The sequence below is a fragment of the Amblyomma maculatum genome, chromosome 2 (assembly GCF_055883805.1).
Source record: "Amblyomma maculatum isolate TAMU_Amacu chromosome 2, ASM5588380v1, whole genome shotgun sequence".
In the NCBI taxonomy this organism is placed as follows: Eukaryota; Metazoa; Arthropoda; class Arachnida; order Ixodida; family Ixodidae; genus Amblyomma; species Amblyomma maculatum.
Window position 1 is genome coordinate 81,836,373 of NC_139345.1, and position 144,179 is coordinate 81,980,551.

The 144,179-nt window shown below is 44.3% G+C and overlaps 1 long non-coding RNA gene across 1 annotated transcript; it reads right to left on the minus strand.

Annotated features, from left to right (window-relative positions):
• Nucleotides 1–25,524: 25,524 nt before the first annotated feature.
• Nucleotides 25,525–96,932, minus strand: LOC146199126 (uncharacterized). The gene is made up of 2 exons (XR_014704744.1): nt 96,790–96,932; nt 25,525–25,895 (listed from the first exon to the last, which is right to left on the minus strand). It is a non-coding gene; the product is annotated as an uncharacterized LOC146199126 (long non-coding RNA).
• Between the last annotated feature and the right edge of the window lie 47,247 nt (nt 96,933–144,179).

Genomic DNA, 144,179 nt, shown 5'->3' on the forward strand with positions numbered 1-144,179 from the left:
AGGACAGAGCTGTTTTGATATCGCTTCTAATCTATCAGATCTTTTACGCTGGCCGAGTCCACAAAATGGCAGCCACGCCTACAAAATTTAAATGTTTGCTGATCATAAATTCATCCGAAAGTACAAGTCGCTGTCAAGCCACTGATCGCTACTAATGAAAGAATAATTACTTTTTGTTTAGAAACGGCCACATGAAGTACCTAAAGTATGATGGTGCTAGCACTTCGCCCGAATAAACAAGCTCTTACTAATTGATAGAATAAATTTGTCAGGAGCTCTGTGCAGTAAAATTTCTCGAAGGTTAAGCTGGCATCAATAGAAGGCTGTCTCTGCGAATAAACATTGCGTGACACGAATAATGCCTTAAAATTCTGGACTTTTATTGTAATATGATTTTCGTTAGCCATCGTCAGCAATTACTGGCTTGGAAACCGGAAGGCTGGAGACCGATACGCCTATTCTCACAACGTCGTTGTAGTCAACGTTACGATGGTTAGCTGCCCGAATCAAGTAAAGTTGGTTGCCAGGACCTGCAAACTTTGTTACGACAAATGAGCGCTTGAGGGCCTTTCCGATAAAAAATTGCGGTAAAAATGGCTCTCAGCTTACCCAGCGGCAGTTAAGTGAATTGAAGTGGGCCTGCGAGGCGGATAGACATCCAGAGAGGCAAGGGGGTGGCCTAACATCGTTAGGCTGTGCTGCATAACACAGCGGGGAAAATGCATTTACATAGTAGATGGATGTGGGTGCGCAGTCTTGGGATCCATACATAGAGTGAGGTACGAAGGGAAGCGTTCTAAAGCACAACCTTTCTCGCAGAACTTACTAGCCCCCTGATGTAGCTGCACAAAATATACTTTCGTAGTCCAAACTCACAGTAAAATCCCCTCAAGCTTTATCGACTTTTCCATCTTTATACGTAGCCCACAAACGCAAATATGGACTTGACTTCCAAACTTGGTGACGACACACCTTTGTTCTCAAGATTGACGGCAGATTGAGGACATGAGCGTGAAGTGTTTTTCGCTAAGTGATGGGTGCCACTTCCCATCATGTCTCTCTCTTTATGCTGCCTTCTGGGTAAAACGGATTCTCTATAATAGACCACTGAGTTCAAACCGCAAAGAGCGCTGCCATTTTGTGGCAAGCAATTTAGCGAAAACATTCGGAGGTTTACATTCTTCTCTGTATCGTATTACCGTGCTGATTTCAGCTCGCTTGAATTCTGCGTCGTCCTCGCCAATATACTGGACTAAATGCTTACGAAACGAAACTCACTGAAGCAAGTACTGCTCGCGATAGGGGCTCTGTAGCAAATAGGCGTTCCTTAAGTTAGTAGTTACATAAGGCTAAGTGTCTTGCAACAAACTGGAGGAGGCTTATCAGTGGTCAGTTTTCTGTAGGATTGCCGCTTTATAATAATCAGTGTGTTAAATATCTGCAATAAATGTAGGTCGCTAGCATCTTCCGCATCTGACCTGAACGAACAGACAAAAATGAATATTCAATGCACCAGTAAGGCGGCGGTCCTAGGTTCATTCCAGTGGAAGGACAAATCTTTCTTTTGTTTCCAATACCGTGACAATATGGAAGCTCTACAGATTGCTTGTAGCCGCAAGGAAACGCTTGCGGCAGTGCTAGTGATGTATTGCTTCATAAATACGTTTCCAACCTGTTCTCCTTTCGAGTGTTAAAGTATGACTTCCTCTGCCATAATTCTCTCTGCATCTCATATTTACCTGCCAACCCAGGCTCACAAAGCGCAAGGAAACATTTGTGCTTCGAGTAGGTTTGATGTTTAACTTACTAAGTCGGGTTTGCTTGACGTTGAGACCAACGTCACAGTAAGCTCAACGCTAGCTGTGTCAAGCAGAATACTGAAGGAAGTCCACAGTAGCCTGATAAAATCTGATTATACAATTGTAACTGCAACAGTAGCTGCTTCAAGACATTCTAAGTCAACATCCACATGCTTCATTTCTCTTGAATACGCCAGCACTGCGTCATAACCACCTACACTCGTTTTTTCCGGACCATGCTTGAGAAAGCCTTGATGAATTGATTTTCGAATGACTCCTGCGGTGCCATGGGGGCTCCATGGTTTTCATACCACAGCCTGGCTTAGCCTTCCAGAGCTAACAAAAGCAAAAGGCGCGCTTTTTGTCTGTTGATATCATTGAATATGGCGATGCACTCGAAGAGTTCAAGGCATTTTTGGAAATTCTCTTCCGGTGAACTTTTGAGCATGGGCAGAAATTGGAGCTGCTGCAGAATAATGAATTCTGATGTAGCTATAGCTGACCTATATGCTTTGGCTAACTTCTGTACTCGGGATCTGCCCTGTGCGAGTCCATGCGGAAATGAAAGCCCTTAGATACATATACTGGCTTCCTCGCACTTCGCTTTCTATTGAGGTTGCTGTAGTGGCTTTGCGCGTGCCAACATCCTCCAGAGAGCTTGGGATGCTTCGTCCGTTCCTAGAACGTTAGTGTAGCAGTGAAATCCACTCCTAACCCTTTCACCATACTCCACGAGTCGACAATGCCGTAGGCAACAAACCGATAGATTGTCGTTGCAGCAAAATTTTAGTTTCGCTTTATTTATTTTTTTTGCTACAGAGCAGTGGGCACAGAGAAAAAAAGCCGCACCTCGACTAGCTCCCGAGGCCCACAACATCCAGCAGCAGTAGCACCATTGGTCACATACAAACAAAAACAGCATAAGTAAACCTAACGCATAATTCACAATTTATGACTGAACAGCGAAATAACAAAGTAAGCACGCGATATAACATAAAGGAAAAGTGACATACAAACTTCTAAGCATGCACTGAAGGCAATATTTAAACATTCTGTATGCAGAGATTATAGCACTGAATTTTACTTTAGTAATCACATTGACAACGCATAAAAAAAAAGCAATTTTCAACACACATGGGTGAAGTATTCACGGGTTACGCTAAGCATTCAACGAAACTGCTCATTTCGATCCTATAGAAATACATAGCAATCACACACCATCAGAGAAACAAAAAACGGGAATCATATAGTGAAAGAATGCCCGGAGGTCAGAATTGCTGCTTTTATTAATGTCAATGCCTGCACCATAAAGACGGTTGGATAATGAGGAAAAATATTATCTTGAGTAATGAGGGAAGATAATATGTAAGCATCTGTAGCCCAAGGTTCGTGGCGTGATAAAGGTGTATGCTGTAGACGACGTAGTGGGTATGTGGGCACTAGAAGCTTCGCTTAGTGATATGTGAAATTGTTGAAATTTTGTCTCGTGTTTGCTGTTTGTAGCGCAAGGACAGACGAACATCATAAGGACTGAATATTCTCGGTACGTTGCTATTGTAAAAAAGGGCTGCAGAAGGATAATCATAAGGTTGAATTAAAATAATTCTTAAAGCCTTCAGAGATAAATATTTTGAAGAGTGGTCTTTGGAGCAGCTCCCCAAAATAGGTTATTATAATGCAAATGTGAAATGAAAAGGGCTTTAAAGTGAAGCAGTTTAATTGAAGTCGATAAAATATGGCCACACAGTGATAGCATGCAAACTACACGAGCAACGTTCAAGCATATATGATCTATATCTGTATCCCAGAGACGTTTTTTCGTAAACCAGATTCTTAACGCTTTAAAGCCGTTAACAATTTTTATATTACTCGAGGCATACCAAAGTTGTCTGGACAAACCTAATATCTTTCCTTTCGGACGAAAGAACATTGCTTTCGCTTTCGAATTATTTATCTGCAGAGGATTAGAATTTACCCAGTGGGCAAGCGTCTTGTTTGCAAGGATAAAGAGGTTATCGGGGTTGTAACCACTGAAGAATATGCTTGTGTCGTCCGCATATATTATAAAGTATGCATTCGTATTAATATTGATATTATTGATGTACAAATTAAATAGAAGTGGACCGAAGATACTCCCTTGTGGGACACCAGTTTTGATTTTACTCATGTGCGAGGAGCATTTATTGATATCGACATATTTATATCTGTGGAAGATAAGAACGAATTAGCTGTAGCACATAGCTCCTGCTACCATATCTCTGAATTTTCGCAAGAAGAGTACCATGACTAATGCTGTCGAATGCTTTTTAAAAGTCTATGAAAATCCCAAGTATAACCTTTGTTTCTTCAAAGGTTTGTAAGAGAAATTCTTTTTGAGCCACCAATGCAGTTTCAGTAGAAACGCCTCTCTGAAAACCGTGTTCAGAGCGGGTGATAATACTGTAGCAATCGAAACATTGGTGCAGGCATTTGGCGGCCACTTTTTCAAGGCCTTTAGAAAACACTAGTAAACGAGATATTTGTCTATATTTGAATATATTATTGCGGTCACCATTTTTAAATACAGGCAGGGCTGTAGCAACTCGCATCTCCGTCGGAAAAGTACCAGTTCTAAGACATTAAAAATACGAGTCAATAATGGTGAAATAAAGTCTACATCGTGTTTAATAGGAGAAATTTGAAGTCCATCCGCATCAACCGATGTGCTATTTGAGTAGTTCCCTGAAGATTGATCAAACTTCTTCCTTGTCTACTGAAGTAAAGAAAAAAACAATCCGCGGGTTGTGGGTTTCGAGACATTCGACGCGATTTATCAAGCAAGGAATTATTAAATGCATTAGCCAAGTCGAATGTACTAATCTCAACACCATTAACAGTTATAAGATCAGGCACTTTGGTAATGCTTGAAGGGTTAATGATGTTGGAAAGCTGTTTCCACAATATATCTGTACGAACACCGCAACTCCCAAAGGTATCACTGTAGTAACTGTCCTTAGCGGTTCTAATATCATGGTTTAATTGGTGGCTATAAGATTTCTACTTTGCCCAGTCATCACGCTCTCTCGTTTTGATAAATATTTACTGAAGTTCGTTTTTACCGCGATGCGTTGGAACAAGGACGAAGAAATCCATGATCCTAATTCTTCTTCGTTTTGTTACCGTCGTTAAGTAAAGCTATTTTGATAAAGATGGATAAACATTCGTAACAAAAACTGGTATGTAGGACACAATATAGAACAGACGTCATCCCATGTCTTATTTTCTACTACTCTGTGGGAGGTGTTCAGTCTATGCTCAGTGATTATTTAGCGGTAATAAGGCTGATTAGACAACCTTTTTGTACGATGTTTTCCTTCACACATATAAATTCCCACATGAGCACTAATGTCGCAGCAGAATATACCGCTCTTAATGTGGGCAATATCAAATTTACTAATAAAAATATCAAGCAACGTTGCTGTGTTGGAAGTAATGCGAGTGGGTTCTGTTATTGTGTTTGAGCAGCCATTTGAGGAAAGACAAATTTCAAATTTTTCCCGCATGGTAATATGAGAAAACATATCAATGTTAAAATCACCGCGCCATACAATAATATACTTGTTATTATTATTGAAATGAAAGAGTTAGGTCAGACAATCCAGAAAAACATTCTCATCACCACCAGGAGGTAGGTAAAAAACCTAGAAAACAGTACAGTTGCTGATAACTCTCAGAATGTCTCAAAACTCAGACACGAAGCTTAACTCAGGGAGCAGTTCACACTTTATGGAATATTTTACTAGTAGGGACACGCCACCGCCCTTCCGTCTATTTTGACGATTTAGGAAAAAACGTTTCGTATGTATGAAGCGTGAACACATGGTCATTTACATAACACGTCTCGGATATCATGAGTACATCTGTGTCGAAACCAAAACTTGCCAGTAGCGTGGACAATTCATCATATTTGTTGCAAAGAGACTGAGCATTCATATGATAGCATTGCAGGGGGGCGTCATGAAGATATTCATTTCCAAGTTGGGAAGTCTTCCGTGCCTTTGCCAAGATGTCATTTCGCCTTGACCGGCAAGTGAAGCGGATGATTACGTTTGTATAATTGAATTTCGCGCTTCCAACTTTGTGGCATATGTCATTATTGGCGTCTGTATGTTCCTCACCCAATGTCTCAGCTGTGGTTTTAACTAGAGTCATTTCATTACACATTTCAGGTAGCCCTTTGATTTCTATGTTGTTTGACCTTTGGTACTGGTCCAGTTCGTCAACTCGAACAAGCAAAGCCAGATTTTTCTCTTCAAGCTCTCTGTTTTTACGAATGAATTGTATCATGTCATCCTTTAGTTTTGAATGTCTTTCTTTATATCTGTCACATTATAGCAAGTGTCGAAGCAAAACTTGACACTGTGGTTGGTCGAACACATTTCAAAGCGTATCTCTTTCGGAATTGATCAAGCTGCTTAGACAGGTTTTTCGATACTTCGTCATCAGATTGCAGAACAACAAAAAACGAACTAAAAACAAAAGACGCAAAACTAGGACAGTTTTCGGCAGCGGCGCACAAGTAGTATAGTAAAGAAAGTAAGTACAAAAAAAATTTGCTTACCTTCAAAAGCAGGAATGAGTTTAACGTGAGTGCTCGCCGGTGCACTGAGCAAGCCGATTTCGCGCTCCGCTTTTTGTGGCGTCAGCAGGCGTCTGTCGATGCGCAGTCGTCGCTGTCGAGAGCCTGGTGCTCAGCAGAGCCAGCAGGTACCAGATAATAGATGGCCTGGGAACCACTAATGGAAACAGTCCGGTCCAGATAGGTGACGCTGCGTTGTTAGCTGAAAACGCAGAAATACGTTTAATGTATGTGCCCAAAGGTGCACCGCTTTATTGGGCTGTTGTGCGCTCACAAATAAATAAGCAACAAAAATAAGGAATAAGAAAAAACTATGGCCTGCATTTGACGCTGTCTGTCGGTCCTGTCCTTACATTTTGCAGTTGGCGGGCGGGTAGATCAGCATTCGCTAATTTCTCTCACGACAGTCCATATGTCGGCCCAACCAGAGAACTGAGGCTCCCCTCCTGTGTCTTTCACCTAAGACTATCTGCAGTCTTTAAATATATTGTTTTATTTTTAGAAGCCCGCTTCCTTCGGCATAACGCTGCCAATGGTGGAATTGTGGTGTGCATCAAAAGTTAGCTAAGCAGTGTTAACTAGCTCGCTGGTTGAACAAAACTGATTAGTCTACGTTTTGACGTTTTGGCTATTACTGCTAGTATCTTAATTTATTGAAAGCCTTGAAGATAACAGTAAGGAGCATGCTTACTATGCTTAAATTCGTTAAACTGACCATCTCTTCACAGCTTCAGTGCGAGAAATTTGCGGATAGCATTTGAACAAAGCCAAAACTGAGCGACCGGAGGCAGTGCCGGCCACAACTACGAGCGCCTATGGCAAAACCGCCAGCGTGCAGCGATGTTTTAGGTGCACCGCTTTTCAACGTATTCTTGTCGGCGTGGCTGTCGCTGCCAATAATGGCCGTTTAACTTAGCTATAGCCGAAATGCTGTCACAAAAATAATCGCGAGCAATGATTTTCATAATATCAATGCGAAAACGCATTATGATATTACATAGGGCGGTCTTCATACTCCTCAATAAATAATGCATGAGCCATATATTGTAGGTTATAAAACAACTTTCTAATACTGGTTAACAACAAATCTAATAACATATTTTAGCTGCATTCTTGTACACACAATCTTTGAGAACCCTGTGCTATAAATATCGGTATTTCACTTAAAGTTTTTTTTTTTAAATACTGGGAAAAATTTTACCTAAAATGACCTTTGTAATCCGCAAACTTTCGAATCAGTAGCCTTATATTATTAGCTATTTATTTTAAGAGTTTCCTTTCATTTGTTTCCTTCGAAAATCTTTGTTATTCGTCCAGGTATAAGGACTTTTCCGAATCAATATTTTGCTACGCGCTGATTCTCTAGAGCTTTTATATAAACATTTTTAAAAAGCTTTGTAAAGTAATTCAAACCTGTATCAGTTATTTTCAAAAGCACAGCCCGTTAGTGTTAGATGGCAGATTTTTCTAGGGTTTTAGAAAATGTTTCAACACACCTGCAATTTAGACCGTTCACATGCTCATGCGCTTAACAGCATTTTACGGTACGCCATAGTCCTCACAATAAAATGTCTGATGTCCCAGAAGCTTGGGTTATGTGCCTATGATACATATTTACTCAAACATATACTACGAAACGAGGCTCGCTGCTTTACTGCGTAGGTCCTTTTGTATTAAGAAAATCATCTTGACATGTGTAGTATTGAACTCTGCTCAGAACTGCGTTGTCGTTGTCCTGCAACAGTTTAACCGTAAATAGACATCGTATTGCCGTTGTCCCTTTGTAATGCTGGCATCAAAAAACACATGCAAGGACGCTTCATCCAATCAGTCTCTTCAGAGTTATTGTTGCAGCAAAACACAGCCTGTGGATATGTGCGGGAAAAGCAATCGCTCATCCAGACCACTACGCTGCTAGGAATCCTTCTATCCTGGACGACTGCGAAGCCAAATAAAGCAGCTAGCTTGAGGCGGCAAGATATACAGAGAGGGACTCACCTGCCTGAATTTGTTCAGTGAAAAAAAATTGGACTGTGCAAAATAATTTTTATCTGGTTCATCTGCTGCTGTAAAACGTTAAGGCAGTTTGCGAGGCATACCCAGTGTTGGCTTGGACTTTAATAGTTTTCTAGAAAAGCACAATACTTACGCTCGTGCCTGCCCATATCAGTGATAAAACCAGGGAGCGCGCACTTAAAGTTGCCAACAACTGTCTGCGTCCTGCTTTCAGTACTGAACTGGTGTTGATACCTGGATAGTATCTGCCCTCCGTGTTTTGAGGGGCTACTGGAGTGGCACCAATGCAGTAGATGCTGCAGACGTTTTTAAATACTAACATAACAGTATAATATTAAACCGTTATTAAGTAATACGTCTCCAACAATTAAAAAGCTATTAAATACAAGACGACTTCAAAATGATTAATTTTGTTGTTCTCTTTTCAGAAGAATGATATAGGTAACTTTTATATAAAAAGATTTGGCGTTAGCAGACGTTTAGTGCTTTTATTCCATGTTTTTATACCTGTGGAAAAGTGTGGGCAGTGAAACGCACGAGGTGGGTTGTGTTGGTTTGTGAAGCAGGAACATCATAAGTTATGTGTGACATATTAGCAGAGATATAGAATACATTATTATAACTAGAATATTGCGCACACAGTACCGATGCTTCCCTGTGTGTGTGAGATACAGGTGAATGTTCTGAGAGGGATTCCGGGTGCTGTTTCAGTTATCGTGTGGATGGCATGAGGAGCGAATGCGCAAGAATCACTTCGCGTCGGCGTAAAATACGGTCTGTATGTACTTTCTCGTGTTTAACCTGCAGGTTTCGTGGAGATCTAGCCCTCATCATGCAGATTCCGCCAGTTGGCGATTGCTATCTTTCCAACGCGTTCAGGCAAAAGGGCAATAGAGTAAAACTGAAAGAAAACATCGCGTAGTTGAGCTTATCCCACCTCGAAAGACCCGGTTAAGAGCGGAGTATCAGTTTGAAGAAAACCGCGCAGTCGATACAGAGAGGAGCGGGTTTGAAACGCCGCCGAAGAGCATAGAGTTCAAAGTCAGGTTTAAACGGCCCGTAAACATGGGCACACTACGCCCGGTCCGGACTGCATGGAGCAAAGATATACTTGGAGAGGCATCACCATGACAAATGTTGAAGTCATTGCTTAGGCTAGGTCAATTCACGTGCAAGCAAATAACGTTCTGCAACGTAGTCGGACAAGTGGTTGCGGATAAGGCAGGTCACGAGCACCGGATACAATAACCCAACCAAATGACGGAAAGAACTTCTAGCGAGGAGCGTCTCCTCCGCAAAGCCCGGAGAGCACGTTCAGCTCATAAAAGCGAGCCAAGGCAGTTCTTACCATTGAAGAGGCTCCCCAAACTTAGAAAGTTTTGGTTTCTTCAGGAGTTGAAAAAGAGTTAGATGAATTCAAGGATAGCAAAATTGGTTTGGCTTGGTTTCGGGGTTTAACCCACCAAAGCGACTCAGGCTATGAGAGACAACATAGTGGACAACTCCGGAAAGTTCAGCCACCTGGGGTTCTTTAACGTAACTGACCTCGTTCAGCACACGGGCGCCTAGCTATTCGCCTCCGCCGAAAAGCGGTCACCGCACCGGGATTCGATCTCGCGTCCTTAGATAGGAAAGTAGGATTGTGCAAATTATATTCGTCTAGTTTAAAGCAAAACACGCTTCACACAAAGGAAGAAGCAAGCGGCTTCATCTTCTCTCTTAGGTTCTTTCTTTTGCTCCGTGTGCTAAGTGATAAATGAAATGAATATAATGTAGTTAATAGTCTTATTGAAACGACGGATACTCCAAAAACTCGGGCAAAATTACGCTTGAAGCTCCTCTAGTGGTGCGACTATCGTTTGTTCTTTTCTAGCTGGTATTGCTACGACTGAGTTGAAGAATTTCTTTTTAAGCTTTCTTAAAAATATCAAAAGAAATAAGGTCTTGAATGAGTCTTTAAAAAACGCTATTCTTTGCAAATAAGTGAGCGTCGAAATCAAAATATCGAGGCACTAGCTTCTTGCTGGAATGCAAGATCGCCTAACAAGTAGAACGCGCGCTGCCCGCTCTCTTTCCATCTGTGCATGCGCTCAACAATCAAGCCGAACTTCGGCTATTAGGCAAGCTTATTACACAAGAGCTTGAAAAAATAAACATTCTGATGAACAAGCAAGTTAAAGCCGCGAGATGGCCAGGGCTAGCCAGATAGGTAGCCTAATGGAGAGCGAATACAGAAACGTTGACTTTCTGGTGGGAGACAGGATTAATTCCAAGCATAATCCAGTCTTTATTACATAAATACAAGTTGTTGGTAATACGTTGGTCGAACAAGCAGACGTGTTTCTGTGAGACCGCTGAAAGAGCGTTTTAATAAACGTTACTAGAAATCGACAGCCATGAATGGCGTCCCGTCATAGCTACCGGCAGAAAACTTCTAAACAGAAGGAATTGCCTCGTACAATATAGTCAGCAAACAGCGGCTCCGTGTGCGTAGTTATGTACAATATTTACTGATTAACTGTCGCAATATTTGAAGCTAGTGCAAATATGAAAAATATGGAAGTGCCAAAAGAGCGAGATTACACCCACGGTGGCTCTGGTGGCGTTGATTGCTTACAGTACCCGAGAACGAGTTGCAGACTGAGAAACCCCAGACACAACTTCTAGAACGGATGAGTTTATTGCGGGCGTTCCTCGCTGCCAGAGGCGCAATATGCGAAATCAGCGAGATCGCAGAGTTTCAGCCACGTGTCGACCGTGTAGGTGTCTGGAACGATAGTTCCTGTGTCTGCGGGCCAGACCGAACTATACTAGCCGGCTTCGTTTCCATCTGATAACGGTTGTGAAGTGCTTGCTTTGACGGACCATGCCCTAAAACGCCACCTGCTCTGATGTACGATCCCGGGGAATCCGAACAACGCTTGAGCTGTGCACTACGGGCTGTGCTAGCAGTTAGCGGCCGGACACCGTGGCTGCCCCATTTTCCACTGCAAGTGGCGGCAGCTAGAGCGGTTGGAGAAGAAACCCAAGCCCCAGTTAAGTAATGGCTGCCTGCATAGGAAGACGTCCAGCCTTCGTGACAATCCTCCTCGCTTTGCCTAGGCCTCGGAGACAGTTCCTGTCATGACAAGGCCAAGGATCCCGTCAGTCGTATTTGATCCATGAAGAGACAATCTGAACGGCGCCATAGGGAAGAACCGCGTCAGATGGTTCAAACGTAAAGGTTACGATTGCGAAAGAAATGGTGTGAACGCGAAAGGAACAGCCTACCCTTTTACTTCACTTGCCGTAGGTGAGGAATTTGCTTTTGGTGAACCCTGCTTTTTTTTGTGTGTGTGTGTGGCCCCTTCATTCATTCTTGCCATCCATCGTTTCCGCTATCCCCCCCCCCCACCCCCCCTCCCGGCCGAGCAGTGCAGAACGCCTAGCGGAGGAATCTGCATCGCCAAGCGGCTACAGTTGCTAATCGAGAAAACTCACACGAACACACAATAAATTAAAAAAAATAAACGTGCTTTGTCAATTACTTACTGGAAAATAAGAAAAAAGGCCTTAGGGAATTTAAAGGCTTGTTCGAATTCTTGACTAGAGTTCGCTTATTTTGAAACTGGTTGCAGCGTACATCGATGAATGACGGTAGAGCAATCTTCATCACTTACGTCACGTTGCACTTTTCAAACTTCCGTGCACCAAGAATCTGGTTTGAAGGCGTGATCACATAACCACACACGCTTCGGTTCTCGAACTGACTATCAGTCCGTTACTGAGTATCAGTTTGACTCGAGTGATCTGCTCAGCCAATGTGCCTCTTGTGACATGGAAGAAACTTTGGAAACCGTCTTTTTGGATTATTTGCCCATTATATACTCTGCCTTTTCTGTACCTTCTGGAAGGAGCTTCGTTGGACGCGCAAAACTCGTGAGTGAATCATCGCATAGAGTACAGCCCTTCAGGAACACTACATGTTCGGCGCGGAGAGACGGATGGATCAATGTTCGAATCGAGGCGCTCATTACTCTTGCTGCCGCGCGAAAATTATAGTTTGCTCCAGAGCAGAAAGATGTGGTGTATATCGCTGGTGAGATTTGCAAAGTGTATAGTATTCGCGATGTATCCGTAAGTACGAATTTCCTCGACTAGTACAGGTTACTACCGAAAAGCAAGAGGGTAACGGTTTACAAGACATTGCTTCATAACGATAACTACTGTTGAATCTTTACGAAGCAGAAGTAAGTGCACTTAAGAAATACTTTTTTGCCACTGTTGAGTAACGATACCCATCCAATGTTGTCTCAGCGCTCCAGCAAATACAATCGAAGAGAGACAGTAAGTGCTTGGTCTAGACACGAAGGACGGAAACATTAGAAATAATAATACTAGGAATATTACATTGGGAATGTGTCATTTGTACACTGCTCAGAAGCACGGAACTCATCCTTTACTATTTAGGCACCTGTGTCCACACGGATTCTATTGGGTACTACGACACAAGGAACTCCGTTTTTTCTGCCCTAACACCAAAATCGGGCTTCAAATGTCCCTACCAATTCTGTCTTTTTCCGCCGTTCCAAAGAACACACAGGGTGGCCGTTGTTTAAACTGTATTGTCAAAAAAAAAAAGTTCTCTTACAGAAAATGTAAGATACTAATCGTGGTTTTGTAGCCTGAATGCAACAATCAGAAAGCTTTTCGATGTGCTGCAGTGAAAATTCACTCAAACAATATCCGCCTTTGCTGTTCCGACAGCTATTACTACCCGGCGTATTCTTTGGCCTAGGAGATGTTTTCTTCCCGTTTCGGTGGCTGTAAGGGACGAAGAACAGGCTCGCTACTTTCAATATTCTTTCTCTAGATGCATATTCAGGCTCCTCCGTTGATTGCGTATTATTTTTTTTCCTCAAACACTAGGTGCGCATGTATTGTAGAAGGTAATGAAATAATACTGAAAATACATTATCAAGAATCTTCCAAATCAAAATTAGTTTCTAAAATCTGAAACCCTCCCAGGCCTCAGAAAAGGAGTTCATACGATGGTTTACTAAGATAACTGAGCTTTCATTGGTTCGCGCAGGAATTAGAATGCTCGTGTGTGGAATTCAGTCCAATTTCTTACTTTGAGCGTAAAAATGCGGAATACGTGCTTGCTATTGACAAAACAGAGGAGATGAAATATGTAATACTCTTAAGCATTCAACAAAAAATATTAAAAAAAGGCGAACATCATTTCAAATAATCGGAAGAAAATTAGATAAACCGTAATTTCTGCTTTGCCTTTCATTTGTAAAAACAATTACAAGAGTTCAACGCTGCTGAACCAAATATTGAGCGAAAGCATTAGCTGCGGGTGACCGAGCGTTCTTTTTTTTCTTCTTCCCCGTCCCACATATAAAGCCCCGCTTTAATGAACCCATATCAACGTGCCTTAGTGGCCTATAGGGGTAACGTGAATGCAGGCTGATTCTGACAACTGTCCCATGTGAAACGAGAGACCCAAGTTGGCAGCTCCTGCCGGCCGGTGTGTCACGTGAGGTGTGACGTCACAGCATCACGTGGGTAAGACGTAACTGCGGCCGGATCACGCGAAAGCTTGAAAGTGCGAGTAGTATTGCTTTCGCAAAAACACAGCTAGCGTATTGGGGTTGTTAAGATCGGTAACAACGGGTTACGCCTATAGGCAGCCGTCTGTTACCTCACGAAGATGAACTTTGTGATCGCGTATGGACCATGTCAACAACAGTGGTTGAACAGACGACGAGTGCCGACCGGAAAAAAAAAGCTCCCTTTGTGATGCATACTCACTAAGCGTGCACCGCCACGGCGGACGGGCTTGCATTTTCTCCTGTCTGTATTAAACCGACGGCGAAATAACGACTTCGGGCCTGGTTTCAACCATGAGTACTGGAGTCGCGCATAAGCCCTTAGAAACACAGGTGTGGACGACGCAAGAAAACTAAAGGCTAGCCCTGGGACCACCAAGCCGTAACACTGTCTACAACGTAAGACGACCTTCTCTTCACTCTCAAGCAAGAACCTGACTGAAGAGCGTGTCTAAAGGCTGGAGAGTTCGTGAACGCGAGTGCAAGCGATCATGTCAGCCCACTCTTTGTCGACGGGCCACCGCTTCATATAATGAATACAGGGAGTGAGGGCCTTATACAAATTCGGCAAGGAGTGTGGCCGAACAGTTCCAGTCTTACTCTTGCCTGTAGAAGTTGAATAAACTCAGTATTCGTGGTTCTACCGCTACGAAACGTCTTCACTTTTCGGCACTCCGTTTGCGGGTAGAACGGGCATCGTTTTTCCCAGAAACAGTCAAGCGGCGCGCAAACGCCACATCTAACTGGGTTTAAGAAAGCACAATTGTATTTCAGGATCATATGAATCGCGGTGCGTGAGTGATTCGGCATGGTATATTTTTCTTTTCTTTGTAGAAAGGAAAAGATTGCCCTGCGATCAAGACGTACCTTCAAACAGCGAAGTGTGAGCTAGAGTTTTTATTACGACGGCAAATATCTCGACGCCAGAGCCAAGCAAAATTTTTGTCAACCGTCGTTGTGCCTGTCTCCGATTTGGCCCACGAGATGCAGATGTCGCAATGCATGTGACTTGAGCAGGAAATTCAAACAGTGCTTTCGCAAGGTATCTGCGGCCTAACCAGGCTAAAACCTCGGGTTACATCAGTGTGAAAATGCTACTTCGCGTTGACAAACTCAACCAAGAATATTGTAACTTGCATTTACCAAGCTTGGTAGAAAAAAAAATTAGGCACAGGTTTAATTTTGCTAAATTTAAACAGCCAAAGCGAAAGCGGTGGCATGTTTCGGTCGACCCGCCTCTCTACGTTTCTGTGTGGTGGCGTCTCGGGGAACTACGCCTACTGGATGATCGGACCCAGCTTGTCGTGTTCGCAACATCTTAGACGCACGCGGTTCCCGAGGTGTCTCACCTGGATCATCCGTCACGACTGCGTCCGGTAAACTGTCGAAAGCGATCCTTTTGCACCGGTTAAGAAGCATTTGAGAATATCTAGACAGAGCAAGCGGCACGGCTCCAGCGTAGGTGTGGTTAAGTGACGTCATGGTTCTCACGTGACTAGGCAGAGGCAAGCGCGAGGTTATCCCTGTTTTGGCTGCAGCGCCTCTGCCGATGACGGCGGCCGAGCGACGTCATAACTGCCATGTGGGGCTGCTTGGTTCAAGGTCAAATACTACGAAGCAGCTATGGTGGGTGACAGTAAAAGCTTTCGGTTAAAAAATAATATCATAGGAGCGGAATAAAAATGAGGAATTCCTGGTAGAAAGCAAATACGAAACGCCGTAGGTATTGCCGCTTTTTTTCTTGACTGCCAGATCACAAAGAATACACTCGAGTAAAAGTCTCGATGTAAAATACCACGAACAGCGGCAACGGAAAGTACAGCCCTCCTGTGCTTTAGAAACGTTTTTCTTCACTACCTAGATCAAAACTGGCCTCCACTTTGTCTTCTCACATGCACCTGTATTTCTTGATTTCAGGTAAGTAATGCGTTAACGAAATACTGCCTCGCTGACGGAGCATCTACGTCAGCGTGTCTCACAACCATTCTAGTTTCCATACACTGAACACTGCCAGTTTAACTGCCCCACACTTTCTCGTTGTGCATTGCGCGTCGTTGCCTTGATCAATTACAAAAAAAAAAAACGGCACAGATTCGAGATAGGTATGCTACTGCTTCCCATCCCTGTCATAAATTAGGCTCCGGCTTAAATAGCACATGCGTGCTGAATGGGAGGCGAAATTATATGGCAGCTAACTAAAGGCTCCAAAATGAACGGTTGCGTCACAACTGTGATCAAAATCAGGCGCTTTTATTACCAGGCACGTTTTTCTTAATTCTCTTTTGCGGTAAGCTCTCGGCGACATCCTCTTCCACCAAGCGAGAGCTGTGTATATGATTTCGCGTAAGAAAATTGTAATATAATCATAATTAAACATTGATTATTCCAAAGCAGGGATGCATGTATGTAGTTCAAAGCTCTTATATCCTGCATTCACAGGGCACAGGACAAAGAAGGCCAAAGGTAAAGAAACGTTCGCCCACTCCTTACGCGTCTTGTAAACACTAAGGAGGCGAGAGTAATAATGTAGCCTGCGCGACTTAAGACCCTTAATGCTATTGGTGCCTCTCCGTAACCCATTGGTTTTCATTTTTTACACTATCCGATTGTGTCATGTGCTCTACACGGGGTAGGTCCGGTGCATGCTAGAAACAAGGACGGCATGCCATTCGGCTCTGAATATTTAAAGACATTTTATACACGCGGCGAACCAACCAGGAGCACGAAAGCAGTCGCATAGAAAAAAGAACGTTGCCATCGGAGGCGTATGAACAACATATGCATGAGAGATGCTATTAGGGTATGCTCGGGTGCAACGCAGAACACATAATAAAGACGTCCTGCTCATGATAAGATGAAAAGAATAAAAAATAGACTCTCTGAATCACGCTATGCCTAGATTTTAACACTACAGCGATGCATGCATATTGGCCCATGTTCTGTTGACAAACACAAACCTACAGATTGTGAGGAAACATAGTCTTAATCACGCTATTTTTACTGTGCTATCATGCAGGTAGGCGGGTTGCGGCATGTGATAACTGAATTAAGTAACAAACATAATTCGTGCTCGTTAGATCAACTTGTCGTGTAAAAATATAATCAACAGGAGATACACTTCTGGTAGTGGCTTGAAGTGGGTTAATAACACTTATTACCTCAAGCGTTAGCACATGAAGAATGGCAACCACTGCAATATCTTAGCGTCGACATTAAAATCACCGCAGATGATGAGGGGAGCATCCCATCTTTACTGTGGTTAGAGTTCTCGCCTGTCGCTTTCGAAAGCTGTTGCGTTCTTGTGGAACGCTTTCTCGGCGATCAGCAGCACTCTTGGAAGGTTCTGCTGGTGACGACGCCAATATGTGATTCATAGCGTCTCAGCACAACAGGTTGCGAATGCTGCAGTGCGGTTTTTAGAATCAGGCTTTCTAATGAGTACTCGTTTTCTATTTCATAGGATACTATACAAACATGTGGTAACCATTCGCTTTCCTCGTCCAATTTGCCGTTATTTTTACTTTGTCCTCAAAATTGTCATGGTGTTTTATGTCGGGTCGGCAAAATGGCAATTTCCTCTTTCCCCAAAACGTTTTTCTTGACACTGCGCACCGAAGCGCTAGCTGTTATCACGAGGCTACTTAAGGAAAACATATTTGTATTTTTTTTTTAATTGCAGTTTCCGCATTTTACCGGAAAACTTTGCATACTGCTGCATTACATGCAAGGGCGGAAGTTTGCTCTAGGACGTATTACAAAGAGTACGAAGCATTATTTTGTTAAGTTTCTACATGTTAGAATACCTTCACGGGATTCGAACGTGTAGCTCAATCATTTCATGCAGAATTACTTACACATGCACAGTAGACCGGACATACCAACCCCCCAAACCTGCGTACATACAGACAAGCAAACGCCCATATTAAAAACGCGAAAGTGGCGTGGTATTCAGCGTAGTAAAATGCACCTTCCGGAATTAATTCTTTGCTCTGTTTCTTTCAGCAAACACACGATGAAGGCGCCGCGAACGTTGTGTCTGTCTATAGGTGTGCATGCAACTGTAGCGGTATCAGCGACTATTATTAGTAAAGCTCTATCGCTCCCTTTGAATGTGTTGTTCTTCATGACCATCATTTAAATTGTGCGGCCGTATCACAGCTGCTACTGAAAGGTATGACGCACTTGTATTAGAAGAGGAGTTAGGCGCTTAATTATAGCAGACTACATTAACGGAGCAAGCCTGTTGGCCAGTCTAGATTACGCACGCTTGCTTGCTTCAGCGAAGAACGAACTATAGACTTCATTTCAACAAATCCGTGGATTCTTGCTGTAGTTAAAATACAAAAAGAAGAAACGTTGGTGCTTTTGCCTCGTGCTTATTCTTCTGTTGGATGGCTGCAGAGAAGTTTCAGTCGCCCTCTTTTATGTTTATGTTTTTAAAAACGAAACAGGCACTCGGCACTTTACTTCCGAATTTTTAAGATCATACACTGACCTTTGACCATAACTACGCGAGAACCTCTATCCTTTTCAACTGCCTATATATCATCCGGTGTTGTATTCTGCCGCCCGCATTTTATTGCGAGAGTCACATTTCTCCAACGTTTCAAAGTCCAGTTTTCTGTCCAGGCTCCTTACGACTAGAGTGCTGGATGGTCTAAGAATAAAATAAAAGGCGGTGCCTCATGTTTCCAGACAAATGAAGAAATGTGGAGACATCGAAACTCTGCACGTGTGTCATGCTTCTTTATTTTATGATGCTTATAAGGGAGGAGTTCTCTCCCAAGGGCAGGAGGCACATTCGATTTCGTGAGGAGACACCACCGCACTGCGCATTCTAGGCGTAGCGTGTACAAGCACGGAGGGGAACGGCAAGTCCTGGCAGCAGTTCGAAGACAGCCCAGATGCAATTCTCTTAGACGCACACGTTTGCGAAAGGCTTTCAAGTTCTTGGAAACGCAGTGTGCCGGGGTGAACAAAAGGTAAGAAGAGTGCACGCGGAAAGTAGGCAAGATCAAAATACATGTCCAGGCGACTCACGCGTTCACAAGAACAGGTTTTTTTAAGAAACAACTCTTCTTAAAGGACGCTGTTTTCGCAATGCCCGTCTAGCCCAATCATCTCTATATAAGAGGCGGGTCGGGAGACCCCCCGGCCCTATTTCCTTTCGAAGAATAAATCACGTGTGTGTTCCAGCTGCTGCCCTCTCCGCAGGTACAGGGAACCGTCTTTTCGTACAGAACGCAAGTCGTAAAGTTGCATCGGTTTACAGTGGATCTTTCGTGTTCCACAGCCGGATGAGATTTCAAAGACTTCTGTGGTGATCCATGTAGCTAGGGCTCGTCGCATATTCCTTCTCACATGCCTCATTCTGTCAATCTGTTATTCCAGCAGTCACCTCTTCTTAGGTATGTTTTAAAATTCGCACATGATTGTGTCTACCGGCATACGACTGTGGATGAACCTGCATTAAACACCGTTTGGAGATAATATACATCGTCTTGCAATGCTCGGCGACCTCAGTACTGGGAACGAAAACGACGACTGGAAAAATTATTCGCAACTCTGAAATAACACAGATAGAAAAAAGAGAATTGTAAAACGTACAAAAGAGCATACAGCCGAATTTTCGTTCCAAAAGCTTGCAGGTGCTGTACTTTTTTGGGAAGCATTCGGCTTGCTTTTGTTTTTTTTTTTTATATGTAAGCGCATCGTCTTCGAATAATACACATTTCTTGTATTTAAAAAAGGACTTTCTTTTAGATCCTGTACTAAATGCGCATATTGAAACTTTTCTTTGAAGCATTACAAGCATTCCACTTCATTACATTGAATATTGGCGATAACATGTTCGATGTCATAAAAATGTGGTTTCGACAGATTTGTATGACCGCAGTTCAAAATACATAAAAATGATGACTATCATAGCAGGTTTATTTTCTTCACCGGTACAAAATGCAACCACGAAGCCTGGCAAAGACCGTTCGATCAATATTGGGGACGATGTGGTAAAATGAAGGCGGATAATATCACATAATTCTTACGTTCCTTCGCAATTTTCATGGTCAGAAATTCTCAGTGTTCTGAAGCTTACGCGCCGGGACCAAGACACCGCTGGGAATTTTCACTGTTTTAATCAGGAGGATTGTAAGTTCCTAGCGTTTCGAGTTGTTCGTATAAAAGCATTCTCTTCCTTCGTATAAAGGAGAAGCAAAGTGAGTTCCATGTTGGTTCGGTTAGAAAGACACAAGAGAGAGCTAAACTTCTTGTAATAACATCATAGAGCAAAGCAGCGACCTTTAAGAAAGGAACTGACTTGAGAGAGAGAGAGAGAGAGAGAGAGAGAGAGAGAGAGAGAGAGAGAGAGAGAGAGAGAGAGAGAGAGAGAGAGAGAGAGAGAGAGAGAGAGAGGAATAGAGTATAGTAGATGATACTCGAAAAGCTAGTTAGTGGCTTTCTATTCGACATGTTAATTAAGAAACAGGTGCGAACAGCACACTTACTGCGAAGATAGTATAAGCAGTGTCAATTAAGGTAGCATGGAGTATTTCAAAGCTACTCGAGCGCCGCAGAGAGATGTTGAAAGTCAGGTGAGAAGTGAAAAATGTGCAGTGATTAGGCGACTCCAGCAGATGCAGGGCAGCGTTATCTGCTTGAATATGGGAGATGCCTTTATACTGTTGAGGCCATAGCTACATGATGATGATGATGCAGAAAACGATGGATATCTATGACAGTGTTTTGTGCGTCATGTCTACCCAAATGTGGAATAATTTTTAGGAACCTTGGGGCACAAGACAAAGTAACCGAAACACGACTTGCAAAAAGCCTATCATAGGAGTAGACATCTTAGGTGTTAATTTGTTTTCTGAAGCTTTTGCAACAAGCGAAAATGATATAGGTATGGCCGAGCATGCTGCATTCGCCTTAGGTGCTCTGCCTCATGCCTGTTTCTTCTTATTGTTTTAGAATGTCAGTAATTTGAGATATTTCTTCACTCACTCTGCATGCTTCCTAATAATTAACGTTACGCCTACTACTCTTCTCTCTATAGCTCTCTGAATTGTCCTCAACTGAAGTCGAACACTTTTCTTTAACATCCACGTTTCAACCCGTTGTTGAAGAGAGGTTAAGCGATGGTCGCTGTCTAACAAACTGTATTCGAAGGAATTAAAGCGTAGCTGGGCGTGGCAGAAAGTGGGGTGGGCAGATGAGGTTAAGGAGTTCGCAAGGGTTATGTGAAGGCAGCTAGCACAGCATTGCGTTAATTGGATGACTATTGGAGAGGCCTTCGGCTTTCAGTGGGTATAGTCCGGCTGATGATGATGGTGGTTATGCATTCGTCGTACCACCCAGGATGATTCGCGACTGCGCTAGCAGAAACATGAGCCTGATAATCAGGCGTATGGGGAAATCTGAAGTGAAAAAACGGCCAAACAAGCGCAACATATTATGGTGGTAATTGACCTTACTCTCTATAAAGTATCTTAACGCTTTATAGCGTGGCATGAGCAACGTGGTATCCGCGTAGTCCTATGTAAAACTATGTCGTACTCGGCCCTTTCCTGTTGGGCAAGCGGAGTGAACGGCGGGAGATGCAGACGCAAGCTGCGATTGCTGCTTGAGATTGGAAGTCACTCTTATTTGACGGGGTTGAATGGTTAACGAAGGTGTTCTTCAGAACAAAATGGAGTCTTATCGTTCGGTGTTATACAAGTCACGCTTAGGGCGGTGATTTCATGTAAGCGAACCCAGAAAGTGTTAAGGGTAGCAACGTTTAACGTTTACATTTATCTAATATTTGCCTTCATGTTTTTTTTTTTATTTATTTATTTACCAAATACTAGAGGACCTAACTGGGCCCTAGCCGGAGGGGCGAAAAGAATACAATGCAATGCAATAAAATATGAATTCATCAAAAGTAACATACTAAACACAAGTGAGAAGCAAATTACGATAAGACATGTTCAACACTAACAAGAAAATATACACCAATATGAAACACGACTATGGTTAAAACGCCAGTAATTTATCAATAGATTCAATGGACATTGTTACATCAGAAGGCAGCTTGTTCCATTCTTCAACAGTACGAGGGAAAAAAGAATACTTAAATGCATTGGTTTTGGCTTGATACTGAGTTACAGATTGTGCATGATGATGTCTTGTTGGACGTGTTGTAAGGGGCGTAAGGTAAGGTTCAGGGCTCATAGCAAGTTTGTTGTTATTTAGCAAAAATAGATACTTTAGTCTCTGAATTTTTCTTCGTATTTTCAATTGTGGGATGGAGTTCTCATTCATTAAAATGGAGGGAGAGTCAGATGTGTGGTACTTTGAAAACATGAAGCGTACGGCTTTCCGCTGGATAGCCTCCAATGCCACAATATTCTTCTTGGTGTATGGATCCCAGACTGTACAAGCATACTCTAGTTTGGGTCTAATGAGGCTGTAGTATGCTAACTGCTTTACCTTGGAAGGGACATTTTTAAGTTTGTGGCGAAGAAGGCCAAGTTTTCTGTAGGAGGATGAGCATGTATTGGCAATATGGCTGTTCCAACTTAGATTGTTAGTTATGGTAACACCAAGGTATTTATATTCTGTAACTTCTACAAGAGGATGCGATGGGAGGGTGTACGGAAATGAATGTACTAGTTTCTTGTTGGTTATTTTCATAAAAACAGATTTTGCGGCATTAAGCTGCATATCCCAACTACTGCACCATGTGTGAATTTTCTGGAGGTTAGAGTTGAGGAGAATTTGATCTTTAGGGCTATTTATTTCGTTGAACAAAATGCAATCATCAGCAAAGAGCCTGATTTGGACAGGTTCAGATATGACAGTAACGATAGCATTTATATAAATGAGAAATAGCAACGGCCCTAGTACACTTCCTTGTGGAACGCCTGAAGTAACTGGTAATGGATGTGAGTGATAACCATCAATGTTAACAAACTGTACACGGTTGGTGAGATATGACGAAACCCACGTGACTACAAATTTAGGAAGACCAATTAGTTCAAGTTTATAGATTAGTTTTACATGCGGTACAACATCAAAAGCTTTTTGAAAATCTAAAAAAATGGCATCGACCTGCCCTGAGCGGTTAAGGACTGTTGCAAAGCTGTGGTTAACCGATATTAGTTGGGTCACAGTGGATAAACCTTTCCTAAAACCATGTTGAGCAGAAGAGAGTACACTATTGTCATCAAGAAATTTGGTTATATAATTAGCTAAAATATGCTCTGCCAATTTACAACATGTGGAAGTGAGTGAAATGGGACGAAAGTTAGCAACATATGCCATGTCACCCTTTTTAGGAACAGGCACAACGCAAGCTGCTCTCCAGTCGGGAGGTAGCCTTCCTGTGGCAAATGTGGTGCGAAGTATTATTGCAAGAAATTTAGAAATAATTTCTGCATAACGACGCAGAAAGATGTTGGGGATTTTATCCGGACCAGGAGAAGATTTAGTCTTAAGATGCAGCAACAGTGAAGTTAATCCTTGCAAAGATACAATGTCTGGATCAGGGAAACAAAATGCATCACTGCGCAATCTGCATGGATTTGGAATTGAAAATACACTATGGAAGTGCCTGTTAAAGTGTTCAGCGATGTTAGTTTTGTCAACAAGAATTGCACCCTCATGTATAATACGATTAATAGGCTTTTTCTTTTCTGCTAGATAATTCCAAAACTTTTGAGGGGAGTCATGAATAAATCCTGGTAGTGTGTGCTCAAAATAGTACCGTTTTGCTTTCTGAATTTCTTCAGTGAGGTTCAATTTGAGAGTTTGAATTATAGGTAAGCAGGCTCCTGTCCGTTTCAACCGTTTAATTTTCCTCGTAAGATGCACTATGTTTCGATTGATCCAAGGATTTGTTTTACGTATTTTCTTCATTTTCGTCGGAACAAAATTGTCTATGCAGTGGAAACATATTTTTTTAACATTTCCCATAATACAACAACGTCAGATTCATCAAAAAAGTCAAGACAATATTCAAAATAATCTAGTACACTTTCATCATTTGCATGGGAAAAATCCTTGAAAAGAATTGTTATAGCGATAAGATTTTTGTTCATATCACGCACAGGAAATGAAATGGGGACCATACTGTGATCGGACAAGCCGCACTCAACTGATACTGATAAATTCTGGGTGGAACGACTCAAGAATACAAGATCAAGCAAAGACGCGGAATCGCCTTGCACACGTGTTGGTACCCTGATAACTTGTTGCAGGTCATGATAAAGCATTATGTCACATAACTTATTAGCATGTGCACCAAAGCCTGAAACAAGAGATGGGCAATCCCAGTCAATTCCTGGCAGGTTGAAGTCTCCCGCCAATATAATCCTGTCACCCTTAAATCTAGACATATGATCAGCAAGTTCGTTTAAGAATGTTACTGGTGAATCTGGAGGTTGATAAACTGCAAAAACTAGGAAAGACTGACCGCAACAGGATGCTTTTAAAGAATTACTTTCGTGGCCAGCGATTTGCTTTAGATTAATAGCGCAACAGCCGTTTTTTACAAGAACCGCTACCACACCCCCACGAGAAGGCCTGTCACAACGAAATACTTGATAGCCGGGTGTAAAAACGTCTGTGTCATCAATCTCATCTCGTAGCCAAGTTTCCGTAATTACAGCTATGTGCGGATCATATTCAAGTAATATAGCCTCAAGTTTTTCTGTTTTGTTTAGAACACTGCGTGCATTAAGGTTTATTAGTCTGAATATGTGATCACTCGGAGCCGCAAGTCAAGGTGTTTGCGAGCCGCTCTGATGATCTGACCTGCCAGATTCTCGCCTGGAAGCCTGGCCTGGCAGCTTCACTCGTGCATTCTTGGCGTCATCCCATGCGTACAGCGTTCCATTCATAAGAAGCTTATCGTTCAGTAGAATTACTTTTTTGCAGTCTTTCTTTTCTTGTTTGGCACTTTCCCACAAGAGCTTGAGTTTTCTGAATGTGTTACGAGAATAATCACATTGCAGCGATATGTCTTCGCCTTTAAGTTTAGGCGCATTCTTCAAGACTTTCTGTCTTTCGTTATAATCCTGGAAAAAGACAATGACAGGTCTTGTTTTCCCCGGCTTACCAATCCTGTGGATCCTTCCTACAGAAGAACATGAGACTCCAAGTTTCTCGGAAAAAATATCCTGAAGTACTTTTTGCTTAAGATCGTCGTCGTTTTCATCAGATTCTTCTTTTACAACGAACACTAGCAGATTTCATCGTCTACTTCGATCTTCTAAGTCGTCAATCTTGTTCTGAAGAGAACGCACAGTGTTTTCAAGGGTGTCTATACGTGTTTTTTCAAATTCCAAAAATTTAGAGCACAGATCATCGACTGTTTTTTGAACATTAGCCTGCTGTTCCCTAAGGGCTGTTATCTCACATGTTATTTTATCCTGACCTTCCACCAATTTCTCCAAAAGTTCACGAGTGCCTTGTTTATCGGGGCCAGGATTCAACTCGCATCGCCACAGAGCAATAATTCGCACACACAATATGCATCACACGCAATTTCTAAGCACTTTTGTGGGCACGGCAAAACCAAAAGGAATAGGTGGTCGCTCTTAATGGTACAATAATAGCCGCAAACCTGCACAAGGCAGAAGAAGGGCCTGTTAGGCAACATGCCCATTGTCGATGCGCCGTGCCCACTGAAGAGGAATTCTTGCGGGACGTCTTTTAAAGCAAGATCTGTTGATGTCACGTGGAAGTTCGACGGTATAGCGCTCCAGTCGTGAAGTTGATGTGCAGGGGACGATGCGTCATCAGCGGCAGCTGTTGACAGAAGCACGTGTCGACAGCTGGTTTCTCGAAGAAGCCTGGCGATCCGGCAAAACTGAGCAGTAGAACCTGCACAAGGCAGAAGAAGGGCCTGTTAGGCAACATGCCCATTGTCGATGCGCCGTGCCCACTGAGTGGGCACGGCGCATTCTCAAGATGCTCAGTGCTTAAGATGCTCCACGCTTTTGTTGTCTGATAATCGTGTCTAATGTCTTAAAGAACAAATGCATTGCGGTCTTTTGGACATACGCTTCGTCACTTCAAAAATACTGAAGGATAGAGACGCAGAAACTATATACGCTGGGCTTGTTGGCTTTTAGTTTAATAGCGTATTTTAGTGCTAAAAGACAACAGAGAGACTATGCTTTCTTTCCTCTCTACGGTGTTCTGTAGCGCTGCAAAAAGTTAGGAGAACGCTTAAGTTTCGCTTGCAGAGTTGATGCGAAACGTCATTTACACAGTCTTTTCACTGAGCAGTTTGTTTTTAATTTTCCAAGCTTAAATAGCTTCAATTCTAAGTCGTTACTAATGCAATATCAGTAAACATTCCGAAAACACGTTAGAAGGTCATAGGCACCACAACACGTCTATTAGAAATCCATCTAACATTCTTGCAATAAACGACCTTTCGTGCGGCTGTTCCTAAGCTTGCTCCTTGCGGTTCCTAAGCATGCTCCTTGCCGAGGTCTTCCAACCTCTCACGATAATACACTCCCATACAAAGTTATCCTTCCACGACTGCCTACCGGTAATGTTGCCCTTAATACTGTTTTCCTGCATTATGGTCTTAACGGTCGCCCGTATCGAGCTCCCGACTTCCAAGACGCACTCGAACAGATTTTGGACCTCTGGGAAATTTTGTGTATTGGTCACTACTAAATGAGCCACGTGTGGATGGTTACCTGCGAAAGCACTTCTTCCAAGCAGAAGCTTGTTAACAAAGCAGTTTCCTGTTAAAGGAATTAGGTGCATGTTGTTCGACACGGATACAAAAATATCACTGTTCAGATCCTTTGGCTTCTCCGCTGTATGGAGCACCGGAGGAATGTGGAAGCTTTGGAGCCTTATCAAACGATCTGTGGAGCGTGAAAAGTGGCGGTGCCCAGAGATGGAGCATATGGAAATGGCAATTCTTGAAATCGCCCTCAGACTTAAGGACGGAGTGTCAGCAAGTATAATTTTTCACATTCCTAATGTTTCTAGGATGCAAGCATTAGTTCTTAACCCAGTGAGGCCTCCACTGTGTCTCCATGCAGCAGGGTTGGACATGTACGGCGCCAATGCCGCACGCCCTGATGAACCCAGTGCCGGCGCTTGGGCATACTGTGAAGAACTGTGTATTGAGTTATGCTGACAGGCTGCGTCAAGGCGAGTGGTCACGAGAAGAAGACGTGGCGTTAGAACACATCATAGATGTGTCAGAGGTCATCAATGTGACCGGTGAGCTATGTCGTGAACGTCCAATTGATGGTTACCAGGAGCCTTCCGCAACTCATATCAATACAGAAGAATCTGCGGCGACTGGCCATCTAGGATCCGTGTCTCCAGAGCCACAACCGCCGGATCCGTGCCCGCCCGTGAGTGCCACTCAAAGTGCTGTGACATGAACCAGCTGTCATTAAAGGACAACGTCAGGATATGCTTCCTGTGGATTTAATGGAGATGATAGTGCTAGTGCAGGCTCGGTAATCCTCCTTCGTCGCTGATTCTCTTTTGTTGTTGGAGGGTAACCGTGAGCCGTGTGTGGCGGCGATCTCTGGCGTGCCCTGTTCTCTGTCGGCTGCCAGTGCGGCTGCGAGCGATGTGCTCCACTGGGGTTCGTGGGCCTTGGGCGTCTCAGAGAAGGACATGGACAACATAGCATCTTTGAAGCATCCTGCAGATAACGAGGAGGTGTATATTGATTGTGCTGACCAGAATGCACACGTTGTAGAGGCGAAGGGAATGGTGACTTTAAGAGGAGGGCAATGTCTGTCCGAGAGGACAATAATCTGCAGGCGGGTGACCCCGATCCATGGGATGGCGTTTATTAAGAGTGGCACCAAAAATGGCGAGCGTCGTAGCATATCAAGTCGCTACCCATAACGTTTAACGTTAGGAGTATGTGTAATCGTCGGAGGCAACAACAGTTAAGGCATCTTTTAATAAAAAGGAATGCTTCTATAGCAGCCATAAAGGAAAGAAAGTGCTCCTCTTATTCACAACCAGCTCTCGAGCTCTTTTTTCCGGAATATAACGTTACTGTTAGCCACGCGAGAGGCTCATCTTGATGGTGAATGCTATTCATGGGCAAAACACAAGAGAGCCTTGTCTTACTGCATAAATGACGAGGAGCCACATATATGCTATGACCTTAAAATTTCAGGTGTGCAGTGCCGAATTATTTGGGCTTAAGTACCCGTAAGGCAAACGGAATAGAAGTCTTCTTTCTGTCATTAGCTGTCATTTGTGCACTGGTCACAAAATTATATTGTTGTGAGATTTTAATTTCACTATAGGGATGAGGACTGATTAGTGTTATGTAAGCGCTATGCCTCTAGTGCTACATTCCTTACCGATTTGGCTTGAGAATATAATCTTATGGATGTGGGACAGGAAAAATGAAACAGTATTCATTTCACTTATTTTCAGCTTTCCTCTAATGCCCGCCTTGGCAGAATTTTTGTTTCTCTAGACACGTTGGCAAGTGTTTTTGGTTACTGGGTGCAGTACATCTTCTTCACTGACCCCTGTGTGGTGTCTCTTCAGATAGGGAGGTACAGTCGGCACATACTTCACTTTCCATGGGAGCTGTGGACGATAAATAACTGTCTGCACACAGATGAAGTCTTTCAGTGTGGTGTACCTACTTGATTGAAAGACATATGGTCAAGCCATGATGTCACTTTTTCTAAACTGCGACTTGTTTAAACAGGAGACCAAAAACTTTGCAATAGACGACTCAGCAAAGATCGCGTTCCTGAAGAGACACCACCGTCGTGAGCTTGGGCGCACTATAATTGAGCTATATGACTCGGAGAGGTTAGTCCGGGTGCCTGCGTCGAAGAAATTAATAACGTAAAAGCAGAGCTTCAGCAATTTGCTGCGGTAAGATACAAGGGGGGCCTTGATAAGATCTAGGCCCAAATGTTTCTTTAATAGCAACTTCCTCGCCGGGCCCTGACTGACGAAAGAAAAAATCCTTTTCCAAAGTAAATATTGAAAATTCAGTATGGGCATTGCCCTCGTGGTATTGTTGCTGGTTTTTTTCACTATTATCGAAAGCTGCTTAGCAGTCGTGAAGATCCAAATCAGAGTTTCGATTAAAATTCCTTACTTGAAAACTTTCCTCGACTACACGATGAGAAGTGTGCTGTAGTGAAGGGACCCTTCACTTTGGACGAAATTAAATGAGCAATTTCTGGCCTCCAGAGCCAGACATCTACTGGCTCAGATGGTGGTACTAGCAAATTCTATAAGACATTTTCGCCTTGTCTAGCGCCTGTTTTGATGAAAGTTTTCCAGGCATCTTATGATGTGGGTTTCCTGCCTACCACTTTCTATTCGGGGCATACAGTATTAATACCCAAGAGCAAAGGTACTAATTGGTTGAAAACGGTTGAAGGATATATCGTCCAATTTACCTCTGTAATTTTGATTACAAAATATTTAGCAGGTTCTTTGTTGCCGTCGACAGCTGGTTGTTATGAACTTAATAGTTTCGCATCAGGCATGTGGTATCAGAGGCGCAATATTCAAACACATATCCACATTGCACATTCAGTGTTGGAGACATTGTCCGACGAGGGGGACTAAGTCTCTCTGATTAAATTGACCTGGCGATGGCTTTGATGCCCACTGTCTCCACTGTTATTAGCCCTATATCTGGAGCCCCTCTGTCTCAGTATAATTAACAGCGCAGCTATCCGCAGTTTCTCTCCGGCTAAATGTGAAATAAGATTTTAGCCTACATTGATGATGTCGCCCTCTTTTGTTCAAATAAGAAGAGTATACTTGAGGCTTCACATTTGACTAAACAAATACACAATGTATCAGGAGTGGCTCTTAATTTAGATAAATTCAAGGGCTTTTAGCTGGGCCATTGCGGCACTAGGCCAAACTAGTTTGGTGGCATATGTTGGGACTGTAACCCTCTTCAGTACCTAAGGGTGCCACTGCACCAAGTTCGCAACAGTACGGCCTACTGGGATTAACAAATTGTACCTATGCGGCGACAAACTTATGTTTGGATGGGTAGGGAACTCTCAGTGTTTGCTAGGGCACTGGTCTGTAACAAAGTTTTGTTTGCAAAACTTGCGCATGCTCTTCAAGTCCTGCATTGTGCGAGGAGGAAGGCACAAGTAATACACAGAGTACTTGAAACACTCGTGTGTCGCTCTCAATGGGATCCCATGCAGGGTGATAACTTTTTCCTTCCCTTAGAGTCTGGTGGAGTGGGGCTTGTTCACCTGTTCGTGCATCAACTTGTTTCCCGTTTTTTTTTTCTTTTTTAAATCGGCAAACCATCCTTTTTTGTAGCTGTGCTCATTAGGCATCTGTCCTCATTTGCCTCACTAATTCACACAGACTGGGGCTTTAAGGGGATCCCGTACAGAGGTTGCTGTGCGCTTTTCTTTAGATTACCTATATAGCCTCTCGGGAAAGCAGATGATCAAGATTCTCACTGAGTTTTTGTTTCCTACACCGTTGTAGCGGCAAGCTTATCTGCGTTTTTTGGACACCACTGTTCTAAAGCGTGTCAGTCGAATGTGCATTCAGGCAACCGAAAGAACGTTCTTTTTCAAACTACACACAGCGACGTTGCCTGTCAAGACATTTCTTCATGATACGGAGGTGTTTGTGCCCTAGACGGTGAGTTTTCGTCTGTGTAGCATGCCCGAAACAATTGGTCATTGCTTTATTCTGTGCCGTGGTGATATGTTCTTTTGGGACATACTACAACGAACTCTCAAGAAGGACATTAAAATTACACCTTATATTATTATATTTTTGCCTATTGACAAACATTTGTTGTGCGTTATAATCTATCTTTGTTGTTGGGACTACTCAGTATTTGGAAACGCCGAATGATAGACAGACGTGCCGAGCCACCAAGAGCGTCCTAATCCGTGTTTCGCGAGCAATTTGCTTTGGTGAGAAGTACAAATATCGCAAGCGAAGCGCCTCCAAACTAGCTGCCATATCTTGATGTATGTGTGCGCCTCCCTGAATTTTGATGTTTTGATGGTAGGTGCACTGTAGGGTTAGGGATATGGTGGGCTCTTGTTAAGCAGTCCGGTAAAGTGATATTTTTTTACATTTTTACGGAAGTGTACCCACGCATAACATAGCAAAAGACCTTCCGTGGACGATGCTTTGCGTGCCTGTATTTTATGCTGAGGACCTGGGTTTGGACTCCATTGGCAACAAACTTATTTTATAAAATAAATTTTATAGCTTTATTTGGAATGCGAGGGTCATCTGGTTACATTATTACCCTGTCGACTAATCAGTATTTTTTTTTCCGCATGAATATTTCCGACACGTTTATTACAAGTACTACGACGCCGATGGCTTTTCGACCGAATGAGCTGTATACTTGCGCGCATTGTCCGGTTAAAAAATGAGACGCAACTTACTGACTTCCTAATTTTGGTTAACTATCTTTATGTAAAAATAATTGCTTAGAAAAAATAGTAAAAAGCTTGAGTACAAAAAGAAAACTTATTTTATCGTGTCGCGTTCCTTATACTGGAGCGCTCACAAATTATACGCGCAGCGATGCGTTAGACAGATGATTATGCGCATCCTTATAACCGCCATCGCACTGCACTGCTGGGCGTGATGCATTGTTCACGGGTTTCAGAAGGCTGTTCATAAAACCACAATTTAAGCATCGCAGTTACCATTATCCGCCTTTGCGCCATTGGTGCGGAAATAATAGTTTCGCTTCGATAACAGTACCGCGTTAACTTTAAGCCCGATATTTTTTCCTCAGACAGCCGTTTAGCTAAAACTATTTTCAGGCAATGATGAGGTAGCAGCCCAGCGAACGAACGTTTTGGACTAGTTTTATTGTTGCCACTTTTTGTTCAGTAGTTTTTCTTTTTCTGTCAAATTCACAAAAAGTGCACTATATCATAGAAAAATCGATTTTGTTTCTTCGCGCTCAACATATATTCAGGCTGCAAGTAAAAACTTGATATCCGCGCAACGTGAAAAACACACCAGCAGGCACCATATTCCATACTACACCTCCTTTATTATTTTCACTGCTTCAATAAGCCATCTACTGTTGTAAACAGCTTTTGCCTTTACTGTAAGTTCAACCAACAAAAACAAATTATTTTGTTTGTTGCCTTCTAGATGTGTCTACGCATTTACTCATCAAATTTAATTTTGTTACACTACACGGGAAGAAACATTTACGAGGAAAATGTAATTGGTGCATAGTTCAGAATGTAATAAGAACCTAAATATTGTTGGAAAATATGCATTCCATGAAGCATTTGAGCAATCAATTAACCTTTTGTTTTAAAACAATACTGGTATTAGAGATCTATTGCAATTTCGGTAACTGAGTGTACAAAATTAAGCTTCTTTTGAACGTCGGTCAGTCTTGGTAGTGGACGCGGTATCAGGTATATTATGGTAGCTTGAAAATGGCTCGTTAGCGGTATCCAGGGATGACCGGACTGCTCACGTGGTGCGCTTTCATACAATCTTTGTCAGTCTTACAGGCCTGACCACGCACACTCGGAAATATAGAGGGTCGCAAGGAAATTATAACTAGTAATTAATGTCAGAAGGAAATTTATAAGTACATATTGCCACATGTTTGTGGAATTGGTGCAGCCCTTCCTGGGAAGATGAAGCGACTGCCTGGTGTAGCGAGCATTCTGTCTTTTTTTCTTTTTTTCTTGACAAATTCAAAAGAAACACACAGAAACGCGTTCACATGCCGCCTACCCACCGTGCTTAGTGACGGGCAATCTGTCAGCGGGAGACTCAGGTGCGCAGCCGATCCGGGTGGAAGGCCTTGCAGGCGGCGGCTTGTTCGCAGGCCGTTGGGCGCGGTGATGTCTTTATTACGCTGGCCCCTTCTGTCAGGAACAAAGGGCACAGATTTATCTAGCACCTCCACCAGTTGTCACGGGTGAAAATAGAGTGAGTGAGTGAGTGAAAACTTTATTGGATATTTCAAGGATTTCGCGGTTGTGAAGTCTCCGTCGTCTTCTCTGGCGCTGGCGACTTGAGGCTTCTCATCAGCAAGGGTGGGCCCTTATTCCAAGGCTCCACTGAGTCGTGCTGCATCAGTCGCGTACTGCACTAAGGTCCTTTGGGTCGCGAGCTCGCCGCTGGTGAGCCGACTCTCCCATTGCTCCGCACTCGGGTCTTCGTGTTGGTGGAATGCTTTGTTGCGTTCGCATTCCCACGTGATATAATAAAGTGTAGGTGTGGCATCGCACCAAGGGCAGGTGGCTCTGTATGGTGTCGGGAACATTTTATTAAGTATGTGTAGGTTAGGAAAGGAGTTTGTCTGTAATCTGCGCCAGCCGGTCACTTCCTTCTTTGTTAGGGCTTTGTGTGGTGGTGGATATCTAATTCTAGCTCCCCTATGCAAGTGCAAGATCTCTGCGTATCCCCCCTCGCAAGCCTGTAGGCGGAGCTCCGGAGCATTTGACTGCCCTGCTCGGAATGCGTAACCTCGAGCTAGGCTGTCTGCCCTTTCGTTCCCCCCTATGCCCGTGTGGCCCGGGATCCAGACTAGGTTATGCCTGGGTTTCCCCTCGGCGGAGGTTGCCCCGCTGAGTATTTTAAGGGCTGTTCTGCTGATCCTGCCCCTCGTGTAGTTCCTGCAAGTCTAATTCGAGTCCGTCACTATGTTTAGAGATCGGCCCGTTCTGTAGCCTTCTGCTGCCGCCAGCGCGACGGCAATTTCTTCGGCCTCCGCTGTGCCGGCGACCTTTGCCGTGGCACACGTGATCATGTTTCCTTCCTTGTTTACCACTACCGTCGCGGCTACGCATTCTCTCTCCCGCGGATATACGGCAGCGTCCGTGTATACGGTGTTGTCTAACTGGGCTAGCGTTCTCTCAACGTACTCGGTCCTTGCTTTTCGTCTGTTTTCGTGAAGATTGGGGTCCATGTTTTTCGGCAATGGTCCCAAGGTGGTCCGGTACGTCTGCGTATCTGTCTACCAGTCCGCTCGTGTCCCGACCCAACCTTCTTAAGAGCGCTCGTCCCGTGGGGGTGCCTCTGAGTCTCGTGATTTGCGTTCCCAGCAGAGCTTCGGCGAGCTCGCTAAAGGTGTTGCTGATGCCTAGCTGGAGCAACTTTTCGTTCGACGTGTGCTTGGGTAGGTGCAGAGCAGTCCTGTATGCCTTCCTGAGAATGATGTCGGCTCTTTCCGCCTTGGTCGTCGCGTGGTACGGCAGGGAGTACGCGACTCAGCTGACAATTAGGCTGTTAACTAGCTTGAGAGTGTCTTCTTCTCTCATTCCATATCTCCTTTGGGAGACTCTGTTGATCATACGGCCCACCTGCTCTCTGCCTTACTCAGCAGGCTGATGGTGTGGCTGCATTTCCGTCTTCCTTGCAACCACATGCCCAGGATCTTTGTCATGTTCTTTTCCGGGATGTTCTGTCCCTCGAGAACGACCTCCAGTGTCGCTTGGGTGGAATGCTTGCCGACCCTGAGGAGTTCCGACTTCTCCGTCGAGCATCTTAGGCCCCTCTCTCTGGTGTAAGTTTCTACGCAAGTTGCCGCTTCCTGTAGTTTTTCTTGCTTCTCCCCGAGTGATCCTTGGGTGACCCATATCGTGATGTCATCGGCGTACATCGCGTATTGGATGCCCTGGATCTCCTTGAGCCGTCTTGCAAGTCCAATCATTGCCACGTTGAAGAGGACGGGCGATATGACGGATCCTTGGGGTGTGCCTTTGCACGGCGTGGGGAAGACGTCGCTTCTCAGCTCGCCCAGCCCCACGGTCGCCGTTCTGTCGCTCAGGAAAGCTCTGACGTAATCGTGCGTTCTCCTCCCGCATTTGGTGTTGTTGATGCCTTCCATGATGGCCGCGTGGCTTACGTTGTCGAAAGCCCCCTTTATGTCGAGGGCCATGACGACGTTTTCGCCCGCTTTCGGCATCGCCTCGAGCACTTCCTCCTTGAGTTGGAACAGCACGTCTTGCGTAGAGAGGTTGGCTCTGAACCCGTACATGCTGTCCGGGTACCATTGTTCGTTTTCCAGGTGCGACTGGATTCTTTTCGTGATCACTTTCTCGTACAGCTTGCCCAGGCACGACGTTAGGGATATCGGTCTGAGGTTCTCGATCTGCAGCTTTTTGCCTGGCTTCGGAATCATCACGACGACGGTGTGTTTCCACTCCGCCGGCACTCTTCCCTCTTGCCAGAGCTTGTTGAGGTAGGTCGTAAGCTGATCTATCGCCTCGTCACTGAGGTTCCTTATTAGCGAGTTCCGGATCTTGTCCGCCCCCGCCGCCGTGTTCTTCGTGGCCGATCTTATCGCCTCGACGACCTCCTCTCTCGTAATGGGTCGGTTCATGGCCGGGTTCTCCTCGCCACGGTATTCTTCTCGGTAGCTCTCGACCTGATCTTTGCCGTAGCACTTGATCCGGACCTCTTCGAGTAGTTGTTCGTCCGTGCCTTCGTATTGTTGCACCAGCCTCTGTATCGACTTGCTGCCTTCGGATTTGTTTTTGCTCGGGTCCATGAGGGCCTTGAGGATCTGCCACGTTCTGGCTGTGCTGAGGGTGCCGTTCAGCGAGTTGCTGAATTGCTGCCACCCCTGCCTGGCCAGCTGCGTCGCGTACTGTTCCGTTTGCTTGGTTATATCGGCAATTTTCCTCTTTAGCTTCCTGTTGAGTTTTTGTCTCTTCCACCGCTTGGTGAGTCCGCGTCTACCCTCCCATAGCTTGAGGAGCCGCTTGTCCACCTCCGGCGTTTGTTCCGTTCTGTCTACTTCATTCGTGTATAGGTCTTGGATTCGTCTGAGTTGTTGGCTCCACTCTTCCGCAGAACCGATGTCGCCCTCGAGCTGCTTGCAGTGCGCTCTGAAGGCGTCCCAGTCCGTCAGCCGAGCCGTGCCAATCTTCCTCCTGACGTTGTCCGCCACTGTGCAGATCCTTATTATGTGGTGGTCGCTTCCAAGGCTCTCGAGTAGGTTTTCCCACTCCGCTTGTTTGGCGCCCCTTATGAAGGTTAGGTCGGGACTCGTATCTGGACTGACGCTGTTCCCCTGCCTAGTCGGTTGATTCTCGTCGGTTAGCAGCTCGCATCCTACGTTCTCTGCCGCCGTGCAGATGCCGCGCCCCTTTTTGTCCTCTCTGTTATAGCCCCATCTCGGACTCTTGGCGTTAAAATCGCCCGCTATGATTAAGGTGTTTTGTCCCGCCAACGTTTTCGCCTCCACAAAGAGCCTAATAAAGTTCCCATTTGTTTGCTTGGGTCGGCTGTATAGATTTACGATATAGGTGCTTTTAGAATTTGTTTTCTTTTTGGGAATTATCTCTGTAATTACGTGTTCGACCTAAGTGTCCTCTATTTCTTTGCGTGCTACGGCTACTACTTGTTTGCTTATGAGGGTCGCAGTGCGTCCGCTTTCCTGACACGTGTAGCCCCTGAGTGTTGGGGTGTTGCTTGTTTCTTGTAACATAATTACATCCGGTGGGGCTCCTCTGGTGTATATGAATTGCTGCAGGAGGCCTTGCTTACGCTTCTAGCCCCTGCAGTTCCATTGACAAAGTTCTAGTTGTCGGTGGCGTTCTGCCATGTTTTGTTATTGTTGTTTGTGTTGGTGGTCTCTGCGCCGAACCTGCGTTCGTTGTATAGTCTGTCTCTGGCGTCGTTGGTGGTTCTTCGCGTGGTGTTGTTTTTAACATATGTTCTAAAGTTCCGTTCTTGCATGGCAAACTTTTGTTGTGTTTGTTGCAGTTCACTTTGCATTTGCTGCATCTGTCCCTGTAGAGCCATTATGAGGTTTTTTATATCATCAATTGGGTTTCCCCCTTCGTGGTTTTGTTGCGCCATGTCTATCGCCTGAGGTGGTGGAGTCGGCGTTTTAGCCGGCGAATAACCCGCCCTCATTTCTTGTTTCTCTCTGATAATGTCGTTTAGTTGTTTCTTTAGTTGCCTCGCTTCCTCGCGACTTTGCTCTAGTTCGCGCCTGAGGCTCGTAATCCCTTCTAATAGTTGTTTGTCTTGTGTGGTTTGTATGTTGTTAGTGTTAGAGTGCGGAGCAAAAAGTGATTTGGGAGGGCCGTCTCCCCAGCTCACCTTAACACCTCCGCCGCTCTTCTTCTTTTCTGTTGCCACGGCTGCTGCTTTTGCATAGAAGAACAGTGACAGTCCCTTAGGCAGCCTACGATCACCAGCGCACTTCGGCCTCTTCATCTTCCCTCGATGGGCTAGCTACACCAGTTCCACAATACATGTGGCAGACGTACCTTTACTGTCGACCGTTCAGGGTCGACAGTGACCATCATCTCCTGTACTGGTTGGCACACCTTAAGGACCCTTCTAGATGCTTTGCCCGGTTTTGTTTGAGACGTCAAGAGTTTGACGTTACTGTGCTATACAAGTCTGTCCAAAAGCATACTGAAACAGACTGTCTCTTGCGCGTGCGTATTGACATTCCTCGAAGACTGCAGAACCGCAAGTTCCGAGTGTTTCACTACAAAATAAAACTTAATAAAAAGGAAGTGAATAACATAATACACTTTGTTCAGTGTATAATATAGTACATAAACTAAAAGGCATAGGCAATAAAATAGTTCGCTGGATTAAAATTGCTTCCAGCAATCATTTGATCATTCCAGTTTCGCCCGTCGTGCCATCTTCAGTACGTTAAATCAAATCAAATAAGAGCGCAACTAAAGACCGCACTTCGCGTATCTTCTCTGGCTCAATAGTGTATTAAAGCGGGTTCAACGGATGTATATACAGTCAGCCGCAAAGATTTTCTTTTTTAAACTTCACACGTCAACCTCACCTGTCAATACGTGGCTTCGTGCAAAAGGGACTTTTGTGCCATTGTCAGTGGACTGTAGCCTGTTTCAGCAGCCAGAAACTATGGAACATTGCTTTGTATATATCCGTGTTTCAGTGGTTCTTAGGACATTCCTCAAGGAACTTTCCAAAAAGGACATTGGTATTACGCCTTATATTAAACCTATTTGCCTGCAGTGGAGGCTACTGAGGTGGCATATGATCTTTAGTGCTCATGTAAAAGTTTAGCGTGTGGAAGAGCCGCATGACAGATCGCCACGCACAGCCACCAAGTTCATCGTAGTCTTTGTTCAGAGAACAGTGTGCTAAAATGCGGGGGCTATATGCTCGACCTTCTGCCTGGGGATCTTTACTAGATTCGTGTATATGTCTCCCGGAATTTTGATGTGCGGGCAAAATGAGAGCCTGATGCTGGTGTGACTGTATATGGTAGGTTGCGGGATGTGACCTGGTTAAATCGGGCTTGCAAATACTTCCATGCAAAAGAAAAATTGTGGTGCAATGAATTAAAATCACGTACCTGATTCCAAAACATGTGTTCGATTACTGTATGTACATTGTTCTTTAAATTCACAACATTAAAATAAATTAGAAACATATATTTCCGGGGTATGTTCCCCTTTAGGTTGCATAATACGATGTTGTTTTATTTTTAATAGCAGCCAAACCAACCGCGAACACAGCCAGGATGGAACGCTATGAGAATGGTTACACAATAAAATTACTTTCACCACAATAAATTCCTGCCTTCAGTGAGTATTCGTTCACTTTAGATTACGTTCAGAGACAGCTCTCAGAAACAATCGCCGTTATCTTTCCACTAAACAGATTACATTACTCATTTATGTGATTACCGAAGTAACACAAAAAGAAAAAGGCATAAAGTACAGTCCCCAATGCTTTCCTTGGCCTCGCCGATTGTTGGCTTCTTTCCTTCATGTATTATAGCGAGCACCTTCATTTCCCCCCCTCATTTATCTGCTTGTAGCTTAAGGGGGTCTCAGTTCTGGCAGTCTTTAAGCCATAGGTAGCGAAAGAGGATTCTAGCACAGCTTTCGCCCTCGCTCTTGATCACGTTCTACGTGATGCTGGCGGTAACACAGGACGTTCCACGTCAACCGCTATGGTTCAGGGTGGCGCTGGTGAACACCCTCAAGGTTAGTATACAGACAACATTATTACCTAAGAATGTAGCAGGTGAGACAGCGGCCGATGTAGCTCAGTTGGAAGAGCACCGGAGGGAATATCCGGAGGCCGTGAGTTCGGTCCCCACCATCGGCATGTTGTTTTTTCTTCTACTTTGTGTTTAATTATATTTCCACTAAACAGAATATATTACTAATTTACGTGATTACCGAAGTAAAAAAAAGGCATAAAGTACAGTCCCCAATGCTTTCCTTGGCCTCGCAGACTGTTGGCTTCTTTCCTTCATGTATTATAACGAGCACCCTCATTTCCCCCTCATTTATCGGCTTGCTCTTTGCAGTAAGTAATCTTATAGCAGAAACTATTTTATTAATACTGCATTTCAGTTTTCGTACTGCGCCTATAGCTCGAAGAAAACGTAAGGTTGCTTTTAATTTTTTAGACACGCAGCCGAAACTTCCGTTCCTGGAGTTTTCGGGGAACGGTAATAGGCCTCGCACGCATTACTACCACTCGAGATGGCTGCGCTGATCTGGATGACGACAACTTCTTTTCAGCTGTCACAACGTTATTGAGAAACAAATGCCCTCCGGAGTGGTAGAGCTGCCGAAACCGCTCAGTTATGTCACGGCGCTCTACATTTTGCTATCACAGACAGCAGAACCGCATTTATTGCACACCTAGTGCCGGAAGTAATGCGGCCCAACTGCACAGCTCACTGAAGAAGTATTGCCTATCACATCCAGATGATCGTACTTACGGAACGCCCTTACCGATATGACCTACGTGTACGTAGGCGTCCACCACAAGAACGGGAATGTTATACTGCCCTACGTCACGTTTGCATATAACACTGCAGTGCAAGAAACTATCGGCTACACGTCTTCCCTCCTTCTTCATGGGATGGAAGCGACTACAACGTTAGATGCGATGCTGGTTCCGGGTGGTACACTTGCCCTCGTCTCTGATGCCGAAAATCAGCTTGTCGAATAAACCTGCCTATGCGAAGCCCACCGCCGGGCACCCACCGGGAAAAATGGGTACAAGCATTCCCCGGCCTCGCGCTCGGCTTTTCTAGGGGTGCGCGCTTGGGAGAAGCTCCGTAAACCCCTTTGTGCCCCCTTTCCCCGGTGGGCCTAAAGTCAGTTTCGAACGTTGCAGCCTGCAAAGGCGGTTCATCATATTTGCCTCCCAAAGGTACTTTTTTTAGCCTCACCTGTAGTGCTCCCTTTGAGCCTCAGCTGCAGCAGTTCTACAAAAAAAAAGGCCACTTTTGCCGCGCGAGGCGTACTTATTGTTGTCCGATAGCGGAACGGATCACTGCTACATAGGCGCAACTATTTGGACCGTGACCCCTTTACCCAAGCATTTCACCCCAGAAGAGCCAAGCATCAGGCCGGGGAAAGGCTTGTACCAATTGAATGGGTTCGAGTGCGGTATCTCCTGAATGCGAGGCGGATGCTCTACCACAAGGCCACCGCTTCGACGGCGAGGTTCGAAACTGGGTTCGGCCCACCAAAAAAGGGCGGCGCAGCGGGGTTTACGGAGCTTCTCCCAAGTTCACACCCTGGAAAAGCCCAGCACCAAGCCGGAGACGCATCAATTATCGACATCACTTAACCATCAACGTCTCATCGTCAATCTCAACTGAATCTTGAACCATCTTTGCAGGCTGACGTGTTCGAAACTGATTGTGCCCCGAAGGGTGAAGCGGGGTTAGCGGAGCTTCTTTCAAGCTAACCTCCTGGGGAAGCTGACCGCCAGGCCGGGGGTCTGCTTGAACCCATTTTTATCGGTTGGTGTCTGGTGGTGGATGACGTATGCGAAGCCTAGCCAGTATACTGTCTAGGCTTCGCATACGTTAGCAACCAAGTCGTGATGGCCAGGACTACAAACGTCGCCACCGGGACGTCGAATGTCATCACGGTGACCAGGTCTGGGTATGGACCCCAATCCGACAGAGAGGTCACTCCATACTATTGCGTATGTTTTTTTTTGCCCCTATAGTGTCCTTTACCGTGTTATTGCCGTGAATTGCGAAATTATTCCTGAACAAACTGTCTACTCGTCGCGTAGAGCACCTTAGACTAACGTTGTGCATGTCAGCCGACTGAAACCGTGTCACTCACGTAAGTACAGTGTTTGTGCATGCCGTCTTTTCGTGCCTTGACATTGCTGGTCCTTGCTTCAGTGTTTACTTTTTCCCTTCTATTCTTTTGGAATCAGGACGATTCTTATTTCGACGAGGGGCTAAGGCCACGCGTATTGGGATACCGGTGCAATGGCCCGTTAGGCAGCCTACGATCACCGGCGCACTTTGGTCTCTTCGTCTTTCCACAAGGGGATACCGGTGTATCCCCTTGTGGAAAGACCAAGAGACCAAAGTGCGCCGGTGATCGTAGGCTGCCTAACGGGCCGTTGCTGTTCTTCTATTTTCACCCGTGACCACATAAACTGCATGCTTTCCCGCACCATGGTAGATGCCAAATGTTGGCGAAGGCTAGACCAAAAAACTGGCTAGCGTTACCACACGATATAGCCACATGATGAAGAGCAAAACATTCATATAATGAACTTATAAAACCATAAATTGTAATGGTACACAGCAACAGAAAAAAATATATATGCTAAGACATTCTTTGCAAAAAAGAGCATTTATTGTATTAAAACTGTCTAATTTTTTAAATTTTCACCCGCTTACTGCGCACCCTCTTAATGCCTGTTTGTTGCATTGGAAGGCTTTTTTTCGGAGCTTGCGAAGCGGATATCCATGGCGGAAGAAAGGCATAATCTTTGCCGTTATCAATGCGGCAAACGAAATAGTTCTTTTATCGTTAGAATCCTCCCTCAGTACTGGTTCTCCTGCGCATGATAAAAAGGCAGCTTGCTTGTCTAAAAATCTGCCGCTTTCGAGGTTATCTTGTTGCAGGTTAGCTGCTTCTTAGTAATTGCTGTTTGGTTGGAGGCTTCGTAATTTCTATACTCCGTCTTTTGTTTTGTTTTATGTGCGGCCAGTGTAAAGCCTTGATGCGCTGTTGTGGCAAGCTTGTGTATAAGCGCATGGCACTTACAACACTGACCTCGTGGCATGCGAAGAAACGATGCACCCTGGCACATGATGACGGTGAATATTCTATTGCCGATGTGACACCATATCTTTTCCTGATGGACTTTCGCGCGTGACCTCTTCTCTGCATGCTTCGTCTGCTTTGCTTATGAGCGTTGATTGCTGATGCATATTTTTCAATGCTGGCTGGGTTGTATATTTTGTTGATAGTATTCATTGTATTTGTGTGGCTGAATTAATAAAAGCCATGGATATATACCTTTTAGACAACCTAAAAAGCATTTTGTGGTTGCGCCCGCGATTTATAGGCGATACCTTGCTGTATTCTACAGGCAAAGTACCTGAACAAAATTGTATAAGAATGCCCCTACCCTGTCCCATGGGAACAGCTGCTGGTTTCCTCTCTTCCTTTCCCCTGTTCTTTTCAGCCACGTTTGTTGCATCGCCAAATGCACGCCAACACCGAAACTCGAGCACAATTAAACACGAAGGTTAGCGTGCGCTGAAAGGCGTTCCTCAAAAAGACGGACTGCTAAAGGCGGTTAGGTTTGACCCAGAAAAATGGCAGGTTGTTATTCCTGCCATTAGCATACGCAAACGTGCTGCCCTCCAACGTCGTGAAAGTGACTGCGTCTTCAGCGCCCAAGGCCGCTTGGGTGCCCATGAGTCGGCGTGTTTTGAACGTGTGTGGAACGTTCGTTATCCAGTGTAAAATTGTCGGCACGTCTGTCTAGCGCACGCCAACACCGACCTGAAGCACAAAGTAAGTGAAATTTCAGAGCAGGGACCCGGTTCTAGTCACAATGACAGCGCTAGAAAGAAAGCACGTAGTCATACTATTTGTACTGCCAACTGCACTGTACAAGTTACATAATCGGCCAGCCAACATTTCACTTTTCTGCTCTGCAGCGCACCGCTCCAGCAATCTAGACAGCCGTACTGACGACTGTAAATCTATCTCGCCCCCATCCCCCCCTTCCCCGATCTAGACTGAGCAGCAGAATTACCATATGGACCTATCTATGCATCCCATAGTCTTCGTGTAGTATGTGTGTTGCATGCCCATCATTTCTTCTTCAATCTCTGGCATGTTTTCTCTGAGGTGTTAACCAAAACTAATGCAGCTTGCACAGCACATTCTCTTGTCGGCGCATTACCTCCTTCCCCGCCTCCCCCGAACAATCCATGCAACACATTAGTCTCATAGAGGAGTAAGTCAATATAAAGCCTGGATTTATTTTGCAGCGTTTGAAAAAGTAAAAGAATCGTAATGCCCCACAATCTCTTGCACGTAAAAGTGGAGATAATGTAGTAAGCATCACACTATGAAATCAAACGGCACTGATCCTTTTCATCTCGCACTAATGGGAAATTATTTCTATCAGAATGACTGAAATAGCAAAACATTTACCATATCATTCCAGGCGCTCCTCTAGCGCGATCAGCCTTGTCTAATATTTGATTTAGAGGCTCTATAAAGTGCAACACCGTCCAGAATAATGCGGAGCTGCTTATAATAATAATAATAATAATAATAATAATAATAATAATAATAATAATAATAATAATAATAATAATAATAATAATAATAATAATAATAATAATAATAATAATAATAATAATAATAATAATAATAATAATAATAATAATAATAATAATAAGTGGCTCACAGGGAGGGAAAGGCGCAGTATCTCTCACACGTGTTTTTGTGGATACCTGACCCGCACAGTAAGAGTAGGGAGGATGGTGGGAGTGAAAGTTGAAAAAAAGAGGAGTAGTAGTGGACGACTACGGAGTAATTTCAACCACCTGGGGATTGTAACGTGCGCTGACATGACACAGCCCACGGATGCCTGTTCGTTTCACCCCTATCGAAACGCAGCAGCCGAGGTCGAGATCGATCCCGGGTACTCCGGCATAGTAGCCGGGCGTCTTATCATGCACCACCCCGGCAGGGCATGGAGCTGTTTTCCACTCCGAATTTATTCGTCGCGTTAAGCTGAGGAAGGTGGGAACTCTGCTGCATTGATACAAACCGCATAAGACCGTAAATTATGTGTAAGTTTGGAAAATTCTCTCGCAGCAGAACTTTTCCCTAGCCGTGAATGGCAGAAGGTTTTCTCGTGCATCCCCCCCTCCCCCCCCTCCCCCCATCACCCCCCATCCTGAAGGGTATCCCGCATTATTCAGGCCGCGTTGTGCTCACCAATGCAACGCATTACCCTAACGCAGCTACAACAAGGATAAACTTCCACATAGGCGTTTTACAAGCAGTATAAACAAATAACCGGAAAACAGTTGTCTTTCGCAAAATACTGCTTTAAGGGCACAATGTTTTAACAGCCAGGCGAGCAACGACGGAGAGATTATCGGCAACATTTTTGCCGTCGAAATGGCCTTTCTTATTGTTCCTAATGAAGAATAAACTGTTTGCGGGCAGTGCGGGGGAAATATTTCTCTGGTAGAGGGAAAGGATAGATCTTCCTAACGAGCGCTTGTTTCTTATGGCCATAAATCTTACGACTGAATTTTAGCAACGCCACCCTGTGAAATGTGCATCACGTTCTGAATGATGTGTAAACAGTTCTCGGAACATCTTAGTTTTCGTATTCATGCCACTGACACATTCCAGACACGTGTCTATAAAAGCACTGTTTATAAATCAGCCAGACACGAATTCAGTGCAAGAAAGAGGAAGTGCCGTGTAGTGGCGAAGACATTTAATGTTTTCAGGTTTTTCCCCCAATCCTAATGGCACGTACTGAAATGTTGAACGGCAAAAGGTACTTTGTGAATTTCAGAAGACTTCGTGGCCGAATATACAAGCTTCTAAGGCATAAACACCAAACAAAACTTGAAAAAGTATTTCATGTTAGGAAATAGAAAATGGGTGCTTTTCCACATAAAGCTCAATTGCTATCCCATCTTTTTATGTGCCGTACACGTCGAATTGCTTGCAGGATCTGACGCTAAAAGCCTCTATTTTTTCTTCACAGCTCTCTTGAATGAATATAATGTTGTTGTTTTTTTTTGATGGAGTTAGAGGGAGCAATTCTTGCCTGTTTATGTGACCCTGCATGCGAAAACTAAAACTCGGAGGCATTCTTTCTTTTTTTTTTTCTGCGTTTCAAACGCGTCTTTAAAACCTAATGTTCTTCAGTTATTGCAGTATATGCACTTCATGTCCTCAATCCTCAGGTCTTGGCAACAGTGCGTTTTCGTCACTTACGAACATACAAAACGTAAGCGCTTAGTGTTTGAGCAGAAAGATAATATATTCCTTCAAATAATTTACAAGTGCCCCCACAGACCGCTTGTTTCGAACGGATATATGCCGCAAGTGTTACAGGCAACTTATAAATGAGTACTACAAATAGCCACCAGTATAAAACCGAAGCCATGAATGAAGATAACATAAACGAGACTGATATTTCTCCACACTTAACTGAGTGTAGCCCACTGAACCCCCCCTTTTTTTTTTATAAAGGGCTGCCTATGTGGCCGTTAATGTATGCCGTTCACTTACAGTGAAGAATAGTCACTTAGGCTAGAAGGAACATGGCCCTCCACCGAACGCAAAGCTGAGAGCACCAAGACGCAGACATATAAGACAGTATATTGGCGATCTACTTTTAGAAAATATTTCGTGTCACATTTGAAATATTTTGTGAAAAACACAAACCCAATACTGACCAAACAAAGCAGCTAAATCTGGATGCATATAAATCTAATTAGCCTCATTTCAGGCATCGACGACCCGTAACCCCAGCAACGTGCCCGCAGACTAATAAGGGAGGGCAGAAGATGTAATCCATGAAGCAGGTTGCCAAGATCTGCGGCGCAAAACGAAGTTACCATCCCACCGCGGCTAAGAGAGCGGCGAATACGGGGGCGCTAACCTTATTAAGGTGCACCGCCTGTACAGAGAAAGATTTCCTTCTTTCACCCAGAAGCGTGCTTAAAGCGCAGCTCGGCTTACAAGCGCGGTGTTGCATTGCGACTAGCCTGAATGGCAAAAAAGACAGGAGAATACAATAGAACAATAGAGTCCTTACCAAACAACTGAACCCATGGATCACAGCGCTTCAGTGAAATACTTCTTTTTTTTTTCAATCTATAGCTCGAGAGAGCCGAGAACCACTGTGAACTTGATAGCTTGTAATGCAGGAATGTTTGCCGGCACATAGAGTTATTACTTTTGTTTTCAACCATGCACAAGTACGGATATTCCGTGGTTTAGGTTATTGGCAGTGTTTTATGTTACTTTACACAGGCTAGAAGACGGTTATATTCTCTCCAAATATTAAGGCGACAATTTAAAGGCTCCGTTCTCCAGAAAATCTGGCGTCAGCCAATACCCACGATCATGTCTCTGCCGGTGAATTTTGGCAGGTTAGTTAGCCTGGTGCTGACTCTATACCGGGTGAATTAACGTCATACAACAACATGATATTGCTGAGTTGGGAAGACCTGCAAACTTGACTAGCGGTTTTGAGATGGAAATCGAAATATGGGCTCTTAGATTCGGAGTGAGAAACATTATCTCTATACGCCTCTCTTGCACGTTTACGTGCCCTAATTAAAGCTGTGCTTTATATATACGTCAAGTGGTCTAGTAGATAATGCGGTAGCCTACGACTGTCTGCTAATGTGTGCTTGTGAAAGCCTATTAAGAGCAGAAATTGAGATATTTGTGATCACACCAGTAGCAAATAAGTATAAAAATGTGATTAGCGATCACAACGTAAGCAAAATACCGATGGGAGGGACGAGCTCTATTTCGTCTTATCCTTAAGCCCGTGTTTTAAGGAGATTTAAACTGTGGGCCTCCCACGAACTCTATTTCGTCACATCTTTAAATCCGCGTTTTAAGGAGATTTAAACTGTGGACCTCCCATTCGCCAAAATATTGTCGCACAACCTTTCCCTGGAATCTCACTCCACAGGCGCGTGGTTTCTGCAGATCGAGTGTAAACTGATGGGCCCATCAGCGCTGTTATTGCGGTCATTGCGGCGTCGATACCTAAAAGTACATGAAGCAGGCCGTTGACTAGGGAAAGTTCTTGGCGTGGCTGCAGCTTGGCCAAGCTGCCAGTGGGTATCGTGGTGGCGGCAACAATTCGTCGGCGCCAAGATATTTGCCAACCGCGTCTTGTCAAGCGTCTTCATTGGTTGTGCTCCAGCGAAGGTTCACAGGCAGCCAGCATCGATATGGATCTTAATGCGGCACCGAGCGTTAGTGAATGCGTATTTCGTGGCCTTTTCTTTGTGCCGCACTGTTGTTTTGTAAGAAGAAGGTTGATTTGGTTTTTTTCTGTCGAGATCTTACTCGCCTTGAATGGTGGCGTTGCATATATTGTACGGCTAGCTCTCTCGATAGTAATGATGTCAAATATTTAGGTGCTTTTGTTGGAGCTTAAAAAAAAAATTGTATTCCATTTTCGTAGCATTTTACAGCGCGAGTGTTACCATGGTTCGCAATCTCAACTAGAAGACATGACCTATAATCGGAGCATAAATTAGTTACACGTTGCCGCCATGAGTTGGCAACCTTTACACCGGAGATAGGTCGGGGTGGGGAGGCGGGAAAAGGCGTCGCGTCTCTTTGTGTAAATTGGTAATTTCGGCGAAAGTCTGGGGGGCTTCAGCGAGTGCGTCTAGATGCGTGAGACCGACCGCCCGGATTGTTAATCCTCGGGCAAGTTGGTCGGCCCCATCGTTTCCAGAGTTGCCCGCGTGGGCGGGTACCCAGACTCACCCTGCTGCGCAGATTACAGACCCACTCATTTCTTAGTCACTCCAGGCTATCACTAATTACTAACGGGGAATACGACCCCGCATGTCCAAATTGTAACAACGGAGAACCCGCCACTCAGGCGCACATCCTCTGGGGATGCGTAAATAACCCGCCCCCAAGGGCCCTCCTGCCAGCTCCCTCTGCGGAAAGCTGGCACCAACTCCTTACCAAGCCAGACAGGAACACACAACTTTCACTCATTTCGTGGGCCCAGGATGTCGCCCCCACCTGGGGGCCACACAGGACCCATCTGCCCTAATTCACAACATCTGGGGCAAATAAAGTTGTCTCTCTCTCTCTCTCTACACCGGAGATAGGTTGAGAAGGATCGGCAGTATGCAAAATTGTTCGCTCTTCACGGGCTGAAACTTCATGTGTAAAGCCACCCGTTATTGGCCTAAGTTTACAAGTAATACTTTGGCGATTGCCATGTCAACCACAACAAAATGCGGACACTTCGCTATCCCGTTGACGTTCAACTCTTTCGATCGATTCGCGCTGCATGCTCCAGGTGCTGCGCAACGAGCCCTTTGAGATGCCGTCACTTGAATGCGGTGGAAGAAAGAAAGCTTTGGCAACATTGCTGCCTGCATATTCCAAGCCAGCGAGAAGGGAAAGCCGCAAAAAGTCGTTGTATTGGCGTTCCCACATGCCGGGAATCCAAAGAAAATAATCTTTGAGTGTATGAATTGCGGATTACCACACAAATTACCGCGCCAGTAGCTTTATATTTCCAAAGAACCCAAGGTGCTCGAAATTACCCCAGCCCTCAACTGCGCCTTCTCTCTTAGCATGAGTAGCTTTGGGACAGTAAATCCAATAAACCAACCAAATTATCTGTTTGGCGCGCGTGGCATTTTCAGGACAACTTGTGTTCATTGCGGAAAGAACTCTATTGCATTATTGCTTTATTTTTATTATTAAAGACCTGGGTGATAAACTTTGCGAGTTTTTGAGATTCCAGCTGAAATTCGACCGTAACTTTGCAAGTATATGCCTCGGCGTAACTAACCTCAGCTGCAATTAAATCAGAAATATTTTATTTTTCTACCAGCATCATATACTTTTGGATTCACGCTTGCTTATTCTAAACGCTCAGGTCTCGCGGCCCACAAATGGAACGTCAAACCGTATAAACTAGTGCTTGCACTGGAGAGCGCATTTGAGAATGTAGGAGCTAGTTCTCATTCAGGCAGTGGTAACTTTGTCAGAAAAGGGTAGATGCTACCGTTTTACGTTAGGTCCCTCTGATGAACCGCACTTCATAAGTTCCAGGTCTAAGAATATATTTGTTTGTAAGAGCAAGTTCGAGCGCTAGCTTCTGCCTACCTCGTCCCATCAAGCCTTAGAGGCGCAGCCCGGCCCCGTGACACTTCATATCGAGAAGATTTGACCAGGCTTGTTGCGAGCCTGCGAAGCGATCGAGCGGGCCTCAGTGGAACAAATGAAACAAAGTTTTGCCTGGTTCTTGGTTTCTCAAGTGGCTGCTTGCGCTGTAAAATGTCTACGTGAAAATGAACGCAATTAGGCAGCTCGCTGCCCTCAACCATGGTGTAAGAATATTTATGTTAGACACATTACGGGCGAGGCACAATACGGGCGAGAAAAAAATACCAGCCATGCTCCTTTCAACCCGGCCTTTGATCGCAGCCTCAGCGTCGATAGCGGATAGCAACTAGCTCCCAGGCAAGCCGGTCAAGATGTATCACTGTATCACTTATTGTTAGGCCATGCCCACTGCCCTAACGCAGAGCTCTGGGTTTTTATCTTGTTTCGCGTATTTCCTGTCGTTGTGTGTGGGTAGGAGGGTGCCCTGTGTGAGAACAAATGCCGAAGACGTCCCTGCGGAGCGATTTCCGCCTCGGTGGGTCCTTTCTCAAGTAAGAAAGTTCAACCGGATCTCTCAGGCGCAGGCTACGCTTAGCTCGGTGTTCCTGAGTGAGGCTGGGCTACGCGCCTGCATGGATTCTTCTCCGCCGACGACAGCGGTGGGGATTTCCGCTGCGTTACAACCTGACGTAGCATCCACGTCCACGCAATCTTCGACGCCTACGTGCACGCGGTCTGCTTCGTCTTCGATGTAACGACTTCGGCTTGTCCCATGAACTGTGCCGCCGCTTTGGTGCCTGTTACCCTCCCTCAAGGAACTTTGCCCATCGCACCGGTTCAGTCTTCCCTTCCAAGGACAACTACAGCGTCTTAGCCCCTGACAGCACCACAGATGCCGCCCGTGAGTCGAGCCTCGCTTCCACCTGCTGTTAACTCGTTCCACGCTACCATCAAGCATACATTGCGCTTTGATATAACGACTATCCCTCTTCTGTGTTTTCAGGCCACAATTGACCAAATTCTAGGTTCTACTAATTACTGTGGATTTATCGTCCATCGCCCTTCGAACACCACTATGGTGCACTTGCCATTCTTGGTAGACACCCAGAAAATGTGCGCAGTTACTCAAACACCCTGGATGCGAATGAGCATGTCCCAATGCAAATATATTTCGCCTCTGGCCCTGACACCCTCCGCTGTGTGGTTTACCATGTCGACAGCAGAAGTCCTTCTGAGGAGATGCGCGCGAAAATTCGCTGTTCAACTCACGCAGTGTTGCAAGCATGGCCTATGGGGCGCCGGGGTTCATACCTACTCACCCTACAAGGCCCGTTAATTGTGCCAGAGTACCTAACCTACTATAGTGCGATTATCAAACCACAGCCCTTCCGACCTCATCGTATGTTTTGTTATCACTACCATAACGAAGGGCATATGCGAAATTTCTGCCCTAATCCGACAGCTGTGGCCGACATGAATGAACCAACAGTGCCTGGTGCTGTATGCAAATCGGCGGACCATGACATGCGCTCCCCCGCTTGTCCAAAGAAGAAGCGAACGAGGCCGTCACGCCAGCCGCCTGGAAAAATAGATATTCCTACTAGTAATCGCTTCGCTGCTCTTATATGTGACGAAACCTACTTCCCTGCACTTCCTTTCCTTGACGTCTTCTCAGCATCGTTCATACGCACAAGCCACTCCCCGTCGTGGATCAAATGGTACACTAAAACGGCCAGTGCACCAATCACATGCGGATGCCATAGATGAAGACGCTGTTTTAGACAATGCCATTGCAGAAGCTCGCCAACGTCTAGAAGAACTCACCGAGCTCCGAGAACAGCGTCGCTCTCACCCCTCTCAAAAAAGTCTAATACCTCGTGAGAAGATTTCCGATGAATCACCTCGAATAAGCATTAAACCCAAATCACGTGCCGACAACCCGTTAACCAGGACTACCCCAGCAGTGGGTAAAATATTAACCCTTATGGAGCAGGTGACCTCCCTCATCGTAGAAGCTGTTCGGCCTCGCAATGGTTAGTGCACTATGTTTGGTGGTGCAGTGGAATTGTCGACGCTTTGCGAATAAGGCCTCTGAAAGGAACATCCGCCTCCGCGACAAAAAGCTAAAGGCGTGGGCCTTCCTACTTCAATAGCATAACTCACCCATCGGATTCTCCCAGGGGTGCACACATCCAGGGCAGCTTTTCAGATAATTATTTTTATCATTTAAACCACCCGCATACATCTACCCGTCAACGCGGTGGCCCTGATTTGACTTGGTGGTTAGGCCCTGGTAGCCTTGGTTGGGCTGTTGAACCGGATACCTGGGGTAGTGATCACAGTCCTATTTTTATCTCTCTCACTCCTTCGCGCATACGTAAAATACGCCGTAGCGTACGAATAACATCATGGGACTCTGTACGCGAAGACAATCGCTTATCTTAATTCAACCCATCATCAACATTGTCTACTCTGTCTGCTGTTCTTGCGTCCCACACGATTACCACCACTGTAAATGAAGACGAGCCAAATCTGGACATCCACCTCCTGAATCTTCTGGCTCTGCGTCGCCAGGCGGATCTTTATGCTGCTAGTTGCCCCGATGACGCCTCAGCTATCCCCGCTCTTCACATGTGCGCTACCACATGTGCGCAGCATTTAATAAAAGCGTCTCGAAAGGCAACGTTTGGCTGCATGGTGTGAGCGCCTGTTCTCCAAGCAGTCTACTCGAAAAGTTTGGCGAGTGTTCCTCTTGAGAAGAGCGCTCCCGCCATGGAGCGCTCTTCTCAAGTTTCTGATTACACCGAGAGCATTCGCCTTGCGATGAATGTGGATGAGGGCACATTTGCAAAACAGGCTGCAGACAGTTTTTTCCACACTATGATTCCACCTCGACTTATCCACCTTGCATACCGGTTACCGAAACTCAGATGCGCTTACTTCTGACCTAACTCTGCTCCCGTGCACGGCGGCATACACAACTCCTAATTTTGCAACTTGGAAGGGGCTGCTTTGCAGGCCCTGCTTGATGCATTCAACGACGTGTGGCATTCTGGTGTCATGCTGGACGAGTGGAAGCATTCTATTGTCGTTCCAATACTGAAGTCAGGCCGTCCTACAGTATCTCTTTCGGCCCTTCGTCCTATTTCCCTGATGCCAACAATCAGCAAGGTTTACGAAAATATTGTCGCCACTCATTTATCGTGGTGTTGGAATCTCATGACTGTTATCCAGAATCTCAAATCGGCTTTCGCCCGCAAATAGGAATGGAGGACGGCCTTGGTACTTTGGCTGCTTACGTGCTTCACCACTCTCCGCACAGGCATCTTGTTAGAATCGTGATCGCTACAGATATAACGAAGGCATATGATAACATGTTTCACTCAGCCATTCTTGCCTTACTACAAACTCTTGGTCTACCTCGCAGGTTTCTCCTCTTCATTCCCGCCTTTCTCACAAATAGAACGTTCAGTGCGCGTTTGCATGGAAAGCTCTTTAGTCACTTCCCCTCAAACACAGGCGTGCCCCATAGCTCCGTTCTCGCCCCTACATTATTTAATGTGGCCTTCATTCCACTTGTTCGAGATAGAGACCATCCCTTCCATACACGTGCTTGCATACGCCGATAAGATAACCTTATGGTGCTGTCACCCAGACACGTCTGTCCATCAAGCGACCCTCCAGCATGCGCTGAAAATCTTGACAATTCGCCTCCCTCCTTTGGGTCTAACTCTCTCGTATACAAAATCCTGTGTCGTTCGCATTGGAAATAAAGCTTGCTTACGGAAAGCTCCCACTATAAATTTATTTGATAGTTAATACCCCGATTCCTCATACACAAACCGTTCGCATTATCGGTCTTCTCCTTCATTCCTCTGGGACTGGCACCCCGTGACTGACAGCCATCCGTAAGTCCACTCACGCTACTCTAGGTCTGATTCGTCACGTAGCTATGTGCTCTAGAGGCGCGCGTGGTCACACGGCCCGTCAGCTTGTTCGCTCTGTCCTCCAACCACGTATAATCTACCAGGCACAGTTTCAACGTCTCACCCGTAGACAGTGGGTCTCCCTTGAGGCCATCAATCGTGAGGCTATGCATACCTTAACATGTCGCCCCCGTCTATCACCCATGCCAGTACTTCAGGAGTACGCCCAGCTAAATACGCCAATTGAGCTCATTGATCAGCGGATGGCAAACAGAGTTCGCAATCAGTCATTACAACTTCATCCTTTAAAGACACTACCTCCATGGCCGTACTGCCAGCTCACGGACAATCACCCCACTGCTTCCCCGTCGGTATCATGCGCCCAAATGCCTGAAGGGTGCATATTATATCCCGATGCATCACATACTGCTGAGCGAGGAGTTACTTCTGTGTATAGTCCCTCTCATCCGCATCTCAACACTCACGTGACGTATACCGCGGATACGTGCACCCCTCTGGCACTGGAACTTCAAGCCATTTACAATGCCATACATTCCCTTTCACCAGTTCCTACATTCAATGCAGTTCATCTTTACACACTCTCTCACTGCCCTTAAACAGCTTAAGGCCGTTCGACGCACATTCCAAATAACACATTCCTCTGTTTCTCTGTTCTGTTCTCTGTTTCTCTGTTCTCTGTTCAAAGTACTCACGTCCTGTGCGCATACACTGGATTCGCGGCCATGCTCGCGATCCACATAATATTCAAGCGGATGCTTTGACGCACATAAACACATCAGGCGATCCAACACCTTCCCCTCTTCCCTCACATCCGATCCTGTCCCACGTTTCCGATTCTCCGCTTCCGATTCCTCCGTGTTTGCACCCTCTCCCGCGTGATCGTACTCGGCAGGAGGAGGTATCAGTGCGCCGCATTCGGGCAGGGGTGGCTCTGACCCCATCTGTACGTCATCGTTGGCGTGATAAAGATCTGCCAGTGACTGGCAGGTGCCCTCACTGGAACACTTCACCCGAGATCTGTGATTTGCGTTACTTGTGGACGTGTAAGCAACGGCTTCAGTTAAGCAACGGCCACTCATGAAGGTGGGCCTGCGGTGGAACCGCGATTGTGATTACGAAAAGTGGACATTGGAGAACCACTAAAGCGCCAACCTCTGCGAATACCTAAGTGCAACAGGACTTCACTCCGTATAACTTTCTATCTCCTGCATCCCATTACTCCCTTCTCAACTTATGCCTTGTGGCAAACTTTTCGAAAAAAAAAATTTCCTTTCAGCGATGAAACAGTGACCCTTAAGGTGCACTAAAAAGTTTAGTACCGTGCATAGAGGACCTTAGTTCCTTGTATTTCCCATACTTGAGCCGTTCGCATACGATAGTCTCTTCACCGACAACACCCTTATTTCTGCGGCCTCAGATCCTAGAAAATGTTTCCAGAAGACGAACTGTCCTTATCAAAATATTGCTCGTGGTTTGGGTAAAACGTGAAAATTCTATTTGTTTCCATAAATGCTGTTCTTAAAATTTCAGACCGCTTTTACTGCGGTCCAGAGTACTGGTCGCATAGTTAAAACTGAGTTTCATATGCTCTGCAATTCTACTTCCATACATATCTTTTCAGCGCAAAGTTCGCAAGGCGAAAGAAGGAAGGAAGCAGGATGAAGGGCAAACTCCAAAAAATGGTGTATTGAGGAAGATCAAATATATACAACGTTTTCATGTGGGCGGTGTCATTATGCCCCTTGGCTGCCGCACCAGCCAGCTAGAAGAAAGGGCACGCCGCTGCTTTTCTCCTTGCTTGTGAAAACTGGCCGAGCTGAAAACCATTAAAAATCATATTTGCTGGCGCTTCTTAAGGCAAAGGGAAGAGAAAGCACACATATGAAAATGACAGATGCTAGTCTTCAACTGTCGTTTATTGAACCAACTTGTCATATATAAGCTTTCAGAGTGCTGGCCATCACACACGCGCTGTGGGGGTGCCACGGTTTTGGTACGATGACGCTTTTTCACACAGATACACAGTTTCAGTAATGACACAGTTTGGCCCTTTCTTGTTAGATACCTAGAATTTCAAAAATCTCTCGTTATTCTCTTTGATGCAAGTATGCGCGTATTCTGAAGGATCAGCGTGCTGAGTAGGGGGTTTGAGTCGCCAGGGTATATTTAGATAAAGCTCCTCTTACAATGATCAGAGAGATTCTACCCAGGTGATACTGATCCTGCTGCCAAACAATACTCATACAGCCTTTCATTTAACCGTTGACATGATTGTTCAATATACTGCTTGCCATAAGTGAGCGGCATTTCGTAAACGACATCGACTTTGCACAGATCTGCGTTTGGTGCTTTTAAGCACAAATCAGCTGCCTTGCCCCAAAGATTTTCATTCACGAGAGGACACAGACACAAAATCTTCTTTGGGGCAGTCAATACAAGTTCGACGTCACAAGTTTTCACCAACTTTCTTAAGCAGCACGAAACGTTGTGCACATGCGGCATAGCCACAAGTCGAATTCACCGACGGGGATCTTCATGATTTTGTCGTCGCCCATTTCCCACAGCTTTCAGTAGCTTTTCAGCCTCACATGCACTGGTTTCTGCAGGAAACCCAGTGTCCTCTATGAGACATATTTGCATAAACAAAGTTTGGTCCTTCTTTGTATAAACAAAGAAGGACTAAACTCTTTCAGCCCTCATCTGTGCATCTATCTGAAAATGAGTTATCGTACCTAAAGCGCAGCCCTCCCATCTGCGTATATGTGATATCCAGCACTTTGAGAGCTTTCATATGATGAGCTTTTTTTTTCAATAAACGGCAGTTCTGTTTAGATGTTTTCTTTCTGTCCCTTGAGTCTTAAGAAGTGCTAGCAAATATGATTTTAGTTAGTAGCTGAGTTGGTAAGAGTACTGGACGTGATATTCAGAGGTCGTGCGTTCGGCGCCCACTATGAGTGCGTAGTTTGTCTTGTACTTTGCATTTAATTATCGTTCGCCCTAAAATGTTCACTGAAGTAATTGAGGTTAATATAAAAAAATAACCATATGCTTTCCTTGGCCTCGCCGACTATAGGCTTCTTTCATTCTTGTTTAATAACGATCCCCTGATTTCCCTTTCAAATTTCTTCGTGCGTTAAAGAAGAAGACGGGCTTACGCTCAAGCCTCCTGGCCATCGCCAAGTACACGCGCCTGGCTACTCTCGATTTCTCGAACTGCATTTAAACCCGGTTGATTTCCTAAGGCTTTGGAAATAAATCCTCACCTTTGAATATATATATATATATATATATATATATATATATATATATATATATATATATATATATATATATATATATATATATATATATATATATATATATATATGCTGTCCATGTATGTGTCTGACGACCGCCAGGATTGGGACGTTCTTCTACCCTTTGTGATATTCGCCTACAAATCATCTGTCTATTCTACCGCTGGATACTCTCCATTTTATCTGTTATTTGGCCGACACCCGTTACTTCCCTTCGACACCTCACTACCCGCGGCAGACGCCACCAGTACTTACGCCAGTGACGCCGTTGCCAGCGCTCATGATGCCCGCCGGATAGCTCATGCCAGGCTCTCTGCACCCCAACACTCTCAAAAGTTCCGGTACAGCAGTCGCCACCATGATGTCCAATATACTCCTGGGTCACTCGTCTTGCTGTGGCTCCCGTGCTGTCGCGTGGGCTTGTGTGAAAAACTTTTGCCCCGTTACACAGGCCCTTACCGAGTTTTGCGCCCCGTGACCGACGTCACATACGAAGTTGAATCTGTGCCTCCGAAATCTTCGTCCAGAGCGCCATTCTATGAAATAGTGCATGTGTCCCGCCTGAAGCCCTATTATGCACGTTCTGTTTCACAAACGTATAACGCGCCGGTGACTGTGGTTTTCCCGAGGGGGGGGGGGGGGGGGGTAGTGTTACTGAGCGGTATTAGCTGGTCGTGCTGAAAAAGAAGTGCGACAGACTCCCAGAAGAAGAAGACGCAGACGAGTTCTGTGCTGTGCGGGTGCTGTGCTTTGATCAACCTCTGTGGTGTGGACAGCTGCCGTGCTGTGAATATTTCTCGTAACAATATATATATATTATAGCACTGGTAACAAAGAAGAAGTAACTTCGATTACATGTTTCACCCGGTCGCGCGTTTGTAATAACCCTGTGCGTCTACGATATATGCTGCGAGATGCCGGTCGGCGTAAGTTTGCGTTGGCGACACAAGATTTTCATTGATGATCTTAAGGCCCACTCTAGCTGTCCTTTTTTTAGATTCTATACTTACTCGTAGAATTTTGACACAAGGGGGAGTAATTGTGGCATTTATGCTAAGCTGACAATCCTGCTTTTTGAAGGTAACTTTGTCTTATTCCAGGTAAGTTATTTATTTGCTGAGTTTTTTTCTTCGGGTGAGAACAAAGCCAGGAACAACAGGTTCCCAACTTTCGTTAACCACCAGCGCTGCTTCAAAATCGAGGGTGCTTGGAATGGAATACGTGGCCTGGCACGGAAAATAAAATACAATTGGTTTACCATACAGCACTGGCCAAATTCTTGTACTTTTGCTTTCATTAATACTATTAACAGCAACAAAACTATATTGACGTTTAATTGACCCTAAGAGTTACATGCGACAGGGTTAGAAGAAAGATGATGTCCCATAATTCCGTCACTGAAACCTGACGTTCTGGCGTTTATTTTATTTTTTAGCGCCTATAGGGGATGGTGCATCCAACATACTGGCTCAGTTCACGGTAATGTAATGCCCCTTGCGCACCTGCCAACCGCCAACTGGGCGTGGCCTCGTGACGTATAAGCGGACTCGGCGGCGAACCACCGCTTGGCCATTTTACCTGCCAACTACCGCCTGCTAGAGCACAGCGTGGCATAGGACCGCCTTCTCTACATTTTTAAACATGCCAACTGCGGCTGATAGCAATAATTTATATATACTTTAATTTCAACCCAATGAAATCAAATAATTCCATTTTCCAGGCAGCTCCTGGTAGGAGGTTTTGTGGCGGCACGATATGATGGGCGCGAGAGTTCCTCCCAATTAGGCTTTTCATGCGCTTGCGACGGTAGTATAATATATACCAGAAAAAAGTCGAGTATTTTCGGAAGTGGTGGGAAATGTTAACCGAAAAACGATTAACAACATCTAAAAAGTGCAGGTTTTGGCTACACCGTGGAACACCACTTTTTCTAGGCCACGTCCTTCATGTAGGGAAGTACCGGTTAGAATCGAGTTTCTATTATTGAGATGTTCATTTCAGATGTCGATATCAGAAACACAAGACAAGAAGACATCTCGCGCACGGGATTTCATTCCATGAAGCTAGAAAGGTTTTCGCCTTAATACGACCTGCTAACAGTGTTCTTACCTCAAGATATATCGTGTAGCATCACGTTTTCTAGACCACGTTCTTATTGTAGGAAAGAGCCATTTAGAGCTGAGTCTTTATTACTGGGGTGCTCGCCTCAGGCAGCCAATGATGACCTCTTCCGTTTTCTAGCCACAAATCACACCAAGAAACAACTTGTGAGGCAGAACCGCGTATACGCGAAGTTTGGTTCCGACACACGTGATTGCAAAATAGCACTTCGACGCAGACGTGCTTGGGTTAACTGTTTGAGCGAGAAACGATCCATTCCACTTTGTTCGGCGCTGATCTCAGTTCGTGACTTGAGACTTGAGAGTGACCAGCCAAACACCTCGCAGCGGTTTCCCATTCGCACTGCTATTTTACTGCGAATATGTTTATTTCACCAAGAAAGCGTTTAAAAACGCAATTTTGGTTCGCGCGCGAAGGTCTCAGGTACTGATTTTCTTATACTTTTGAAAGTAAAGAAAACAAAATCGGAAGGTCAAATTTTTCAAAAGCTCTGATTACAACGCATCTGCTCGTATCCTACATAGCTTCGCGTAGTTGTTATTGTTGGGCTCTGAGGAGATTGAAGTTCGTTTGAAACATTTCCAAGCAGGTTTTTTGTATTAACCCGGTAAGATCGGAGCCCATTATGAACCACAGACAGCGGCAATGTCCTCGTCACTGATATACAGCTCCTGCCAAATAGGGTGCAACTACAAGTACTCCTGCATGCCATTTATTTTTTGCTCATCTTCCAATATTTGCTTGCTAATTGTTTTCACTAGATTAAAAGAACCTGTTGCTAGAAGTGGAACCATTTTTCGTTAGCCTCTTGCATGAATATCAAATTACATTACAATACACAATAAAACATGTGTATAATAATGAAAATATCCGATTCCTTGGCAAAGAGAGAGAGAAAAAAACATATATTCGCCCCCGTCAAAAATGTTTTTTAAAGAAAACACGGATCCAATGGTTGATTAAAGAAGAGTGGGCTTCTTCCAGCCACTCATCCATTAGACTGCAGCTTGTTAAATGATGCACCTGGAGTAGCTCTTTGCATTAATACGCAGGAGGTGTCGCCATTTGTTCGGTTCATGTGTAGGAGAGGGCGATGCTGAAAACGGAATAAAAGTGGTTTCAGAAATACAAGGACCATTACCACAGTATTCGGGAATTCTAAGTTTTCTGTGCGCTGCTTAGCTATATCTATTATGTTTACGTGAAAGTATCTGCCGAGTGGGCATCAACCAGCGGAACTCCTTTGTCACTCTTCGGGCCACAAACAGGCTGAATGACCGTGGATAAATTGATATAAGTGTGCTATGTATGCAAAAAAAAAAGAAAACAAAATGTTTGAGAATATTGTAAGATTGAAATAAATGTATTTCTACAGATATACTCTCAAGAGTATGTAAAAGTGCATCCTTCGTCGGTAGTTTAGCACAGTCTTTATTCTGTAAGCTGCACACTGAATCGCAGTCCGTGAAATCTATTCTAGATGACATTTTGTGTCTCTTGGTAGGTTCTGCCTCTGTGAGCGTCCCGAAATTATGAAGTATTGCTGCATGACTTCTAAAGACGGAATGCTGCTCTGTATAACCCACAGCAAGCATCGATGAAGCGAATCAATATTATTGCTGCCACCTAATTTATATATGTTTTGCAGAAATTATGATATACAACTAGGCAAGTTATTTCGTGTTGGACTTCACAGCATTTGGAAAGTGGCATGATGGACCTGCATCCTGAGTAGTTGTATTAAACCTGCCTGTTGTTACAACAGCAGTGCCGACAGAGCGGCTGCAGCTCGTGATATGAGAAGACACCCAGTCTGAGGGTGAATTCTTCAAGTTAGTTGCATTCCCAACACAAGACGACCACAGGGGATCCCTTGTGAGCAGCCGCTTGTAACATCCATGTGCTTGACGAGATGATAGGCCGTAAATTTACGCTGCCACTCTGTTAGATCGACAGTACAACGACAGTTATGAAAAAAAGACATTTTTGTTGGCTTGAAGTACGGTTGATATAACCCAGGAAGACAGATTCGAGCTATATGTATGTCTCAGGATTCGAGCTGTGTGTACGTGAAACGTTAAGCGAGAAAAGACAGGAAGTGCGTACGGTCCCAGAGAAGTGATCCATGATGAATCATGAAATTGACGTGGGAGAGTGTGTCTCTTTAGAACAAAAATCAAAGCAAGTAGTCTTGAATGTCTGGGGTGCACACAATACCCCGAGATTGGCATCGAGGAGGCCCCAGAAAATTATCCTGCATCAGTGCGCTCCTACAATGAAAACATGGAAAGGATTCCAAAAACCCTGCTGCGTTCTCCGGCGCCAAAAGCGATTCGAACACCTCAGCCTGCAAATGTTGTTTGAGATTCTGATGAGATGTTGGAACGCGGAGAGTTAGAGCTGTACCCAATAAAGACGGTACCGGATTAGAGACTGATGAAGCAGTTGAATGGAGTTTCGAAAGGTCTGCTGGCGGCCTTGACAACCGACCATGGGAGGGGTTATTTTTATGAGGAGAGTGCATTAGCAAATTGGAAAACCGACAAAAGCTCCAGCGAGCTATCAATAGCCGCTTGTTGTAACGAAGGACCTGTCGCCGGAAATGTATCTTATTTATTTATAGAACCTACTTCAGTCATTATAGACCAAGTTGCGGACCTTACAAAACAAGGCACAAAACGGATAGTGACGACTGCTCATGCATCGCAGCTGAAAGGGGGGTTGATGACGGGCAGCACCACATAACTCACGATGAATCTATTTCGAAGAGAGACGTCGCCAAAGAAAACAGTCTGGCCAAAGGAGAGAAAAGGATGATCTTAACTAGTGCTTATCATTGTTAGTTGTGTGCATTTAATTGTATATTGTTGTGCACAGTGTCCACAAAAAGTGTTTGTAAATGTTTACGCTGTCTTTCCATACGCGTGTGTAGCACTATGTGAAATTTGTACCGTTTACGCTTGTTTGGTTTGCATTCTTTTTGGTTCAGTTTAATGAGGACGTCAAAAACGTCAAGATGCTCTAATGTAAACAAGTGTCACCGGGCGTGCCTTTCATTTTGTATGTTTATTTTTCTTAATTGCCAGTCATCTTTTAGGACAAAGGATGTGGGATTCTTCTTCCTTGTGCGAGAGTCAGTGTGCGCGGGGAGCCCGAAGAAGTGCTACCGATTCCGAAGGAGCGACTTTGTCTCGTACGCGGGACGGCTCCCACCCTTACGTTTCTAGGAAGAGGGCACTTGTACGTGTCCGTTCCTTTTCTGTGTGTGTGTGTTTTCTGAGCGTGTCTATGTGTTGCTTGAAGTGCAAGTCTGTCAACGTTGACTAAGTGCTGAACACCGTCTTTGTGCGAAGAGAGAAGTGCGATACAGGGGAAGGACGACGATGGGTAGGTGTTCGAGAGTGTGCGTGAGCTATTCGTTGTGAGGAACGACGTTGTTTTTGGTAACCAGCCCTTGTATATATATATACCACCTAAGCTTCAGTATTAACGTGTAGTTCGTCCTATCGTCTACGTTAGCAGCTATAAAGCTAACACAGTTAGTGTTCTCTTTCTGGATGCCGCTACCCTCTACCAGTTTGAAAGCATTAATTGCATAAAGAAGCCCGATAATATCAGATAAGCAGAAGTATTCAGAAATATGAAAAGCATTTCTATATTTTGAAGACATTGACTACATGTGTATGGTCACCTCATGGCAAGATGTAAGATGATGGAATACAAAAGCTAGAGATGCTTTTCAGGAGGTAAGAATCCTGAAACAAGAGAACAACCATTGTTGTTAGGTTATTATGAGATCATGCTGAACAGAGGTATCAGAGGAAATAAATTATTCTACATCAATAAACTATCAAATAAGAGCGCTCGCCAAGACAATCAAAATGATTTATTTGTCTTTACCCTCAGGGCCGTACAGGCTCTGTTGCCCCGCCGCTGCCAATGTTTTTTCAAGTTACTTATAAAGGTAGAGAATTTCTCAATTTGTCTGGTCATGCGAATGCGCTGTACGTCCCTTTAGAAACACGCACTAGAAGATTTGATTCGGTCACGCAATGACTCTCTTTCAAGACAATTGATCAGTTGTCGCGCTACAAATGCATTCAATAAATGTCACAGGTGTACAGGTATTCATGCATTTCTATGCTGCAGTCATCCAAACTGCCAAATATCGTTTCCATTCAAAGCTCATCATTCCGAATATTAGTATATGATTCCTTGCTCATTTAGAACCATTTATACGCAGCTTTGTATCCCAGTTGTCTAGCAATTACACTAATCTGTTTTGTATTTTATATAGCTAAAATATTTTGTTATGTCACTACAGAGTAGATTTTTTATCTGAAAAGAAAGGGTTACTTGGGTCGCTTTGAAGCACACGATGGTCACTATTTTATTTGAGATCGTAAATCGGTAAGGGAGAGAATTGTTTTTTTATATTAAATACTACATTTCTTATCGGTGATACTGCGACAGGTAAAAAATCGGTTTGTTCCACATCGCAAAGAACCTTTGCACAATAAGAAAGTAAAGAACCCTTCATGCCAATATTGCCCAGTGTTTTAAGATAGTGAAGGTAGAGCTGCTTCGAACTATGAATAGTTGATTTTTAAAGTCAGCTCATCATTTCTGTTATCGCCCTTTTCAGTACGATTTTCTTCCAGGAAAGATATCTCGGTGGGTGCGATTTCTATTGCCTAAGATCTTTGTACGATAAAAATTTGGTCACTTGTTCTCTTTTTCTAGATATTAAGACCGAATTCAGTACAAGGTCCATACCAAGTTTTCAATCTTTTGGTGCCTGGGTTTCTAAGCAGTACTTTTACTTGTTGTTACTGTAATGCCACTAACTTCGGCTGTAGGAAAGTACAATATTTATGAATCTCTGGGTAATTTTGATTATTCATAGACAAATCTGATTCGAAACACTAAGTGAAATTAAATAAAACGTTTGTTATTGAACCTTAATGCCATTACCCACCGAACAAGTAAAACGAAAAAAATAAAATAAATACAGCAAACGCTGACTCTCGGGGTAAGCCAGTTTTCAGTTCGCAATGCTTTGAGTGAAGGGCATATCAGCATTTCGGGGATCCAGGAAAAAGAAGAATATCGCTCTTCGACATGCCTACTATAGTGCTGTAGAATATAACACATATTTGTCGAATACTTCCTCTAACTCGATGACAGCCGGAAATTCGTATTTAGAAATGTTGAGTGCCGTAGTCAGCTGTTCATTCTTTTGATTCAGATACAAACCGTAAATCTACAGAAAAATTTTACATTTTTAAGGTAAACAATCCTCTTCATGCTTTTAGGTTCTCTGTATCCACCAAAAGGTCGAAATTTGCGAGCTCTTCAAAAATTGATATTTTCGAACTTAAACACTTTCGTTGCAAATTTTCATATTCCGACACGTCTCAAATTCCGACATATTTCACATTCCGAATCGGTTGTTGTTAGGGCCCTGCGAGAGAAAGAAATGAAGACAAGATCATCCTCTGGCAGCATTAATGTGCGATAACATAAATTGGTTTATTTAGACCCTTTTACTGCAAAAAACGCCATATAAGCTTGAGACAGGTCGCTTCGAACTGGAACTAATAATGCAAGGTTCAGGAGGCGTCCGGCATTTCGCTGAACATCCGTGTGGTGGAATTTGTGTTTTAAGCACAGAATCGTCGATGTGGTAATAATAAGCGCTATTTGTGGTATGTGACGTCATTGTTGCTCGTTCAGGATTCGTGCTCCTGATATGCGTTCGGAATTCGCCCTCTAGATAACCTTTAAAGCGTTTCTTTGATGCTCTTTGTGGCTCCATTGGCTACAGTTGAAGAAACACGCACTACGGTGCTGCTTCGCATAGCTCTCAGCAATCAAGGATTTCGGGAGTGCGTTGAAATACCTCGAGGTACAAGAACATAGTAGCTCGCTATCTGCTAAGTTATCAAAGGTAGTTGCACTCTCAGAGGGGCCAATAAATCTTTAGAGCCTACGTTCTTGTCATTGAACGCGAGTCAATAAATACTGTTTTAATTATTCGAGAAAGAACTTCATAGTGAGGAATGCTAATAGAAACATTTGTAACCATCTTTTCAAGAGGTGTATATTGTGTAAACCATTTTGTAGGTCAAAAAGATTGATAATGGCGCATAAAAACATTTCTTTTTTCATTGTTTGGTTAAGTCAGCGGTAAAACGCGAGTAACTAACATTATAACATCAACATGTAGACGCCTTACAATATGATGAGGGCTTGGGTCTTGATTATGGCCTATGGAGAGCTCGGCGTATCTCCAAGGAAAAGATTTCACAGAATGCTGTCGTCAGTAAAAACGTCAAATAGGAATGGCTCTATCCCCGTTTCTTCTGATTTCCCGAGTGTCAATGCACTTGGAAGCTAAGACGGGACAACGAACCCCGGAAACGGTACGATGATATTCATTCCCTCGGGGTGCTGGTAGTGAGGCGCGAACTGATCAGAATATTGGGCTTTTTTAAGCAGACATGAGACTTTTTTTTCTGTCTTTTTTGAAAGCATGCCATTGAGAGTGAAAATAACGGCACTGATATTTTGTTCCGGCACTGTGCTTCCACTTGAAAATATATTTTGTGAATGCATTTAAGCTCCGAAAAGCATTTGTTAGCCAATAATGTATCGTAGTCGTAATTACTTTTAAAAATTCAAGTACGAGTGAAAGCCTATGCAGGATTCCCTCTCTGGATGTTTGTGGATTTCAACCACGAGTCAGGCATCAGCACTGAATGACTTTGCTGTCTCAGCAGCCGGTCCCTCGAAAAAGCGTAAGCAGATACAGAAAGCGTATTTCGTTTTTTTTTTTTTTTTTTTTAGTTTCGCCGCTGCGCTTGTGGGCTTGCTCGCTTTTCTGCTTCGAGAACGTATAGCTAAACCGCATATTGCCAGTTTTCGAGTTCTAATATTGCAGGACCACTAGATTAGGGATTTCAGGTTTCAAGTTTTATTGTCAGAAATGTATTAAACAAAGTACTGTGGTTTATGTGGTACATAAGGAGGTCCCAAAGCGAAGCTATCAGTGGGACCTTCTTTAACAAAATGCTTGAAACAGATTGACAAATAAGGCACAAATTTACCATTACAATATGCTAGCATCAATGAAAAACAAGAAAAATGATGCATCAAAAAGGAAAAACATAACTGTGTGGTTATAACCTTGCTAGTAAAATTGTTTTATGTTATTATTGAAAAACCTGTATGGCCGAACTCTTTTAACATATGAGGGTAGTCGATTAAGTAGAGTTACAGTTGACAACAAAAGGGTTAGCTTGCAATAATTAGTATTAACTCTTGGAAGTACAAACTGTCGGTTTGGGAAAATCTAGTCAAATTACTGTTTAGGAGGGAAGATGACGGAGGGGCAGTAATGACATGTCACTATTACAAGCACTGCATATAAGTGGCTAATCTTATCTTAGGTGGAGAAGACTCAGTCAAAGAAGGATACTAAGATTTTGATATATAGGGGCAGCTGAGGCAGGGGACGGGGAAAACCTAAGTATCTGAACTGTAGAGTTTTGAAAATTACGCATGCTTGACATATGAGCAAGATATGTAGTTCGCCAGGACGATATGCAGTACCTTAAGTGACTGGGAACAAATCAGAAATAAAGTGCCCGAAGAATATGTGGCTGAAACTAATGACGTGTTCGAAGAAGCACCCTAATGACAAGGCAACGTTTTGCATCATGATTCAGTGTGCACGTAAAATTTTATATGTCCGTCTAGTAGGATGCCAATAAATGCAGTACATTTCGAAAGTGGAATTACGTAGTTATCCAAATAAAACTGAGCAATGCTAATTCGTTGTTTATTATGCGAACAAAAGAGCATGAAATGTGTTTCTTGTGTATTTATATTTCAGCTGATTATCTTGACACCAATGAACTAGAATTGCAAGTTCAGCATTCAATGTTGTGATCAGATCATTTATGTTTCTGTCGCTAGTATTTATTGTAGGGTCATCGGCGTATAGAAGGCAGTCATATTTGGTGAAATAACTAGGCAAGTCATTAAGTATATTAGGAAAAGCAGTGGTCCTTGTTTATTGGATACTGGGTGAGATAACAGATCGGCACATCTTACAATAATAATTCGGTGAGTAAGGTAACCGTGTATAAATCTTAATTCTGGGCCGCAGATTCCCAGAGACTGCAATTTGGAAAAATGTATGGTTGAGTAATTGTATCAAAAGTTTTAGTAAATTCTATTAAAACAACTTCTGCCCAATGTCCTTGCGTACCAATTTATGACAGAAATGTGGAAATTAAAGGAAAATTCAATCGTTGAAAATAAAGTTTCATAAAATATCTCTAGCATATATCTATGATGAAAAATATGAAAAATATCTCTAGAAGGTGTTTAGTGCTGTTGATTCAAAAAGGTAATCCAACTGAAATATGTTTCCTCATACAAAGCAATGAAATTTTGCCTTTAGAATTCAAAGAAAGGGAGTACAAATAATGTAAGTGCCAAAATAAAAGCAGCTGTCAGAGCTTTTAAAAAACGTACACCGCGATGAGCAAGAGGCAAAGGAAGTATAGAACTTCAAATTTTTGCTATCAGGAGAACAGTCCAGAAAAAAACTATACGTATTGACAGCCGAATAATCAGGAAATGTTTATACCCGTAGTCTATCCTCCATAATGGATAGTAAAAATAATGTGGTCATAAGATGAAAATTTATCAATTCATTATATTTTCGAAAAACATTACTTAAAACAAATGCGCATTATTTGGGGCACTTTTGCCTGTAGAACCTTATAATACAATACCACAATCTAAATGTTTTAGGATATTTTTGATGGATATTGTCAATAGCTTTGAAGTTTTTTTATCCAGCGCCTGTGCAGTTAATCTTGTGGCTAGCGGTCCACGTAAGTCGCTATGCTGTTTGCTGCAACAAACAGATAAAAAGAAATGAAACACAAGGAGTTGCAAAAATACAAATGAGATAATAAGGAGAGAAGTGAAAAAGCGTCAGTATCGGCTATAATTTCTTGCACACACCAACCCATAATAAAGTTTAATGCATAGCTCATTCCGCTATTACTAACGCGCGCAGATGATAACGCGCAGACTGCCTTAAAACCTTCTGATGGCGCCACGTGCCCGCTCGCTGCCAGTACATAGCTGACACGGCGCAAATCGGAGCAGGCACACTGACAGCGGACGGCAGCTGTTGTCGTACGCGCCGTGCTAAATGTCTATATTTTCTATTCACAGCTCCAAATCTCGTAAACAGCCTGTGTGATTTTATTTTATTCATTCCACGAAATAATCGTCACCGTAACAAGCAGTGAACACCGCCTTAGATTCACTAAGAAAACGAAAACTGGGTTTATTTGATTCTATGATGCTTTCTACGTAATAAATTCTTTACCTGATGGAGACATAACGCTCTTGTGTATATTTTCTTTCTTGCACTCCACGTGGAAATTATCATGCAGAGTTTCAGTCAGTAGAGTTTTCATTGAATACTATTTTCCGTACGACCCTGCAGGTCATTTAGAGCAGCTAAACTTTTGCGCCCACCCGCTGTGCCTTTATGTAACTTGTTCTACACTGAACTCAAGTGGCGCCTTTCAGCAAGAAACTGTGCATTTTAAACGTCGAAGCTTGGGTAAAATATATGAGGGTGAGATTCGAAATTCGGGCACATCCGCTGCGCTTTTCAGCTAGTGTTAATTTTTCTTCGAACGAATGTATGTAAGCGGTGCGAATCTCTTGACAAAAAGCAGAGAAAATAAAGGGACGCAAGAATTCTTTTGCTCGCCAGAACAATATCTGAAGGCGTTAAGTAGACTTCGGAGAAACGCGAAATAACTAAAGAGAACGCCATAAGTTTACGTTTTCATTTTAGGAGGATAACGCAAAGAAGACAAGGACAGTGCGTATTCATAAGGCTCGTGAACTCTTGTGTTCAGTTGCACCAAACTCCTTGTTTTTCAAATGCTCTGAGTGAAAAGCAAAACCAACAAAATTAAATAGCATAATTCAGGGGAAAATGTGAAAGGAACTGCAATGGAATGCTGAATTGGGAGCATTGGTGCATTTGCAGGCCACATTCGCTCCCTCATCCTAAGCTGGGCAAGCAAGCGCGGTTATAAGTATGTAAATTGTTCCTAATTTGTACAACACAATACTAACATACCTGCTCCAAATTGTAGTTACAGTCTAGAGTGGCTGGCTTTTTCGTTCTCTTTAGGAAAAAGGGTCTTCTAGTCAGGTTTTTTTTTTTTTAATTTTTGTTTTTGTTTCATAAAAAAAAAACGTTTTTTCATTGTAGGTTTAGTCTAAATTTGCAACATGTTTATTATTCAGCACAGGCTATTTTCCGAAACAATGCTTTCAAGATTAAGTCAGCAATATGATTTCACGGGTAAATGAATTTTCATCGTTTTTTTTTTAACCTGACGCGCATGTATTGATATGTTGACGAAACCATACATTCAAAAAAGGCCTTACGTATCTATAACGAAGAGCTCTGCTTAAAGCTGGAATAAAGCTTTTGTGGCCGGAGCGGTTGTGCAGTTGCACGAGGGCCATATGATCAGCGGTATCGCATGCTTTGCAGCCTCCAGAACAATGGAATTGCGAATGATTTCTCATGGTACTGATGTTGTCTTTCTCATGCAAGAACTTCTTAAGCAACCTCTCTAATGAATTGAAGAGCTCTACAATTCATTTTCCAGACAACAAAAAAAAAAGAGAATATAACGCTATACTTCAGGGTAGTGAAGGCCACGTGGAAATTTATCGATATATTACAGGCCCTGTCGATTTGATGGTGGAGAAAACTTCCTTTCTGTAAAAAAAAAAAAAAAAAAAAAAAAAAAAAAGCAAGAAAAACGTATTTGTCGGATGATTAATGGGTTTCTTTTGCGTTGGCTTCGTGATGTGGCCTTCAGACCATGTCTTTCGGCGACTTCCAAGCCCAGCTCACTGCCCGCAGTTGTACCACAGGCTGGTCACCGCCGCCTCCCATAGTAGTGGGTTAGATAGTAGCCATTCGGCTCTGGGTTGAAGTTCAGGGCACCTGCGTAGGATATGCGTTAAGTCGGCTATTTTGGCTTCGCAAAACGTGCATTCGGGAGTGCATAGCCTAGGGTTAATCATGGACAATTTAAATTAGTTAGGAATTGTATCCGATTTTAGCTGCTTCCACGTCACTTGCTGGTTTTACTGAGGGATTATCAGGGGGTGGCTATTCTAGTCTGCTATTCCTGTAATGCATGGTGATTTCGTGGTACGATATCATGCGTTTCTTTCACTCTTAAAGCACGATTGGTCCACTGCTCGGCTGTCGAATCCTCGGGCTATACTGTGGGCCGCTTCGTTTTCTGGGTGGGACGTGTGCGCGAGGACGCAGATAATTTCGGTCCTGCGGGGAGAGAAATGTGATTTTGTAAGATTCGATATGCCGTTTTGTGAATTTTGCCTTTTCCAAAGTTACGCACGGCCGTTTTTAAGTCGCTGAAAATAATTTCACAGGCGGTATTGGTGATTTCTATTGCTATCGCGGTTTCCTCGCTTTTTCCGCGGGTAGGCCAAGGACGGTAGCGACGGAAAGGTGTTTAAATATTTTGGTCTACGATGGCGACTGCGAAGGCGACCCGCTGTTCGTGTTCGATCACATTTACGTAGACCGTCTCTTCGCGGTTCCCATATTGCTTCTGGAGAGCTTTAGCTCTGGCCTGTCTTCTCTCCTTGTGATACTCCGGGTGCATATTTTTTGGGATCGGGTGCGCTACGAGGTGCCTGATTATACCTCGGGGTACGGATGTTTTGTTCGTTTTAGTTATTTTGAAAGATATTTTTAGTTCCCGGAGACTGTCTTTCTGTAGGTGTATTGGACAGCCTCTCGCACTGGCCGATCCTGTGCGATTCGATTAGCTCTTCGAGCGTGTTATGGATGGACATTCTCAAGAGTTTCAGAGAGTGTAAATGTAGGAATTCCTTGTACGTTTGTCTTATTAGGCGGTTGATCTTTCCTGTTCTGCTTTAGAAAGGTTGAGGTACGGAAGGGAATAGACAAAGCGGCTCAGCACGAAGGCTTAGCTGGACCAGTCGTCTTAGGTCCTCATCCTTCATTCCCCCATGCTTGTTGGCGATGCGTCGAATAAGACGGTTCGTCTGGTTTACGCATGCCGTGAGTTAGTTGATTGTCGCTGTGTTTCGGCCATTTATTATAAGGTGCATGCCTATTCGAATCGTTTGGACTTTGTGGACTAAGGTGTTATTTACGTAAATCTCTGTTCTCTTTTTGTGTAATGCATGGTCAATAGCTCCGAATTTGTCGAAGAGCAGGAGAAGCCTTTCGCCTCCGTCCGCTCCGGGACACTGTCAGCTCCCGCTTGCAGCGTCTGCTCCAAGTCGCCGTCACTCGTCATGTTGTCCACGTAGCGAGAGTGCGAGAGGTTCGGAACTCGCTCTAGAAGTCCAGTCATTATGAGTGTGATAAATAAAGAACAGGGGTGAGAACACCAATTCTTGCGCGATGCCTTTGCTACCAAATTTAAAGGTATCTGATTTGAGCCTCCCGAAACGCATCTCCGTTGCCCTATTGGATATTAAGGCTTTGATATAGTTGTAGGTACACGCCTACGTCCAAGTCTGAAAGTGCTACCGTTATGGCCTCGTGTTCGACATTGTTGAAAGTCTCAGTTAAGTCGAGGGCCAAGGTTTCTCTCGTCCCATTATTATGCCCTGGGCTTACCACGTCATCCGAGAGCCGGATCATAATGTCCTGCGTAGGGAGATGTGGTCTGAAGCCTACCATTATGTTGGGGAAGAGTTCGTGTTTTTCCGCATGTGTATGTATGCGGTCTAGGATGACGTGTTCTAGGGGTTTGCATAGGCACGATGTGAGAAATATGAGCCTCAGATGTTGAATTTCCAGGCTATTACCCGATTTTGGATGAAGGTAACTTTCGCGTGCCTTCAGAGGGCCGAAAGTTCCCCTTTTTCCCAGCAGTTGTTGAAAATTTTGGTGAATTCTTCGATCGAGGTGTTGTCGAGATTTCTAGCTAGCTTATTGGTTACCCCGTCAGCTCCGGGCGCTGAGGAAGTGCACAGCTGGTCCAGCACCACCCTTGCCTCCTCTGCGGTGATGTAAATTGGTTCACAGGAAGGGAAAGGCGCAGTAACTGTCACACTTGCTCTGTGGACACCCGAACCGCGCCGTAAGGGAAGGGAGGAAGATGGGAATGAAAGTGGAAAGAGAGAAAGAGGAGCCGTAGTGGAGGGCTACGGAGTAATTTCGACCACCTGGGGATCTTTAACGTGCGCTGACATCGCACAGCACACGGACGCCACTTCGTTTCGCCTCCATCGAAACGCAGACGTGTTCTAGGGGTTTGCATAGGCACGATGTGAGAAATATGAGCCTCAGATGTTGAATTTCCAGGCTATTACCCGATTTTGGATGAAGGTAACTTTCGCGTGCCTTCAGAGGGCCGAAAGTTCCCCTTTTTCCCAGCAGTTGTTGAAAATTTTGGTGAATTCTTCGATCGAGGTGTTGTCGAGATTTCTAGCTAGCTTATTGGTTACCCCGTCAGCTCCGGGCGCTGAGGAAGTGCACAGCTGGTCCAGCACCACCCTTGCCTCCTCTGCGGTGATGTAAATTGGTTCACAGGAAGGGAAAGGCGCAGTAACTGTCACACTTGCTCTGTGGACACCCGAACCGCGCCGTAAGGGAAGGGAGGAAGATGGGAATGAAAGTGGAAAGAGAGAAAGAGGAGCCGTAGTGGAGGGCTACGGAGTAATTTCGACCACCTGGGGATCTTTAACGTGCGCTGACATCGCACAGCACACGGACGCCACTTCGTTTCGCCTCCATCGAAACGCAGCCGATCCCCTCGTCCATTTCTGGATTTGGCGACTCATCGTATCTAGGAAGTTTTTTTTTTTGGCACGGCCGTAACTAGGTAGTTGTCCCTGAGCGATTTAAGGAGTTTGTCGTCCTCGAGCGGAAGTGCGCGTATAATTCGGCTAATGGTATTATGGTGCGTCGATTTGCAGTTCTCCGGGTCTAAGAGGTATCTAAGAAGGTGCCACGTGTCTTTGAGTCCGAGGTTACCGCTCTTTTGGACGCACGTCTGTCCCCATTGTTGTTTAAGTAATTCTTGCCCATGCGATTCCATGTCTTTGACGAGGCGCGCAATTTTAATTCTTAAATTACTATTATTCTTTTGTGTCATCCACTCCTTCTGGAGGCCTTCGTGCACCTTCCACATGGTTTTGGTATGTGGGGTTGAATGCCCCAGAGAGACTCAGACTATGAGAGGCGCACCTGCCACGTGTGTAGTAGTCTAATGTCCACAGATAGTGTTTCTGCGTGACTGGTACTGCCTCGATCGTGGTTTTGACATCTCTTTCTAGCTGCTTTAATCAATCTTCAAGATTCTCTATTTTACCCGCTTTGTTTTGCATGCGAACGAGCCGGAATTTAGCCCAGTCTGTGGTTTTGATTTTTTTACTTTCCTTTTTCTTGAGCGACGTTCCCGGGATTGTAGTTTCGGTAATGTAATGGTCGCTTCCGAGGCTACAAGATGTGTTTTTTCTTTGCCCGTTTCCCACGTTCTTGCAGAGCGTGAGATCCGAGCTAGACGTTTCTATTTATTCGTGTAGGTCATAGTGTGTCGTTTAGCAGTGTTCGCCATTCGTCCTGGACGTAGTTCCAGATTGCCGTACCTTCCTTGTTGTTAAGTTTGTACCCCCAGGCCATGTGTGTGGCGTTCACGTCACCCACAATAATCAGTCCACTGCTTCCAGTAATTCTGATAGCTTGGCCTATGGCTTCTATAACCGGGGGGTGTTGCGATTTCGGTGCTCTATATACGTGTATAATAAAAATGCTCACGTTTTCCTTTGTCCATATGAGTTCCATGAGGAGGCAGTCTGCGGCCGCCGTATTATTTTGGGCTCAACGGCCATTGCGTTTCTATGGACCGAAGCGGCTGCGCGCGAGTTTTCAACATGTTTTATAATTTCTTAGCTTTACTGTGGTGTTGGTTTCCTGAAGTAGGATAACGTTCGGGATTTCCGAGACGCTAATATTCGTGATTGTGGAGCTGCAGGCTCGCTCGTTTTTGGCGGAAACCCCTGCATTTCCACTGCCATACTCTGACTTTCTTAAGGTTTTCCCATTTTGGAGCTGAGCTGTGCCTGAAAGTTAAAGGGGTTACGTTTGAAAGTTGCTGAGCCTGCGAGGATTTCCACGTGGTTCTTCAGCTGGGTTTGCATAGCGGCCACTGTAGTGTCCATTTGGCTGATGCGTGCTTCAAGGGAGTCCATGCGCCTGTTTAGCAGCGTGGAAAGCCCGCCTATCTGGCCTTTTATATCAGCTCTGTTTTGGTCAGTGGTTTTCGTAATACTCTCTTCCAAGCTAGAGTTCGAGCTTTGTATGAGTTCAAAGGGTGAGGTTCTCCGACTCTGTAGTCGTTTCCATTGTTCGCGTTTTAGCCGAGGGCCTGTTACGCTGCGGCGAAGTGGCTCGCGAGGAGCTCGCATCCGCGAGCTCCTCGCGAGCCACTTGTTTTAGTTAGCTTGTGGGGTGTATTCTATCGGAGGCCTCGGAGTCTCCTTTTGTTGAGGGAAGGGCGGAGGTTTCTTTTTTTCTTGTTTGAAATCATTGTCTTAAGTTCACTGGTCGCTTCGTTTTGGTGGTGAAATATTGCCCTGAGCTCCGCCGTCCTCCCTCTGTCTGAGCTGGGCTGTTGTGCTGCAGTTTACGGCTCACCTGCTTAGGAGGACACTCTTTGCTCTCAGCTCTCGGTAGGGGCGGGAAGGAAGTCGGATCGGCCTCGGCTCCTCTGATTTCTCTCGTTGTTAAACCTGGATCGACCCCAGGGCTTGTGCTGTTCCTGGCTGCGTTGAAGTGGTAGCCGCGCATCGTTGAAAGCGTTGGCTGCCTTTACCTTTCTTAGGGTTTCCGGGTTTCTCAAAACGCACCTTGCATTTCTTCGTTCTAGTGAAGTGATCTCCGCTGCATAGGATGCAAGTCGGTGTGCAATATGGTGATTTTTGGCCGGGTGCTCCTTCCCGCAGTAGTTGCATAGGTTCGTCCTCTCTCTCGGACAAATGTCGGCCCTGTGGCCAGCTCGTCGGCAATTAAAACAGGCTTCCACTTTGGCTCTGGAAGGGTATCACTGGTAGAGCCCTCAGTAAAATCTGATTTGCCTGGGCACTCGGTTGGTCCCGGTGAAGGTAATTAGCAGAGCCGAGGTCTTGCCAAGCCGCCTGGTGTCGGCAATCTGGCAGTCCCTGTTCAGGTCGGTGATGTCCTTGAGGATTTCCTCATGGGTTTGGTCGTCCAGTGCTTCGTTGACGATCCCTTGACAGGTTCGTCCGGGGCCGCCACGTAAACGCGTAACTGGGACATTTGGTCTTGCAATTTGCAAAATTTGAAGGTTGACATAGTTGCTGACTCTCTCAATGGGAAGCTCACGGCGAATGAATTATTAGTTGGATTTATGCGCACTTGATTTTGCTTTCAGGCAGCGGCAAAGACTACTTTGGGGCCCTGGCAGACCTTCTGCAGTAGGTTGTTGGCGGTTTGGGAGCGCAGGTAAAGTCCTCTTTTGGGTCTAAAAACCACTTTTTAGTCCTTTTCCGGAAGTTGTGGAAGATGTTTCTTCTTCCATATTGGTCGACGCTTCGGGGAAGAAGTCTCCAGCTTGCCGGTGCCGTCCTTGGGTGTACCATCACACGCTGACGTAGCGTTCGTTTCCTTCGGATGGACCCGATCATGGGCCTTGAAGGTGTGGGTCCATAAATCAGGGTTGCCATATTCTTCCGCAGGAATCTTCTTTTCTTGCACAGTGCACTGCATTTCACTCGGCTAGGCGTAGACTGGCTGCAGCGGTGGGTTCCCTAGCCATGCTAGGCCTAAAGCAGACCTAGCTCGGACATATGCGGCTTGAAAGCAAAAGTTACCAAAAACGGGCTAATATAGGTGGTTCCTTCCAAGAAAGATGACGAAAAGGTACTAGAAACCCTTACTGATTTCGGTAAAACGTTTCCGGGTCCTTTAGGTTTGCAATTCTCGCCCAGTGATACGCAAATCTGCGGCGCCCGTGCGGAACACGTGCGCACTGCTCCGTGGCAAGATGGCGACTTCGATTTAAGAAGTCCTGGATAAGTGTGTCCAGACTGATTTTATTTCGAATGGCTATGGATATAAACAGACATTTTTGTGTGGTTGCATTAGATGTACGGTCCCAACGCTGTAGCTATATGTTCTTAGCAACGCAGTGTGCGCACTTTTCATGCCGTTCGAGAGCCCAATGACAAGTGCAAACCGAGTCAACGCTACAGTCTTATGTTTCTTACAGCGTTCCTTGTAGAAGTTCTGGTAGTGACACGTTTTTCTACTGTTTGGCAGCGTTGATGAGTGGGGTTTACGCCTGAATTATACACTCCAATGAGGAGCTTGGTAGTGCCGCACTCTCTTCATCTCTGAACTACGTTCCACCCTACCGCTGACGTAAAGTTCTACGCATTGCAGCGGGACGAGGAAGATGTTCTTGCATTTTTTTTTACCGCTGCAATCCCCCGAAAACAAACATATACACGACTTACACAATTTCGAAGCCCTGTTGTTCTTCGTAAACTGCTGCAAAAGTTTTCTGTGTCGGCTATTCAGGTAAAGCTTATTTTGCCGCCTTCTTGGTGCATTACCTTTTTTGGGGAAATGCGGGTGGGGAGGGGGGTTAGTATAGGCTTAGGGTAACTCGCATAGCCTGCACTTCCGGGATCAATTTAGGCTTCACGACTGCCATTATTTTGAATGCATAATCTAGTTAGAAAGTCCCGCCCAGTTAGCGCTTCCTTCATTGCTTATACAATTGCCTGCCATCACAGACAGCCCTTTCAAAGAACACCTAGTCCATTACACCTAAATTTTGGACGCCACCCGATATTACCGACCTCTGAAAAGTATTTGTAGAAGTGCTGTGAGACGAGATTGTTCACTGAGAATCTTCCCTTTCGCCCTCACAAATTTGTGGTACATGAACAAATAGAAAATAAAAAACTAGCATGTTCCTTTTTGTTATTGAGCATGACGCACTCTTTTCTGAAATCTGAAAATTATAATTAATATTAACATTGAAACTTTAAAAGCACTATGATCATTTCCGCCAATTCCGCCAGTTTAAAGCTGACATGATTCCCTTCAACAATGCTCAGGGTTATAAAATTTTTTTCTGGAATCTATTCGCTACATATGTGGGGAACCACCTCAGAATTGGTGTATATTTCAGGACTCAGAGACTACATTGTAAATTTAGGAAAATGTCTTACCCCACCCCGCGTATCAGTTTGTGGCATTAAGCATCATGAAACTCTTTACATCTGCCTGACTGCAAGGCCACAAAATAATGTTTCTATGGATCTCTGCCCACAGCGGGCCCCATGGAAATGAACAGGCCAATGCTGAAGCAAAACATGTCTTCAGCAATGGCCTCCAAATAGCTGGGCCTTTTTCAAGAGCGAATACTACATGTCTTACGAACTGTACAAGAATGCTTCGGCAGCTTACTGGGCCCTGCCAGACGCCCGACACATCCGTCTAATAAGACTCGATCGAACACTGACATTTTATCTTCCGCGAAAACTTCCGCGCCATCATGCACGCTTGGTACATAGACTTTATTTAAAGGTGGCTCTCACGCGCAGGTGCTTGCCCTTAATTCGGCTGGCGGACTCCTCGGAATGTTCAATTTGGGGCGTCCTCGAGACGGTGGACAATATATTATTGGTGTATCCTGTGTATGAACATGAGTGGAAAGTGCTAACCGTTTCCTTGAAGCGTTTGGACAAGAGGCTTCTGTCGAAAGAGTTGCTGCTGGGCACTTGGCAGGACATTGGAAGTGTGTCCAGGCAGTGTGGGCTTTTTGCCGTTTTCTTGGGCGCCACTGGACTTAACTCCCGCTTGTAAAGCAAGTTGCCATGCCTGCATAAATCTTCATATGACTTCTCCCACATCTTCACCCATCATGATCCTGTTTCTTCTTCCCTTCCCCTTCCTTAGTGAAGATTAGCAGGCCAGATTTTAATTCATTCAGGCAAACCTCTCTATCTTTTATTTAAATAAACCCTTCTATCTATTTCGGGTAAAAGTCTTGTCTACCTCCGAATTCTAAAAATACCTATGTATCCCCAAACTCTATCATTACGTATGGGAATGCCCACATCCCATCCGCGTTCCTCCTGTCAAACACCCCACCCCTTCCTCCTGGGAGGCTGCCCTTCTAGCCATGCAACCTGCATATCAGTTGTGGCGGGTCGAGCGGGCTAAGCTAGAAAAAACAGCCAGAGGGCTCCTGGACTCAGAGGTCCTCTTGAGAGTGTTTACATTTTTTTCATTTAAATATGGTTTTCCTCCTCCTCCTCCTCCTCCTCCCCAAACTAACTGCTTATAACTCGGGTGAAAATAGCACGTCCGCCTGTTAACATTTACTTTGCTTTTCCTCCCCTTTCTATTGAGCAGTAAAATGCAAGCATATATATTGCACCTCGCCTGCAGCTGCAGACGAAAGAGCCCCTCAACGTTGCGCCCGCGATTTGCCGTCGCACCACGCTCACGCGGGATGTGGAGATGTGTTGTGCGCGTTCAGTCGTTGGTATACTTTTGTATTCGGGTTATTCACAATGGGATGATATTTGCCCTAAAGTGTTGCACAAACTGAACTATAAGACATAAAACACCATTCATGTTGCGACATCCCAGTAGCGGCAAATCGCCCTGCAGAATGAGTTACCCCAAAGGAAATATAGAGCCGTACAACTAACAATGTTTCAATAATAGTATACGGGCTTCGGCCTTTCTCTTCACCACCGTCCTGTTAGGGAGTGAATGGAGAAAACCATTCAGCGTAGGCGCACTCGTACGAAGCACAAGCCAGGATTATTATTTATTTATTTATTTATTTTCGATACCCTCAAGCGCGGAGGCATTACAGAGGGGAGTGGGCAAGCAAACAACAGAAGAAAAAAATTATTTTTTGTTAAAGGCGGCACAACAACGTAGTTAAAATGTAGCAACACACAGTATTCGAAGCAGTCAAAAAAAAAGTACAGAAACAACAACTGTAACAAATGCAACGCAAGAAACTGAACAAACAGAGCAGAAAAAAATAATAAAAAACGAGGAAAATAACAAAGCAACAAAGAAACTAACTATTCGCATCAGATAAAAGCATCGTCATCAGAGACTGACGATAAGCAGCATAATCCTGTATACAAGCCACGGCAGCGGGAAGGTGGTTCCACTCTTTCGATGTGCGAGGAATGAAAGAATGCAAAAAAGTGTCAGTACGGCAAAAAATAGATCCAGTCTTATGTTGATGGTCGACACGAGAAGAGCGATAGGGGGGTGCAGTGATAAAACGAGAGTGCAGTAACTGGTGATGATAAATTTTATGAAAAAAGCATAGGCGTAAAAATTTTCTACGTTGTGCGAGAGACGGTAAGGAAAGGTTAGATTTCATAGCTGTGACACTCGCGGTCCGGTTAAAATTTGAAAGTATAAAACGAACTGCATTATTCTGAACAAGTTCCAGTGAAGTACAAAGCGAGACATGATGAGGGTCCCAAAGGGGGGCGGCATATTCTAATTTAGGAAGAACAAGTGTTTTATAAAGAAGTAATTTTAAAGAGACAGGTGTTTTGATGAAGTTACGATGTAAATACCCTAGCATGCGGTTAGCGCTGCTAATAATTAGTTCGATATGCGGTTTCCAGAATAATGACGAACTGATGATAACACCCAAGTACCGGTATGATGTTACAGGTGCAATCTGAATATTATCCAAAGCGTAAGCGGAGGTAGTAGTACTTTGTATGGAAACTCTCATTAAAGCACACTTGCGAGGGTTTAGTTGCATTTGCCATTTTTTACACCAAAGAGAAATGTTATCGAGATCAGTATGAAGGTAGCGTTTGTCGTCTTCGGTGCAAATTTCACGATATAAAACACAGTCATCCGCGTATAAGTGTATGTTAGAAGAAACGCAATTAGGCAAGTCATTGATGTATATCAAAAAAAGAAGTGGGCCTAGTACAGAACCTAGAGGGACACCTGATGTTACTTCAGTTAAAGGGGAATCGTAGTCATTAAGCGTTACATATTGTGAACGATTAGCAAGAAAACATTCAAGCCAGGCTAAAACATTATGATCTAGGTTTAGAGCAGAAAGCTTAAGCATGAGTAGTTTGTGGTTCACCTTATCAAATGCCTTTGAAAAATCTAGAAATATGCAGTCGGCCTGTGAATTTTTATTGATAATTACATGCAGGGAATGTGAGAAGAGAAGGAGTTGCGTTTCACAAGAATAAGTTCGCCGGAAACCATGCTGGGCCGAAGTAAAAAATGAATTTGATTCCAGGAAGTTGAATATGTTAGAATAGAGAATATGTTCCATTAGTTTGCAGGGAATGCTTGTTAGTGAAATTGGTCTGTAGTTCAAAGGTGAATATTTGTTACCTGATTTGTGTAAGGGAACCACCTTCCCTATTTTCCAGTCCGAGGGCAGCGTTTCATTCTGCAATGACTGCTGAAAAATTTTTGCTAAAAAAAGGGATGAGTATATCTTAGGTTGTTTCAAGAACTTTGAATTAATGCCGTCGACACCACATGATGAAGAAATTTTTAATGAATCTATTATTTTCCCAATACCACCAGGATCAATTATAATAGGAAACATACAGCAAAAGTTATTGCGCGGCACAGTGCATGTCGTATTCATATTAGACGGAATAAAACTGAGTGAAAATACTTTGTTAAGCACAACGGGGCATTCTGCTGGGTGGAGAGGCTCACCAGAGTCGTCCTGAAGTGAAATCGCATTATTTTTAGTAGGGTTGACAACATTCCAGAATTTCTTTGGGTTACTTGATAGCATGTTTGGCAAAGTGGTATTAAAAAAGTAAATTTTTGTGTCATGTACAGCTTTCGTGTAATCGGCTTCTGCTGCAAAATAGGCTTCCCAGCGGTCACTTCGGTTACTTGCTTTTGCGGAACGAAAAAGGCGTTTCTTTTTATTCAAGAGACGTTTAAGTGTTTGGTTAAACCATGGAGTATTAGTATTAGATGAGATGCGTGGAACAGGCACATGTTCCTCGGTGAGTTTCTGCACTTTTATCTTGAATAATTGCCAGTTATCCTGTACGCTACGTAGTTCGGAGCCTTCCAGATATGTGTCTAAATACCTGCCTAGTTTTTTGTTGATAACATTGAAGTTTGCTTTACTATAGTCACGAATGACTTTCTGGCGCGAAACGGCCCGTGGAGAGGAAACTGTTATCTAGGCTGTTTCAAAAGATATTCGCAGCCCCGGCTGCCCGTGCTGATTGGGAGGAACTTTGCACACCGGCCTATAAGTCATGTGCATATGGCAACTCTCGCCAGGCTTTCCGGTTCGGACCTTTAGGAGAAGCTGACCAGCTAAACGGTTAACCCCACTTTATATTGTTAAATGAATTCTCGATAAAATAATCGATTTTGGTCAAAAGCCTTTAGCCATGGCGTGTGGCTCTCACCAGTTAACAACAAATGAGACTTGAGCCTCGAATAGCATTGATTCGAGTTTGGGTTGCGAATCCGCGCCAGAGGGAACAAATCAGCTTCCCAGGCTCAGGCACAAAACATTGCAATCGCCGGAGCCGATCATGCCTCTTGTAAAACTGCAGCCTTCTCCCGCGCTGTGCAACGAACATCACTGTCTTCATGAAGTCTCACCAGCACCGATCCTTCATTTATTCTAGGTAAGTACGCACATACGCCGTTTGGGCGAGTGCGGGCGAGGCCGAAGAGCATAGTGTGAAGTCAATTCACCAGACGGCGTCATAAAATGAGGAGGCGTGGCGGAGAGGAAGCCACTCTCACTAAAGACAGAGACCGCAGCCGTACCAGACAGGCTGCTGAGACATCCGAAAAGCGCGAAGCCAGAGTAGCCCGCTCTCGAGAAGTTTACCAAGCGTGGCAGCGAGCCAAGGTCGAAGCAGAAGCACTGACTGCGGCTGCGTCAGATGGCTTACGCTAAGGAAACTTGGGTCAAGGACAGCTGAACTTCTACATTTTTTTCTTTTTTGAGACCATCACATGAGCCCATTTTGAGACATAAGTCAAAATTGTCGCCAGTTGCCAATTGCAGGAAGGTAATCAAATGAGGCTCCTCGATCTTGCACAAATTTGATGTTCTAAACGCGATGGCATCATTAACGAGGAATCGGAGTGCTCAGACAAAATAATTTATATAAATGAAAACGGGAGAGGTCCAAGGACACAATTAACCTTACGGTACTCCTTAAAGTTACGGTTACAGATGAATTCCAATTGCGTAAACAAGCGTGCTCTTTTTAATCTGATGAATGAGAATAAAGACAGCTCATATTTATTCATTTTGTAGTAGTACACAATTTAAATTCAATTTGGGCTTTTGTAACAAACCCTACCGAATGCTATAATTCCACTCACCACCATATGTTCCAATCACCATGATACTACGACATTTGACAGGATAGTGAAGCTCCGCAATGAAGAGCATGACGAGCCACTATTATTGAATCCTTCTGCTACTTCCTTTGCGGATCCTCATTTACATAAACGCGTTTTGCTACGTTCTTAACTATTATTTCCTCATTTTTGCTTTTGTCATGCATACCCACTAGCATACAGTCATAAGCTAGCGTATTATGGATAACAACGCGGCATACACCTAAAGCCCGATTTATACAAGCCGTAAGGACGTGCCTGCGAGGCCTAAGAGTGGTAAGCGGTGTTCTAAGAGTACTTATTGTCGGAAGATAAGCTTTTTTTGCTTTGCAACCAACTTTCAAACGTGGAATGGCCGGAGTTTGTTTTTTTTTTTTCAACTTATTTGAGGACGTTGAAGGACATGCGAGGCGTATTCATGCTGAGTGTACTTTGTGATTGTGCAGGTCACGTTTTAAAGATTCCTACACAAGGTTTCTCTCAGCAAATAGAGTTGCGTGTCTGCGCTTGTTGTGCGGTGACTGAGAAATGCTGCATTACCGCTGTCTCTTCTTTATGTGGCCTTTAAAAGGACATTGTGTGACAGAAAATTATTTTATGCATGAATTGATCTTTGTATACAGCCTCATTTATTATGTGAAAATGTTGAGATGAAATAAAAATTAGTGTCATGTAGGGTGTACGGATTTCACCAATGATATTGAAATATTTACCACAACCTGACTTTTTTCATATCAGCGAGGAACCTTTGGTAGTTGGCGCCTGCATGAGGGCTTATATTTCAATTTCATGCTGATGTCGACCTCAGGCATCCCCCGTGAGCACAACGAGAGTTACCAGACATAGGCTACGCTCTTTAAAGGGCCACTGTCCAGGGATGGCCCTTTTAAGCAAAGGAGCCCAGTGTTTAGATCAGGTACCAGAGATAGTCTGTACAAAATGCTACAGTGACACGCGCGCCGCAAAGCATCGAAAATACAATTCAAAGCTCTCTCATGCTCTCCTTTGGGAAGCTAGCTTCCCCATTTCCTGCGCTGGCCCGACGGGCCACAGCAATGACGTACACCGCGAACGACGTCCATTGGTCCGTCTCGCTGACTGACGGGAGAAGGGTGGGTGTCTACCGCTCCCTGCGCGCTTTTCCCTCGCCACGGCCAGACTGAATCCAGCGGCGCGCGCTCCCCCGACCGTTTTTTTTTTTTCGCGCTCGCGGAGTGGCACGCCCCACCTCCCGCCAAACGCGGAGGAGGAAGGGGAATTTGTCTTGCGGAGGCTAGACGACCTCTGGCAGGAGAGTGAAAAACCTTTGCGAGCGAACGGAAGGAGAGAAGCATGACAGAATTGGGTGATTGCGGTGGCTGTAACTGCGTTATTAGTTACTCTTTTCAAACACATTTTGCGGCCTTGCGTTCTAAAGGCGAAGTCTCACAGTCACCGGGGAAGAAAATATTTTCGACCGGAGGGTGGACAGTGGGCCTTTAAGGGGAACAGTAGTCAGAACTAGGTAATGTTTTTAGGCATTCCAGCTGTGTCCTATCATATGGACTGATACAGAGCAGACCGGACAATGTGTAGAACACCTACGTAGAGATTCTTAGGAAATATATTTTACTCTTTGCGACTGCTTAATAACGGCGCTGCGAATTGGTGTCTCCTAAAATTGCTTGAAAGCTTGGCTTCGTTCTTAGCCCGTTCAGGTGTTGACATTTGTTGGTGATCTAAATTTATTCGATTTTTCATGTTTTTATTCGTGGTATCAAGATATCGCGAAATCACTAAATAATTATCTTCTGCAAGTGCATGAAGTCCTTGCCTCATTTTCTAAGATGATTTGGCCACATTAGCGTAAACAAAAATTGAAGCATGAGCCTCCTCGCTTTTCGTTGATTCCCTGAAAACGTCAAAGTTTTCGCCATGACAGAGAGCTGTTAGCCTTTGAAGCTTGTGGGAAACATTTAACGCAGTAAAAAGACAATTGAAGAAATACTACAAAAAAAAAAACTCGTTTTGCCGTCCGAAAGTAGGTTAATAGACATACATTCTACGTGGTAATTTCTTTTAATTTGATGTGAAGTTAGGCAAACGTAATTAGTGAACAAATGAAGCGGAATTATAGGGTTTGTAGAGTATTGCAGAAAATGAAATAAACACACGCATATTTGCACAAGCAGGAAAAGAGAGAGAGAAAGAGGGTTTTTTTTTTCCTTAAACCGAACCGCTCATTCTCAGTTTTCTGTGCCATGCTTTCTCGAGTATGCAAAGCTATACCTTGGTCCCTTTTGTGCGGCTCTTGACGCAGGGAAAAGCAAATGGTCCACATGCAGATGAGAAGAGCATATCAAAGAGTGCTGGGCACCGGGAACTTTCTTGAAGTGGAAAATATCTATACAACAACAAAAAAAAAAAAAAAACATTCTCAACTCAGATCTACTGTCGTAAAAGTAGCAAAGTAGCCGCCTTACGGAGCATGCCAAAAGCTTTCTTCCTTGGACAGCCTGATATTTAGAGGCGCCCATAAAGAAAATCGGAGTTCTCAGTTGTTTCGAAAGGCGACACGATTTGAATATGCAAATTAACTGAGACACAGAGTGAGTCTGGTGCTGGTAATATCTAGATTAGGCCTCTCTTAGATACTGCGCTTCTCGAGCTAATCGCGACTGGGCTGTTGATAAGAGGTGCTAGGGCGTAAAAATTAGTGATGCATCAGGAATCAAGAGAAATCTCTTTTCGCCGGTTATGTTCTTTGCCTCCGCTTCTCTGTAAGCGTTGCTTTATATTAGTGTATGTTTTCTTTTCCGTATGCGAGCACTAAGTGGCACACTGTCGCAGGAGGACCATTATTCGCATTTTATAATGTCGTATTTATACCTCTTTCTTTACTGCTACATTAGTAACCATTCTTGGGGATTTTTTGCCAAACTTTCATTTCGCTTAATGGGGAACTATCAAAAGAACGTCTCAGCCTTTGCCTAAATGGGAGCGTAGCCATGAAGCAGGCCAGTTAAATATTTATCGAAGCATATTAAAACAACACAATGAGCATTCTCGAATCTACTTTGAACAATTTCGGCGCACGACATAGCTCACATATGCCTTCCTTTCATATGCAAACGAGCCATTGAAACACTTTTATGGTTAGGGAATTACACAAGCCTCTTTTCCTAACGTACAGGCGTTTTTGTTGGGCTAGCAGTTAAATTCTCAGCGACTATTTTCGGAAATAGCTGTCTGATGCCTATCCGCCAGAAATCAACCAAAATGAAACGAAATACCTGATGGCCGCAAGAGGGTTTAGAGTATGCGGCGGCGCGATAGGTCTCTTTCGCTGGCACTGCATTCAGGTGGGTCACCGCCGCTTGCGGCGGGGGCTAGCCTGGCACCGAATTTTTATCTGTTCTAGGCCGTCATTACACACGCCACGCTGGTGGTGGACGACGGCAGTTGTTGCGGCGCGCGTCCTTCTTTCCCTCTTCCTTTTCTTTCTTATCTATATTCTCTTCTATCTGCACGAGGCAGCGGAGGTGGCTCAGCTACAGAGTCAGTAGCAGGCCCGTGCATTTTCTTTTCTTTCTTCCTACAGCCACAACAACAACAACACATTAATCCACTATGCCCTAACTGTAGCCTAACGTCCTGCCAGGTTTAACTGCCAGTTTTTCGCGATATGCTCAGGACCTCGTCATCTTCATTAAATTACTTTCGTGCACTTGACTTTAAAAGCCCATCATTTAAGAAAACTGAAGTGAAAACGGAAGTGGTAAATAATAACGGGGACACCTATTTTGGCTAAACAACGCTGAAGTGAGGTAAAATTTTGATAAACGCGTTAGTCAGCTCCCTTAGCCCATGGGGTAGCTGATTTTGCTTTTTCAAGAACTAGGTGGAAGTTCGTTAGCTGCATGTCCAAAATGTCGTTAGACAGCGCCGCCAACCGCCGCTTATAGTGCGTTTTGTACAAATAAAGCTTGATGATTTTGCTGTGCGCCTACATAATATGTATAATAGAGTGGTGCAGGTGCCACCCAATGCGAAAACAGGGCGGTAGCGTGTGGGTTGTATCTGCTTTTCACATATCTAAGGATATGTGCTAGTTTGGAGGAGGTGTCAGTCGATGGCCTCGGCTATTGTATCTTTTTGTGTGGCGAAGAATGTGTTACAACTCCATATACACTGCTAAGATGAATGGGCGATGTGGGGGGATAGTGGTAAGCGCGAATAAATTATAATCTTGCTAGGCTATGCTCCACCTCGTTTCCCTCAAGCGCTCCTTTTCCAGGGATCCATATGAGAGAATGAGCTTTTTCTATTCGGCAGAATTAGAAAGTACCGATACTTTGGGCGGTACTAGGCCTTCCGTGGCATAGCGACAAGCCGCTTGGGAGTCTGTGACCATGGCGCATGAGATCCCTGCCTTCCCCCTATATACCTGGTAGCTAAGGTGACTGCAGTGGCTTATATTTATTTAAACATACTACGAGACTGCACGCTCGTCGAAGCAGGAGGGGCTCTGAACAAAAACAAGCGTAGAAAATACATGTGCATAAAAACAAGTTGAGGCTTTTATACACACCGCTTGACGATGAACAAGGAAGAAGACACCGCAAAGCATTGACCGCTACCTTTGATATAAACTGACAGTGACCGCTGAGAGGAAAACAGCACTGAAAAAGGCATGAACTTGCTGAAAACAGGTTCTTGCGCGTGTCTATACATCTGGCTTTCATGCACACAGAGGAAGGGCGAACGAAGTCAAGGGACTTTGGAGACACAGCAACGCGCCGACCGATACCATCGATACAAGTCGCCGTTGATCGCTGACATAGAAAGAGCTCCGAGGAAAAAACAGCTCTTAGATAACCAGTTGCGGGAGTTTTGGTACATCAGTTCTTCATACAGAAAGTGCGACGATGTAGAAGGACCAGCAACGAGATACCACAAATCGCTAACCGCTACCAATATGACGTGACATTGATCGCTGACAGAGAAAGAGCCTTCAGAAAATTTGAACTTTCTTAGCCCCAATTGCTGGAGCTGTCGGTACTCCGGGATTTCAAATACAAAACGCCACGACGAACCAGGAGAAGGAGAGGACATCACAAAGCACTGGCTGCGGCATTCAACGCGGAATTTATCGCTGAAAGGAAAATAGTCCTGAGAACGTTTATACTTTGTTAACACCATTTGCTGTGGGGTGTTGGTACATGAGGATTAAATGCACAAATAGCGATGACGAACAAGGGGGAGGAGACACCTTGACGTGCTGACCGCTACTATTTATACAAAGCAACATTGATCGCTGAGACACATAGCTGAATGCGCGTTGTTTCAATGGTAGCGGTCAGTGCTTAATGGCGCCTCTTTTAGTCCTTTTTCGTCTTTGTACTTTCTGTTTGAATTCTTGGTGAAGCACCATGAACAGCAACTGATTTAATGGAGGCTTGTATAATCGGTTTGTGTTGTGCGTCCAGATATACCAGTACGAACCTTTTTGGCTCTGCGATAGGCCACTGTGGACGCATTCCGGCTGAGAGGGTCTCAGTCAAGCTTCCTTCTCTGAACATTTTCACTATGGACTGCCTTATGCCTTGACTTCAGGCGTAATGCATATTAGAGAGCTTGGGCGTCACCGATATGCTGTCGCGGACGTGAAGGTGTAGCGACACTTAAGCGTGGATGGCTGGCAGGTGTTTCTGCTTGCCAACGTTGCAGAGGAACTTCACAGCCACCGTTGTCTAAATGAGTCGTTGTTTCTGGCTGTCAATCTGCTTACTTTTGCTCCGCAAATGTCTTATGCATTCCAACACTTAGGAGCAATTTCATTGATGTCTGTTTCAGGAGGCCAAGAGCTGTTTTGAAGTATCCCATGGAGGGTGTCCATAGCCTGCTATTCCGAAATGTTGAGGTGGTGGTATGTAAGGCGCAGGTGAGGCCTCTGAATACTACGGCATGCATACACGAAAACTACAGCGCCTTTCCTCTCGCATGGCCATCTAGTGGCATGTTACTCTGACCGTCATACTCTGCATTACATGAATAGTAGGTCGCATTGGTTAGTTTGGAGGACATGACCTAGACAATTGTTTTATTGGATACACATTTACCATGAATCGAACCTTGCCCGCCTCCTGTAATCTGGGGCTTGTAAAGTGGCGACCAATTGACACCTATGCTATATGTCATTTGCCCTCGACGTTTAACCTACCGAATGATCGGGGAGCATTGCTGTCTGGTGGCGATTGCAAACTCAGCCGCCCTGTGCACCGTCTCCTATAGGGCTTCCACCTTCTGCTGAAGGTACTCTTCAGCTGTCCATATTGTTATGTCACCTGCGTTATAAGATGTAGTCAATTCGTGGCAGTGTTCTGATGAAACGTTTGCTTTAGCTAGGTATCCTCATTTATGTACGCCGAAAATGTTTCGAGATATGCTTTCCTCACACTTCGGATGACTGAGTTACTGGTGCGATCCGCTACTGGCTTTGTGTTTAGCGTGATGAGTCCGCTTCTGCATACAGTTCTGCTAAGGTTATTGGTCCGTCCATCTCTTGGTTTGGACGCCTCTGATGTGTAAATCGGGGGGGGGGGGGGGGGGTAAATATTTTACGACGTGCTGCTTTTTAAGGGCTTCCATCAGGTAGTATTTTATCCTGTCATCTTGTTTGAGATACTCAATTGTGTCCTGTGGATGGCTTGTTTAGGTTTATCCGAATGCGAAGCGCTCTTCAATGTTTTAGATGCTTTGGATGTATGAAAGGGCCCTTAAAGGAGTCACCCAAGTATTTCCAGTTTTTTTCAATAATTGTATTGCGTATCCCGGTGTCTGAGCTGTGGAGTCCGTCATCTATTTATATCCTAATTCTTCCATTTTTATTGAGGCTTCTTCGAGCCTTTCCTAGGAGGAGAAGATTACGATCCATCGCAGATGTTTTTACCCTTTGTTTGATGGTTTCAGTGGACCTCGATTACTTATCTGGTTCATCCAGTCTGCTATTTCTCTTATGTCCAACTACAGTTAATAATTCGTCAGTTTCTTCTTTACTCCTGTGGTATTAAAATATAAGCATGCGAAGGTTTATTGAAAATCTGCTCAACAACTTCAAGTTCAGCCTAAACGGCGTTTGTCCCGTATATGCTGCACATTCGCATACTGTTGCTCACGGTGCTCACGTCATGCTCCCGCCCCTGTCTGTCGAGTTTTAAATCGCGTTGCCTGCAATAGCATGTTTGACACTGTGAGCGTATCAGAGTACACCTTAGTAGCCACGAGGTTCGGCAAGACTGTCGGATAACTCGTTTTCCTCAATGATATCAGTACATTACAGTTTCTCAAATATGAAATGTAAGCTTCGTTCTGACTGAAGCAACACTGTAATGTTCTTTTCTGAATTTTGCCATCTTCACTTTTCAGCACTCTTGTCCTTTATTTATCTGTGCCTCTTCCGGTGAACGATTTTCATTGAAATATAGTGAATGAGAGCCAGGTCCTCAAAAATAAGGTGAATGAATTAACATTTCATGAATTCGCAAAAAGATTTTATGTTCCTTATCTGGGCAAAATCCTGTCAAGTAAAGGATACTGGTACGAAACCGTTATGCGTCACATCCTTCACGTCACTTAACCCAACAATTCTCAATTTGTGGTTTAGCTTGCACATGTTGTTGAATATTCCGGGAGCCGGCTCCGCGGTCTTCACGGCACGACATCTGGGCCATCCCACTGACTCCGGGGGATGGACGTACACGGACGGGAATCGCCCATTCTTCCCCGCAGGGTACGGCTGTGTGCGCGTGTGCTGTGCTGTGCCGTGTCAACACCTCCTAGACAGAACAAGTCTAGGAGGTGTTGGCTGTGTGGTCCGTGGGTGGCACGCGAGAGGGACGCTCGTGCACGCGCTCCCTTCAAGTGGAAGAGAGAGACAGCTTTTGCGGAGCAGTACGGTGCATGGTTCATTGAGACGCTCTCGGACCAGTGTTGTAGTGAGTGCAGTTTGGAGAATTAGAATTCATGTCGTTGTTTTAAAAGTTCGCCCTAACGTCATGGAATAACGAACATATTTTTTGGTGCCGAAACCCGGGAGTAAGCGAAGAACAACGGCAACTTGAAACCAGCGTTCCAACTGCAACGGACGACAACGATGGAGCGTTTCCAAAGAAAGCGAGAAGTTACGCGCGCCGAACTGAACCGACTCAACGAGGAGCTTGAGCGACTAACGACGGAGGATGACTTCGGCTCCCAGCAACGAGACCTCCTCGAGGAGATATCAGATGAGTTGGACATTGTTTCGAGAGATTTGAAACAGTTTGATGCCTTGATTGAGCCGCATGTGTGTGACGGGGGTCTTGCGGAAGAATACAAAGGTGTTCGTCAGTGCCAAGCTCTCATGACACGAATGGGGACAAAGCTTCGGCTTTTCAGTGAAAAATTCTAACGGTGCAACAAGCACATTGAATGCAGAAGAAACCGCTTCCAGATTACCTGCTGCCCGTTCGGAACAACTGAGGTTGCCTAAGCTGGAGCTTCAGATATTCAGCGGCAACAAGCTCGACTGGCAACCGTTCTGGCAACAATTCCGGCAAGCAGTCCACGACAAAAACGGCTTGACCAGCATAGAAAAGTTCTTGTACCTGCGGACAGCGTTGACAGGAAAGGCGGCGGCCGCTTTGACCGGCGTCCAAGCGACGGAGAAGAATTACGACTACGCTGTAAAGACACTCCAAGAGCGTTTCGGGCGTCTGGACGTGCTCGTGCAAGAGCACCTTACGCAGCTTTTAAACCTTCCCCAGGTTAGAGCTGTCAGTGACGTGAACGCGCTGCGACGCCTCCAAGATCATGTTGAACGAAACATCGCAGGACTTGAAACTTTAGGTGTCAAATCGGACAGCTATGGTGCGATGCTGTGCGCGGCTTTGCTTCGAGTATTACCGGCTGATTGGGCTGTTGAGTACCATAAGACCCACAGCGCAGACAAGGACGTGCTCGAGAGTTCGAGTCTCCAAGCCATTTTGCAATCATTTCGCCTGGAAGTAGAAAGCAGGGAAAAGGTATACGGAGGAAGCACGAACGCTCCTCAGCAAACGCGACCGGACCGCGCCAGTGAACGGCGTCCCAACAGCGTCTACGGCAAGGGCTCAGCGGCCAGCCTCCAGGTAGGTGCCAAATCGAGCAAGGAAAGATGAATAATAATAATAATAATAATTGGTTAACAGGAAGGGAAAGGCGCAGTATCTGTCACACTTGCTATGTGGACACCTGAACCGCGCCGTAAGGGAAGGGATGAAGGGGGAAGCGAAAGTGGAAAGAGAAAAAGGGGAGCCGTAGTGGAGGGCTACGGAGTAATTTCGACCACCTGGGGATCTTTAACATGAGCTGACATCGCAATGCTCCGATATCAATTGATGAGAAGAAAAGAAAACTGCGAAAGGAAGGGAGGTGCTACCGATGCGCGAAGAAGGGGCACATGACGAAAGGGTGTAAGAATTGGCCACTACTTTGCGCGAAGTGTGGCCGACGACACATCACCTCGCTTTGTGATCCACCGGCACCGAACGCCGAGGGCGAGACCGCTACTGGGTTGCACTCAACAGCGTCTCTTAGCAACATCAATAAAAACGCTGTGCTGTTGCAGACGGCGCAGGTGTGGGTCAACGGACCGAAAAGAAAACGCCTCGCTCGCTGTCTGTTTGGCGGAGACAGTCAAAGATCGTTTATAACAGAGAAGCTCTCGCGAATACTGGATCTTGATGTGACCGGTGAAGAGGAAGTGACCATTTACCCTTTCGGTGGCTCGACCAACGTTATGAAGAAAAAACGACGCCGAATGAAGCTCAGGCTACGAAGCCAGTACGAACGCAAGGAGCAAAGCATCGAAGACCTCGAAATTGAAGAAATCTGCTCCGATAAACTGCTGCTTCCAGAAAACGCTGTTGAGATTAGTAAAGTGGCTGATTTAAGCGGATGTCTCCATCTCACCAACCTGCCTGCCACACAAGGCATCGAAGTTCTAATAGGCTCTGATTATTATTGGACTGCTGTGCACGCAAAAGTAAAGAAAGTGTAAGGGGCCTTGGTTGCGCTCATGACTGACTTCGGCTGGACATTGCAAGGACCGATACCACTGTCTGCTCCAGGTGTGTCCGGTTCCACCATCGCCGTTCTGCGCACCAGCGTCTGTGACAAGAACGCCAACCTGTCAGACGAACTTCGAGCGTTCTGGGAGCTGGAGAGCCTCGGTATCTCCTCAAGCAGCTGCCTACTTGGAAGCGAGGAGCAGCAGGTGAGAGAAGACTTCACTCGTTCTTTGACTTTGACTGATGGGCGATGCGGGGCGAGCCTCCCGTAAAAGGCACTTGACCAAGGGCTAGCCAGCAACGAAGTTAGAGCAAGAGAACGCCTGGCCAGGTTGGTGCGGCGTCTGAGACCCAACAAGAGCAGGCTAATGGTCTATGATTCAGCCATCCGTGACTACCTGGGTAAAGGTTTTGCTGAAAAGGTTCAGCCGACCCCGTCTCGAGTATATTATATGCCTCATCGTGCTGTCTTCCGTTCAGAGAGCTCTACCACCGAAGTTCGCATAGTGTTCGATGCATCTTCGAAAGCACAAGGCTGCTTGTCACCTAACGATGCCCTCAGAACCGGCCCGAACCTAAACCCCGTCCTGCTGCGGCTTATTCTGAATTTTAGATGCCACAAAATTGCTTTGACCGCCGACATTGAGAAGGCCTTCCTTCAGATTGGCATCAAAGGTGAGGACCGCGACGCACTGAGATTCCTCTGGTATTCATCTGCGTCATCTGAGAGCTCATCAGAGGGTGACATAGAGGTCTGTCGCATGACAAGAGTGCCTTTTGGCGCCAGAAGTAGTCCTTTCATGTTGGCTACCACAATACATCTGGCTAATGTCTCTGAGGACCTTTCTCATTCCGCACAAATCTTAGGCAGCTGCCTGTACGTCGACGATTTGATAACCGGAGACAGCTACACGGAAGAGGCGACGAAATTTTATGAGGAGGCAAAGCAAATAATGAGATCAGCAGGAATGAAATGGCGAAAGTGGAATTCCAACAATGAACTCCTACAACGGTTCAATGCTGACGGCGTTGGAAATGCCTGCGCTGACCACTGCGACGACGACTTCAGCCATGGCAAGAGTGTTGGGGCTCAAGTGGGACACAGGAAACGACGAGCTGAAGTATTCCCTGAAAGCGGCGCTGGAGCTTCTTACTGTCAACAGGAACACTAAACGCTTCGTGCTCCAGGCCTCAGCGAGAATCTTCAATCCCTTCGGTCTGCTGAGCCCAATAACAATCACAGCACAAGCACCTCTACCAGTGATAGAAATTGAGCGTTTCAGCAATCTGAATCGCCTACAGCGAGTCACAGCTTGGGTGCGACCCTTTGTTCGCAACTGTTATTGGAAAAAGGATCGACTTGAGGGCCTGCTCTGTGCATTCGAAATCCAACAGGCGCAGAAATGGTCACATCACGGAGGAGTTTCCTGGGCCGGATGGAAGAACGCGATCCTGCATGGTCCGTTTACCAGGCGGTACTTATGTACCCGTTGGAAACCAGAAATTAATGAGCTAGCGCTCATTCGGCGGGGAGGATGTTGAATATTCCGGGTGCCGGCTCCGCGCGGTCTTCACGGCACGGCAACTGGGCCATCCCACTGACTCCGGGGGATGGACGCACACGGACGGGAATCGCCTATTCTTCCCCGCAGGGTACGGCTGTGTGCGCGTGTGTTGTGTGGTCTGTGGGTGGCGCGCGAGAGGGACACTCGTGCACGTGCTCCCTTCAAGTGGAAGAGAGACTCGGCGTTTACGGAGCAGTGCGGTGCATGGTTCATTGAGACGCTCTCCGACCAGTGTTGTAGTGAGTGCAGTTTGGAGAATTAGAATTCATGTTGTTTTAAAAGTTCTCCCTAACGTCATGGAATAACGAACACGTTTGCCTTTATTGATGAGGTGAAGTATAAATCCCAAGATGCCTAAATCAAAGCACTTGTTATTGATGATCGCTGAGTTGTTAATATCACCTCTTCCAGCCCCATTTTGTCAGCTTGTGGTGCTGGAGTTCACCTACAAGCCGCTTTAAAGCGGTTTTATTAAAAAAAACGTTATGGTCCAATATCTTGAGTTATTAGCACTACAGCAAAGCAGACCTTAGTGTGCCTTGTCATCAATACCTGCATCTTGGCCCAGACATATACCTGCATTCCTACAAGTCAGTTTTTATACTTCTCTTTGGTGCCTGCATAACTTCTCGTTGTACACAGAAACCATCGCAGCCATTTTCCATTTGAAAACCAGCAAGCAGCTTCAGCAGAAATTTTCAGCCTAAATTGAATTCAGCGTTCCAATGCTCATCCCAATGCTTTCATATGCGCGGAAAAAAAAGAGCAGCTTGTCAATACTCTCATTCCTGTCTTATGAGAGAAGGCCTTAGTGTAAGTTGGTTGGTAAGGCACCTCACATGAAGGCAGCTGCAGTGGAAAATCTGAGGCTGCAAAGCAATGCACACAGCAACCTCATGCACGGATTACTTTTTCATGAATTGCAGCATCTATTTTATTTTTGCCAAATCAATCGTTGGTGGCATGAAATCTGTAAGCCTTATGTGCACGTGAATTTTGCTGGGTTACACAGTATTTCCGGTCTTTCAACGTAATGCGCTATTTCCTTACTTTATTTCAGAGCAAGCGAGATTCATCTGATGGAAGGCTTGAGTGAGAAAATAAATGTCGTTTATGACAGTGTAGTCTATAGAATGTTTGTGCTTCAGCTGCTATCGGTGAAGCACAGACCAATGTATGTTACATCTTGATACACATTTGATAAGGTGTGTAGGTAGTAGACCTCTCACACTTGGGGTTCATGTCATGTACCTGAAGCAACAATAATTGTATTGCTTACTATGCTTGCTGCACAAAGCAAGCAAAATTTACCAATCGTGAGACAACAGACAATTTGCCAGTTTCTAGAAGTACTGAAGTATTCTTGCTACGCAACATCTGTGCCACATGGACCAGCGGTCGGAATTGTAAAATACATGGCTTTGTTCATTTAATGTCACCGATTAAGCAGTGATAGGCTGCTGTAAATGAAGCAGCCAGCACCTACTGCTGCAGTACAAGCCCACTCCTTTGAACATCGAAGGAAACATCAGCTACGCACAGTGTGCTTATCTGACCACGGCCGAATCCTCAGAGGAGCTGCTACTACAAGTTCCAGAGGTTTCTGCTTCTTGGCGCCTGCTGTATGGCATATGGCTTCAACACATCAGCTGCTGAGATCTCTACTAGCTTCGCACACGTCTTGAAAAGCACTGTGCGTTAGGTACTAACTTGGATAAGATTTGACCCTGAACATTTTTTTGACAGCATACTACTATTTGGTGCTTTATTTATAATGTACGCTCTGCCCGGAGAGGATGTATTCGCCTTGCGCTGAACTTTCATTGTTATATGCTGCCTTTTGAACATCTTCACCAATTACAAAATACTCCGTTCTTCTTGTATGATCACATTGTACAACTCTTTATTTTATTTCACTCACTTCTGCATCCTCTCGTTAGTGTCTCCCTCTCCACAGAGAGGCATCTCGGTGCTTTTTACAAACCGGATAAAATCTGCCTTTTCTTCAGGATTGCCTGTTCATTTAAAGGCACGTAAATGTAAATGTAACTAGTGCAGCAGGTTTTGCACAACTACGCTTTTTTCCGTCCAATTTCTCCTATGCATTCAGAGCTATATTTCACGACACGTAGACTGCAGGAATGTCCTTGTTTTGTTGTGTTCTAATTTAACATGCGCTACAATAGAATTTAGATGGCATCCTCGAGGCACTGCAGATGAAATTATGTGATGCTAGGAAGATAGTGAGAGACCGGAAAGCGTGGCGTGACATGGTCAATAGGGTCACGAAGAGTCGGACACGACTGAACGACTGAACTGATCTGAACTGAACAATAGAACTATAGTCAATTGGACGTTAGCGATTTCAAACAATGAAATAGATGCAGGGAACGGTACTGCTGGTAGGCCAGAGCTCAATCTGGCTCAGCGCTCAATTAACAGTGCAGTACAGTTTACGTTTCCATTTGAAAATGTAAATCCCTGTCGCATGGTATGAGGACCTTCCTCCATAAAAAAAGAAAATCTCCATAAACTGATAACATTTTCACTTTCTGTGTTGCTTAATTTTGCCCCTGTTGGCGGGGTAGACCAAGGCTGCACTGGTCACAATCCAATGGAGGTGAAATGCAATGCAAATACAAAAACTCCCGAGCTGCATGTAATGTTTACGGGAAATAAAAAATGCTTGTTGGCTAAAAGCGTCCGCAGACATCCATCATAGTGTGCTTTTCATAGGCCTTATGTTAAATCTCACATTCTACCAGTTGAGATGCAACTTCAGTACAGTTATGCTCACACGTCTCATGGTAAACATTGGTGCATTTGTCTCTACGCCTGAACTATAACTGCAAGATATCAAAACCCCTGTGACTATGGCGTTTCGCCATAGTCACAGTCTGCTTTGAGCATTGTCACTCACTGTACTTAATAGGACAAATCTAGTCTTCTGAACACCAGCACTTCGGAAACTACCACATGTGCTATAAAATATTTCCTTAATATGCTACGACTGCCGCATTTAGCTATAGTAATGATATTGAATTCTGTACTTACAGACAGAGTTGGAAGAAGCATCTTTAGTAGCTCACCTCTGCGCAGACGCAATCTTTCTGGGACACCCAAATCACTGACCGCATTAGAGCTGTGCAGGTCTAATGCGGCCCGAGTCCTTGCACGTGCACAGGCTCGGGTCGGCCCGAAAGACCGTACACGTCCCGGCCCGCTAGCCTGGCTCGACTCTCTCGGAAGCCCACTCCTTCGGGCTTTTGCCGGTCCCGGGCCAAGGTATATTTATCTCGGACGCGCGAGGCAAGGCCGGATACCCAGATCACGAACATAACGTTTACGAAAGCGCGAACAGAGTCATAGTGCGATAAGCGACTGGAATACGCTGTATTTTCCTGCAGCCTCACTACGTGAGAGCTTCCGAGTTCTTTCTCGCTCTCGACCCGCCTTTCCTTCCCACCTCTTAGCTGTGAACGGATCTTTGGTAGCCGTCAGTGACATACAGGGGGCTTGTGGTCTTATATGGTTTCTGGTTTCGCATCCCCGATAGGGTAACAACGGCGCGGATGTTAAGGTATTCTTTTCAAAATTTCCGCCACACTGTCGCCAATCAAATGTCTTGCTTGTGGCTTACGCCTGCCTCGACATAGCCTCGCTTGCAGCGGGAAATAGGTAAAAGTATATTTGCTGTGAAGGTATCCTCTGGTTTCCCTTTTGCTACGGTGATCCAGGCGAGCTCACCGAGTACTTGGCCACCAAATCAACTCCTTTTTTAGGTTTAGAGCTATCGCCCTTTTGCGGGAGCAAGCAAGCAGCTGTTTACCGAAAACTTACATTGAAAAAAACTTCAGCGCTACCCAATTCATTATCCAGGAACACCGCAAATGCTACAATTCGATGCATAACTTGTTGTGTTTGCGCAATTACTGAATTCAAAGTAAGTGCTGTGCCTCTCTATATTCAGAGAATTTATCGCTTCAAACGTCAGAACTTAACATTTTAAAGTCTTGGATAAACTTGACCTGAAATTATTTCCTTTTGTATTGTCTCTTCAACAGCAAGTATAGAATGACGACCCGGGCACGGGCCTTAAATCTGAGCGCCGAGCCGGGCTCTGGTCTGCAGCGTCGGGCCCGTGCCAGGCTCGGGCTCACAATTTTGGTCCATGCACACTTCTAAACCACATTCCGGGCCAAATACAGACATCACCACAGAAGTACGTGCATAGATGTAAACGCATTCTTCACTGTACTGCTGGCTGACCTATAAGGTGCAGCCGCTCTTGCTGCATGCTGGCGTCTTGAGGCACTTGACATCGAAGTTTTTTGCTGTTATCGGAAGCGATGTCTTCGCATCAATCGGCTACACAGTGCGTACCTTTGCATTCATCTGCACTAAAAACGGCAGTCCAGGCTTTGATAAATATCTTCACAAAATGATTTAGTGGACAGGGGAGGCGAGACGGCTCCTCCATGCGTCACCCACACGAAGTAAACCACAACAGCACGCCAGGCCAACAACCGGAATGTTTGGTGCAGGAAGGAAAGTTTAATAGTGGCACTGAAGAACGGCCTGCATGAAACAGAGGATGGGCTCCGGTGTGCAACTATAAATAACAACGTAAAAGCACAAAACCGTGAAAACTGACGTCGGCTGAAGTGGCGACCCGCGGAGAAGGGATTGTGCGCACAAAAAATGACAAACGATGAGAGAAAGACACCAAGGCACAGGATTTCAAATTTTGATTGCAAATAACTCCACTTTTATAGATCGCTTTTAAAATATTCTTGCAGAAAAATACTAGCGAAGTGACATTCGTTCACAAACTATGGATAGCGAAGCTGTATTGTCTAGCTCGTTAGAGCCACTTCCAATAGTATGGCGTCAAATGTAAGCGAAGGTGTCTACCAAGAAGTGTTGCAGATACTGTGCTTTTCTTCCCCCCCCACCCCCCACCCCCTCCCCCCAAAAAATAAACTAAAGAAATTTACCACTTTGCCAAAATCTGTGCCAGTCTGTAAATCCCAAAGTGCCAAGAAAATCCATGCCAAGCAATGAAAACAATTGCTTTCGTACGCTTCAATCAGTTTAGGCGAACTTTAACTCTGGCTAATTTTTGTTGCACATTATTATTACTGTTATTATTATTATTATTATTATTATTATTATTATTATTATTATTATTATTATTATTATTATTATTATTATTATTATTATTATTATTATTATTATTATTATTATTATTATTATTATTATTATTATTATTATTGTACCTGTCCATATGGCGAGACAACTTTTCAGACAACTGTGCCTGTCCATATGCTTGCCGCTCTTGAGTACGCGTCGGTTGTTTGGAATGGCACTTGCAAATCGAACTTGGACAAGGTTGACAGAGTACAAAAAAAATTTTTACGGATATTTCATTATCGCTTTCCTCGCACAACTTCTTCCTCTCGCTCCACCATGAGCGCCCAATTGAGTCTTCCTTCTCTTCACTGCCGTCGTATCAGAGTTGATATCACTTTTCTGTACAAACTCTTTCATGGCCACATTATGTGCCCTCAGCTTTTAGAGTACATCCTACTGCGCGTTCCGCGAAAGAGCATGAGGGAATTCAAACCATTTGAAGTTTCTCCGTCTCTTTATTCCCATTCCCCTCTGGACAGAAGACAGTGGTTATTTAACTCTTTTTGCCCTCACCTCGACATCTTTCACAACTCGCTCTGTTCATTTACATTGGATGTTCGTAGCGTTGTATTCTAAATAGTACTTTATCACATATAACTCCCACTTTCTAGCCTAAAATATTGTATTTACTTCACTTTTTGCTTTTTCTCCTGTTCAATGCTGTCTGTATCTTGAACTGCTTTTTATCCGTTTCTTACTTATATTTCAACTTTAAACTTTATATTCGAATCTTACTGTCCCGTGTTCAATTCTATTTCTTTATTGTATTATTCTGTATTTATAGCCTGTGTTTTAAGTATCATGCACTTGTTGCGCCTGGAATGGTTGTTTATTTTATGTATATTTCTATATTACTATAATCAATGTCAGTTATTTGTTGTTTTTTTTCTATCTACCGTTTTTTTTTTTTTTTTGATGTGCTTAACAATTCTCTGACTGTGTATATAAGTGACGCTACTCATTGATTGCTTTCTTTCCGTGACACTTTTTGTTTCAATTTCATTTCATGTGTTATTTATTTCTTCTTTGTGTTCTCTCTGTGTGTGTAAACATGTTTGTGGATTTTCATTTTTGTTTCTTTTTTTTTATTTGTGCTGCAGCACGAAGACCACATGGTTGTTCCTGCGCACATTAAATAAAGATTGACTGATTGATTATTATTATTATTATTATTATTATTATTATTATTATTATTATTATTATTATTATTATTATTATTATTATTATTATTATTATTATTATTATTATTATTATTATTATTATTATTATTATTATTATTATTATCCAGCAGGGAGCTTTCACAAGTTGGCAGCGGTATCGGTGCTGCGGCGGGACTTCGGGAACTGCAAATGCTTCGTCCGTTGAGCGCGCCCACCGCTTCATTCTTCCAGAGTTGTCCGGCACGCCGGTCATCCCTGGTTTGCGTTGGTGCGCGTGAGAGCTGTGCGCTGCTAGCTATTTCCCAACGGAAAAGTTGCCTGCTCCGCCTCTGCTCGTCCCTTTCCTCAGTACCAGCTGGCTTCATTCAGAAGGGCGCTTGTACAAGTTGGCAGCGGCAGCTGTGGCTGCTGTGGGACTTCGGTAACTGCAACTGCTTCCGTCCGGTGAGCGCATCCACCGCATAACGAACGCTTACACCCATATGTTTTTAAGAGGTAGTGTTTTTCGGTTCTTTTGTTAATTTCTTCTGTCATGCCGCCGACTGCTGAGTGTAATTTTTGAACTTTGCTGCGTTGATATGGATGAGAGCGAGGAGTGTATTGTCCGTCAGAATACATTGCCGGATGACAGCCGTTTTATGAGACTGTAAAGAGCCGTGTCATTTGGGACAGAACTGCACAGGTATCGCTCCAAATACGTTCAGTACGATGGGCCCCCGCAAAAAAGAGACGTTTGGGTGTGAAAACCTGCCGTACTAGCAAAAAACGCAGTGGCTCAAAATCGCAGCAGCTGACACAATCAGCGGACAGCTCTTACGTACTTGCAGCACTTATGACAGAGATTAAAGACATTAAACGAAATGTCGAATGCATGCCAGTGCTTCGTGCAAAAGTTGATTCTTTGCTTCTACTAAAACCAGAATTCACTAAGTTTTGTCCAACGGTTCATGATGTGGAAGAATCGGTAAGCTTCCTTTCTGCCAAGTATGACGCAGTGACCGAATAACTTAAAGCTGATAAGGAAGAAGCCTCGGCTCGTAATGAAGATATATGCCAACTGCAGGAAAAGGTGCTCGCTCAGGAATCATTGATTCAGCGACAGCAGAAAGGGCTTAACGACTCCGAGCAACATAGCAGGAACGCTAACATGGAAATTCATGGCTTGGAAATGGAAAGAGGTTAAAATCTAAGTTCCTTTACGAGCTGGCCGAGAAACGAACTGCAAAAGCCTGCTAATGGGGAAGTGGTGGCTGTCCACCGTCTTCCAAGCAAGAAATCATCGCCTCCTATCTTGGTACGATTCTCTTCTGTTGCTGTTTGAGAACGCTGGTTCGCAGCGAGGGGCAAGCTCCAGAGCCTTTCTGATCCGGAATCATCGTACCCGCTTTACATCAATGAAAATTTGACAGAGGGCAACAGGAGGTTGTTTTGGCTAGCAAGGAAAGGACACTACAATTTGGCTAGCAGAAAGAACACAACAAATTTGTTTGGGTTAGAGGCGGCAAAATCTTCGCACAGAAAGACGAAACCGCTGCTCTCATTCGAGTTACTTGTGACTCCGATATCGATAAGATAAAATTAATCACGGATCCTTCACAAATCCACTAGAGTTTACAGACTTTGCTGCTTTTAGGGCAAACCTTGGCCGAAATACAGTTCAGGAATTCACGTTGGTTAACTTCAATATTCGTAGACTTCGCAAGTATTCGGAACAATTCAAATTGGCCAGAGGAATCGGTAGGTTTTGTCGACATATTTGTTGTCACCGAGATAACTTCAACAGAATCCTGTTTACATTTGTTCACCGTGTGCAACGATCCTATAAAAATCCTGCAAAAATGGGGTCTCTAATTAAACACCTTCGGGGAAACGATGGGAACCTGTCTTGTTCGGACGTTTTGGTAGACGAACCTGTGTCGAAACGTGACGATTTCAATAAGTATTTTACGCTAGCGGTCGAAATGGCAGCAACACGGCAAAGCTTTAAATGTACACTAAAAAATTCATCAGCTTCCGCATATCTTCCAAGACTGTCAAAGGAGGACCTTGCCAGGCTAGTGTTTAGCATCCGACAAAAGAAGCCCGCCGAAATAGATGGTATATCGGCTGCACTGATACAGCGCAATTTTCATGCTCTTTCGGACATACTGCTTTTCTTGATGAACGGGTTTGGAAAACGCTGTAATACCTGAAGATATGAAAACTGCTATCGTAAACCGCTGTTCAAGGGAGGACAAGAGAATGCTATCGAGAACTGCAGACCGATTTCTATCCTGCCGATTTTATCACAGATACTAGAGAAATTCCTATTTGAATGTATGACTTCCTTCTTATACAAATTCGATGCCATTTCAAACCATCAATATGAGTTCATTAAGGGAAGAAGTACTACATTATTTCTTGAGGAATTTGCTGATGAGTTGTACGCTGCTTTCGACAAGTTTAGCTGTGCTCTTTTCCTAGACGATAAGAAAGCCTTTAATACGGTTAATCATACTATTTTATTAGAAAAACTACCTTCAGGGCTTTCAAGGTCTAGAGAATGTCTTATGCGGACGTTCACAAATGGTCAGAATTAACAGCCAAATGGAGCACATTGGAAAGCTCTCTGTAAAAGCGGGTGTACCACAGGGATCCATTCTATCTCCATTGCTCTTTAATATATTTATAAATGATCTGAGCTCAGTAACATCCAAGTGCTTGATTTTTCAGTACGCTTACGACACAGTTCTGCTCACGAAGCATATAAACTACGAGACGGCAGTGAATGTGTTGCAGGAAAACATTAATTATGTCAAGGAATGGTTTTCCGATAATGGAATCTCGGTGAACATAAACAAAACGAAAATGATATGTTTCAGAAATCCTTTAAAGACATTACTTATAGATAGACAAGTATTCTTGCATGATCATGATTCTCTCCCTTGTTGTTGCAAGCCAATAGAATATGTTAACTCGACCAAATATCTCGGTGTTGTTTTTGACAGTAGCTTATCTTGGCATGACCACTTGGCATATCTGTGTGCTAAGCTACGGAAAGTTACACGGTTACTCTTCGGTATGAAGTCTTTGGCACCGATGTCAGTAAAAAAAAATCTATAATTCATGCACTCGCGTACAGTGTTCTCAGATATGGCATAACTAAATTTGGGTCATGTCCTTCATGTTGACATTGCCGTATTGTTAGTATATTAAAAAACACGTTGAAGAGCGTTGCGTACATTTGTCACATACCATCAGGCGCGGACGTCTTTCAGTTCCTAGGCCTTCCGTCAATTCATTCTCTTTTCGTGCAGACAGTTGTTCACCGGCATTTTTGGAATTCTTACTTTTTAATTATTAATACTCCTGAACATAAGTTAAGGAAAACATTACGTTATTATATACCACGGAGTTTAACTAGATACGGGAAATCAAGGCGCTATGCTTATGTACCTGAAATCTTTAATGACTTACCGGATGAAATTTTTGCGGTAACTTCTATGCCTAACATGCATCTGAAAGCCCTCTGTTGATCTTTGTATTCTTTTGTCAGAATGAAGTTATGCTTAAAAATATATTGGTTAATTCATTAATTTTTATATTCACGTCTACTCTGGGTTTAGAGTTGAATTTCTCAATACTCATGCTGTTAACCTGTTTTTTCCACTTTTTTTTTGCTCTCGCTTGGGTGCAACGAGAAGCGTTGCTATATCTATTGTCTTTTTTTATTTTTGGCCGTAACTGCCGGGCCCAGTCCCTCAAGCCTCTTGTTGGCTTTGACGGGCCTGAACCATATTCTATCATCTACAAAATGGCAATAAACATTATTATTATTATTATTATTATTATTATTGTTATTATTATTATTATTATTATTATTATTATTATTATTATTATTATTATTATTATTATTATTATTATTATTATTATTATTATTATTATTATTATTATTATTATCATCATCATCATCATCATCGGTTTTAGACGAAATTGACTTGTGTCTGCACTTGGTTGCAGAGTGAAACTCCCGGCGGACGTAGTCTGTGAGCCGAGGTCGAAAACCGCCCCCCTTTCCTGAATAGGGTCTTGCGGGGTGACATTTATTGCTGCGCGTGGAGAGTTGGGCACAGCACTGCCTCGTGTCAGCGGCCAGTGCAGTTGAGGGAAGGCGGCACCTAAAGCGATCTCATCCGGAAGCTTGTGTGCTTCGTCATTAGCTGATCTAACACGGCCCGTCAAAAAACGCTAAATGTGCGAATTGCAATAAATAAAAATCAATGAAAATCTTTCGTAGCCAGAAAAGCCAGCCAGGGAAGTCCAAATTAATTGGCTCTACTTCCATCATTGGCAAGAGGAAAGATGGAAAGCAAAACATGAAATTGAGTCATCATAAAATCGCATTCGGCTTCCACTGTTGGCGGCTTTAGACTATCTGAGTCTCCGATGATAATGTATTATACGTTTATTTCTTCTCTGAATGTTTTATTTTTGATTTCGCGAGAATACTGGATCTATGGCGGTTTTAGATAGATCACGGAAAAACATATGCACGGCTAGGCAGGTGCTAGCGCCGTAAAAGCAAACCGCCATTACTGTTGTCCGTGATGCTGTCAGCGTTTCTCCCTTATCAGTTCGCTCTTTATCTTTCCTTCCTCCGGCTCCTGTTCTGTCGTAAGCACTTTTGTCAACATCGATCGATTCATCGACGAAGACTAACGTAATACATTGCGGCTCTACTTAATGCTGCTAATACACTAAGTATTGAGGGCTGTTTCGAAAATATTAGAGGACTCCGTGGCATGCTCCTAAAGTATCTGAAGTGGATATTAAATAAAGTCCTGAGAAGTTGGCTTAATACGGAAAGCAATCAACACCTTGCATATATACTTCGAAACATACACCACAAAGTAAGAAAGGCAACAACAAAACCATTGCATGTGGAGGATAGGTACTTAAAAGCGCCAGGAATAATATTTACGGATGCCCAGAATAAATGAGGGAAATATTATAAGGATTGTAGGGGTGTATAATAAAACTAAAATCAGAATTTTAATAACCGCTTCAAGCGCTCAATGGAGGAGGTGAGCAGATAGCGATAGCCATTGCAAGTCGGTAGGCTCAGATGGTGATTACATACTCGCAGCTGCCAGCAGAAATATGAGCAAGGGAAGAGCTGCCATGAGGTAGATAATGATCCGGAGGCAAAATTTAAACAGGATTAAAATGGTTATTGTAATATAGACATATCATCACGAGTTTCATCGAAGTAGCGACAGCGCCCAGTCCATAAACCTAGCTAAACAGGCCGTTATCTTAGGATGCTGAACCGTGTAGCGAAATATGGACAGCAAACTATACCCATCGCAGCATTACTGATTAGAAAAGAAGATGTACACACACTCTCCTAAATAACCTACCAAAGGGAAAGAGAAAGTAGCGCTAAACTAATATTTACCTTCATCCAAACTTTTACATGGAATGCATATCGCGCATTATTCAGCTCAATGATTCTGTGATGCACATCCTAATTTATATAATGGGATGCAGTTTTTAAAGAACAAAAAGAATAGAGCTGAATAAAAATGCAGATAGTTAAAGCACCAAAACCTGTTATAACTTGCGAGCCTCCAAGTTTGGTGTAGTTATTGTAAATGGTAGGTGTAGGTGGCGTTGTCGCTTTCACCTCGACCGCTGTTTTCCTTGCCGCATACATTGGGAGAAAACCCGAGCTCCACATTTAATGGTTCGAAACGAGAACGTTACCGGCTTCCTTTTTTTGCTGGCTTCCCTTCCGATGCATATAATGCATATATGTATATATTCACTAATATTTAATTTGCGTGTCTGGTATACATACTATTCAGGACACAGTATGTAGTCACTATAGTTTGTATGAAAGACCAGCTGTCGTAGATCTGAAGCTTCTCTTTAAACAAGCCATACGAACTTTTATGCGTTGTCTATAGGAGCAGCGTGCATAACTAGGATGCAAAGCTCTTGGGAGGCTACATCGCGGAGTCACATCTCTCTTTCAAGCGCTAACCTCGAGTTGACAGCGCCTGCCAAATTGTCTATCTCATGTAGCTTCCTGGCATCGCACACCTCGAAAACCAGTTAAGTAATCACCATGTCGCTACCCAATAATTACATGCCAGAGGCACACTCGTTCACTCGGCGCATCGCGGGATAACGCGATGACACCATTTGACATATCTACTGGTGCCCCGGGCATGTTTAATGTCAGGAAACACCAGTACAAGTAACTTTAAAATCAAAGGCACAAGGTCAAGTGTGGAGGCTTCGCACGTACCTCAGGTGCTTTCAATTTTCCAAGTGAAGCTGCGCTTTTCCATTGAGAGCTCGTAATTGGACAGTGGGAAACGATGTCTGGGACCTCACGTCGGCATGGGCAGAAAGTACTGGTACAACCGACGAGACAGACGACCGCCTATAAATAAGTCTCGACTGAGGATTCCACCCCCAATTTGCTGCTCGAGATAAAAGTTTAATAATTCGTTCGTTTGCTTCGCCAGCTCCGCTAATTGGCTAGGGCGCTCGCCTATACTGATCCGGGAGACTCGAGTTGGAACCCGGCCACGGTGGCTTCACGTTTTCGAACGCAGAACGAGAGGTCACCGTGAGCACAACGATGTTATCGTACGTTAAGTGGACCCTGAAGCGTTTATATCAGTAATATTTTAGTACAAGAAATCCGTAGGGGTGGTCTTTGCGAGTATTAGAGTGGCCTCTAGAAGCTGTGCGTGGAGCGTATGATCCATAAACAACCTTCAAAAGGTGCAGTAGGTGGCTGCTTGTAACTGATTAGAGTGGCTATTTTCGCGCTGTTCCTACCTGATGACGTCAACGTGGTTTCTGGGGGCACCCACTCACTTCAAGTGCTGAAGTGAAAATTGCGAGACGGGTCACTGTTCCGACGTATCACCACAACTATGTTTCAGCTTGCAGTTCCTAATTTTCATTCTTATTTTTTATATTCTTTGTTCTGCTACTTTGTTGACCTCTTATAAATATTTTCATTGTTCTATTCGATATGCCGCTGTAAGAATTTTACGGCACTTAGTCGGTATACCACAATAAATAAATAAATGTAGGATACGGACACGATGAGCAGCAAGGGAGTAGTAACACACAATCGTCCATCCAAGCTCAGCCACGTGGCCAAGAAGAGAAATTTTAGACCTGTAACAGACACTAATCAGTTAAATAAAGTCATCCCAGACCGCGATTGGAGTGAAGCAGCAATGACTGTTCGGGGCACTCGCTCCACGAGCAGAGCTGAGTAAGGCGATCATCATTACTGAGATGGTAGGGCTAGAGTTGACTTGATACACAAGTCAAATTTCAAAAGCTGCTGCTCACCTAATAATGACAGCAGATTACGAGGACGAAAATAAAGCAATGTCAGTTACCTTTTTTTCCGAAAACTGCCAAACTTTGAACTTTTGACAACGTATGGTTCCATTTCGCTGTTGCGTATGACGTTAGACCACTCAGTTCTGAGGCCACTTGCCTAATCTGAAGATGTTTATATGCATGTTCATCTTATAATACTTAACAAGTCAATTGTTATTATAACTGCCTGGACAACGTACAATGGGGCTGTTCCACAGTTTCTTGAAGGAAGCCGAGCGAACGAAGTACCATTGCGATGAGCATGTTTGCTGCGACTGCCAATTTATAGGAACGTCTGGTTATTTCCGTCTTGGATTGCCGAGTGCACACCCACGGCCGCTCGATGGAAGCGCACTGGGTGCGGCCTCCTGCGTCGCGCCGCCGTCAATGGGCAAGCGCGTCCTTGGGGAGTTTACAGTTGCTCCCGCTATTTCTGCTGAGGGCGCCACTGTTCGGGGACACGTCGCCGCCGGGGTCGCCGGCTCTGAGCGCGCGTTTTGCTTCATTTCTGGCGCGTTCGCCTCGCGTCTGCGTGGTAAACGCAAACTTTTTTTTTTTGTGCGCGTGTGCAAGCACGTTAACGTTGAGGCTGGATGCGTTTGTTTTTTAAGGCGAAAGCCGTTCTAGGCTCATGGAGCGAAAATCTATGCGCAGAAGCTTTGCCTGTTATCTGTGCGTCGCATCTGTGCACTGGTGTGCCACTCGCAAAAGCGGACGTGCAAGGAGGGAGATTAAGAATGAATATATAGAGGTAATGACTAATGCTAATGACTATTAATGATTAATAATGACTAAAATGATTTGTAATGACCATTATATCAAACTACGACATGTAATGACCGCAATTGATTAGAAGTTAGTAAAAGTGCTTAGCGATGTATGGTAATGACTATAATAGCTAGGCATGACTCATCATTACTGTTAATGACTACGAAATGACCAATATGTGAAACGACGACATGTAATGACAACTGCTGATTCTAAATAAGTAACCTGCTTAGTTATGAGTGATAAGGGCTACAATGACTACGCAGGCAGACTCATCATGACTGAGAAACGACCAATATATCAAACGACGTCTTGAAATGACGAACTGTGGCAAACGATGAGAGGCAAATGATAGGAGAAGAGTAGGCTTTCGCCGTCCTGCGCTTAAGAGACATCTAAGAGACCCTCCAACTTTATCCGCTTATTCTTGCTTCAGGCAAAGACAGCAGCGAGGAGTGGAAATGCACTCGCTTCCTCTGAAATGAAAGCGGCGCTGAGGTTAAAAAGTCCAGATGCTGAAGCATAATGCCCTGTCAGCTGCCATTGAATTTGCTACAAGGGACAGCAGATTGGACTTGTTGGTGATTAATTATCGGTTAACCGTGCAAACAACGTGACGGGAACACAGGAGAAGACGGCATAACCGCGCTAGTTGTGTCGTCCTCGTTTCCTTGCTCCCGACACGTTGTTTAACCTATTTAGTTACCAGGGAGCTGGCCAGTGAACTAGAATTTTTAACGATGTGTTGTGAAGCAGATGAATACGATTAGGTAGCACCAGAAACTTTTCTCGCAGGTTATGTTGCGAGGGCATATCAGAAAAAGCTGCGAAATTTTTATTTTTATATAAGCATGCAATTTGTTCTAAATTTTGCCGCGCTAGTCTGAGTGGCCTTGCAAGTAAAGGAGCCTGTGCATACAAAATTTGTTTATACTGTTCAGACTGTTTGAGCCGATGCGATAAAATGAAAAGCCACGTTCCACAGAAAATCCGGCGCCCGCTCCGTCGGTGGAAAATCGGAAAAAAACCTCTTTGGTAAGAGGCACTTTAGTTGGTGATATAGCCAGACACCTTTGGCGCAATGAGAACACATGACATGTTGAACGTGGCAGGAGCTGCCAAAGCAGAGAGAGTCAATAAGATGTAAGGGTGAAAGGGGAATTATCGAAAGCGGGAAGTCAGGCACACTATACTCCTATAGGCACGTTCATACGGCTTCGGTAAGGAAGGGCTTTATATAGCTGTGGGTAGGGTGCTATTTCATATAATGCGATGGCTTAAGGTTGCATTCTAATGATATGCGACACAGGCAGCAATTACGGGATACGATGAATAAGCAGGTAGCAAAGTGCGGGCTCTCTAACGAGGCTCCTCAAGGAGACTTAAGAACCCCAAGTTTTGTTTATCACTACCAGGTTGTTGCTTAATTTATGCGATATTTGGTAATGGTTTTGAGGCGACATATCAGTCGAGCAAGAGCCTTTTGCAGGAAATATAGTCAACTGGACCAGTTACAGGTTAATGAAAACCAAGGACAATGGAGGCTTGATGTACCCCGCAAAGGAAATAATCAAGCTTTGTCAGCTTACAAGCACCTTCATTAACAGGATGATGAAGTCTGAAGAGGTCCGGTGAAGTAGCAAGCTGTGTAAACTTTTGGTTCATCATTGTTTTCTCACTGAACACAGTACCTGCAGCTAATCTATAAAAACAATGATCGTGCCCAAGCTAAGGCGCTATGCAAGATATCGTTAAGTTGCTGCCTACACTGATAACGAGCTGGGCTGGAAATGTCAACTCAACAGGGGAGCGATGTTTATGGCTATGGCATAAACCTCTCTCAAGAAAGGTTTTCCGTCCGCGATTGGTAATTTTCTTCCTTTTTTTGTGTGGCCATTATATAAGCGTGCTCGGCTGCTTACTGAATCTCGGCTGCAGTTGCGCTCTGACGCGTGAACATTCTTGTGATCACAGCTAAGAGTTTCACAACAGCAACACTCGATGCGTGTTCTTCCATTGAAAATTACGAACCAGCAAATTTGTATGGGTTTGCGAGCAGCCAATAACAATAGTAATAATCGGCCCATATACGTAGCACCTTGAGGCAAACCGCCTCTATCAAGCGCGCTTACTTTGTCCGGTCACGCAAAATGCGGGAAGCCATGACGGATAGCGTTCTGGCGTACAAAGTTTAATGTCTCCAACTGAGTAGAAGATCCCAGGTTATCATCTAGATTTAACCTAATAAACATCTTCATATTTCCACTGTAAAATTTGTCACAATGAGATAGAAAGGTTGGTTACATGTCGCATTTTCACAGAGGTTGCTCATAGTAGGACATTTTTTTATTGGATAGCGCTGGCAGCTTAGAACAGGTTGACGTCAATTTGTGTATAAAAGCTGTATGCAGGAATGAGTAAATGGTATGAAAATGACACACGGAATTCGTGACATAGTTAATTAAGTGGTTATTTATTAGGCTACCATGTCAGCTGAACAGCTTCGAATTGTTCACAGCCGGGTCACATTTTAATGTGACGAACAACTGGATCCGAATGCAACATCATGGAAATGCGAGCTCTCCAATCGATTGAACCACCGTCACTATAAGTTTTTCGGGGTACACTCCAGTATACATCCTTGCCGAGCAAGTGCTAAGTGCTGACATGGTCACACTAGACATCACAGTATATACTAATTCTTGTTGCCAAATTGTGTGACGCGGAGCTCTTATATCCTTAAAATAAAAGGCTTCTACCACGCCGACGCCTCCCTCAAAGTGCAGCCAGGCGTTGCTCTCCGCGCGCGGCTGTCCCCGAACGGTGGCGCCGCGGCGGTGGCGACTGGAAGTAGGCGCCTCCCGCCAGTTTCGGGCGACGTATCAGGCCGCACCTAGTGCGCTTCCATCGAGCGGCCGTGACCCACCTCTCTACAATACAGCTGAAGCTATCGAAAGCGAAATAATTAGAAAGATATGTACTAGTCAAACAGCATTTACACTACTCACATTTTATTTCTTTTTCGGAACCTTTCCTGAACAAAATCTCCTTTTCCTTTTCGTACTTAAAAATCAGGCTCACGACAATGCATGATATGCTTTGTTGTGGCTCCAAAAAGTGCTTCACATGTGCCTTGTCTTAAAATACAATTTTTGCGCGCACAATAAGCTGCCAAGTACATAGCATTCACTCCATTAAAAAAGCGAAGGGCTTCCATGGCTGGCAGTTAATCGCTTAGACAGTCAAACTTCGTCTCCGCGGTCTACCCGTAATCGCTGCTCACTAAAGAGCGAAAAAACAGAAATGAAAAGAAAGAGACGTTTTTGTTGCTGCAGTTTTCCGGCACACAAAAATAATTTCGACAAATTACTCCGTACGCCTGTGTACACACACACTGCGCTCCATTCTATGACATATATTGAGCAACGGATCAAATGCCCTCTTTGTAAATTGTTTTCACCGCCATCGTCAAGAACAATACTTGACTGTGACCACTCAGTCAGAAACCGCTTCGTTCGGTGGACGCGCGTTAAACAGGCACCAATGGTAGACGACACAGTGACGTCCGCTCACACAAGTGACAAGTGCAGCACAGCAATAACCATCATCCATGAGGCCACTCCCCGTTCTTGCGCGGGATGAGGTCGCTGCCGCTGTTTTTGTGGCCATGGCGGCTTACTTGATTGTCGCCTACGCTGCCGCACCATTGTATATTCAAATGAGGCCCATCACGCTAGACTCAGAATGCATAATTCGCGGTTAAATGGTGTGCACACTTTGCTCATTTTTTACATGTCCAGACGGCAGGATGCAAAGCAGCGCATAATGCTGTAAGTGGGCGAAATACCGAGGAAACGAAGCTTAATATTGAAAAGGACTCCTGAGTGGCTAACCATTTCAAATTCTTTGCTACCTTTTTCAAATGCTTTTTTACTGATTAGAGTAGTATTTGCGGTTTCGCTGGTCACACATCGAGAAGTATAGGTGAAGTTAAACAAGCCGTGAATCACTATATATATATATAAGTGAATCACTGAATATATACAACTGAATATACTAAGGCGGTTGGCGATAGTCCTGTGCGCTTTTACGCTTCTCTTTCTGGGTAAGTAGCGTAGCATAACAGAGAGTCAGTAAATAATTTTTGTATTTTAAACGCAGATAAATTTATAACGGTGCCAGGAAAGAAGCTTGGACTCTTACTGCAACGAATTTTGACTCAAGGCCGTATATATATATATATATATATATATATATATATATATATATATATATATATATATATATATATATATATATATATATATATATATATATATATATATATATAAGTGAATCACTGAATATATACAACTGAATATACTAAGGCGGTTGGCAATAGTCCTGTGCGCTTTTACGCTTCTCTTTCTGGGTAAGTAGCGTAGCATAACAGAGAGTCAGTAAATAATTTTTGTATTTTAAACGCAAATAAATTTATAACGGTGCCAGGAAAAAAGCTTGGACTCTTACTGCAACGAATTTTGACTCAAGGCCGTCAGTAGACAGACACAAATTACTAAAGCCTAACCATCTACGTAAAAGCTTTGTAGAAAAGAAAAGTTTCTTACACACAACGGAGGAGATATGGGTCGACGGTATACTTAAGAAGCCAAGCATAAAAATGTCAAGGGGTGGCAAGCTAACATTATCTTGTCCAAGTTAGGCACACTATTTTCCAGCCCATTACTACACTGGGTTCGCTGGGCTCCCTACATTGCGTACTCGCATGCGTCAGAGCGGAAGTTCCTATTTCAGGCAAGTTTATGCAAGACACGACCTACACAGCTGCCGTACTTGCACAATACGTTGCAACATGCCTTCGTTTCATACCAGTGGGCCCTGATGAAACGCTGCAGCGGGTTCCTCGGGGGCACACGTGGAGTCCCGCAACATACTAAGAGGGAAAATGATTTTTCCAGCTTGATGATTATGAATGCAAATAAAGATCCCGCGCGGAGAGAAAAACAGTCACATTAAATATGAAATAGTTTTGCATCGACCTCTTATTGTGACTCGCTATATTCTCAATGTTCGGACAACTTGCATTCCATTTAGGAGTGGCAGGAAAGAGAAACTCGGTTGAAGTTTTGGTGGAGGCATTTGATGAAAGAGAAAAGCGAGCAGACTCTGGAATAGGAATAGAAGTAGAAGCTGACAGGGACAAAAATAGGTGCCACCCTTGTGATGGAGTTATTATCAAATACGTTTTCATCACCTTTCGCTCTCACACTGTCACTGGAATGCGTGCATGCAAATGCTGTGAGGGCAGTGCAGCAGTGCGAACAATGGTTCATTTAATGGTAAAGATGTTCACCTTTCAATCACCGCTGAGTGGAACTATGCCCTTTTCAGTATGGTGTCTCACAGTGTCTTTTCTCTATCTATTTCGAGCAATATTGCCTCACTAGTGCCATTTAGGTAATTAGAATCACTCCTTTGTCTATATCTTATTTTCTCAAAAGTCTGATACATATTTTAGTGCGCATTTTCTTCTACTTTTTTTACGAAGTCGTCGTAAGTTAAAGTATCCTCTAGTCTCAGATACATCAGCATTTACTGGTCTAACTGTGGCGCTGTGGTATACCCTTTTGTGGTCAGTTATCTGTGGGGCGCCCGCCAACATTCAAATCGTGAACCTTTTCCTACGCTCCCCATCGCGTTCGGCGTTTTCCCCTTCTCTCTCCCGCGCGGGCGGACAGAATCGGTCTGTCCGCGATGTGTCGCTGTCGCCTCGCGGGCCTTCGAGCCGTGTCTTCTTTCTGGCTCTCCCGCCAGCTGCCGGCCGGGCGCCTTTCTTTTGGCCTCCGTGGAAAAGCGGTGCCGCTGCCGGAATTCAATACTGCATCTTTGGACACAGGAGTAAAGCGCCCTGCCACTGCACCAACACGGCAGTGCGAACATAGCTGAGCCTCGACACAGAAATGATGATCAAATTCGACAACCAGCTTCTCTTGGATGTATTTCAGAGTAAAATAATGTTTATTCCAATTTGCAAAAGCCATCGTTTCATTTTTCTTGAAAAAACCACCCAGTGAGCTCAGTCGACACCTGGCAGTTACTGAAAAACACGGCTGATCGTGAAATTTGCTGTTTTAGACACCGAAAATTAAAAGCATCGAAGACTACCACTGACAACATCATTCGCACATTTAGGTAAATCCTTAATTTGTAATCCACATGCAGTTACAAGCCGTGCGTTCTTCGTTTTGTCAATCACTTAATAAAACAGACTCGATAGAATAAGAACGTTGTATGATCAGTTTAAGCAGTATTTTAAGGCCTTTGAACTGTGGCTAATGTAGAGTGTCGATTAAGTGATTTTGAACCTCAAGACTACAAAACAATAAACTACAATGATGAAATTGCACTGGTTTTATTTAGTATACCATGATATAGAACACCATGTACCAACTCCCTATCTTATTTCATTGTCCACCACATGTGCGTTCCCGTCAGTTCAACAAGCGAACCAAAGCAGGCACGAGGAATCATAACATAAAGCTTAATTACATGGTCGAATCAAAATCATCTAGAAATTGCGTTCACAAATTTGATGAGAAATAATCGATTTCTCGGCTTCTGCAGGAGATTCAACACTGAATCGTTCATCATTTTTGAACTTCATCGTCATTGTAACTGCAAGTAATTGTAACACATTACGCAAGTAATTAAGGCCTCGATGTAGAGCATACTCCTAGGAATAATAGAGGATAGCTCGAAACCAGTGTTCAGGACTCTGCGGTAAAACCCGAAAGATTGTGCAAAATAATTGAACTGCCTCATATTCCGGTTAAGCAGCAGTACGGCTAATCTCGATGGAGAATACTATTTCCCAGTGAGGAACAGCGAATCGTTTAACGTACGTCGGTGAGATTTGCGAAAAAAGGAACAGCTGAGTTAATTTAGTCGCGAAGTAAGTTCGTTCGCAACGCGCTCTACTTTAGTACCCCAGAGGGCCCTTTAGCGCTGCAAGTTGTGTCAGAGGGATTTAGACGGTAGGTCGTTACCTAAGAACCAAAGACCTCAGGGGCATTGAGGATGACCATCCCTGCATGAACTATTCATGTATGCTTAAGGTGCCTGATGAAGTACAGTGAAGATTAAAGAGCATCAGCTAAATGAGCTCTCTTTTCAAGAAAAACCTTGAAATGGAGAGAGAGAATAAGTACGAAAAGTATTCTTAGTTTGGTTTGAAAAGTGTTCAACCTATATCCATCATAATCATCATCATCAGCCTGATTATACCCACGGCAGGGCGAAGGCCTCTCCCATATTTCTCCACTTAACCCGGTTCTGTGCTAGCTGCATCCACTTGACCCCTGCGAACTTCTTAATCTCATCCGCCCACCTAACTTTCTGCCGCCCCCTGCTACGCTTTCCTTCCCTTGGAATCCAGTTTGTTACCCTCAGCGACCATCGGTTATCCTCTCTTCGCACTACATGTCCTGCCCATGTCCATTTCTTCTTCTTAATTTCCACTAGAATGTCGGTAACTTGAGTTATTTCTCTGACCCAATCTGCACACTTCCTTCCTTAATGTTACTTCTACCATTTTTCGTTCCATAGCCCTCTGGGTTGTCCTCAACCTAAGTAGAACTCTCTTGGTTAGCCTCCACGTTTCAGCCCCATAGGTGAGTACAGGCAAGACGAAACTGTTGTATACTTTCCTCTTGAGCGATACCGGTAAGCTGCTAGTCATAATCTGCGAGTGCTTGCCAAATGCGCTCCATCCCAATCTTATTCTTCTTGTTATTTCCTTTTCATGGTCTGGATCTACGGTTACTACCTGTCCTAAGTAGACATATTCGCCTATTACTTCCAGTATTTCGCTACCTAATGTAAACTGCTGTTCCTTCCCGAGGCTGTTTAACATTACCTTAGTCGTCTGCATATTGATTTTCAAGCCTACCTTTCTACTTTTTCTGTCTAGGTCATCAATCATTATTTGCAGTTCATCCCCCGAGTTGCTTAGCAAAGCAATGTCATCAGCAAATCGCAGATTACTGAGGTATATGGAGCTTATCATAGGAGGTTGTGGCCAATTACTGCACCAGGGTGGCCAACTCCTGTTCTGGTGAGGGAGTGCGTTGCCGGAGGTGTTCATCGGCATCAGGTCGCACCCCAAACCTGTTTATGCAATTCCATCGACACGCGGATTTTTTATTTTTTTTTTCCGGTGGAGAATTGCGCGGCAACAGGATTTGAACCCCGGTCCTCTTGCATGCGAGGCGGATGTTCTACCGCTACGCCACCGCTGCACCAGGTACCTTTATTTCCAATTATTGGCTAATTTTATCACACTTAATATTATTCCCTTTGAAAATCGAACGTACCGTGAAGTCAGTTTATTAATATCTCTTGTGTTTCGATAAAGGTATAAAATAAACACTTGAATATATTATCCTTTCTAAGTACTCGCCGTTATTGATCAACATTCTAATATTTGGCCGTGCTTGTATTGGACATACTCTGAATGGTAGAAAATATCAATCGAGTTTAGTTGTATATCGTTAGGTCAGGACGAAACGGGCACAACATAGGCAAGCCTCTTGTAGGCAAGCCCCATCGAAAAGATTTTCAAAATCCTCTCTAAAACACTGCATTTATCAAAGCACCTGCCTTTAAATCCTACATGGTATTGATGTTTTCCTTGAAAACGCGCATGGAGTTGTCCTTATTTTTCGCCCTCCAGATAAAGTTACGAGCGGTTTTTTTAAATACTTGCAAAAGTCAATAATTCACGTCAAGCAGAGCGCAAGAGCTCATCGAGCGGTCACTTCTCAGGAATGGCTGGTTCCGGTGAAACTTGAAACAAAAGCAACCTTTTTGAAGAAATTGCTCTCATGGGCACACACGACCACTCCTAAAGTTCTATTTGCAATATGCGGCGCTCGTACGAATATTAATAAAAAAATTGGCCGGGGCTTAACTAAGGTTAAGCCTGGATATCTCGAAGCGAAAGCTTTGGTGAGCTTATGGTTATGCTTTATGATTTAGGGTATGGATATGCTTACGATTTAACTTATGGATATGCTTATGGATTAGCTTATGGATATGCTTATGGTTTAGCTTATGGTTATGCTCGGCTTTACTGCGTCGTTTAGCAAGACTTTATTTTCGTTGTTCGGGTTTCTCGGACGCTCGTTGAGCTTTCAGCCTTTCATTTCTTCGCTCCTTTTCAGACAACTCCTGTGGTTGCACTTCTGTATTCGTAAAATGTATCGGCTGCATGTTAAAGACGCTTCGTATCTACTCCCATTTCAATGTCATTTTACGGCTAGCATGGCGCTATGTTTTCGTGCCTTTTCACCCGTGTGCTGTGCGATCTCAGAGCACGCTAAAGAACCCCAGGTTGTCGAAATTTCTGGAGTCCTCCACTACAGGCGTCTCTCATAGCCCGAGTCGCTTTAGGACGTTAAACCCCACAAACGAAGCCAAACCAAAAACTGTAGACGCTTGGGAGTGAAAGTGGAAAGAGAAAAAGGGGAGTTGTAGTGGAGGGCTGCGGAGTAATTCCAACCACCTGGGGATCTTTAACGTGTGCTGTACGATGTCAGAGCACTTTAAATATTTCCAGGGGGTCAAAATTACTTCGTAGCCCTCCACTACCGACTCTCCTTTCTCTCTTTCCACTTTCACTCCCACCTTCCTCTCTTCCCTTACGGAGCGGTTCAGGTGTTCAGAAAGCAAGTATGACAGATACTGCGTCTTTCTGTTTTTGTGACGGAGTCGGCGGCCACCTCCGCCGTGGGTGACCTGACTCGTGCTCCAACATACGCCGGCTCACGTGAAGCGCGGTGTTAACTAGCGTAGTGAAGCTTTGCTGTCGTGCAGAGTGTGAACTCCTGAATAGGCAATGTGTGAAAGGACGCGGCAGTCTTTTCCAGTTCAATATGGAGCCCAAGATAAAGGAGTAGGGAGAGGAAATTGTGAACCAGAATATGCGAACTATTTATTAGTGATGCATGCAGTTCTTCATTCTCTCTGCGGCAAAAGAGGTAGCCTCCTTAGAGGAGCAAATATACAGCAACAATGCTGTAAATATGTTAGATGCCTTGGCTGTTTTTGACACTGATATGGGCATCTCACAATAAAATATTGGTTAAACATTTTCTGTTTGCTTTTAGCAATGACACCCGCTGCCGTCTATTTCTTCATATATATCATATAGCATGCCATCTATGTAACCGGGGGCCCACGAGGAGAATCAAGGGGATGCTATCGCTGCAGTAGCAGGGGAGGTTACTAATGCAATTATGCTCTCTTCGAAGAGAAAATTGGTGTAGTTATATACGTACTATGTACTCTCCCAAGTCTATGAGACTACAAGGGCTTTCTACCTAGAAGGCATTTCATGCTTTTTGTACATACAACGAGGTCATTTATTGTCGAAATGGTTGCCGTCCATTGTTTTAATTTTGTTGTTCGATCGCATTATTTTTCTTGACCTTCAGTATTCTTTTCCTACATCTCGCGCTAACCAAGAAGCGCGTCATTGCATATGTGACCTTGCAAAGCAGTTGCAAATGAGAAAAGTTATGTTTTCACTGTCAAACATCTTTGTGGATTACTGAAGCCGGTTACATGCAATTTTTCTGCCGAAGTTCAGAATTAAATCTTTCGAATTTTATGTCTACGTTCACGTTTTACTGGCTGGCAAAAATCAGTTCAGGACTTCTTAAGCCACATCAATGCAATGGAGGGGACGCCAAGCACAAAAAGAAACAGAATCTCATTGCGATCATTTGTTAAGAAGGAATAGGGGGAATAGCACTGAGGTACGGATCCGTTAAAATAGAAAAAACCTGTACGTTTTCTGCCACTGGAGTTTGTACTGACGAAAAGCTGGTGGCCACGACATTAGCATTTTATTCTCGATTTTTAAGAGTACACAAAATGTCGCTTGTGAGCAAAAATAACGACATTGTCTTTAGGAAAATGTACTGCATGGATACGGGACCAATTTAACTTACTCAGGGTGGTCATTTTATTATTATTGAAGATATGAGTGGGTATGAAGGCCCGGCCGGTTCAAGCATATATATGTTTTTATGGAGGGACGAATCCAAGAGAGGTATATCAGATTTACAATGATTCCTATCACTTTTTTTCAGCACCGCAGCAATTTCGGAAGCGTAGCATAATCGATCACTCAATTTGTCTGTCGGATATTCCTCAGAATATGTCCTTTTTTCCCCCTGCTTTCATCTGAAATGGCGTGCTGAAGTATCGTGGTTGGCACTGATTAATCGCAGTTTCTTCTTACAATATTATTTTGTATTTTCTGTCATTTGCAGTTCAGAAGCTCTATTTCAGACTGAAAACAGCGCAGCTTAATAGGCAATGCGTTTCAGCTTGACTGTCTGCTGATAACAGACTTCTACATTTTGCGATTTTGTCTTTGTAGCGGATGTAGCACAATTACTGAGGGATATATAGTTATCAGCTCTATTATAATCTCAAAACTTGACCAAAGCGCGACATTAACAATTTGAAAGAATAAGAGAGACACACTAGAAAAAGAAAATGTGTGCAAAGGAAAGTCAAACAAAGGTTGCCGCTGTCATGCAGCAAACGGTATATCGCCACTATAGGAAGCATGCTTAATGTGATCCTCTGCCGTGTCCGCACTGAATTTGATTTACCAAGCAAGGGAAAATGTCCCGCCTTCTCCATTGCGTTAGTGAAGCATGTCATGAGCATTACTCTTTGTTCGTGGTCAGGTCGGTGTATTTTGTTTTCTTTGATGTGCCATTCGTTTGTCATGTTCTTACACCTCCGTGTTTGCACCAATATCTTTCCCAGACAGCAAGCATTAGGAAAACTGAGGAAAAGAAGAGAAACCTAGTTGTTTGACGTACAGTGCTTCGCAATCAGAGAAACAGTGAACACAACTGCATCGTGTGCGGACCAACGTTGTGTAAGCGAGGGTTGTTTCGCTGATAGAATTTATGTCCCTCAGCAAACAGGAACTCCGTTCGGATTCTCTGTACTGTGTCATTATATGTTGTTCTCACACGTGAGATCAGATGATGAGTGTCCCCCCAGCCCATTGACTTAGTTCCCACCATGCTACACGTCGTTATTTATCAGAGTATGCCTCACACGCTTGCCCAACACACGTCAGGAGGAAAGGTGGTAAGTAGCTGTAGTGAACTAATATTAGTGTATAGTAAAACCAAACACCACTACCCTGTATATAAAGACAAGTTATCTGCAAGTGCTTCTGGTGTGTTGCAGCACCGATTAAGCTTAATTAGAACTTGTGATATGCAAGAGCGAAAATTTTGCAACGACGGTGCATGATACGTGTAATTTCTTCAAACCTGATAAAAAAAAAAAAAAAGATTGGAAACGTTTCAGATCGATGCTGTGGGCGACAACGGGTAATAATAAACATAATGACCGAGTATTCTTGTCTTAAGACTAAGCCTAAAGAAAAGAAAAAAAGAAACACGAAGTGGTCCGGTTCTCTAAAGCTCTCACTTCAACGCTGTAGATCTCACCTTCATCACAAGCCATGCACGGTTTCCTGTTAGCGATCGAAGGCTAGCCTGAAATGCACAGGATTGGTACCTTGCGAACCGCTGGATTTTCTAGATGAGAAATTATCGACACATAAAACAAGAAAAGATTGACCAATATATAAAACAAGATGTCCAATAATCATTACTTAGCATCTCTTAATATAACTATTATGGGTGAAATAGAAGTTGGCAGCAGAGAACGACTGTAAATATGTATGGACTAGAAATCGGACAGTGCTTGTTAGAAAACAAGAAAGCGGATGTAACTAGAACAGAAATAAGGGTGAACTTAGCTAATAATAGAGCGCGCAAATAAGAAATAAGAAGAAATGAGAATAAGAAGTCAAACTTTCTACTCATGGTAGAAGGTTTGACTGCCCTCATTCAGGAATATATTACTATAGAGGACAGTAAGGCTTAGTTCAATATATTACCAATAAATTTAACATGCTTTAAAAGAACATTCTGATCATCCTGAGATAAACTTAAAAATGTGGTATGATATGGTATGGTATGGTATGGTATGGTATGGTATGGTATGGTATGGTATGGTATGGTATGGTATGGTATGGCATGGTAGGGCATGTTACGGTAGGTTATGGTATGTAACGGTACAGTACGGACAGTGCGGTATGGGATGGTATTTAAAAGTACCGTACAGTGGCTAAAGCATGGTATGGTATGGTATGGTGTGGTGTGGTGTGGTGTGGTGTGGTGTGGTGTGGTATGGCATGTTATGGCATAAGCAGTTCAACTTCAGAAATTCACATATGCTATGATGAGAGGAACGCCAGTAATCAGGGGTGTTTTAACCTGAACTGACATCACTCACTATGGGACCTTGCGTATCTACTCCATGAAAGTGCATCCGCCGTAACAGGGATCGAATCAGCGTCCTCCGAATCAGTTTTCTATTGTCCTATTTACTCAGCCATTGCGGTATGGTAATTCAGGCGAAATATGTTCCTGGATTTGGTGCTCGTATCTTAAGAGAAGAAATTGTTATACTTTGCTAATCAGGAAGATATTTAATCCATAAATTCTCTCCCTACTTTCCGTTCACAAGAATAAAAAACCTGGAAGAGCTGTCTACGGGAACCGTATCCAGTACTGTCAGCAAAACCCAATGTCGGTTGGGAAAGTAGATTTGATGTTGCTCACGGTTTACGACAGAAGTCGTATGTTTGTGAATTGTGCAGTGTTCTGCCATAATAGTACAAAAGTAAATAGGTTATGCAAATCAATGTAAAATGTTAGCTTGAAGTAATAACTGTTATAATAGTATACTAGTCGGATATATCAGTAATAATGCATCGTTCCTCGATAAAGTTGCCGTTATAGATTACCTAAATATTATTCTTTTTTCATATATACAGAGTTCTTAGAATTTTTCAATTCAGGTCAAAACTTATGATCGCAACCAAATTTACCCATGCATTTAAGATTTTACACAAATACCAAAGTCGGTATCACAGTTCATTAAAAAGTTATTTACCAATTTTTTGATGTTTTAGATCTGTTACTACAATAAACGTTTTTGTAATGAGCAAAGAAATTACTTTTTATGTTCTAAGTAACGGAACATTGATGGCATTATTATGGACAGCCAATGGTACTCTTGAAATTAAATGAAGAGTTCATATGTTTGCAGTTACATGGTATCGATTCTACTGTTCGAAAGATGCTAATACGTATTAGTGAACCGAAGCAGACAGCACTTGGCTGAATAAAGATGCAACAGTTATGCTATATAAATGCATCAATATGGGAAAAATATGTGTCCTGTCTAAATAACTTCTTTTTTGAAGATGAAGCTTGATAAAGGATAAGTGAATGAATTAGTACCAATTTAAAGAGTTAAAAGCTTGCTGAAATTAGATACTAATATATAAAATATTAGTAAACCTTTTATTGGACAAAAAAACAGCAATAGCTGAAATGATTAACTTCGTAATAAGTTGTTATAACGTCTTTGAAGACAGCATACGAATGCATGTGACCTCAAACATCATGTAAATAAACATATATAATTAAAAAAATGACGGTTACAGGTAGTTCTGATCAAAACCCTGTGTAATTAAAGTACGTGATGGAAGGACTGTATAAGCTCATTAGAATTTTTTCAATAATTCAGGTGATCGAATTGCAATGGCTGCAGATATAAAGTCAGATCTAGTATAAAACAGTAACAAACATATGGATTCTATTTATTCTTTACCTTTCAGGGCAGAAATTATTCAGCTTAGGCAAAGATAAGAGTGGCTCCGTGCTGTGCGAGCCAGAGTACCTGAGGCCCCGAAAGTCAAAACCCGTTGTAAATGCAGTGGTGACAGTGTGTCACTGTTGGTATGCCACACATCTCCTTTCGCAGCTACCTAGCCCTCTTCAGATACACGGGTCTGTGGACTGGCTGCCTATACAGCGTTAAAGCAACCCGTCATCGGTCGTTTCCGCTTCACTGTTGCCAGCTAACAAGGCATCCTGTTAACACTGCATCCTACGGACACCTGCTTCCCAGAAACCACTTCGTTTTTGGTAATACGCTGCCAACCCACGCCTTCGCCAAAAGAGGCCGTAACCTGTACTCTGCATGCGGTTCACGCTGTACAGGCAATTCCAAAGTAGCTACGTGTAACGTGCAAAGCAAGCCGCATGAGAAGTTTTCTTTTTCTTTATAGTAGGCTGTCGTGTTAAATTTTGCTTTTTAGCATGACGTTTAATACTATCTGATCGTCTTGTCTTGAAAAATAACACCTGATGCATTTGCATGAAGGCGGCGCGTTTCCTGTTCGGGACCCTGCATTAAAGTGGGCTCAACAACGGCGTCATATATTGAATAAAAGACTGCAATATGAAAATACAAGCCCGTTATTATATCATTCAATAGATGCGATGCAGATGATATGAGCCATGTAGGGAAGAATTAGGTGTTTCACTTCTCCTTTCTCTGGGTGCACTACAGGTGTAGGATGGTTGGACGCGATGCAAGTCTGAATTTCCAAGGCTATTGTTGTGGCCCTGTTCAAATAAGAAAAAAAAAATGCCGATGATTGCGTTACTTCCGAAGGCGAAATTTGAGCGCAGCTCGTCAGCTGTTTTCGCTTTTTCAATAGATTGAGGCAAATATTTCGAGCAAGACATATAGGTACTATTACAGACAGCTATTTATTTTCCACACATATTCCTTCAAGAAACACTCCACTAACAGTTCTTGACTGTCATGAAAGAAGCTTTTTGGTGGGAGAAATAAAGAGAGTAATTAAGTTATCTGGAGGTTGCGGGAGGCAGCGCGTGGGCACATGTAAACGTTGTGCGGGGAAGAGACTAATGCCACAAGCTGAGGACGAGAAGAAAGAACCTTCGCAAATATCTGAAACTGCCTTGAAAACACTGAAGCCAAAGTTAGCAAGTGACTCATCAATTATCTAGCAATATATGTTTTAAAGGAAAATAAGGCCGGGCTTGATCCGGGACAGGCCTTCCTCGAAAGCCAAGGGACGATCGGCTAGAGCCGGTCTATCAAACTAGCTGTATATGCGCAAACTGGATCAAAATATGATACTTTTCTCTTTGAGTGTGTGAATTCTTCATTACAGCACAAGTTACCCTACAGTTCGGTGTGGGCGCTCGCATTATTCATGAATTACTATCTTAGCAGTGTGTATCATGTGTGGTCACGTCTTCGATTTGACCTCTGAAGCATGTAATTTATAGTTGGTTCACAGGAATGGAAAGGCGCAGTATCTGTCACGCTTGCTTCTGTGGACACCTGAATCATGCAGTAAGGGAAGGAAGGAAGGTGGGAGTGAAAGTGGAGCTTATTACGAGGGTGGGGGTAACATCTTTTATTGCCACAAAATGAAAGGAATTATTACGGGCTGGGGCGAGTCTAGGGTGGCCTTCAGTCGGGAGCGACCTATTGAGCTCGCGTGACGAGGGCCAGTTGCGCAGTTTTTCTTGGGTTGGCCAACAGCTTATCCCATTCCTCCGCTGAGGGAGCTGGCAAGAGCGTCTTTGGAGGAGGATTGCTGGCGCATTCCCACAGTATATGGTCTTGAGTGGCCTGCGTCCAGTCACCGCAGTGCCGGCATGCAGGGTTGAATTCTCCGTTCGCAATTAACGATAATCGGTAGGGGCTAAGAATGGCCTTTGTTTGTAGGCGTCTGATTTTCGTGGCTTGCACCCGGTCGAGGTCGGGGTGAGGGCGGAATACGTGCATCTTAGCTCGAGATAAAAGTTTGTTATCTCCGCATATGTGCGCGGCGCCTCGACAGGCGCGTCCGTTCCCGATAGATCTCCCGTCACCCGGTTGGTTAAGCCTCGGGCTAGACGGTCGACCCCTTCGTTTCCAGAGTTACCCGCGTGAGCCGGAACCCATACGAGATTGATGTTGTGATTGAGAGATCGGGTGCGCAGAATTCGCGCCGAGAGTGCACTTACAGAATTTTTGGCGAAATTTTGAACGGCGCTTTTTGAGTCGCTTAGAATTGTTTTGGTGCGGGGATCCGCGATGGCTAGTGCGACAGCTACTTCCTCTGCCTCGCATATGGAGCTAGCATTAAATGTTATGGCGTTAATGAAGGTTGACTTTGGAGTGGCCATACATGCCACGTATGCTCCGTTTTTGATGTGTTGAGCTGCATCCACGTACACTGCTTGTGGATCGTCCTCGTACTGTTTCTCAAGGGTCTGTGCCCTTGTCTTCCTGCGGGCATCATGTCTGCCTGGTAGCATGTTTTTTGGCTATTGATTTAACAACTAGTCTACTAGTTATGTCAGCCGATAAATGGGATGTTGCGCACACCTCCTCAGTGGGGTGTATGTGGAGCTTGTCGAGAATTAAGCGTCCCGCAAGGCTGCGTGACAAGCGGGTCACTTGTGCTGTCTTATGGGCTTCAGTTATATTAGTTCATATAGCGTGTTAAAAATACCCAACTGCAGTAGTCGATCTGAGTTAGCGTATACTGGCAAGCCAAGGGCCGCTTTGCATGCTGTTCTAATTATGCTATTAGGGCATCTTCGTCCCTCGACGCAGATGATAGTACGGGCAAGCGTACATGATTCTGCTTATCATAAAGGCTTCAATGATCCTGCACAGGTCGGCTTCTCTCATACCCCTGCGACGTGTGGCAATGCGTCTCACCAGCCCACCTATCTGGTGCGCCGTGACGCGTAGCCGGCGTATGGCTTTTGTGTTCTGTGTATTATTCTGAATCAACATTCCGAGAACTGTAATTGTGGCTACCGAGGATATCGGATGGTGGTAAATGTGTAACTGGATAGGTTCTCGAGAATCTGGTTCTGCCTGTAAAGCTGCTTTGTTCCTTATAACTAATAGTTCTGATTTAGCCGGTGAATAGATAAGGCCGTTTTCCTGCACATAAGACTGTACCGTGTCGATAGCTCGTTGTAATCACTCTGTAATATCTCCATCGGAGCCAGAATTGGTCCATATGGTGATGTCGTCGGCGTATATGGAATGATGTATGTGTGGGATATCATCTAACAGACGCGGGAGGCCGCTCATAGGGATGTTGAAGAGAAAAGGTGAACGTACGGTGCCTTGCGGTGTTTCTCTCGTCCCAAGTGCAATTTTGTCGCTAGCTTTGTCAACGAAATGGAGCGTAGCCATACGCGTATATCGAAAGGCAGCGATGTAGTCGTATGTCCGTTTGCCTACGTTTAACTGTGAGAGGTGAGTGAGGATGGAAGCGTGTTACACATTGTCGAAGGCCTTACTCACATCGAGTCCCAGGATGGTTCGCGTGGCTCTTAGGCGATTTGTATCTAGAATGTCTTGTTGAATTTGCCACATAATGTCCTGAGTCGAAAGACCTGCTCGAAACCAAATCATGGACGGGGAAAACTTGCCTTCCGCATCGGTGTGCATAAGGAGCCTGTTTAAGACAACGTGTTCCATTACATTCCCGAGACATGACGTTAGCGAGATTGGGCGGAGGTTCCCCATCTCGAGTCTTTTGCTCGGTTTAGGTATGAAAATAATTTTAGCGTGCTTCCATTCCTCAGGGACGCTGCCCTCTGTCCAATACCTGTTGAAGAGGTGCGTAAGAGCCTCTACTGACTGGCCCTCTAAATTGCACAACATCTTATTGGTGATGGCCCCGCCGGGGTGGTGCAGTGGTAAGACGCCCGACTACTGTGCCGGAGTTCCCGGGATCGAATCCCGGCCTCGGCGGCTGCGTTTCGATGGAGGCGAAACGAAGTGGCGTCCGTGTGCTGTGCGATGTCAGCGCACGTTAAAGATCCCCAGGTGGTCGAAACTACTCCGTAGCCCTCCACTACGGCCCCCCTTTCTCTCTATCCACTTTCACTCCCACTTTCATCCCTTTCCTTACGGCGCGGTTCAGGTGTCCACAGAGCAAGTGTGACAGATACTGCGCCTTTCCCTTCCTATGAACCAACCAACCAACTTATTGGTGATGCAATCTTCCCCCGGTGCCGAGGTGGTGTTAATTTGGTTAAGAGCAGCTCTGATCTCTGCTACGGTAAAGACGCTATTCATGCGAGGATTATCTAATCCTGAGTACCCATCTGGCGTGAATACTACCTGGGAGGTGTTAATTGATTGATTGATTGATTGATTGAATGTCCTTTATTGAATGGGAAGGCTCATGGCCATGGATGGGGAATGTATTTATCTTTTAATGTGGTCCTGAGCTCTTCGTCGGTGCCTTGAAAAGATTGCGAGATCCTATGTAGGTTCTTGTGGGATTCGGCCTTAGTTCTCGTAGGATCCAGTAACTGCCTAAGTAAAAACCACGTGTTCTTGTTGCCCAGTTGCCCATTAAGGCGGTCGCAAGTCTGATGCCACTGTTCTCGTCTATGTTCCCACGAGTAAGCCTCGATTTCCTTTTCAAGCCGGGTTAGCTGAATTTTTAAACGTCGGTTGTGCTTATTTTTACGCCATCGAGCATGGATACTTCCTTGTACTTCAATCATGTGCACTAGTTTAGCATCCGGGCTGGGACTGCTGTCCTCCAGGGTAACAGTTTTTGAAGTGTTTGCTGCGTCTAAATCTACTATACCTTCCGCTGGCCTTTGCGAGCGGACATATCTAAAGGCGTCCAATTTCGTGTGCTTCACTTCCTGGCGGCGCATTTTGCAATGCGTGGCTCGGAAAGTGGTACATAGTACATAGTGGTCGCTTCCTATGTTTGTATTTAGGTTCTCCCATCTCGCATCGGGGATATTTCTGGCAAAGGTAAGGTCAGGGCACGCATTCCCGGTTACACTGTTACCAATGCGCGTAGGTTTATCAGGGTCGACGAGTAAGCGCCTGGGCTGTCTCCCATGATTTAGTTTCCTTTCTACTGTTAACTGAGTAGCCCCATTCTGCATGGGGTGCGTTAAAGTCTCCAACAGTCAGCAACATTCCATTATGAGTGGCTGCCTGCGCCTTACGGAAGAGTGTGGCTATTTTCGTGCTGTTGTCTTTAGGTGCACTATATTCGTTCAGAATGTAAAGGGGAGATCGTGTTCGTTTGTTCGGCAGGATTTGTATAAATGTATGAGAGACCTCCGGTGTTTCCAAATCTAGTTGGTTTGCAGTTAGATTACGGTGTACAAGTGTACCTGTGATCGGCCGGCGCTCAGCCGACACTTTCTCATTGTATGCTGTATACCCTGCAAGCTTTACTTCTGTATTCTTCTCTTGAGGTGCTATGACTACCGGTCTGTTTGTTTGGGCCAAAACTGCATATTCCAGAGCCTTGCGCTTGGCTCGGAATCCCCTGCAGTTCCATTGCCACACTATAACAGGTGTACTAGCCATCGCGTATCGGGTAATTGTTCCGCTCGCGCGGGTTGTAATACGCTGGGTCGGAGAATGCTGCTGGTGGACGGACGCGCCGAAGCATCGTCGGCTGGGCGTGAGAATGGAGTGTGGGCGGGGGGCTAAGAGCCTGCATTTGGCGTTGGAGATATCATCAGGTTGCTAGGGGATGCTAGTGCGTCAACCCTGGTTGTAAGCGTGTCGAGTTTAGCTAGTACAGTTTCGAAAGTAGTTGGAAACTTTTCCATTGTGTCAGTTACTTTGTTAAGCTGTGGTATTAATTTCTGGATAGTTTCCTGCACCTTGGCGAGTCTTTGGTCTATTTTTGCAAATCTCTCTTCATAATTACTCTCTAAGTCATCTGTATCTGGCCGAGGTGCCAAAGGTGCCTTTCGTTTGTTACGGCGGTTTTGATCTACTTCCACGTCCTCATTGCGGCTGCCTTCAACGCGAGCGCTAGCCACAGACGACTTTTCATTTTTTGATTGCGCATTTGCAGTTTCTAGCTGTTTGATTTTTGCGTTAGACTGAGCTAACTCTTGTTGCAGTTGTCGGACTAACTCTGCCAGCTCCCTTACCTGTGGGTCGGGTGCTCGGCTTTCCTTGTCGTCTGTGAGTGGCATCTTTCATGCCAAATGTTTGGCAGATCTTCCTTCTTTTCCGAAGTTGGAGTTGGTCCGCGAGCTGCGTCTCTGTGACGACGACCTGCTCCTATCTCTGCTCCCACTGCGTCCACGTAGAGGGGGAAAAGACTCATCTCTTGGTTCCTGCGGCTGAAGGGGTTGGCTTGTGGCTGGGTCAGTTGGGGGACTGCTGCTTTGCAGTGGCGGGAAGGATTCATCCCTTGAGGATGGTTGTTGGTGGCCGTGTTCTCGGGGACGGGACTGGCGGCCGCTTGGTGAACTGCCTGGGTCAGTGGCAGTGTCCGTGGGGGATTGTGAAGATTTGGGCCTGTGGCTAGACATGAAGCGGTATTTGCAGCTGCTGCTGCCTGTTGGATGTGAGCCTTCGCATACGATTCACATGGCTTGACAGGTAGGTGGTTGGCCGGCTGGTGGGGAGACGTGGGCGACGCCGCAGCGGCGGCAAGAAGGTAGTAAGTATATGATTACGAGGGACAACGCCAACGCCGCGAAACCCAGGAATGGGTGCCAAAGAGCTGAGCTTTAAAACGCTGGCTGTGTGATAGCACTTCCTTATCATGGCTTTATCTAGTGCAGTCGTTTCAGACAAAACTATGAAATTCATCGTCGACATCTTCTTTGAGCACGAGGTCCACCTTATGGGATCACTCATGGCGGCCTCCACTTTGCTAAAAAGTGAAACAATCTCGTCTATTACAGGCTGCATATCTTTCTATTGACGTCTGGGAGCGACATGCAACTCGTGTTCTGTTGGTACGACGACATGCGGATCACAGGGCCTTAACACGAGCGTCCTTAACTTCTCTTTGCGGGCGTACTCGCGCATCAGCTCATTCTCTTGGGTTTAATACCACACTTTTACTGTTCCATTAAGACAGAAGATGGTATTTGCGAGCATTAGTGTAAAGTCCCACTTCTTAAAGGTGTTTAGTCCCTCAGGTCTGGGGCCAAATGATTCGATAAAGGTACTGCGGTTCCGATGAGAATGATAACTACAAGGTGAGTGGTACCGGTGTTCCGTAACATACCAGGCTGAGCCACAGTGGAAGCCCTGGCCCAAACCCTGGAGAGCAACGTGTAGTGCTGAACGGCACTCATCAGCTCCACTAGATATGTTACGTGGCAGAAGGTGCCGAAGTAGGGTCAACGCGGCCACAGCACACTGGCCAAGAACGCAGAACCTTCACAGTGCGAAAAACACCAAGCACAGAGACCTACGATTTGCGTCATCAAAATCACTTTACATCCGACGTTACCCTTATCATCATCATACAAGGATGGCCTCGGAAACACCGTTCGGACTGTTGGAGACTAGACCTCTCTGAAGAAACATTAACATAGGCTCCAGGGAAACACAAAATTATGGGTGGTGTGCGATAAGGCTGTTTTTAGGTTTTATGTGAGACGGCCTGTATTCCGTCGGTAACAATTGGGTCTGTGGGCTGTCTGTGTCTACATGGATTACAGTACATGCTACAGATGTTCACACCCATTTCTAGAGGGACAAGTGCCTGTAAATTTTAAGATTTTTCGGCATTAGTGACTGGTGTGCGTGCAAGTTTGTATTTTCCGTGATATGAGAGTGGGCACAACTCTTCTGTAGAATTGTGCGCTGTGTGTGTGCGTGTGTGCGTGAAAGTGCGCGCCTGTTCGTGTACTCGTGGGTGTGAGAGTGACATAAATTTTACGCGAGGCGAATTTTACGCAACTTATTCATGATCTTTTCAGTGACGCGCAACACCTCAAGTATTAGTTGTACAATGATATTATCCTCATCCATTGACACTCTAGTACTCTTTCCTGCTTCTACTTTCCCCGTTCTCTAGTGGGGACTTCCAGGCAAGAAACACCTTACCGTCGGCATGCCTTCCTCCTTCTCTTTTAATAAATTTATTATATTTGTTAAAATTATAGTCTCCTGCACATATATTTGGACCACATGTTCCTTTCGAGTGAATCGTCAAAGGCGGAGTAGATTTGTAATAAGAGATTTATTACTACCTCCTTACTATTCTACGTCATCTTGAGGAAGCCTCTTAAAGCATTGGACCAACACTCTTCCCACTTCGAGTTATTGATTAGTCCTCTCGCAGACTACCATCTGATCTGCTGGCCGTCCCGGTTAGCTCAGTCTGTAAAGCAACTGGCCACGACAGGCCATCGTCCCGAGTTCGAACGCTGGAGAAGAAGGAAAAGAAAAAACATTATTTCGTGTCCGGCAGGGCTTATTGCAATCTGGCCTAGGTCTCCCACGTGGGAACGTTGAGATCCGAGCCCCCAAAACAGGACGAATTTTCTTTTAACTACACGGTTGCTGAGAAAGCTGTATGGGTTTCCTTTGTAGCCGTATACCTGTGCTTAGATGGATGTCAGTGAGTAATTACTCTGTTATTACATATATTATTCTTGCGTAAAAAATATAAGTTCAGAATCCTCGATCAGTCCGGATTTCGCTGTAGATGTGATGCCGATCGAAAAATGTGCTGACAAATCCAATGCTGAGATGGCATAACTTCGACTCGGGCTAGTTGATGAAGGACGTAATAGGAGATGAAGTGAGAGGGTGTGAAAAAATAAAGCACACGCAGATAGACAGAATGGGCTCCAAGCTATTGACTGAGTTATTGCAATATAAAAAGCGCTGGCAATCACACGCAGGTATAAAAAAACTGCAAAAGTAAACTGGAGCAGACTCACAGGAGGACAAGTTGCTCTGAGGGCTGAAATGCACAAAGAAAGTAACACTGTTTTCTTGAGGCGTCAAGAAATGGAAACATTGCATCAGTTAATGACACCAACATGCTATATCACACGAAGTAGCGTTACATAAGTGTGTGTATACTAGTAATTCCTTGGTCCCCCAGATGCCGATAGCACTACAGAATTGTGTCTTTCAACATGTGTAGTTGCTTTGCTAATTTAAATCTTAGCAAAATAAAGAGAAAAACAATAAACCCAAAATATCATCTACCAAATGTCCCATTGAGTCTAGCACAGCATATCTTCATATGCGTTTTGTGCTGCTTTTCTGTCATTTTGAGGCACTAGCTGAATTCTCTGCCCTGTGTATCAAGGCCTTCAGCTGATGAGGATGGAGTAAACGGTATCAGCGGCGCTTTTTATGAAAGTAGACATGTGTTTCTTGTTCCGTGCTATTTTATATCGTTCAAAGTATGAGACAATTCACAAAATGCAGAGAGAACAATAGTAAGTATGCAGTATTAGCTCATTTCCAAAATATTATGCATAACGCGAAACATTTGAAGAATCAAAGCTACCAGTTCTAATGAAAAATGCTGTATAAATTTTATGCCGAATTCAGTATACCAATTATGGCACCGGCTTAACCGCTATAAAACCAAGCGGGGCAGATTCCTGCACTTTCTATATGATCGCTAGTCCTCGTTTCTGAAGAAAAAAAAAAGCGACTCTGAGCTGTAAGCAACATGGAGTTAGAAAATACCGCGGCTACACGTGATAAATAAAAAGTAAAACGAAAGAAAACTTTGAGCACATGTTGGGATTGGGACTACGTTCCACAAGCATCACATTCCGACACGCTAACCATTATTTCACAACCGAAACTGGTTAGGCTGAATATATTTCTCCTTATCTAGTGAACTTCGCTGCTTTGCACTTTGTACATTTTTTACTGGTGCAGAAGTAGTGCTCTTAATTAAGCGATTGCCCTGTAAATATGTTGAATCTTTTTATTGGCTATAACGAGGTGCATCAATGTTCTGCATCTTAAATATGCATCGCTTTCTTGCAGGAAAATCTCAGAAAATCCTAATTTACTACAGGTAAGTGTTTTGTCATTGTTTTCGAACCTATTTTATAAGCGTTTTGTATGTGTAAACACTCCAGGAAGCATCGCCCGAAATGCAGCTATGTGCGCATATTTAAAGGCCAGCGATATCTTTTAAGTTGTGCTAAAATTTTGTTTTTCGTCGCAAATGAAGCGCTACGCTCTTGCTTGCATTTTCGTGTTGAAGTCTCTTCTTCAGTCGCAGATATGGATCACACCGCAATATTGGACGAGTTCCAGCGACTGTTGCACGCGCAAAAGCGATGTGGTGCGCGGATATACTCGTTAGCGTAGGTGGCTCCATATCTTGGAGATATTTCTGAAACGAACCTTACCCTCCTTATGCTGAAGATTTTAATGTATATGGTGTGTTTTAGCGCTTTTTAGTGCGCTAGAATGCTCCGAATTGGTCATTTTGTTTGAGTTTCATCAATTGGTCCGGTTTCGGTTGGGAAGCGGAAATACTCTGTCCGATATCAGTTTCATTAATGACGGATTCGTCTGGTTTGTGTGCATATATGGTCTGTCCAGATATGAGCCCGATACCAAACCGGTCCGTCCGGATTCAGATCCATAGCGGACATGGTCTGTCCGGTGCAACCTGGATACCGGACATGACCTGACTTGTATATGCTTCATACCGAACTGAATTTTCCGGTTTCAGCGTTATACCGGTGCGGAATAAGCATAGCCAAATTTTATACAGATCTGGTCACACCGGCATGAGATTTTTACCGAATAATATAGCACCGGTAAATATCGATGTGGAGCGATGCGGGATTTTTCCCTAGGCGTCGCTTCGCTTTATTCATTTCCGCTTGATTATTCCTCGAGTCAGGAGAAATTGGAAGGGAGCCAACAGCACTGGCACAAACGAATGTGTATTACGTTTGTACTCAGTTCGAAATAACTGATTACAAGTTAGAAGAAAAATCTACCACAAGCTGTTGGTGTGCGTGTATGTGCGTTTGCGCGCGCGCCTGCGGATGGACATGCATGCACCGTATTTCCCAAACCTGTTTCAAAAATCCCTTTTGACATAATTTTATTTGATATTGTAGGTTTGTTCTCTTCCACAGAAATGCATAAAGGCTGCAAATAATACAATTGCAATAGAAATTAAATTCAAAAATCGCAATGAAATTTAAACAGAAATACAATTATTTTCGAGCAGTGTTCCTTAACTGCTTCGAATAAATACTTGCCTTGCCATGCGTAGTGAGTAAGTCCGTTAGGATACAGCAATAATTCAAGAAAAAAGAAAGCTATATTCAGAATTCACATCATGTGAATATTGTAGTCTTTATCCAAACTATCGGCTAGAATTCTTTTGGCGTATTGAATTATCAGCCGACAATTAACTTTTTATATAGGCTATGACTCAAAATTCCCACGTTCAAACAGGATAGTCATCTGTCTCCACGAGAATAGTCTGATCAACTGGCTTTCTTCAAGGTATCCTTAGGGTAGTCATTTATATTTGACAAAAATGAAAGCTTGCGTTGCCTATAAATACCATTGGGCAGTGCGTTCTGTGCGCCCGAAGGCGTTGCTCGTCCGCGCCCTCATCTGCTGCTACTTGGTAAAACGCTGCCAAATTCGCGCCTTCTGCACTGCTCTTAACATTTTCACTATGCTGCGTGCGGCGGGAAAATCGTGAACAACTAGTGGCAGAGCCCTTTCCGGCCCCACGGCTGCAGCCCCAGGCGCTTATCTCTGTGGCAATACTCCAATTTCAGCATCGCAGATGGCTTTGTCTCGCAACGCTTTGCTCAGCTTTATACTCACGAGAGAACGCGCTGCAACGATGTATTGCCTAAACATCACGGACCTTCATTTTATCGAACTAAAAGGGCTATCCTAAGGCTACATCAACAGAAGTACCGTCTTTGCCAGAAGTAACATTTCAAATTTTTTGAAAGTAAGAATAACCTCTCCGCTCACTTTCTGCATTGTGACCATGGAAAGCGGGGTGGTTTTAATCGATTAAATACGGTAATGTCGCGTAATCAAATAATTAGATGGAACGAAAAATTATAAAAGATAATTTCTATAAATCCTTATAGCGCTCACTTCAGTTCTTTTCACACTTTTCACACGAGCGTTTATGTTGTTTTCATTACTTGAAATATCTTTCATCTTTAATGGCACGCCCTGGGTAAACAAATAGAGAGGAGTCGGCAACCTACGCCGTGAGGTGGCTTCTAGTGGAAGTTTGAGCACAGCCAAATAGTCATGTAGTAGAGGTACTCGTTGCATTATATCATGAGAGAAGCTTATCATGGCACAGGATGACTACCTGAAACTAGTGTCAGCCATCAGTGCAGCCTAGAACTCTCAATTCACACATGCATTGGTGCCCACAGCAGTCGGGAGACCTAGCACAACTAGCACCTGAGAAAACAGTCTCGGCACAGAATGCTTCATGTGATGGCGCACGAGGACTCATAATGCGTCTCTATGACATCCCATTGTTTGTCGTGCCAGTAAGTTAAAATATATTAAAAATATAACGACTAGGTGACGAACGTACATCCGCCCCATAAGTTTCAGCCAAGTGTGTTTCAATGCCTCTCCGCTCTAGCGTTTTTGTGAGTGTTGTGTCCGACGGACTACGTGACAGGCCGATAATTTCTGAAGGCAACCTTACGCTTTTGTTTTCTCACGGAATCTGTGCAGCTGGAAGCCTAATTATTCTCAGCAATGGTCACTTTAGCTTCTCATCACGAACTTCACGAGTGCATCTCGCCACCTCGATCAATCTGCTGCCATCATGTTCGCCGAAATGTTAAACGAGGTCTCCAAATGTTTTGCGTCTGACATTATTTTATGCTCCTGGTGTTCTCGACCACATAGATGTGTTGTTGACCATACCTTTCAGGCTGTCAACAACATGCCTGCGTGCCTTATTGCGTGTCCTGTGCTTTGCCTCATCATAGAAAGTGCGGCAAACTTCTATAACCAAGCATCCCATCCTAACGTCTGACGACGCCCGACCTATTCGACAGCAGCGTACCGAATTTCGATCAAAGAACGTGAGGCAATTCATACATAAGTCCAGGAAATGCCTAATGATGATGTTATTCAGCCATCTAAACGTCTGTGGTCGTCGCCAGTGGTGTTGGTTAAGAAACAGAATGGCACTGCGTTTTTGCGTTTATTACAGGAAACTGAATGACAAAACAAAAAAAGGCGTATATCCACTGCCCCGTATCGATGATTCGCTCGACTGATTCCGCAACGACAAATTCTTTTCCCCCATTGATTATCGGCAGATATAAGTTGATGAGCACGATCGGTAAAAGACAGCCTTTGTCACACCGGATGGCTTATATGAACTTATTGTATTGCCTTTCGGTCTGTGTTGAGCGCCTGCGATATTCCAGCGAATGATGGATATAGTACTGGCTAGTCTTAAATGGCAAACCTATTTGGTTTATTTTGACGACGTCATCGTGTTTTTAGAATCATTTGACCAACATCTTAAACTTCAGCGAACGGTTCTGGATGCTCTTCGCTAGGCCGATTCGACACTCAAGCCGGAAAAAATGCCAGTTTGGATAGCAGCAGCTGAAATTTCTCGGTCATGTGGTTAGTGCTGATGGTGTCCGGCCCAATCCTGACAAAACAGCCACTGTAGCCAACTTTCCCATTCCTGCCACAAAGAAAGCAGGCCGCCATTTCTTGGGCTTTTGCGCGTACTTTCGCCGTTTCATTGCTGATTCTGCCAAGATTGCAGAACCATTGACGCGTCGGACATGTGATTACGTTCCGTATGCCTGGTCTGCTGAGCAGCAGGAGGCATTCACCGAGCTGCGTCAACGGCTGCAAAACCCCCCCGTTCTTGCCCACTTCGATGAGAAAACCGCCACCGAAATTTACATCGACGCCAGCAACATCGGTCTAGGTGCTGGTCTGGTCCAGCATCAGCAAGAGGAGGAAAAAGTGATCGCTTATGCCAGCCGCACCCTTTCTCGGGCAGTGTCAAACTATTCAACTTCTTAAAAGGAGTTTCTCGCAGTCGTTTGAGCAAAAATGAAATTTCGACCTTACCTCTACGGCTGCGAATTTACAATTGTGACGGACCATCATACTTTGTGTTGGCTGGCTAGTCTCCGAGACCCATCAGGACGTCTTGCACGTTGGAGTTTCCGTATGCAGGAATTTAGTTACTCTATCGTTTATAAATCTGGAAGTAAACATGAAGATGCTGACACACTGTCTTTATCCCCGGCGGAATAGGCCCATGATTGAACAGACGAAGACACCCATTTTCTTGGCATTATCAGTTCCTCTGGTCTTAGGCCCGGCAACGGGCTGAGGCACACCTCAAAACTGTTATCGATCATCTGGAGGGTCTCGATTCTACAGTATTTCGACTGTTTGCTAAGATCTTGTCATCTTTTTGTACGCGCGACGAAATCCTCTACAAGAAAAGTTCCGCCAACAGTGACCGAGCCTATCGTCTGGTCATCGCTAGATATCTCCGCTATGAACACCTACACCCTTGCCATGAAGAAGCCACCGCTGGACTTTTCGCTCCCTAGCTAGGGTGCGCTCTCTTACCAGAGGCCTCATACCAGAGTGCGCCAGGCGAAATACTGGCCCAAACTTGATGCCACCGTTCATCGATATGGTAGAGGTTCTCGCGAGTGCCAGCGACGCAAGTACCGCCAATGAAGCCAGCGGGTTCCCGGCTGCCCATTCCCCCACCGCTGATACCATTCGATCAAATTTTTTGAACTTTCTCGGCCCTTTTCCTCTAATGTTAGCTGTAAATAAGTGGATTATCGTGGCTACCGATTACCTGACACGTTACGCAGAAACTGTGGCAGTGCCACGTGCAACATACTCCGAAGTGGCACATTTTTTCATGACGCAGAATGTCCTCCGCCATGGCGCCCCTTCATACTTCATCACCGACCGTGGCAAAGGATTTACTGCGTGACTTCTTGAAGAAGTTTTCCAACTAAGCCAGACACATCAGCGAAATACTACTGCTTACCATTGCCAGTCTAATGGCCTTACCGAGCGACTAAACAAAACAATAGTGGACATGCTCGTCATGTGCGTAGATGTGCGGCATAAACATGGGACGAGATATTGCTTTATGTCACATTAGCGTAAAACACGGCCGTCCAAGAAACAACTCGATTCCCTCAGTTTCGCTTAGTATACGAGCGCAATGTACAGACCATGCTCCACGTCATGCTGCCGTGTGCGGCTGACAGCCAGCTGCTTACAGCTGACTTAGAAGAATTCGCCAACTACGCTGAGGAAGCTCGCCAACTCGCCCGTATTCTCATTACAAAACAGCAAGCAATGGATGCACGTCGATTTACGACCGGCATCGCTACGTCATGTTCCACCCTGGCGACAGTCTAGGTGTGGACACCTGTCCGCCGCCCAGGCCTGTCAGAAAAACTTCTCAATCGATACTTTGGACTGAACAGAGCGTTACATCGCATATCCGATGTACTTACGAGGTTGTTGCAGACGGAACTGTACCGAGTTCTAGTAATCAGTGCTCGTCTGACGTATTGCATGTACTTCGCATGAAGCCATATTTCAACCGCTGAAAACCGTACTTACCATCCGGAACAGTTCTTTCTGATGAGCTTGCGTTTTTTTTTTTTTGAGGCAGGGAATAATGCCACCTGGTAGTTTCAGTCAGCGCATAAGACACGAAGAAGTTCAAGACTTTCGTGCGCTTCTTCTTCTAGCTAGGGCTGTTGACGCTTGACTGTGTGTCTCTACTCTGTTACCGTTTGCCGTAAATCCCTGTCTTCGAGGCAATATAAGAAAAAGGGCCAACTTATGCTGGCGCAGTTCTAGCAAATCCATCCACCGATCGCCTATAAATTATTACGTTGTGATTCGTCGTAAAAATAAGCAGGGATATATTTGCAGTATAGAGTGTTGTTCAGAGCACCATACTCGCTTCCGGTTGCGACCGAAAGGGTGTAGGTTCAGAACCGGGGGGGGGGGGGGGGGCATCAAAATTATTTTAACTGTTTTGGTTTTCTATTAGCTTGCAAGGGGGTAATGCAAAAATATATGGATGGACCGATGTTCAGTGATTCACGGTTAGGGTGCTATTTAAAAGTTTTCTTAATCCGCAACACTGCATTAACCAATCCTTTACAGCAAAAAGTATTACAAACAGGCAATATCAATGCAGTCAAGGTGAGTGATTGTCGCTATAGTGTAAAAAACTGTCATTAAAAACATGCTCGTGATAAACATTCGGGACATATAAATTTTAACATGCTTTACGTTCTGTAAATAAATTTGTTCCGAAACGATTAGAGATGTATATCATCTACCTGACGCGACTAATTTCTCGGGCCAGACATACTGCTGCGTTTGAATCTTTTGCTACACCCCAGAGAGGTTAGTGATTTTATTGCTTTCTGTTTCCGAGTAGCTGCTATATGGTTCCGAAAGGCTGTTTTCTAAACTCGTACCGAGCGCAGTAACCACGAACAGCATGGAAATTGTAAAAAAAGAGATCACGTAAAGCCTCGGAGAAAGTCATCTGTACTCTGAGGTTAAAGCAACAAGCATACTGAAAAGCTCCTGTGCGTAGGTCGTCTGGACTTGGAAGAAGCTTTAGAAGCCTCTGTCGTGCCCTTTGGCTAAACGTAACCAGGTGAAACTAGAGCAAAACAAAAGCAAAAAACAGAACCTACGTATAGCGAACTCGTAATCCCCAAGCCCAAATCCCTAAAAAATCAGAGTGCGCCTTACCCCACGGGCTGACTCTTTAGGAAGCACCTTCTAGAGGATCAGGACGCAGAACAGAGATCCGGGACGAGAAACTCCAATCGCGTCTCGGCTTCACGAAAGAACTTTAATCAGGTGTAAGGCTTAAAATTCCAGTCTTCTAAAGTAGCGCTGTCCACAGACAGCGGTGTGGCATGTTTTGTGCTCGAATGTCTTCCGAATGGTGGGATAAAACACGCAGTACCGTAATGATATAGAGCAGGCGCTCTCAAACCGGGTTACGCTGAACCCAGAGGTTCTGTGAGTTACTTCTGTCAATTCAGCGAGCCCCCACAAAACGCCCCCCTTCCCATCGTTCGATACGACTACTGTCCCACTTCTTGTTAAGCATGCGGATTATGCACTGCAACTACTTTGTTAAAACCGATTTTAGAGATCTAGAGCGTATCCCATCTCATTACAGTTCTTGGCATTGTGCTAAAACTTTATGCGCCACCAGCTCGTCGGCCGAATTATTCATCGCGACAAGTAGCTAGGTGATTATACGTATATTTTTACAGTTATATCTTTGCACTCAAGTGTTTCCTAAGTAACAGCGAAAAAGCAAAATACGCGCCAGGATTGAAGTTATGATAGGAGATTGCCGGCACAAGTTAGGCTCCTCTCGCGGTAATTGTTCTGAATTTGATGGGCCATTTAACAGAACTGTATATCTTGTTCAGTTTAGTTGATGCATATTGAATTGCCGGGAAAGAAAACAATATATTGCCTTCACGAATATCAGGAATAATAAGAGTAACGTAAGTTTAGCGCTGAAACTATAGATGAGAACAGTGTCAGAAAGGTGCGCTTCGCAACAAGGGTGATATAATCATTCTGAATAAACAAAACAAAAACTTAAATTATGCCGATATGCCACCGTGAATGAAAGACATGCACAAACAAAAAAAAAAACGATTTTTGATTGCAGACGCAAGAGTGACTGGAGCTATCGCCCTTTACATTATTTGTATATTTACTTTACAATATTGACCGTACGGCTATAACCAGGCAAGTTTCCGTGAGGTGTTTAAAGGCTAAAACACGTAGATTCTTAGTTGTTGCAGATGAAGTTCAAAAAATAGCTAATATCTGCTCTGAAACGACCACAATATGCAATGTGCCACAATATGAGTTGGCGCATGTCTACCTTCTGACTTTGATACGTGCCAAATGTAAATACTATGCATTATTTCGTCTTTGATCCTACCCATTATAGCGAAAATGTGTCCATGAACGTGCACACTCTGTCTAGAAGACAGCTAAACGCAGAAGATGCTTGCAGCCCACTGTACAATAGCCGCGCGTCATACGGTTGTTCACGGCAGCTTCATGTAATTTGCACACCATTTCCTTATTTGAACTCATCGCCGTATCATGTAAGTACCCCTTATACGAATTCCCTAAAATCCAAGGACTATCTTGACTATCCCTGCGTATTAGATGTAGCTGTCAGTAAACGGTGGCAAATACAATTGGCTACCAGAATAAAAGTCACCAAGAATAAAATGCGCGGGCATATCGGCTGTCGTATGGCCAGAGAAGACGGCAGTGGCACGCATCGAGGAGCTGCGAACATTTGCGGCACAGAAGACAGTTGGCCTCGCCCATCGTACGCAATATGAATTCAAAATCATGCAGGATGGAAAGGAGCAATGAAGTGATGTATAATTATTCACACCCTGACTGAACGCTTCTGTAATGCTTCTGCTGCACATAATTAAAGCAGTAAACATGCTTTTATATGCAGCTGCGGGCAGCGTTAAATCCTAGGTGGTTCTTGTAGTTTTCATTGATATTTGATGCGAAAACCTTTCTTGACTCTTGAGTGGCATCATCCGATTATGTGCGCACAAAGAGTGTGCAAAAACAGTCCTCCATAGTGGCTTAATAAGAAGACTCTTTCTCTACCGGCAATTGAACCACAGTCCCTCCAATCCCCAGCCGAGCAAGCAAATCACTACTCCATGCCGAGCTTTTGTTTTCCAGCATGGTATTTTATATACTCAAACTATGCCCTATACACATAGACTATGTACAAATGATTAAGAAAAAAGCATCAACTGAACACGATGCCCTAAAGGAAGCACCAAGTCAACACTCTAAACAAGAGGCAATGCAGAGCACATCACTAAGAGTGAGTGCCACTCCGGTTCAAATTCAGCCTGTGCATACAGTTCCCTTAAATGGACAATCATCCTGCAAACGTGATCTTTTGTAGAAACAACAGATTGATAATGTCTGTCCATCATGCGCGTTTTTCAGAGGCTGTGTAACCCAGTTATGAAGGACATGTCTAAAGGCTTATCAATAATGACCAATCCAGTGAGATGTCGTACAGAATGCGGTATCAACTCAAGTCTTTTTTTTTAATGTCTGTTGCAAAATATCCCAGAACAATATTGCATCCTTACAAACAATGAAACGTTGCTCAATGGTTTCCGGAGAATTACAAAGGCTGCAATTTAATGTAGGTATAAAAATGCCCTTTTTCCTACCCACATTTTAGCAGGCCGGGTATCAGTGTGTACCTTATAAGACAAAGTCTTGGTACATGGCGAGAGCGGAATTTTCCGTACTGTTTTGAGTACATCAAGTCCGGTAAACCAAAATACACAGAACGGTACATGGGTGGAGGAAAGAGCATAGAATTTAAATCTTTGTACAAACGCTTCTGAGATACAGAAAATAGAAACTCTGGGGAGGAACGAACAAGTAGGAATTGAAGAGATAAATGCACCCCTTGCATTACACCACATAAGCATGGGCGATCAAAACATTAGAAAGCGCAACAATATTTTGTAAAACATGAACTAGATTACCTGACAAAAATGCAAGTAGTATTGGATGGGAAGCAGCACGGAAAACGTGAAACCCAAAACTATCTGCCGGACATACAGGTGGACTAGACTAAGGCCGCCGGCATTTGCAGGCCGTAAAAGGTTATCACGCCTCATTGATTCCAAAGATGAACCCCTCACGAAAGTAGTGAACACTCCGTAGAAACGCGGGATATAAATCTTGAGCAGTGAATTATTTGCAGTACATAATAAATTGTACTGGCTAGAAACAGATTACAAACGGTCGCCGTGCCGAAATTACAGACCGTGAGGAATAAAAGTATGAGCGTAGCGCTGAAGAGACCGCACACGGGCTTTCCAGTAAAGCGCACTATTCTTATAGGCACTCAAGTGAACTCCAAGGTACTTGGGTGGCCTAGATGTCCATGCCACACCAACATATTCGGCAGGCATCGATCCCACCATTCCAAACCAGGGACTGCAACTCTTAGATCTGTTGATTCGTGCGCTTGACACTGAACCGAAGTCTTCCGTTTAGCGAATATCACCGCTTGATTTGTCAGCGCAGAAAAATGCGAGGTCATCTGCTTAAGCTAAAACCTTCATTTCGTGACCCGTAATACACAAACCACTAACTGCTTTGCTGTTTATGACACTTATGCAAAGCGGCTCCAAATCTAGAGCGAACAAGAGTGGGGACAGTGGACATCGTTATTTAACAGAGGCAGGTCGTAATAGACAGCCATTTAAAATCAATTGTGTGGAACATTCTTTCTAACAAAGGCCTATCCCAGTAGAAAAAACTGCACCAAGATTGGCACTATCTAAGATAAGGAATAAATGAGACACAAGATTAAATGCCTTTGCAGGTCAATTTGCAGCAGTGTCAACTGCTCGTGAGCGTTAATTATTTCATTATTGCAAAACCGTATGCGCCGCATGTAGATTAGACTGTATTGACCGCCCTCTCAAGCCACATGTTTGATGAGGTCCAATCAAAGTAGACATTGCGAACTGTAGCCGATTTCAGACGATTGTTCCGAAAACCTTTTAATCAACATATGAAAGCGTGATAAGCCTGTAGCCGTTTACAAATCGGAGTTTCTCTTTATCATCAGTTTACTCCATGCCGGGTTCATCGCAAAGAGGTCGTAAGTTTCGTTGTATAGCGTAATATGGACAGTAGCGATGACAGCGATGATACAGTTAGGGATAATAATACTTATGATAGTATACATGACACTGACAGGACATTTAGTTGATAATTGATGAAATTGATTGTGAGGCTCTCACCTTTCTAACGGGCGATCAATAAGTACCCTAATAATATTGATGAGAGTAGCAATGGCAATCACGGTGCAGTTAATTAAAACAGTCCTGTAAAGTGGCTTCTGCTGTTTCCGGTCTTTAGCAGACTGAATGCAGTCATGTAACCGTTTTGCTTTATAGGACTCAGACTGGTGAAAGGAGCTGGAACATTTCCAACTAAAGGAGGGAACTAAGTAAAACTCTCGGGCCCTTTCAGTTACGCACTCAACAAAAATCAATGCCTAAAATGCACATGTTTGGTCCGATCCGTGTTGGAAA